This window comes from Muntiacus reevesi, chromosome 10 (assembly GCF_963930625.1).
Source record: "Muntiacus reevesi chromosome 10, mMunRee1.1, whole genome shotgun sequence".
Classification (NCBI taxonomy): domain Eukaryota; kingdom Metazoa; phylum Chordata; class Mammalia; order Artiodactyla; family Cervidae; genus Muntiacus; species Muntiacus reevesi.
Window position 1 is genome coordinate 56,441,610 of NC_089258.1, and position 144,179 is coordinate 56,585,788.

The window sequence follows — 144,179 nt, forward strand, 5'->3', positions numbered from 1 at the left end:
CTGGCGTCCTTGTAAGAGGAGGTTACGACACAGACACACGGGCAGGGAAGCGCATGTGAAAACCCAAGGAGGAGGTGGCCAACTGCAAGCCCAGGAGAGAGGCCTCAGGAGAAGCCAACCCTGTGGATGCCCCAGCCTGGGACTTCTAGCTTCCAGAAATATGAGAAAACAGATTTCCGTGATAAATGCCCAATCTGTGCTACTTTCTTGGGAATTAGTACAAGGACACAACAGATAGCTAATTGAATTTAAATTAATTATATAGGTTTTGTATTTTTACAGTGGTTTTATATATATATATTTTTTTTTTTTTTTTAATTTTGCAGAGTTTTGTAAGCACTGAAGTATGTGCAGTCTGGACATTGAACCCGAGGCTGAAATGGTGCTGGGGAGAGGTCGGGGGGCGGGGGAGGCACTGTGGTCAAGACAGAGAAGGCTTTAACTGAAGCCTTGGAAGTGCAGGATTTCCTCCCGAGAGGATGAGCTCGCCTGTTTTATTTGATGTGTATCTAGAGGGACAATAACTTTTGTGTTTTCTCTGTTTTCAAGTTCTGTCTTTTCAGTTATTTTTTCCTGTCTGGGTGTTGCCTTTCACAGGGAGAAACAATGACTTTTTAACTCCACTCCTTTCAGAAGCAGGCTTTATTAGCATCCTTATCTTACCGAAGGTGAGGCGAGTCACTGAAATTTAATATCATTTATTATCCAGAATCTGGTGTGCGCTGTGTGTGTGTGTCGTTTTAAATGTGTTCATGAATAAGATATTGTGAAAACAGTTGTTAGGAGATTTAACTCAGTGCAATTAATAGCCAGCAGTTGGGTGCAGCAAGTCTTTGCCTGTTCATTACTCACAGCTGAGCAGATCAAGTCACTTGGTCGTGTGCTGAATATCATCATTTGCTCAGTGGTGTAGAGCCTCGAAAGAGAAGATGGTCAGCTGGGATCCGTACCCGAAACTGATCTTGCAAAGATCCGGAAACCCGTCTCTGAATTGCTGGCAACACTGGATATTCTTGGAAGGATGGAGAAAATGAAACATTCCCACTCACTCAGAGATAAGGCTTAGAAGGGAGCCGGCCGGCGGAGGCTGCCCTCACTGGTGGGAGTCTCAGCTCCCGGAGGGCCTGGTGTGAAGTACCCTGTAGTAGCTTCCGGAACATTCCCTGGGGCCCAGCACACAGAAAGCCTTGAGTACATCGGCTAAACAAATAGATCTGGTTTTTTTTCCCCCTTAGGAGTGAGTTTTGCTAGGAGGTAGCGGGGGAAGAGCCTAGAATGCAAGATCAACACTTTTTAAATAAAACAAGCGAAATTAATTTTCTAATGAAAATTCAGTAAATCCAGAGCTCAATCAAAAATCCAGAATCAAGGCTTGGACCCAGAAGGAGACTCTCTAGCTCGAGGGGGCTTCCTGGGCTCCCTTCTTCACTAAGGTTTCACTTCTGCTGGGGTTTGCTGGGCTCTGCTGACCTCACGGGTGTCCCTACTTGGAAAGTGCTTGCTTGAGCCTGGATGCAATTACCTTCTCCATGTTCCCTTTAGTAGAGATACAGTGGGCTGGGGCCCTGCAGACAGGGTTCCAGAAGGTGGAGCAGATGGAAAAGAGGACACAGTACACGTGAGCATTGGAACAGCCCCACTTTGAAAGACTGAGCTAATTCCTTTTCACCTCCAAAGACCTGGCACAAACCGGGTCACCCCTTCTGGGTTCTTGAGTCCCAGCTCTTAGTTTTGCTTCAGAAAACGCACTCGCCCATCAAGATTGTGGCCTCCGAAAACCAGGGTCCCTTTCTCTGTCCTGTCCGAGGCTCTCCCTCCAAATTCCAGGTTCAAGTTGGAGATGTGGGCTCCCTTCCCTGATGACTGACCTCCCCCCCACCCCTGACATTACTCTTCCTCCAGTGAGTCCTCCATCCTTACTAGCAGAGAGGGACCCGGTGCTGCCCCAGAGCCACCTGAGCACCGCAAGCCAGAGTAGCCTCGGGAGCGTCTGTCACACGCAGCCAAGGTAGGACCAGCTGCCACCATTCCCCATCACATGCAGACCCCAGCACATTTGGAGGGAGAGAGGAAAGAAACATCGTGAGAACAGCTCAGTGACAGACGGCCGTGGACCCCCGGGAACCAGCTCTGCCTGCTTTCCAGTTCCTCCCCGACCTGCTCTGCATTTATAATATTTGAGCTGGGGAATCGGAGGATTGAAGTAGAGCGACTGTGTCTTTAAAGTGGTCACAAGAATGTCAAAAACAAGCAGCAGCTCCATTTTAATGGTTTTCCTTGGGGAGTAGGCAGCCTGGCCGCCAGCACTGCCTCCTCCGTGCTTCCTTGTGTCCTGAGTCAGGGTCTCCTGGCAAGGAGAAGGATGCTCCAGAGAGCATGTGGGGCCACTTCCTTTCCCCTTGGCTGGGATTCAGGGTGTAAAACTCTCAGAACAAGGCTGGTCTCTTACATCTGTCACTCCCTCAGCCTATTTGTGGGGTTTTCTGGGCCTTTCTCTGTCATTGGCTTAGTTGCTTAGTCATTGGCTTAGCATGCTTAGTCGCTTCAGTCATGTCTGACTCTTTATGACCACATGGACTGTATCCCACCAGGCTCCCCTGTCCATGGGATTCTCCAGGCAAGAATACTGGAGTGGGTAGCCATGCCCTCCTCCAAGGGATCTTCCCAACTCAAGGATCGAACCTGCATCTCTTAGACTCCTGCACTGGCAGGCTGGTTCTTTACCACTTTGACTAATGGATGCCAAATTGTTTCTTGTTCTAATCCCCCCTCCGCTAACTTTTCCATCAACACCACACCCACCCTTGTAATGGGCCTGAACTTGCTGTTGTCCAAACATTGATCTTGGCCAGGTTTTAGTTTGTCATTATGCCGCTTGTAATGTTCTTAGATTAATCTTCCTTCTCACTCCCTCAGCTTGGCTTTATATTAGTCATACCGGGATCAGAAATGCTTTATTTCTTCATATTCTGAATACTGATATTTCAGATAGACATGGGCAATCTCTCTGGAAGCCTCAGAGAGGCTTCATTTGACTGAGAAAGGGGTTGAGGAGAAATATCTTGTATCATTTGTAAGATGTAAAAAGGGCTTCTCTGTGTTTCTGTGTTGTTTAGGTTTTTTTAAAGGATGACCTGGGCTACACTTGAGACTTCTTGAGAGTTTGAATCCGTCTGGCACTTTTATCTTTTACTTCTTCCCATCTCAGTTTTATTCAGCATGGGGCAAAAACAAAAAAATGTCACAAAACTTCACCACAAAAGCATTAGTCAGAGGTGAACGCTTTGTTCTTTGCCAAAACCTTGGAGAAAAGGGAGGTTCAGAATTTAGATTCCACCCCCCACCCTTGTCTTTCCTAGAAAGAGCTCTTCTTTGGAAATCACTCAATACCACAGATTCTTCCTAATCCCACCTGTCTTTGAATCTTTGTGATTTTCAGTCTAAATAAAATAAATGTTCTTGACTTTCAGTTGAGTTTCTAAATGAGGAAACCATGTGCGAAGTCCCTCCGCAGGGCTCTTTTGGTATTTTAAACTTTAGTTCTCTCCCAAATGATGATGGTTCCTCAGTGAGTCTTGACAATAATTTCTAAATTAGCCTTGTCTGAACTTGTGCTTGGTAATCTCAGGTATTTAATTGTAAGTGTCATAGATTCCTAGCGTTTCCAACACAGGTGTCAGATTAAAAAAGACAGTTTGACATCCTCATTGCATGGGTCATTTTAGTCGTTTTCCACACCAGGAGCAAGGTAATTAATATTGTCCCCTCACTGCAGGGCTACAGTACATGTGACACTCCCATGTATGGACTGGGATCCACACTGTACCAGCGGTTTTTCTTAAGAGGCACCACAGAGGATACCATGGTCAGAAAGCCAGACCACGAAAAGTAATGAGGTAATTCTATCAAGAAGCAGAGTAGCCAGAGCTAATGCACGGTCCTGTCTGCTGAAATGTTTATTTTACATAATTCTTGAAAAGTGAGCGGAAACCATGCTTTTAAGTTGTCTTAAGAGAGATTGTGTGATGGGGGAAATCAGATGCGCAAAGTATTCAAAGGAGGACACTTTGGAGCTTAGAGTCAGATTTGTTCTTCAGCTTCTTACCAATTGCTGAGCAGAGCTCACGGCTGGTTTTGAAATCATGCAGACTTCTGGACAAAATAGGAAAAGAATCAAGTGTGGGGAGATGGTGATTTCTGGTACCGATTGTGATGTTGCTTCACAATCAATGTTTTTTCAGTTCTTCCCAAATATTCATACCTTTCCAGGCATCAGAATACTCATGTCCCTACCTCCTCTTTAGTTGGAATTTTGCTGGAGAGTTTAAATGAGCAATCAGTAGGTTGCTTGGTGAGCAAGGGATTCAGAGACAAGGGGAGTGAATTGTTTCAGGGGAGGATGCCCCTGGGCGAGGGAGGGACCCATTACTAGTGCCTGCAGACAGAGCCTGGCCACCCCTTCTGACTCCGTCTGTGTCCATCTGTTCCCTGCTTCTCTGCATGGGTTGTACCCCAGGAATCTTGTCAGTCTCTGGTTTGGGCTTTACCTCTTTTTCCAAGTTCTGGATATGTATCCACCCATTGCCCAAGTCATGCACATGAATACACTTAAAGAGCACCTGCCTGCCGGGCTTTGGTTCCCAATTTTTCTCCAATCAAGGCATCATACAATTGATTTTGTGTCCCCTCATTAGATCACACCCCTAGTCCCTGCCTTCTGAGATTGCCCCATGTTGATTTTAATAGGATTAGAGATGGTTTCAAAGTGAGTTTAGTTTACTGAATGAAAATTTACTGGATATATACCATTGAAACTGAAAACATCCAGTGTCTCTTTTGGAGGAATTCAAAGGAAACCAAAGCTCAGTAAAGATGAGTAGAACAGAAAACTATTTCTAAATTCCTCAGTGGCATTGCTTACTTCATGGATTCATATCATTACTGTTATTTTATATTACAGTAAAATTTCCAGTCTGTCATATTTCCCCCTGGTTGGGAGGAGGGAAATCTGTGAATGGTGTCAGTGGCTGGTACATCTTGGAAAGAATTTGAAATAGATGAGTTGTTCCTCTTCTGATCACCTGCATGTAGAATTGATGACTGTGGGATAAGAGAAATCAGTGGCCAACTTCCAAAGATCCCAAATAATGTCCTCAAATAGAGGGATATGTAAGGATCTGATTTTTTTTTTTTTTAGTTTTTTTGAGGTATAATTGGCAAATAAAGTTGTAAGATAAGATGGACAACATGATGATTTGTCATGTTTATACAATTGTGAAAGGATTCTCTTCAGTGAGTCAATTAATGCGCCCATCACCCCCATATTTAAGTTTATCTGTGTGTTTAAGTTCTATTCTCATAGCAAATTTCAATTATAAGACACAGTATTATCCACTAGAGTCATTGTACTATACATTATGCTCTCAGAACTTATTCATCTTATGGCTGAAAGTCTGTTCCCTATTTCCCCCATCCCCCTGCCAGCCACTGGAAACCACTTTTCTATTTTCTGTTTCTATGAGTTTAACTTTTTTCTAAGATTCCACGTTTAAGTGATACCATGTGGTATTTGTCTTTCTCTGTCTGACTTATTTCACTTATCATAATACCCTCGAGGTTCATCCATATTATTGCAAATGATAGGATTTCCTTCATTTTTTAAGGCAGAATAGTATTCAATTATATATGTATATCAATTACACATGTATCTCACATTTTCTCTATCCATTCACCTGTGGACATACATATAGGTTGTTTTTGTGTTTTGCCCAGGGTGAATAAGGCCACTGGGAACACAGAAGAACAAATACTTCTTTGAGATAATGATTTCCTTTCCTTTGGCTCTATACCCAGAAGTGAAATTGCTGAATCATATGGTAGGTCTATTTTTAATTTATCCAATGTGCTTTATATATTATATTATCTATTGTATATTTTATATATTTATATATTATATGTAATTATATATTATATATTTTTATATATGATGCCTTTGGTGCCTGCCATGCCTGTAGACCCTTCTGGGGAGTTTAGAGGAAAGAGAAAGTCAGTGAGCAGAGTCTTAGATGCCGGAAGCCTTGGATGAGCAGAGGCAGGAGGAAGAGTTGGCTCTTCAGCCCTGGCCTTGGAAAGGCTGGGTTCCTGGAATGATGGAGCCATAGTGTGAGGAGCAACAGGCAGATCGCACCAAGGGGACTGATGACAGCACCTCTAGAACTCGGCCTGCTTTTTGGCTTCCCTGCCAGGGCTGGATGGAGCCTGGCTGTTCAGGGCAGGTTCCCTGGTTTCTCTGGGCTCCCGTGCATGCCCAGCCCAGATGTCTGAGGCTGAGGTCACCTGAGTGGGTCTCAGTCCTCACTGCATAAAAGAGCATATTTGCCAGCAAGTGTCGGGAGCTTTGGGAGATCCAAGTCCTACGAGGTCAGGTTTGCTTGTGCTGAGCCCTGACCCATCACCGAAACTTTGGGCTTCGCTTTCCCATCATAGGCTTCCCTGGAGGCTCAGACAGTAAAGAATCCACCTGCAATGCAAGAGACCTGGGTTTGATCCCTGGGTTGGGAAGAGCCCCTGGAGAAGGGATTGGCTACCCACTCCAGTATTCTGACCTGGAGAATTCCATGGACTGTATAGTCCATGGGGTCGCAAAGAGTCAACATTGATGGAGCAACTTTCACTTTCAGCCTTCATATGTGAAGATAAGGCTCTTAACTCCACCCATGCAGCACACACGTTGAGCTTTCTGTTTTTCCTTAGTAACGGTAGGAGAATTTTGCTTATTCATCTAATATTCTGGATGGGTGTCACTTGTCTTGGGCCCAACAGCTCACATTTTGCCATACTTGGCATTTAAAGAGGCACTTCCTGAGATTAAACCATGGAGATGGGTGGCCTAAGGGGAGGGGATGGAAAGACCAGGAGGGAATTTTCTCTTCCCATCCAGCGAAGGTGATATTTGTATTCCAAACAAGAAGTCGAATTCACCAACTAATGGATTAGAGGATGATTTGATAAAGAGGGAAAGAGAGAACCACTGAGTTGCCCATAATAGAGCTGTGTGTGTGTGTGTGTGTGTGTGTCTGCGTGTGTATGTTACGATATGTTCACCCAGACAAAACCTTCTCAGCCAACTCCTGTGGATGTTGGGGTCTCAGGAAACGTGTGTCAGGATGGGGTAGTGGTGGTCCCAGGACTAAAATGCAAATGATTCTTAGGGAAGAATTATTAGTTTTCCAGGTAATGGAAATGCGAATTTACTTTAAAAAAAAAAAAAAACTGGACTCAGCTGCAGTTTATCTATTTATTTATGGCCGCCCCGTGTGGCATACGGGATCTTAGTTCCCAAGCAGGGATTGAACCTTCACCCCCTGCAGTAGAAGCCTGGAGTCTTATCCAGTGGGCTGCTAGGGAAGTCCCCTGGAAATCTACTTTTATTTGGACAATTTTCTTTTCTTCTTTATAAACTAAAAACCTTACTTTATAATCTTAGTACAAAAGGTAACATACCTTCATTTTAGATAAACTGGAAAATACACAAAGCCCCTACACTTCCCCAGAAATAAAAATCTTGGCTTTCATTCTTGGTCCCTTAATTGTTCATCCGAAGATCAAATGAGAAATTTCCAAGAAGGTAGAAAACTTAAATCCAGATCTCACCTTCTCAACACTTGCTGCCTTTGAGGGAACTGTCTCTTCGCTCTCCATCAGCCTCTGCTTGCCAATGGACAACCAAGCTCTGGGTGGACCCGTCTCCTCCCTCTCTTGCAGGCCCTCCTGGTTTCAAATATCACCTCTTGACTCCAAGATCTGGATTTCCAATCTCGACAGTCCGTGTAATCAATCTTCTACAGAAAATGCACTGTTCACTCCACTTTCCTCGCTCCTTCTATCGCCCTAAGACATCTCTCTTACCAGATACCAAGACGATGACAACATCCTCTAAACTGCTCTCCCCCACTCCAGGGCCTTCTTCTAACCCATCCTTCATCCTGGGATTAATTTTAATTTTCTAAAGCAATGCTTTGAGCGTTGCCCTTCCCCTCTGCCTCTCTGGTGCCTCTAGGGTAATGTGCTAACACTTGACCCAGGAAATCAAAATGCTTTGCAGCAAGTCTTGCCCTTATTTACTTGATCGACTCATGTTTCCCATGACAGTCCAGCTATGGCAGAAACATTTCACTTTCACTGAAAACCTACGTGCTCCCCTGCATTTCTCCGCCTCTCTTGCTATTAGACTGGGCCTGGGTGGCTGGGACCTGCCTAGAGAGATATGGGTAGAAATAAGGTTTGTCACTTCCAGGCTTGGCCACGATAGCCCCTACCTGGCTGTCTAGCCTCTCTTCGGGTTTCACAGTGCCTCCAGAGGCCACGTGTTGAGAAGGTGCTGCTACGATACGGTGGCGCCTCCATCAGCCTGGGACCCTGAGTGTCCATGTGGAGTAGAAGACCTTGTTGACTCTTGCTGGACATGTAATATGAGTAAGAAGTAAGTTTGCCCCTGGTGGCTGGTAAAGAATCTGCCTGCAGTGTGGGAGACCTGGGTTCGATCTCTGGGTGGGGAAGATCCCTGGAAGAAGGGAACGTCATCCCACTCCAGTATTCTTGCCTGAATAATCCCATGGACAGAGGAGACTGGCGGGCCACAGTCTGTGGGATCGCAAAGATTCCCACATGACTAACACTTTCACTTTTACTTTGAGATTTTTAGGCTCAGTGTGTTACATGACCTCTTGATTCTGAGTTAAGAGGTGGGAACACTCTTGAGTGGTCACACCAAGATGTGGGTAATGAAGGGTCAGGGATCAAGGGTAGGGGAAGGCTTCTCACAACTCCTAATAAGTAGCAGGGGTGGGATTTGAACCCAGGTCTTACTCTACTGTCTGAGAACCACACTGCTCTTGGGACATTGAAGACTCGACTCTGCAGGGCAAGCCCACAGAGCTCCCTGCGTTTCCCAGAATGACTCTGGGCCATCATTTGGCCCCTCTGTTGTTGACTCCCAGATCCTGGATGCTACCTCAGCTTACTTCCTCGTGCCTGGTTAGATCTTTCTAGGCTCTTCTGGAGGTCTCTTCTCCTGGGAACATTTCCAGATCTGAAACTGAGGATTTGAGCCTTCTCCCTCTCATAGCATCCTGGATATATATCATAGTAGAGTACTTCCTGTCTGTTAATTATCCACTTCCTGTTTTCCATGATGGAGTTGCTCTTGGCAGTGTGGACACCCTATCCCTGCATCCCACTGCCTCTTTAATTTGCCCATCCTAAACCTTTGACATATGTCTGTTCAATAAATGAATGAACATGTGTCTGAATGACCACATCTAAAAATGCCTCGCAGTTATTATGCTGTCTTGCATTAGAAGAAAGATGTGCTAAGTGTTTGAGACTTTTTTTTTTTTATCATGGTTACTCTAAAGGATTGAAATTTTCTTCAGTTACCTCTGACCATAACTTATTGACGTCTTCAGCCTAAAACAGTATCTAGCAGCTTTTCACTGTGCCTGTTTGGGGAACCTCCTGAGGGCACATTTTGGGTGAATTAGAAACTCCTCTTGCTCTGTGTCTCAAATAGGTGTCCAACTTTTTTTTTTTTTTACCTTTCATGGTTGTTGAAGACAATAAAGATTTTAAACTTCACCTTCTGACCTGAATCTGAAAATAATGGCTTTCTCCTCCCAGTTCCAATTCCAGCACTTAGACGCAGTGAAGTTCTGAGTTAGGTAATCACAGCCCATTCATGGGGAAGTTTTGTCTTGCTTGAGACTGGAATGATGGCTGGTTTAGTAACTCTTGTGGATGGAAACGAATCTGGGAGGGAGCAGGGATCCACTGGTGGTGAGCACCTCACCTATTCGTGGTCCTGGGTGCCAGAGTTGGGAGAGAGACCTCGGGATGTTCACCCGTGTTCCTGCCTTGGGCCTCCCAGGCGGCGGTAGGTCACCTTCCCAGTGGGGTGAATCCATCCTTACTCGGCATTGCCAGAAAAAGGCATTTCGGGGCAGAGGGAGAGGAAATAGCAGTTACTTGAGCACCCTCGTCCCGCCCTAAGCCTTTTACTCATAGAGGGCTTCCTTGGTTGTGCTCATCACGGGGACGGACCAGGCCCCCTGGTTACACCCCGGCAGCAGAGCGCATGCCCCAACCTCTGGCTGCTGGAAAGGGAAGTTGCTGCTGTTGTTGTTGTTGTTGAGTCGCTCAGTTGTGTAGGACTCTTTGCAACCCCATGGAAAGCAGCACACCAGGCTTCCCTGTCCATGGGATTTCCCACGCTGGAGTGGGTTGCCATTTCCTTCTCCAGGGAATCCTCCCGACCCAGCGGTTGAACCCAAGTCTCCCACATTGCAGGAAGATTCTCTACCCCTGAGCCACCTGGAAACCCCTGAAACCCCTGGAAAGGGAAGGATAGCCCCCAAACCAGGCACAAGATTCAACCACTCCCAGCTCATCCTTCTGAAGACTGCTGTATCCCAGGACCCTGATCCACGGCAGAAGGGTCGCAAGAAACTGGTGAGACAGAGGCTCTGTCACGGGTGACACCACCCACAGTGTATGACCTGGCGGCCTGGCTGGGTTTGCACGAGGCCAGGACACCCGGTCAGTTCAGGCTGTCACCTGTGTCTGAGTCACCTGATGGCTGGTGCAAGGCCCCTTCCCTCCTCCCCATCACTCTTACTGACTCCCACACAACCTGATGGTCTAAAGCTTTATTGGGTTTTTCTTCCTGAGAGGATCTTCTCACGTTCACCCTGTCTCTCCCAATTTAGAGAGACAATGAGAGCCACAAAATCCAAGTTATTTCCTGAAAGGCAGAGCCTGGGTGGGCCTCCATCCACCACATCAACAGGCCGCGTCTACCAGCCAAAATGTGGTGCCCTCACCATCCTCCCTTTCTGGTGTATAATTGCTTCCTGATTTTCTCTTTCCAAATGGAAAGGAATTTTATTTTATTTGGTCATTTAGAGTTTTACAGTAATGCAAAATTAACATTAGGAATTCTGATGAAGGCAAAAAAATAGCAGATAAACCAAAAGCACAGCATTTATGTTCTTACTATTTTTTATTACTAATAGTTTGATTATCATTATTAGATTATTTTCTTTAAAATTATTTATTTTCAGATTATCATATTATTTTATTATCATAATTGTTTTTGATTGGTGTAAAATTGGCTTAACATTGGTGTAAAATTGGCTTAAACCATTTTCAAGGGAGTGACTCAGTGGCATTTGGTTAATTCACAATATTGAGAGACCATCACTTCTACCGAATTCCAAACCATTTTCCTCAGCCCCAAAGGAGCCCCCAGACCTAATGGCAGCCCCTCCCTGTTCCTTCTTCTGTTCAGCCTCTGGTAACTATTAATCTGCTTTCTGTCTCTATGGATTTACCTATTTTCAATATTTCATGTGAATGGAATCACACCATATGTAATCTCTGTGCCTGACTTTTTTTTCAATGATTATTCTAAAGCACTGTTTTCTACAGTAAGAAGTAGCTAAATGGAAAACATTAAGCTTAGTAGGATTATTAAGCATTCACTCCTGAATAGACTTTCATGTTCAAGGGTGCGGTGGTGTTTTATTTAATCTTTTTTTTAAACTATGCTTTACTTTACGTGCTCAGGACTAATTCGTCTTATAACTTGAAGTTTGAACCTTTTGATAACCTTCACCCATCCCCCACTCCCTGCCTCTAGCAACCACCAATCTCTTCTCTGCATCTATGAATTGGAGATCATTCAGTATTTATCTTTGTCTGACTTATTTCCATTAACACAATCCCCTCAAGGCCCACCAAAGTCCAGTAAATAAACAAATGTTTCATTTATCCTTTGTGCACCCCTCTGCCTGGGCAAGCTAGTACCACTGTCTTTTGTGCTTTATTACTACTGTTACTGGGCTTCTCAGTAAAGAATCTGCCTGCGGTGCATGAGACCCAAGTTCAATCCCTGGGTCAGGAAGATCCCCGGAGAAAGAAAGATGGCAACCCATTACAGTCTTCTTGCCTGGAAAATCCCATGGACAGAGGAGCTTGGCGGGTTACAGTCCAGGGGGTCACAGTAGTCGGACACAAGTTAGCAACTAAACCACCACTATTGTTATTACTATTAATAAAGCACAAAAGTCTTTAATAATTAATAAGGCACATTAATTAATAAAGCACCAAAACTCCCAGTGGTACTAGGGGCTTCCCTGGTAGCTCAGCTGGTAAAGAATCCGCCTGCAATGCAGGAGGCCCCGGTTTGATTCCTGGATTGGGAAGATCCCCTGGAGGAGGACACAGCAACCCACTCCAGTATTCTTGTCTGGAGAATCCCATGGACAGAGGAGTCTGGCGGGAGGCAGTCCATGGGGCTGCAAAGAGTGGGACACGACTGAGTGACTAAGCACAGGACACCATTACTATTAATACACTTTAGTTTTAGAACCGTCTTAGATTTACAGGAAAATTAAGCAGATAGTACAGAGAGTTAAAATAGAGAGTATATAGGAGTGCACTACCCTCTGCCCTTCATACAATTTCCCTTATCATTAACATCCTATGTGAGTACAGTAATGAACCATTATCACAGTTAATGAGCCAGTGTCAATACATCATTATCAAAGTCCACAGTGTATTCAGATTTCCTTAGTTTTTACCTACTGTCCTTCTTCTGTTCTAGGATCCCATCCAGGACGCCCCATGACAGTAACATCATGTCCTCTTAGACTCCTCATGGCTGGGACAGTCACCAGCCACGTGATTTTGAGGACCTTGACAGTTTGAAGGAGGACTGGTCAGGTTTATTATGGGATCTCCCGTTACCAGGATTTGGCTGATGTTTTTCTCAAGACTAGACTGGCGTTGTCATGGGTTTTTGAAAGGAGGGTCACAGATGTAAAGTACCGTTTTCATCATATGTATATTAGGGGTACAGACCAACATAATGTATGACTGTTGATCCTGACCTCGGTCACCTCGCTAAGGCAGTGTTTGTCAGCTCTCTCCACTGCAGAGGTACTCTTATGGTCCATCCCTTCCTGACTTTTAAATTAAAAAAAAAAAAAGATCTTGTTCTCAGGACTAGATTGCACTGTTTATGTAACCAAGTGGATGCTTTGTGTAGATGCAGCCTTGAAAGTCTGACTGGCCTCGCTGTCTGTTCAGGTATGCGGCCATCTAAACAGAGGCAAACCTATTCAGGGACTGTGTGTGCCCCAAAACTGCAGCCCCAGTGATGAACACGGGGCGCAGTCCACACTGACAAGAAAAGTGTGTCAAGAGAACTGACAAGAGGAGGCTGGGATGCCCGACCCTTCCCGAGAACAGTCAGCGGTTCTTTTCTGCTTGAATTCTTCCTTAAAGCTCTTCCCAGTTTTGCCAGTCATGACATCACAGCTAGTGTGAGCAGGCGCAGGCATGCAGGAGGAGAATCACATTTCATGTAGTCATTCAACAAACATTCCTAAAATGGGCCCAGCATTCAGCAAGGGCGCGTCATTAGGTCACTAAGCTCCCTGTGACAAACAGGGGTTGTCCCTCTGCAGCGTCACAAATGCCCCTTCACAAAGCAAGGGAATCTATTTAATACACGGCATATGATAGAAGCCCCAAAGGTATAGTCGCAAAACCTATCAAATAGTCATGCTGTTGCTTTCATGAACATTCAAGTAAATGAGAGAAGAACTCTGGGTCCTTGACACCTGGATTTAGGAATAAACTTTTTCTTTTTTCTGGTTGCCTCGGGTCTTGTGACATGTGGGATCTTCTCTTGCAGGGCCCAGACCCTCTAGTTGTGGCGCTCAGGCTTAGCTGCTCCATGGCCTGTGGGATCTGAGTTCCCCAAGGGTCAAACCTTCCTCCCCTGCATTGCAAGACAGATTCTTAACCACTGGACCACCAGGGAAGTCCCTAGGAATAAACTTTTGCCTGGATGTTTTCAGTTAGAGATAAAGTGTAACTTAAGGACAGATTCGGATGGTGGAGACAGAACGCCCAAGGTCCTTTTCATTATACTTTGCTGATACTTTCAGAGTTTTTCAGTGAAAAACTTGAATGCCCTGCTTGCCATTAATAAAACCCTCAGAAAAGACAGGAAAATAAGCACCCCTCTTTAGCAAATAAGACTGGGAGGGAACTGAATAAAGTGATCTGGGTAACTGGAGATTTTACATAATTATGTGGAATGTAACTTTCTGGCTTCAAATTCGGGACAGCAGGTGGCTCCACTCACCCACCCTCTGGCTACGGCCCCAGAGCACGGGAGGAAGGGAAAGCGCGTGGAGGAAGAGGGTGGGCTCAGCTGGGCTGGGTAGTTTGAGTCTGGGGGAGGGTGTCGTTCTGGGGCCCAGATGATGAGCAGCAGACAAAAGCCTTTGCCCAGTAAACACACTCAGAAAGGTGGACAAGCAGAAGCCCAGCTGATGGTCCATGATCACCATCACCTTGGTCATCATAGTATGGTCAACTTGCACAGGGCATTCTGCCCGCCAAGGGCTGTTCTATTCATTTTCTCAAGAGATATTTAAGGATGGAGATTTCAGATTGGTCAGTGCCTTTGACCGAGTGACATAGCTGTTGCAGACTGAATGTTTGTGTCTCCCCCAGTGTATATGTTAAAGCCCCAACCCCCTAGTGTGGCTGGATGGGAGGTGCAGGAAGGAACTAAGGTCAAAGGAGGTCATAAGAGTGAGGCTTTGATCAAATAGGATTAGTGTTCTTATAATAAGAGACATCAGAGAGCTTGCTTTCTCTCTGTCCCTGTACAGACACGCTGAGGAAAGGCCACTTGAGGTCACAGTAGGAAGGGGGCCATCGGCAAGCCAGGAAGAGAGACCCCACCAGAACCGGAACATGGTCTAGGACTTCTGGCCTCTAGCACTGTGAGCAAACAAATGTCTAGTTTAAGCCACCCGGCTTGGTATTTTGTTATGTCAACTCGAGCAGACGAAGACATTTGGAGGCAGATGGAGGCTTTCAGCTGGAGCTTCAGGACTATGCTGTACTTGCCACTGAAGGGGAGGATATAGGCTTATAGGGCTAAAGCCTTCTTATATTAGGGTACTTTGCAGTCACTGCACAAGACGTGTTTCAGTCTCTCAGGAAAGAGTGAAAGGAGCTCTGAGTTTGGTTTCAGGTATTGTCTCTGGTCCACCCGGCAGGGGACTGGCTTGTCTGAGTTTGGCAGGTTTCATCACCCCAACACCACATCGGTCACCTGCCCCCGATATCTTCATTTGAATGACCTGGTTTAGGAATAACCTGGATTTCTTTAGTCTGAAATTACCAGCTGACTTTAGGGTGGGTCTCTTCCGACTCCCGTAAGGCGATCCAGTGAGGGAGCAGGCTGCAGGACAGCTGCACTGGGAACCAAGGTCAGGTATTGGTCAGGAAACCTGAAAGCCATTATTACCATCTAGTGCCCCGGTAACACCTTTGTTCTGATCAGCTGATCATATCAACTCTGCTGAAAGCAAAATGCTCCCAAAGCGGGAACTTGGGGCCAGAGAAAATTATGGCAGAAAAGTTGGAAAGCTCCTGGGTTTGTGGCTGAGTTGGGGAATTCCTGAAGAGGAGGAGTTGCTGGGAAACTGAGTTGCATCAGGGTCCCTAAGACCTGGCTTTGACAGAGGGGGGACCAGGAAAGGGCGGGCGGATCCCATTTCTAGGGGAGTCGCCTTTGGGACTGTCAGCCGCTCCATGACTCCTACCAGCTTTGATCTCCAGGGCAGGCCAAACGGACCCCTTCGATTTCCCTGAAATGGTAGGATTTATTTATGTCTGTATCGTATCTGCAGATGTGTATGATGTGGGTTTCCTCCACTGTGTTTCTTCAGCTGCACTTTCATAATTTATTCTGCCAGGCTCGGCCTGTCCTTGACATACCAAGCCATTAACTTGAAATCAGAAAAGGTCTGAGAGGCCTCTACATTCTTTCCTCTGATTATCAGGCCTTACGCTAGCTGGATATAAAGTCACCGGGCTGGAAGGGGGGAAAGAATTGGCCTAAACGGTCATGGAAAAGTCTAAACAGAAGATTTTCTTTCTCTCTCCACTGGCAATGATTTATTTTCATGGTTTTATGAGACTTTAATGAGGAAACCTTATCTCTACGCCTGGTAATTATCAACCAAATTCCCATTTCCTGTCAGAAAATCCACCATAAGTAAAAACAAAAAAGGTGGAATCGAGAGACGTTTTGACCTCTGCGAGCTGTATGTCTGAGGAATCACTCACTCTGCCTGCGAAGCACGTGTGTGACATCCCTTGTACACTGACTGCTGCCACAACAGGACTGATAGGCAAATCCATTTAGTGTAACTCGTGCAAGCAGACGAAGATGCCCCGGTCCTGCTGAATGCTGTCTCAAGACACAGCTGATTAGAACAAAGGGAAGTGTCATTCCCTTCTTCAGTGCTCAGTCTCTAGGTCGTGTCTGACTCTGCAAGCTCACGGAGTGTAGCCCACCAGGCTCCTCTGTCCATGGGATTCTCCAGGCAAGAATACTGGAGTGGATTGTCAGGCCCTCCTCCAGGGGATCTTCCCAACCCAGCCATCAAGCCCAGGCTTCCTGCATTGCAGGTGGATTCTTTTATTGTCTGAGCCACCAGGGAAACCCATGAATACGGGAGTGGGTAGCCTATCCCTTCTTCAGGGGAACTTCCCGACCCAGGAATCAAACTGGGTTATCCTGCATTGCAGGCAGATTCTTTATCAGCTGAGCTACCAGGGAAGCCCCATTTCCCTCTTTATGATTTAACCTAATTTCTAGTCTGGTTCAGTTCCTTCTACTGAGTAAATGAGTTCACAGCTGAAGCAAAGGCCTGACAAGATGCTATGAATTTTTCCTTTTGAAAAGTTGAGTTTGGGGGTTTTTTGTTGTTGTTTGCGGTGGGGGGGGGGGGGTTCTCTGGCCACCAGTCACAGCTCTTGCCTGTACATAAAGAAGCTACAATGTCGGTCACCTGGTGAAATCGCCATGATTCAAGCCACCAGGATGGATTCTTCCCAGCATCTTGGGATTGAGGCAGAGAGCTTGTCAAGCATCCAGACCTCTAGGATGGAAGAGGAGCTCAAACAAGCTCACCAGATAGAAGGAGGCCAGTGAGAGTGTTAGAATCTTTTTAGAATTTTAAGGCGCCATAGCACCCAGAGCAGCCAGGAAGTCAGAACACATCAAATCTTTATTTTCAGTTCCAGTTTTGTTAACAAGGTGAGAATCTCTTTTTCTTGCACTTTCCTCCAGGTGTAAAATTTGTCATGCTCCCAAATAACCTACGAATTTCTCCCTGCCTGTTCTGTCATTTAAAAAGAATTATGTTCATGCTTTCATTGTATCTTCACTGGCATCTGGTCCAATGATAAGAGAACCGGAATAAGAATGTAATGACTTAAAGAAATAATCTTCAAAACGGTATTTTCAAGTCACTGCAGATAGGACCGGATAGCCTTGTTTCAGGTACAACAAAGTTCACTCTGGGAGAAAGTGCTCTTCTTTTGCTCTTGCCTTCACTAGAGGTGGGTACCACCTCCTTCAACCCATCACTGCATCCCTCCTGTTCTTCCCTTCCCCACTAGGGTTGGTAGGAACAGGACCCTAGATGATAGAGTTACTCTGTAGCACATGAGTGGTCAACAGGTTTGACATCACTGCCATTTTTATTGTCTTTTCCTTTTCAGTGATTCATTTATACCCTTGACTATATATTGCAGAGGTATTCATGCCTGGCAGCCATTTTTGGACTAATCAATGAGCTGGGTCAGGCTTTTTTCTTCTCATTTTTCTCTTGAGGAGCCATTTACAATTTAATCACCTTGCTAAGATCACAGTGAAGAACAGACTCTTGACACACCAGTATTATCGAGGAGAAGCATATGGCAAGCGCAAGGACTTCTGTAAATTAAGACCCAGACAGTATACGGATCTAGAACAATACTATCCAAGAAAAATATAATGTGAGTCACAGAAGAAATTTAAAATTTCTGGTACCTCATTAACAAAAGAAAAAAGAAACAAATGAAATTAATTTTAACATATTTTAGTTCACAATGCATTTCTAAAACATTACTATTTCCACATATATCAATGAAAAATGCTAATTAAATTTTTTCTCTTTTTTGCATTAAATGTGTGAAATCTGGTTTCTTTCATACTTACATTAAATCTTGATTTGGACTTAAATTCAATTTCACATTTTTTCAGTAGCCACATGTGGCCAATGGCTACCCAATCACACAGTCTAAATACACAGTATTTATCTGCTCCAAATAACTATATAGCCTCAGTCATTATTTACTGCTCTGGGTACATGAATGACTGTACTTGGTAATGGTGTGGAATCTCCCTCCTCCAGAAAATTCTGCCTCCCCTGTCCCCTCCATGATCCATTCTGAAGCAGAATTTAGGGACTTCCCTGGTAATCTAGTAGCTAAGACCCAGTTCGATCCCTGGTCAAGGAACTAGCTCCCACAATGAAGATCCTGCCTGCCAAATAAATAAATATTTTTTACAAATAATTTAGAACAAGGGTTAGAATTCAGTTAGGCCCAGTCTATCCCTGCCTTCAGAGAATCATGCCTTAGTTCAGCAGCTGGCTGTAAAATTTAGATCCCTGATTCTCAAAGGTTGGGATGCGGAAGAATCAGCTTACTTAAATTCAGATTCCTGGGCAGAACTCCAAACCAACTATGAACTCCAAACCAAACTGGAAACCATGATGATTTCTAGAGGTAAAGCCTGGAAACCAGCCTCTTATTAAAATCACCAATTCAGCCTGAAGTTTGAGAACCACAGACCTTCAAACAACTTAGGATGGCATTTCTCTACGAACTTCCGGGTCGCTACTCATTCATGGATTCGTTCAACTTCCCGCGACAACTCACATCGCACAAGTCGTCCGGGGCGCGCGGAGCCTGCTGGGAAGGCTGCTGGTCAGTTTCTGCCCTACACGTCATCCTCGCCTTGCTCCCAGCCAGTTGCATCCAGAGACCTATATAACACCCACGCCAACCAAGAAACAGCCCTGGGGTGTGTTTTTAAGGCTCCAACTCTCCTTTTGAACTCTCTTCCCTCTATTTTTGTGTGTGCCAACAGAGCCAGCCATGTGCACCACCTGATGCTTACACAACAACAGTCCTGGGGGCTTTCAGGGTATTTAGAAACATCTCATTAACCTTCAGGGCACCCCTGTAAAGTAAATGATAAGTGAAATTGTCTTCATCTGGCAGGAGGGAAACCGAGGCATCTGGTAGTTGATGTGTGAAGAAAATAGGGGTCTTCACCTCTTCCCACCACCCACTCCTCATTTCCCAGCTGCAGAGGTAGGTGGGGCTCAGAAGGTGTGGGAGGAAGGGAGCAGGTGTCTGGAACGCCTCCTCTTCTTCCACGTGCTAGGACTTGAGCATCCAGGGCTCTGAACCGCCTTCTGCTGTCTCTTTCAAGCCATAGGGAAATGACAATGCAGGCTTGTGTTAGCATCTTGTTGAAAAGTCGAATTAAGCATGGTGAAGACAGGACTCATTTATCTTTTCTTCCTTATTCCCATCTGCTGCACTTCCTAGTGTTCATGGCTAAAGAGGGGGCCTGCTGAAATGTTGAAAAAGAAACCCCTGCCCCCTGGATTCCATGTCACACATTAGTCATTTGTCAAATCCTGCTACTTTCTACAAAAGATTTCCTGCCTCTGGCTTTTACAACTTATCACTACTGTGAGAAGCTCTGTCCAAATTTAGGTCATCTTATGGCCAGAGTGTCCTAAGCTTTTCCATTCCTTCCTTCCTTCTTTCCCTCCTTCCTTCAATAATTCATTCATGTCACCAGGCAGTTATCAATTGTTTTATGGGCAGACTTTGCTGCTGCTACAGATGTGGTCTGGCGACTTCAAAAATGAGAAGATACAATCCTAGCATTCTGCTTAGCTAACAGCCTCGTTGGAGAACCCTTGACAACCGATTACAAGGCAATGTGATTTGCTCTGCAGTAAATGAAACAAGAAAAAAATGTGAGAGCCCCAAAGCCTTACAGAGAAGGCTCTGAAGGATAAATGAAAGTTTGCTAGATGGAGAGTGGGAAGGAGCATCCTGGACATGGGACCAAGGTAAGAGAGTTGACAGTGGTTCATCCGGGGCCTCAGCTGAGAAATTTGACATGAAATATCCAAGATGTAAAGGGATGTTAATCCATAGAAATGGATGGGAGGCAGAATTTGGAGTTTAATTCCATAGGAGTGAGAGACAAGGGTGGTTAGCTGATGCCTTCTTCATTGTGTTACTCCTGTTTGCTGTGAAATTCTCTCCTTGCATCGCCCATAGCAACCAGAACATTTCATTCTATAGAAACAAGAATTTGACTCCTCTCAAAAATGGAAGAAATGACACAGGGAACTATATTCAATATCTTATAATAAACCATAATGGAAAAGAATATGAATCTAACCAGAAACTAGCAGAACACTGTAAATCAGCTGTACTTCAATAAAAAATAAAATTATTTTTTTTAAATGGGAAGAAATGAAATGACTACCTTGTAAATTCTGTGAGAACAGGAAAGATAGTTTTTCCTCTATGCATCCCCAAAAAGTAGCCCAGTACCTGGTGTGAAGGAGGAGCTCAAGAAATCTTTGATGAGCTAGACTGACTACTTTGAAAGCAGTTTGGAAGGTGTATTAATATCCTGTGGTTGCTGAAATAGATGACTAGAAACTGGGTGGCTTAAGAGAACAGAAATGCATCCTCTCACGGATCTGGAAGTGAGAAGTCTGAAGCTGAGAAGCCGTGCTCCCTCTAAAGGCTCCAGGAGAGGACTGTTACTTGCTTCTTCCAGCTGCTGGTATTATGACACGTGGGGTTGCATGTGGCTGGTGTAAAGAGTGTCAGCCAGCGGGGCCTGATCTGGTTGAGGAGTGTAAGGAAACATTGGCCTGAGTTCTCAGGGAAGGGGCTCTAAGTAGGTGAGGATGGGGTACTAATCAAGGAGGAGAAAGTGACAGGATGGAAATACCCTAAGGCAAAAAGAGCTTACGGAGTGAAGGGGAGAGTGACCGAGATCAGGTTAAAGGACACCCAGGTGCCAGCCCCAGAAAGCCTGCTGCAGGAGTTAAGATTAAGACGGTAGTGGGGTGGCGAGGCAGTCAATGATGGGTTCGGGCAGGGGAGCGGCATGGTCAGCATTTGAGCAGGACCCTCAAGTGGAAGAGAGGAGAACGAGCCAGAGCCAGCCTCCAGCATCTCAAGAACACCTGTCAGGAAGCTGACGCACAGTGATACGCAGACGTCCTGGCTGGGCTGCTGGTGAGAAGGGGCATGTGGGCTGTTACTGGTTTCTGGGGTGATGCCATAAGGATGCTCTGGGAGGGACTTCCCTGGTGGTCCACTGTTAAGACTTCACCTTCCAGTGCAGGGAGTGTGGGTTCGATCCCTGGTCAGGAAGTTAAGATCTCACATGCCTCATGGCCCAAAATACCAAAACATAAAGCAGAAGAAATACTGTAACAAATCAATAATGACTTTAAAAATGATTGACATTAAAAAAAAGAGAGAGATGCTCTGAGAGAGACTGAGTGTATTTGAGCAGTAACGTTGGCTAGAGCCTGGACTCAGACGGCCACAGAGTTTGTGGCTATTCCATTTTCTTGAAATATCCCCAAGAGGCAAATCTGTAGAGATATAGTTTAGAGGTTGCCTGGGGGTGGGTTAGGGGGAAGGGGGGGTGACTGCTAACATGCTCATGGATATGGAGTTTCTTTTGGGGGTGATAAAATGTTCTAGAGTTGATTGTGGACTAGTTGCACAGCTCTGTGACCATACTACTGCCATTAAATTGATACTTTAAAAGGAAGGGTTATAAGGCATGTGAACTGAATCTTGATAACACTGTCACATTTTTTAAAAAGTAAATATGCTTAGTATATTCAAAATCTAATCTCCTTCTTTTCTTCCACCAATCTGTCAAGTTTATAAGCTTGGGATGGAATATGCTTAGTCCATGAAATGAAGTATAATTATATTGTCACTTGGGTGATAAGAAAAGATTGCAATCCAAAAAGGAAAGATTTGTTTGAAAAAGTACAGACAAAGAGAAAGACTATATGCTGTGTAAGCAAGTCTCCTCAGTTTTATTTATTCTTTTTTTGATTCAACACATTTATGGGACATTTACGAAACACGTGAGACACAATACTAGGTGCAATTTTATGATTTCAAAGCAACACATAAGCGTATCTTCCATCACACAGACCTGAGACCAAGTTTCCTGTGGTTTATAACTATGCTGTCAAGCCTACCATCTTTCTTCCTCCTCACAAGTAACTTACAAGAGCTGACTTTGGCCTATCACCAATTGCTTACAAAGATCAAACACATAATCACATTTGGAAATCTCCTGAGATTTACAGACATGTAAAACACTTTCATAGAAAATTCATAAAAGAGCTGTGTGTCTTGAACAACAAGTTTGTCTGATAGCACCGTTGAGGATCTTAAACTCATGGGGATTGGGTATTGAAAAGCCATTTCATCACCAGGACTTACAGATCTGCATTGGTTTTAGAAGGGCGAGAAGCTGACCCAGCTGGGATCAGTAGCCAATGCCAGGCTGATGGCCACTGAAGAGACCGGCAGATCATGAAATTGCTGTGGGAGACTCAGGTGTACCAAGGTCAAATAGAACCCACCACTCACTAGGGCAAACCTGGACCTTAGATCCATGTGACTTAAGAGTGTTCTCGAAGGCCCCATGCCAGGTCCTCAGAACCTGCATCTCCGGAAGAGGGCCAATGATGCTGGCAATCCCAGAAGGTTTGCAAACTGCTGTCTATGACAGTTCAGATCTGCTGTGGATTTCGAAGAGCCCTTTAAAAGTAAAGAGAGTTGGGACTTTGTAAGTGATGCCTCTTGGAGGTGTGAAAGAACTCCCTGGGTCTGCTCTAATTGATGCTGAAGGCTTCAGAATGTAGTTGAGTTGGGTTCTGGTGATTCTGAATACAGGAAGGGACAGTAGCCTCTCATCTCATCTTCAGCTTAAAGATCACTTCTTTCATCTGTCTTTGGTATTTGCAGGTCACTTCAATGACCTTCCTCCCGGAATTAGCGATGAAGTGGTAAAATAGGAGGAAAGTTGTGTGTATGGTCCTAGCAAATGTTACTCTGATGGAACCAAATGCATTTAGAGAAAGTAGAATTTTCCTTGGGAAAAGAACATAGCTTAGAACAAAAATCAGAAGAAAAAAATTCTAGCTAAACAGTTGAGCCACTAAAACATACGTGTTGCTTTAGGTTTACGGTTTTGCTTCCACTCAGTGTCTGAATTTCCTTATTATTCACCAATATTTATGATTCCAAACGTGTCTTATTCTCATTGTTGTTGTTGCTGTTGTTCAGTTGCTCAGTTGTGTCCGACTCTTCTCATATGGACTCATATGGACTTCTCATATGGACTGCAGCATACTAGGCTTCCCAGTCCTTCACCATCTCCCAGAGTTTGCTCAAACTCATGTCCATTGAGTCGGTGATGCCATCAAACCATCTCATTGTCTGTCGTCCCCTTCTTCTCCTTCCTTCAATCTTTCCCAGCATCAGGGTCTTTTCTGCAGAGTCGGCTCTTCGTATCAGGTGCGCAAAGTACTGGAGCTTCAAAACGACTTACAGAGTAACTATGCCTTGCCAGGCAGATGTCTGAAATTTGATTATGTAACTTGAAGATTTTAAGACTGAGTGAGGGGAAAAATTGGTAGACCAGAGTGGGAAGGACAAACTTAAGACCGTGTATCTGTTCGTACCCCTCTAGACTTGGATAATCTACTTTTAATTGAATCAGTGGGTTTCTTTTAGGTCTCCTTTCTTCACATGGGAGCACAATGAGCTCCACCAAATTCATTAGAACACAGTCCTTTACAGAGAGAGAAAACTTCAAACAATAGATGTTGTTTCAATAACCACCACAATGTTCCCAAAGCACTAATTGGCTTTCAGACAGATAACAAAGGCTGATTTGCCTTTCCTATTGACTTGATGGTTTGCTAGCACTTTAAAAACACATTACATAAAACCTTAGAAATCTTTTGTGAAGATAAATGTGATATTTTTAAGCAGTGATCCTTCACTGTCATGATTCAAGGTCTAGAGATGGCTCCCAGGCTTCTTGAATCAGGGTGAGTGTAGATTTTCATTTTTCAAGGTAAACAGCACATAAGGGGCTTTATTGCCCTGCCAAGACCTGATCTGTTGTCTTTTCTTGATGAAATGTCTCATCTGCAGGTGGGATTCATTTAGCGCAAACTCGTTTCTAAGGCAGTGATACATGTCTACGACTCTGATCATACAGAAGTGCAGGTATCCCTTGTTTTGCAACAGGATCTCCCATAGCAGACTTACAAGACTAAAAACATTTCAGCCAAGGCTCAGAGCCTCTTCTTTGGGGTTTCTTAAAAACCAAGGTCTCTGCAGTGTCACTTTGCCCAAACTGTTACCTAATCAAATGGCTGAGTGGTTAGTGACTGGGATTCAGTTGCATCACGCTAACTCTGTTCCCTGCGCTCCACCATTTTTCTTGGAATTCTGGGTCACTCAAGGGTCCACTTTGCTGTGGCTGTTAAAGAAACCTTGCTCTCAGGGACACGGGTGCATCAAACCTACACTCAGTACGTCACCATTTCAAGCAATGGAGTGAGATTTCTGCAAGTATGTCCACACTGTCATCAGCCAGACATCCCTTTCCCCACCCGTGATGATAGATGATATGTCAGGCGTTGCTGGAGTTTACTGTGGCACTAGTGGTAACAAACCCACCTGCCCATGCAGAAGGTGTAGGAGACCTGGGTTTGATCCATGGGTTGGGAAGATTCCCTAGAGTGGGAAATGGCAACCCACTCTAGTATTCTTGCTGGAGAATCCCATGGACAGAGGAGCCTGGGGGCCCCAGTCCATGGGGTTGCACAGAGTCAGACATGATTGAAGTGACTGAGCATGCACTCACATTCTATATAGGATCCTCTAAGTCAGCCTTCCCACAGGCAGATAGGCAGACAGGCAGTGCAGCTCCTGCCGTGTGTGTGTTCACACTGCGAATACGCTAGGAGAAGGCTCGTAGGAGCCTGTATCTATGGTAAATTCTTCTGCTCCTCAATGCGGGGAGAAAATTTTGTGCACCCAGACTTTGGGAAGGAACCCATATCTTTCATTTTGTTCTCTGAATTCTGCAGTTCTTAGTGAGTTTGACTGATGGGTGAGCCAAGCTAAGATAAGCCCTTTCTGGGACTTTGTATAAGGTGAAGAAACCCCACGAGCTGGGTCAGAAATAGACAGCAGCTACTGCTTTCACACGAGCCTCCTTTTTCCCCCGATGGAAGGAGCTGTGCAGGATGGCTCCCGAGTGTAGACAGACCTCAGACCAGGGCCTACTTTGTGCAAAACAGAGGGGCCAGGACTCCATAGAACACCCACCTGGGGTCTGGTCACTACAGCGGGAGGCCCTGTTCAGACAATTCATCTGAGTACAAAAAAAAAAAAAAAGAAAGAAAGAAAATAACCTATAGTTGAACAAATGAAAAGCTAGAACTTTCCTTACCTCTAGAAAAAACAAAAACAATTCTAAAGAAGTAGGGACTTTTGTGTATGGAATCATCCAAGAATAGATTAATAGTTGTATGGCCTTGCATGAATCAAGGCGGTGGTTAATTCACCCACGGTGCTGAGTGTTGGGGACACGGCGCACGCAGCTAGGCCAGCATCACCAGCAGTACCACCAGGACGGTGACCAGCGCAGAGGCGCTGGGCGGGGCGCCCGGGGCCGAGCTGGCCGGGTCCCTCAGCATGCACATCACCCGGGACCAGGACCCGTTGTTGGGCAGGGGGGTGACGCCTGTCACTCTGCACATGAGGTTGTAGATATCCACGACTCTGATGGGAGCGGCTCTGAAATCGGACTTGAAATCTGCAAGGGAAAGGCAAGGAAGTAAGTGGTCAAGGCCACTCCTGAGCTGGGCAGGGCAGAGAGGGGTGGGTCACGCAGTGGAGGGGTTATGCTTGGCATTTCAGCAGCTCTAGGACTGGTAGATCCCCCTTGTCCATGGAGCCTGGCCAAGGGATTGTGAACCTGGAAGGAGATCTGGAAGGTTCTAGGTTGTGAAAGGAAGTCGCTTTTTATTGTTTACAGAGATGTGAATGTGCACTAAGTCGCTTTAGTGTGTCCCACTCTCTGAGACCGCATGGACTGTAGCCTGCCAGACTCCTCTGTCCATGGGATTCTCCAGGCAAGAATACTGGAGTAAGTTGCCATTTCCTTTTCCAGGGGAATTTCCCTAACTCAGGGATTGAACCTGCATCTCTTATGTCTCCTGCATCTGCAGGTGGGATCTTTACCTCTTAGCGCCATGTTTCTTTGAAAGACAAATCAGACAGCAAACTGATTTGTGCATAAGTGTGCTTCCATTGGAACAACAGAACTTTCCCTGAGGACCCAAAGGCCACTCGAAGCTGCTCATTTCTGCAAGCCTCATCTTGCGCAGCTCCCCAAACCCAATTCGCTTGCAGAGGTCTCTACCAGGCACCTATCTAGCAGGGAGTGGTTAGCCTGGGTGCCCCCAGCTCAAGAATATTTCCCATTTTTCTGCCACGTGGAGGCCCCAGGACTGGACGAAACTGGCAGTGTGGCTAGTGCACAAGCCACAGAGATGGTCTCCTAAGTATGTCTGGAAGATCAGTTGAACATTCCTTGGGAGCTTTTCCCTAGCAGATAAAGTAACTTAGCTGTGGGGAAGATAAAGAAGCTGGTATTGGAGCTGGGGACCCGAGTGAAGGCTGGAAGCCATCTCATGAAGGAGAGTGCTTCCACCCAGACGCTGCTCCAGACTCTATGTGGACACAGGCCACCGGGGGCAGGGCTGGCTGCTCACAGCATAGCAAGTAAGGGCGCTGAAGAGACCGTCTCTTTCTCCATAGGAGGCAGAAAAGGTGCTGAATGAACATCATCAACTCAGTGGACATGAGTTTGAGTAAACTTTGGGAGACAGTGAAGGACAGGGAAGCCGGGTGAGCTACAGTCCATGGGGTTGCAGAGTCGGACAAGACTAAGTGACCGAACAACAAAGAGTGAATGTGAGACTTTAGTGATATTCATAAGCCACTTCACATTTAGGTTCCAAACCAGCGCTTCCAACAAAATACCCAAGACTATTGAAGTTGAATTTAGGAGGGACTTTTATCCATCAATAGTGGCTTCCCTGGTGGCTCAGTTGGTAAAGAGTCTGCCTGCAATGTGGGAGAACTGGGTTTGATCCCTGGGTCCAGAAGATCCCGTGGAGAACGAAATGGCAACCCACTCCAGTATTCTTGCCTGGAGAATTCCATGGACAGAGGAACCTGATGGGCTACAGTTCATGGGGTCACAAAGAGCTGGACTTGACTGAGTGACTAACTTTCACCTGGATTATCCATCAATAAAGGCCCAGGCATATGCTCTTTCAGTCCCTCCATAACTTTTTTAAAAGGTAGTTTAGGGGCTGTGAGGACAAGTTTCTGTCTTAGAAAATAATCTTTATAATTGCTTTGCTGAAACGATCACATATCCTTGATTTACAAAGCAAACATCAATAGCGACAGCGATGTGACCCAGAAGTGTCCACACCAAATGCTGCTCTTACGTTAACCCTGAAATTACAAACAAAGAAGCAACAGCGAGAACTCTGCCACAGAGTATGTTAGATCCAGAGCAACGCCTCAAGTGATAGGCTTTGCTCATTTTGAGGTATAAAAGTAGAACTCCATATAAAGAAGTTCACAGGCTTTACAGAGCAGCCTGCAGCCACTCACCAGCTGGATAACCTCAGGGGATGGGCACAGAGATGCTGCCTAAATCCTAGTTGCAGGCTCATGTCTGTGCTCAGTAGATGGGAGCTGTTGATATTAATAGAATAAGTGCCCAGCAGGGGAAAGTTCGCATTGAAAATACTTACCCCATAGCTTATGTGAAGTGTTCACTTACTTTTAGGGTATGGAGGGTAAGGATCTGCATGGTCTCAGGGTAAATACTAATTTCAAACAAATCCAGAGCCACCCTGGGAAGGAGAATGTAGAGCCTGGAGTGCCAGCCCTTCTCATATGAAGGAAAACATTACAATTAGCTGAGGATGGTGGTTATGCCTCCCCAGAGAAGAATCAACCGCAGCTGAGGAGTCAGTGGCGAGGTGGTCCCGTGACATGGAAGACTTATCTCCCTGACTTGCTGTGGATGTGAGGTCATGCTGCCACACACATCATGCGGTGGCCGTGTCTTGTCACGTGTGCAGGTGGAGGTCAATAGCAAATTCAAGCCAGCTATCCCCAGCCTTTCAGACATCTCTTTCTTTAACATTTGGCAAGAAAAATTGAGGTCAAGCTCTTCTGACCAAAAAAAAAGTTAGTGGATGAACTTAGGGATTGTTATACTGAGTGAAGTAAGTCAAGCAGAAAAGGAGAAATATCATATGTGCTTAATCACTCCACTGTGTCCAATTCTTTGCGACCTCATGGACTGTAGCCCTCCACACTCCTCTGTCCATGGGATTCTCCAAGCAAGAATACTGGAGTACCCACTGAAATGTTGTGAAGTAATTAGCCTCCAACTAATAAAAAAAAAAAAGAATACTGGAGTGGGTCATGCCCTCCTCCAAGGAATCTTCCCGACCCAGGGATCAAACTCGCATCTTCTACATTGCAGGCGGATTCTTTACCATCTGAGCCCCTAGGCCACCTAGAAATAATGTATGATATCCCTTATAGGTGGATTCTAAAAGGAAATGCTATAAATGAACTTCCTTACAAAACAGAAGGAAGATTTACAGACTTAGGGCAAGGTTAGATTGTTCCAATTAGGAACTGGGATTAACCAGAGAGAGCCTGTCTTCCAGAATGACTTCCCTTTCGCTTAGCTGGACCAGACTCCCTGACTTCCAAAGCTGTATCTGGGCAGCTGTAGCAATGCTCAGCATCCTATATAAGTGAGAATCACCTCCAATTAATCAGGAGTGCAGTACGTTTATCTCAAAGTGCAGCTAGATTGTTATTAAAGACCTCGCTCTTAAATTTTCTTCTGCATAAACAGTCAGTGTGTAGAGCTGTTCAATCTTGCATGAGAAGTCAAGCCAGAAATGTGATGGTTTGCGGGAGGCTGTATCTGCCTGGAAACAGTTTTGCAATTAGCCCAGTCCATTTTCATCTGGGGTCGTCTTTCTGTCTATAAAAGACTTGGGCTTTTAGTTTTAAAGGAGCATATGATGGAGGCCTTTGTTAATGGATAAAAAGCTCCCTGCTGAATTTCAGCTGTTGCAGCTCTGGGTGCTTGGTTTAAAATTTTGGTTTGAGGCTAGATTCGTTTCTGTTTTAAAATCTGCCCAAGATGCTTACTCATAAACACTCCAGCTGACAACTGTTTTGCATTCATGATCTGATTCCTCTCTTTTGGGGAGGGAGGAGGCGATGCCTTTGACTGAAAGCACCCCTGTCTCATGTTCCTCTGTGTAAAGGTCATGGCCTGGGAAGTCTCCACCCTGATCTAGTGGTTGACCTCACAGCATCCTCAAGGTTCCATCCTGAACTAAGTTGGCTTCTGAGCTCCGCAGATCTAACCTGGGGCTTGGCTAACAGGTAGCTGTTACTGGTTGACGGTATCATGCGGGAGCATCCTCTGAATTCTCTGAGGCCAATGTTGTGAACCCAGCTGTGCCCTAGAAATGCTTGCGGCTACTGGTCCTGTTGCTTACTTAAGGACATGGGGACTTGGATTATGTATGCGGACAATGATGTGGGCCCATGTGTGTTCCCTGGGCTCAGGCTCCCAGAGGCACCCATGGCGGAGGCAGAAGTTGACGCCTTGTAGCTCTCAGCAGGTTTTTCTTGTGGTTGAGAAAGTGACCCGAGGTGGATGGAATGAAGGAGGGCTCACAAGCATCTCTGCGGAGGAGGGCAGGGCTTCCAGGTGTGACCTCTAACCTATCACCTGATAGGAAAGCATGGGCTTTTGTGGGCTGAAACATTTTGATCAAAACATCCAGAAAAAGGAACCTGGACTGTGGATATCAGGGTAAGCTTATTATGTTTAATAAGGAGCGTGGACAGCAGGAAGGAAGACAAAGAGCTCTGATCTGGTCAGCTGACTCTTGATGGTGGCTGACTGCTTTTCACTCTTTTTTTTTTAAAGGGAGTGTACAGGTAGTAGCATGATTGTTAGAGCATTTGATAAACTTTTCCAAAATGTGAATTTTACAGTGCTGTATTAATTAAAGCAAATGACCAAATGGGCCCCCCTCTGCCCCACCTCTCTTTCAGACCCAGGAAGGCATCAGGTCCAAAAGGGCAAAGTCAATTCTCTCTCATCCTAGACACTGCAAAAGTCATTCTGGCTCATCCTCAGAGTCAGTCACAAAACCGTTTCCTAGCCTGCCGTGAGCACATCCTAGCTTCTGGTGGGCCCTGGGCTGGATGACCCGCACGGGGGTGGCCGCTCTAGACAGGGAGGGAGTGTGGAAGTGTCAGACCCCGTGAAGCGAGCACATCGACTTTGGGACTTGTGGCTGTCAGCAACCTGGTGCCTGATAAGCTTCCCTGGACGTCAGATGACTGTGAAGGGATGTTTTGATGAATTAAGTAAAAAATGAATCACAAACATGTGGAATACATTTTCCTCACTGCGCTTGAGATTTAAAACTTACAGGGAGAAGTATTTGGCCACGTTTGCCAAACCCAAGAAGCATTTGAAAGCAAGCCAGCCAAAGACATTTCATGGAGATCGGCTGGCTTTGCTCAGCTTTGCTCATAAAGAGGATCCGTAAAGAAATCGCTCCAGCCTTTCCGAGCACCGTCAGCCCCTGATGCCTAGGGGAAGGAATGACTAAGATCTTGCCTACCGGGTCCGAAGGCCAGGAAGATGCCCCTCATGGTTCTGAGCTCGTTGTCATATCCGTGCCAGCCCCATTGCCAGCCTTCTGCCTTGCGGCTGACGGTGCTGTTCATCCAGAATGGAAGCGACTGTCGATTCTGAAATCAACAAAGCATTGGCATCACCCTGTGACCAGGCCAGGGGGTGAGCAAGCATCAGGTTCAAACTACCACCCACCCAGCGCAGGGCTTTCCTGCTCAGGGGTCTCAGCCAGGGTCGTCCGACCTTAGCCGGATCACTTCCCACTCCAGGTAGCTCGGACCTTTGGGGGTGGCCCGTTAAATTGCCAAAGAGCCCTAGTTCTGAAGGTCTCTCCTTACACTGGGCTGAACTGTGCCTCATAATCAGTTTCAGAGCCACTAAACATAGCGTGTCAGAGACAGAAGGGATGTGAAAGTGTACCTGTGGTATAATAAAAAATAGAGTTGGCCTTTGTCCCAGGTTCCCTGGCCCAGAGCACCTAAATCCTTGGAATCTCCTGAGTGCTGGGGGTGTTTTGTTATTCGTGATGAGTCCTTAGTTCCCATACCTGAGTTTATGCTAATGGGATGGGATGATCTTTGGGTTGGGGGGCTAGATAGCTTCGGGATGGGGGGCTGGTCACCAGAAGAAGCAAGCGCACATGGAGAGAATTAGAACTTTCAGCCCTTATCCTCTGATCTCTGAGTTCAACCGTGTGGGTAATGATTTTGTTACCTGGGCCAACCCAGTGAGACCCCACGTAAACCCCCAGGAACAGCAGGGTCCGGGGAGCATCTGGATTAATGAACAGTGATGGGAGGCTGGTGCAGCCGACCTGGGTTCTCTGTACCCCTCGCCACCACACTGTGCCCTGTGCATCTCTTCCATTTGTCTGCCCCTGCGTAGCATCCTTTATAAGAAGATTGCAGTCGTAAGTGTGGCACCTTTCTGAGTTCTGCGATTCATCTCAGTGAATTATCAAAGCCGAAGGCGGGTGGTGAGAACCCTCAGATTTGTGGCCAAGTCAGACACAAGTGTGGGCAGCCGGGGACCTGGGACTTGGGACAAGCATTCAGATGTGTGGGCCGTCTTGTGGCACGGAGCCTTTAAAGTATGGGTCTGCTCTAACCCGGGATGGTGTCAGAATTGAATTGACATGGTAGGACACCTGATTGCTGTGGGAGAAATGTCGCTGGCAAACACAGCGGCTAATGGAATCACTTCGTTTTTCTAGCCCAGCCTCGGAAGCCCAGAGGCAGCAGGCCTGCACCACACCAGGGGCCCCTCCACTGGAGGACCACCCCTATCCTCTTTGTCCAGCTCCACCTCAGGGAGCAACTCCAAGCACAGAAGTCCTCCTCCTCTCCATTGAGTTAGACTTTGAAGATGGCCCCATGTTCCTCTCCTCCACGCCTTGTAGATCTTTATGTCCTTTGACCATTCTTCATTCGGGATGGCTTCCAGGCCTGTTGCTGCCCTTTTTTCCTTCAGAACTAAAATTTCCTAGACTATAGTAGCTTACTTGAGGGACAACAAAGCTCACAGGAGGTTTTGCAAATCCCGAGGAGACTAGCCAGCTGGACACAAACCGAGCTCTTCGAGGCGGACTGAGCCTTCATTCCTGATAGTCCGTCATCTTCTGGCTCAACAGGGTTTAATATGACAAGTTTTCCAAATGCAGGAGGTAGAACTGACTGGTCGTGATGAATGCGTGGAAGCAGCACAGCTCAAGGACCAGGGATTTACAGGTCAGCTTCCCTGGTAGCTCAGACGATAAAGAATCTGTCTTCAATGCAGGAGACCTGGGTTCTATTCCTGGGTCGGGAAGATCCCCTGGAGAAAGGAATGGCAACCGACTCCAGTATTCTTGCCTGGAGAATTCCATGGACAGAGGAGCCTGGCAGACTATACTCCATGGGGTCGCAGAGACAGACACGACAGAGGGACTGACACTTTTGCAAGACTTGTAACAGCACATGTATGCCATTTTGTGTGCCGTATGGTTCACCAAGAGCCTCCCCCGACATCCACTTAGGCGTCAACAACCTGCTGCGGATGGTATTTTTTTTCCCCATTTTGGCACAGAGACGTTAAGTGACACTCTTAAAGTCACACAGCTGTTGGGAGGCAGGGCTGGGCTTGGAAGCCAGGGCGTCAGTCTCCTGGTCTTGGTATACCTTCCAGGACCCCACAGCCAGAGGTCACTGCAGGGCTCCTGTAGCCTGTCCCTTGCCTCTTCATTCACAGAGTGGCAGCCAGTATGGAGATGAGATTTTGAATAGGATGTGGGTTCAATTCCAGTTTGTTGCTTTCCAGCTCTGTGATCCTGGGCAAGCTGCGTAACTTGTTCGAGCTTCAGCTTCCTTGCTGGGTGTTGCAACACCTGCCTCAGAGACTCTGAAGGATAACTTGATTGTGTGCTAAGCCCGACACACAGTAGGTGCTCGATAAACAGCCAGGGGCAGTCGCCAGCTGCCACCGGCTGCAGGGTGAGGTGCTCGGGGCTTGTGCAGCAGGGTTGAACCCTCCTTTGCTTCTTTAGCTGTCATATCACATTGCACGCCCATCCCATCTCACCCCATAAATCGCTCCCTGGCATTACTGCTTTTCCGAATCGCACTGTTTCATTGACTCTCTGTTTCCTCAATTTCCATCCCTCCTTCTCCAGCTGTAGCTTGTATTTTTCCATGGGAATATATTTATTAACTTACTGCCTTTCTGGCTTATACTCTCTTTTGTTCTTTGTGGTCATGCTCACGATACATGCCAGCTTAGCTTCGTTTGCTAATTTCACGTGCTGCTCCCCTCCCCATCCCAGTCTACAAGGCAGTGATTCCCAAAGAACTAGGTAGGACATGTCACTAGCGGTGTCACTAATCATGAACCCCATGGGACACACATGTCCCATGGGGGAGGGACAGGTGGAAGGGAGACGAAGACTGCCTGATTTGAAAATTCCAGTCTAACTTCCACATGCAAACATACAGCAACGAGGCATCTCAGCCCTGAAGATGACGGGAGATCTGTATGATTGCAGGTAAAGCCACTGGTATTTTTATTAACACGACAATTTGCTCTCGTGAAACAACTGTTCTGGCATTTTTTTTTTTAAAACAACTATGTTTACTGATTTTAAAAAGTAATAATAACCTGGCTAGTTATGTGAGAGGCTAAGTGACTGAACGGATTACGTGACATAATCAGACTGAGTGGATTACATGACATAATCTAATTACATGACTTAATGAACCTCAAGAAGGAGTTGATGAATTTTCCCCTTGTCCTTCCTGGTGGCTTTCACTGATTCATTTGGTCCTGTGTGCCCCCCCACCCCCCGCACCCACCCACACACACACATTATCACACCAGTGCGGGCCCGTGCAGCCGTGTAACGCACACCTCACACGTGCAGCCCTGCTGGTGAGGCGCTCCAAACCTCCCGCGTCCCCAGGCTGGGGGGTCCTCAGGTTACTGGTTGAGGAGCCTCCCTCCCTCCTGAACCTTCCGGGTCCAGGGACCTCCACACAGCGCCACCTAGCGACATCCTGGGGAGGTGCCCGGGCCCTCCAGATGAAAGCGTGCCTGCGTGCGTGCGTGTGTGTGTGTCTGAGTTGGGGCAGTGCGGACACAGAGGAGTCCCTGCAGGGCCAGGGGACCTTGCATAGTGACTGCATGTGGGAAGCGCATGAGAAGGAAGCACCGTGAGGACGCTGGAAGGAGTGAGGCGGTTTCTCTACGAGGTTGTGCCAGTCAGAGGGGCTGACCAACCGCCCTGGTTTGCTCAGGACTGAGGAGTTCCAGGGATGCAAAAAAAAAAAAAGACAAAAAAACAAAAAATAGGACTGACCTGGGCAAGCCGCGACAAGTTGGTGACTCTGTCATGAACACTCTCTTGGCAATTCAAATAAAATCTGTGCTGGGTGTCATTTGTCCAGCACCTTCCTCGACCCCTCCTCTGTACCGGGGTGGATAGCAGTGCCAGGACCCGCCCCCCATTTATGAGCCCATAAACTAGTTCATCGTTTCTAACAGGAAGGACCCGGAAACAGTTCCCCAGGAGGAACACTGTGAGGAACGGCTGTTACTGTGTTTATAGATGTATGTTCTAGTATTTGGTGCCTGCCTTGTATTTTTGAAGTCTCACTCCACTACTAGCCCCACCAGACACCTGCCAGAAGCTTGCTGAACTGGGAAAACCAGGCAATTACCTGTGAGATGCATGTTTTGGTTTCTAGACTAGACCTTTATCTCATTCATCCTTGGCATTAACAACAGCAAAAAGTAGCCTTCACTCTTTACCCCCCAGATCAGCAAACCAGTTAATGAAGTTTGTTCAGCACTTGCCAGGACCCATCTCTTTGACTCGGCATTTTTGGATTCCTTTCTAGAGCTGAGCTGAGCTGTCAGGGGTGGGGTGGGGGCACAGTCAGAAATGGGGGTGGCGCTAGGAAGGTGGGTCGGGGTGACAGGAGTGATGGAAGGCCGGGGAGGAGCAGAGGGCGGCCTGGACAGTCTGCAGTCACTGCTGTCTGTCTGACTTGCAGTCACTTGCTTTGATGAACTGTCTGGCATTTACTCACTTCGCACTGTTGCATTTGGAGACTATATTAGCACGCGCTGTTCTCACCGGCTCCTTTCAAGTTCCCCTGGGTGCAGATCAGAAAATAGTAGCCAAGCCACAGAGAAAATTATTCCTGAGGAGGCAGGAGGGTCACCAGGTCTGGGAAAACATCTGGACGCCAGCTCTCGCCTCACACCCCAAAATGACTTCTCCTCTGACGGCCGAGGAGGTGGAAATCCGTCCTCCGGGGATTCTGTCCCCTGACCACAGGCGCTGGTGGGGGCCTTGTCTGCGTGGCCCTGCTCTGCCCGAGTGACCTTCTCCCCCGTCTTTCCCTGGAAACACACTGTCTACACCGCTGGATCCCAAGCCTGGCTGTGCACACAGCACCCTGAGTTTATCCCGAGTCTCACTTTGGGTGTTTGGATTTGCAGGTGGGTTAAAGCGGCGACTCTGGCTATTTAATAGTCATCCCCTGGGTGGCTGGGATGCATCGTCCGGCCTGATGACCAGTGGGAGTCTTTGACCTGGCGTTTGTCCTGGGCTGTCTGTCCTTTCCTGAGAATGCTTCGTCTTACACTGGTTGCCACGCTGTCTGTACTTCAGCCACCGTGGGTGCGGAGTCAGGCTCGGAGTCACAGGCTGCTTTCCAAACAGGAATCATGGCGGCCGACTGGCTTTTCCCAGGATCGTTGGCCGGCGCCAGGTTCACTGATGGTTACACATCTTGACCGGCATCCCTCACGTCAGCCCCTGACAGGGTAATTCCTGCTGAGAAGTGGGGCCAGGGACCCGGGTGTCCCCTCCTTCTCTCTGGATGAGGCGTCTCACCCCTTGTCTAGGGTGCTGGGGAACAAAGGTGCAATCAGGTCCAATTAAAATCAGTAAGTAAAATGTGAACCCCTGTCTGAGGTGTGTGACGGGCCTAATACAAATGAAATCGACCTTATTCCCCCAGGTCAGGGCTGTAACAGGAGCTTCCCCTGCCCTCCACAGTGCAATAAGCTCACAGCATCTCAGGCTGGAAAAGGCACCCGGTGATGTCTTGGAAGAGGCCTCAGTCAGGACTCTTGTGGAAGGGAGTGCGGTTTGGCTGGCTCTGGGGTTTTGCTGCCAGGGTTAAGGTCGAGCTAGGTGACAAAGCGCCGTGTCTCATCACCATTTTAAACCCTCCTCCCGAGAGGCTTCCTGTGGGGTCCCCGGCAGCGGCGGTCGCAGATCCTCAGATGTGTGTTTACCACACACTGCTGCAAAGACGAGTCCCCCCAGCTGTTTTTCCGTCTTAGCAGGCCACCTCTTTCTAGAACAGAATTTAATGTCTTAGGCCCCAGACCCTGGTCTCCCCCTGCCAAGCCTACTGCCACATGTGACCTCGTTCTGGAAATTTCGAAATGCCAGACAGCAGGAGCAGCAGGGTCCAGAGGCGGCAGAATTCCTCAGAGAAGAGAGAAGAGCTGGAGCAGGGTGCCCAGCGGGTGAGCTTGCTTTTACTTCTTTTTCCTCCCAAGATTGTGTTTGCTGAAGTGCGCCGAGGGTGAGGAGGGCATCGCGTGCCCTCCGACGGCTTACAGTGACGACCCTGGTCTCCGCCAGAAGGCAAGCGGCTTCCAGCCCCCGACACAGGCATGCTGGACCTCCGGCACCCCGGGCCCGCAGGAAACCGCTCTGGCTGCCACTAAAACTCAGGAGCCACGCTCTCCAGCTTGTCTTGATTTCCCCAAGTATTTTGGGCCCGGGCCTAACTGCCACTCAATCCCAGGCCTGAGAATTGAGCCTGGCATTTCATATCCTTTGACGGTTTTTGAAATAAATCTTTCCTCAGGAGACCGATAGGGGCCTTTTTTTGGAATCTGAAGCCTGCATTTGCTGCATTTCTCTCCACACAGATGAGAGTCCGGAGGATCCACAATGAAGCTCCATTGTGTGAAAGTCTCATGATCTTTCACCAGCTTCTGGCCGCATTTGGCCGCCTTTCTGAGCGCGGTGTCAGGAGGGGACACCGTCCAGGAGAGGCCGTGGGAATCAGCCCCTGAAGCTGGGTGGGGACCAGGGGCAGCTGAGGTGTCCGCCCGCCCCTGGACTCCAGCTGGGGGCTAGCTGGGCAAGGACAATGGCCACTGGTGGTCTCAACACCTTTTCTCTGTTGAAATCTCTTCTAGGGCCACTAACAATTAGTCCAGGTGAGAGGTCTGACTTAGCTTTCCTTTCTGGGTACTTAGTCACTGATTTATTAGCCTACAAAGTAAACAATCTGTCAAAAAGATCTTGATGCTGGGAAAGATTGAGGGCAGGAGGATAGGGAGGTGACACAGGATGAGATGGTTGGATGGCATGATTGACTCAATGGACATGAGTCTGAGCAAACTCTGGGAGGTAATGAAGGACAGGGAAACCCGGCGTGCTGCAGTCCATGGGGTTGCAAATAGTCGGACAGGACTGAGCAACTGAACAATAACAACAAGTAATCAAGAACCAGCTGTCTCTATTTACGAATTCATTTCTTAATTTCATATTCCACAAACATGTACTGAGTCTCTGCCATGTAACAGGTTCCACAGAGGAACACTCTGGTCAAGATGCCACAGACCTGCCCTCCAGGAGCTTCCACCCGAGGAAGCATCACTGGGCCTGCCTCCTGAGGATCTTTGGACCACCCTAGACATTGTGACAACTCCAGTGGCTCAGAGGGTGAAGAATCTGCCTGCAGTGCAGGAGACGCAGGAGACGTGGGTTCGATCCCAGGGTCGGGAAGATCCCCTGGAGGAGGGAACTGGCAGCTCACTCCGGTATTTCTGCCTGGAGAACCCCATAGACAGAGGACCCTGGTGGGCTACAGTGCAAAGGGTCTAAAAGGGTCGGACGCGACTGAGGGACCACGCCCTCAGTGACCCTTATCCCCTGACGAGGACATGCAAAGAGACGGCTTACAGAGGATGGTGACCAGGTCTTAGGGGGACAGAGGGGCGGAGGCACCATTTCGGAAGCCCTGTTTCCATGCTTGAAGAAAGGAGCTTGGCAGGTGTGACAGGCTGGGGCTTAACCTCGGCAGGTGACCTGGGTTTTTCGTTTTTGTTTTTTTCCTGCTGCCTCATGGTTAGTCTTCTGGGAAAATGAACACACTCAGCTTCCTGCCCCTGTAGGAGAGGAGGCCAGAGAAGGTACTGGCACTAGTTGGAAATCCAGTCTGTATATTAACTCTCACGATGGGCCTTGGGGGCAGCGGGCCTTGCTTTTATGACGTCAGCAGTCACGCCGGATAATGGTGCCATTTCAGGTGACAAAGTCAATCTGTTTCCCTGCCTTTATCTTTTCAGGAACAGCTCTCCAAGCAACCATTTAAAAAAATAAAAAACAGAAAGTGCTCCATGGCATCTTCCTGTTGGAGCAGCTGCCTAAGAGCCTGCAGAACTTAAGTTGGTGTTTATATGGGAAGGGCATTTTTGCCAAGGAAACCAAATCTTGCATGTTTATGGGATAGCGGTTGTAGGGGAAAAGGAAGGAAAGATGGGATTCTGTTTTATTGGCCCCAACCAGCAGCAATTTGTCCTGACTCAGCTATTTTCATATTTAAGCCAGAAAGAAAAAAAAGGCTCCTATGCTAGCCAAACCTAGACTCAGAGCAGCTGCTTTTAAAGCTGAGAAACCGTCCCGCTGCAGATGCAAACCGAGATCCCTCGCTGGGCACTGGTATGGAGGTTACAGAGCAAACACAGGTTCTGTCACCACGTGGGGAGAGATTTTGCAAATAAGAATGGGGGAGATTAAGAGTCTTGGCACAGAGCAACAGCAGGAGCCTAGAGCGACATTTTCAATTCTCTGTAGTCAAGTAAGTTTAATAAACAGCAGGGAGACATAAAAGAAAAAAAAAAATCTAAGCAGGGAAAGAATGGGTGCTCGCTTTTAGGATTTTTCAGAAGACAGAGTAAAACCCGAATATTAAATCTAAGTATCAGAAATTATCCATTAAAATTAGAAATTATAACTTTTAAAATTATAATTTATGAATTATAAAATTATAAATTTTAACTAGAAATTAAAATCCTTAGATTATTAAATCTAAGGATCAGAGATTATAATTTTCATATGTGAATCTTGAAAATAAAAATCTGTAAATTCAAAGATAGTAAAATGATTAAGATAGTCTCGGAGACTAAGGTACAAAAAAAGACTGACTGAAAGATATCTAAATTTCTCTTAAGGGGACCAGGGACTGCCATGATTTTCTAAAGAAGCATTTATGTTTTTATGCTATATACACTTTGAGTTACAGTAATATATACTGTATATTCATTGCACTTTCCTCTTTGAGTTGACTGCTAGGAAGCTCAGAACCACCTTTGTGAACTAAAGTTCACATCGGGGAATCCCCATTTTCCACACCTGGGTCCCTAAATGTCCATTCATTTGCCTGATCAATATTTCTGCTGATGGCCACCCGCCCTCACTCTGGCAGATTAAATACCAGTCTTAGGTCTGATATAATTGTCCCTTAGTGTTCACAGGGGACTGTTTCCATGACCCCGTTGGGTACCAAAATCCATGGACGCTGAAGTCTCTTATACAAAATGGCATAGCATTTGCATATAAGGACACATCTCCTCCTGTGTATCTTAAATCATCTCTAGATTACTTATGATACTGTAGTCAATGCAATGTGATATAAATAGCTATAAATATAATGGAAATGTGATATAAATAGTTGCCGACACTCAGCAAATTCAAGCTTTGCTTTTTGGAACTTTTGGGACTCTTTTTGTCCCCTGAATATTTCTGCTTTGCGATTGTTTGAATCTACGGATGCACAACCTCAAATTCAACTCTACAGCGACCCTCATGTGCCAACATCTGCCACTCTCTTTTGCTCTCTAGTCTGATCAGTTTGCAGCCCAGTTTCAAGTTCATACCAACAAGGACTCAGGCTCTGTCTGGAAACTGACTATACACAGGACTGCAGATTCCCCTGGAAGGGGGTGGGGAGGTGGGCTTTCCCAGCTGGCCAAGTATCAAGGCTGATGCAAGAGCCGGGTGAGCACAGAGTCCAGGCAGACAAGGAGAAAGCTGCTGAGGTCTTTAGGGCATCAGGCAATCACGGTTTGGACTCAGAAGGCAAGAGAAGCTCTGTAAAATCAAGTTGGCAAACCTGAGACCTGGGTCTGCAGGCGGACTTTTGTTTGCCAATCACTGCTGTTTAAGGTGAAAGCAAAGCGGAGCCTCCCCTGGCTGTTCGATGCCCTAAAGCAATTGCTTTGGTTCACAGTAATTGTTCCACTTTCCACTGAATAGGTTACATTGTACGCCTTGGTAATTGAGTTAAGGCCCATTTGTTAAAATACAAGAAGTCTGGAGTCACAAAGTCTAAACCTTGGCTCTGGGTCGGAGCCTCTCATTTGCATCTGCAGTCATCTGACCAAGCCTTTCAATTGTCTCAAGAAGGAAATAACGCAGCCAATGAGAGACTTGGGTAAGAACAAACATTTTTCAAGTGGAAAAGGTGAGTAATTATTTACATTTGGCGGTTTGATAGAATTTGTATCATGGATGTCTCGTGTGTTTTTTGTTTACCTCAGTTATGAACCATCCTTCGTCAGCCACTAGGGTCAGAGGGGAGACAAACTTCCCTTTCTTGTAATGGAACCTGCTTGGAATGTCTTCCTTCTTGTAGACAGTCATGTGCTCCACTCGCCTCAGTTTGCTATATATCTGTAGAGAGAGCCAAGAAGGACCAGGTTTGCGTTCTCTTTCTTACATATATGTGACCATATATTGGACCTGGTGGAGAGGATCCTCTTATAAAAACTTATTCATGTCAAAAATACTATAGCAAGATTAAAATATGAGTGAGAAATTGGTCTGCCTGGCGTTAAATACCCCCAACATCAAAGAAATGCATTTATTCTTTGACTAGACCTAGAGCATGTCCTACCTACACCTGATTCTAAAAGAACTAGTAGGGACGTCCCTGGCAGTCCAGTAGTTAGGGCTCCATGCTTCCAAAGTAGGGGGGGGCTAGAGTTCGAACTCTGATCAGGGAACTAGGATCCCACATGCCACGTGGCCAAAAAAGAAACATACTAGTAACTGTTTACCATTAATTACACTGCTGATCTGATGAAGGCATAAACCCTGTATGTATTTTCAGTATTTAACAGCAGCTTAAATCTGTATGGCTAAAATTAAAATCAACTGGCTGATACTTAGCCAAATCAGACATTCATTCCTGGGTAGACCTGAATAGAAAATTGAGTTTATCCACTCAACTCTGGAAAATAATGAGTCTTTAGGCTGCTTGGTAGAGAGTTTCTAATGGCCCTGGGAGTTATAATTTCCTATATTAGAAAACCATAATTCTTAAGGAAAGGAGGTGCATCCCCAGAAAGATTTTAGTTAAGTGGAAACTCTGCTGGCACGCAGTGGGTCTCACAAACTCTTGCGTCCATCATGTGACGAGCTGTCACCAAACACAGTCCCTGCTCCTGAATAATCCACCAACCGCTTTAGGCAGCTTGCACCTGCCTGACATACACACCACATTGGAAGCAAGAAACTCCCCAGCTAGCGAGCCGCTGATGCCCTGGCATCCTGGGGCCCAGGTGCCAAGTTGGAGACACAGATGGTGTGCCTTGCCTGCGAAACAGAACTCCTTTGCAAGAAGCCATTGACTGCGGGAGCTGCCAGCGTGGAAAGCATTCTTCCCAGTTTCACACTTACGGAGTTCACGGGAACACTGAACACACATGTTGAGCACCTGAACTTGCTGACCACGGAGCTTGAGAAAAAGGGGGGCGTCTGTGTGGGGAGGGGATGAGGCTGGGGGGAACGGCTATGTGGGCACCGTGTTCCTCAACCCCACAGACAGATCTCAGACTCTTAGGTGGGAGGGAGCAGGCAGGGTTGGGAGGAGGGTCTCTCTCTGGGCCAGAAAGGAGGACACCCCCCGCCCCCCCAGCCTGCACCAGCGCTCCATCAACACCAACCACGTCACTGGGGTGAGGACGGGTGGAGGCACCAGGCCCAGCTGAGGCCCATTCCAGGCTCCCTGTGGGTGGCACCCCCACTGCAGGTGGGGTGGGACCCCCGGAGAAAGATGGCAATTCTCTCCGGGAGTGGGTGGAAGCCCCAGGGCCTGCAACGGGAGATGATCAAGCCACACGGGGCCAAGCGGTCAGCCAGAGGTGCCACTTGCTCCTTTAGCTTCTCAGCATGGTGAGCCAGCCACTCAGACGGAAGTATTGTTTGGAGGGAGGGGTGAGTGGCGGTCTCACCATCCCAGGTGCCCAGTTCCCAGGGGGCAAGGACTGCCACATCCTGTTGGGAATGGCGCTCTCCAGGGGTGATCACTGTCCTTGGTGACCGTCCGCAGCCCCTGCCGTGGGCCCAGCAAGCTTCTCTGTGCTTCAGAGCCACCCAGGAGGGCGGCGATGATGCCGCCAGCTCCTAGGCAGGAGACGCAGCAGGAGGGCCGGTCAAGGAGCCGCTCAGCGGCTGAGGGTTGACGTCCCATCCCAGGCTGACCTATGGCACACTCAGCTTCGCCCCGGGTTCACTGGTCACCTTCTCCTCCCTGAGCCCTGATGGGAACAGGTCAGACTGGCTGCTTTCTTGCAGAGAAGAGCACCCTGGGCAGGCATCCACTGTGCCCAACTGTGCCTGGAATGTGCTGCATGTCGGCCAAGAAGAAAGCAGCCCTGTTAGGGGCTGAGCCCTTGGCAAGCTGAGCACTGCACATCCTTGTCTCGCTTCAGAGCTGCTAACGTTCCGAGCTCATCTCAGACAAGAGAAGACACGAGAGGATGAACCGCCCGACAGAGGTCACCCGGCGAGGGAGGGGCCAGGTGGGTCATCTGTCTCCAGAGTCCTGGCCCCCCGAGGTCACCCTGCATTTCCGCCTTGAAACGATAAAGACCCAGCACAGACACCCCCACCCCCGCCCCCCCGACTTGGCCCACCACCCACCCTTCGTACCTCCGAATGCTTCCCAGGGGCTGGCCACAGGCTCATAATTGGCCCTCGCCCCTTCACCTGCTGCAGATCACGGAGGCTGATGTAGTTATCCAGCTCAATCACTTTGTCTATCCACGAAATATCAGTCATCCCGTGATCTGAGAAGATGATGACGTTAAGGTCGTCCTGCAGCTCCCGTTCCTTGGTGGGGCGGGGGTGGGGCAGGAGAGGCGGTCAGGACGGTGTCCACAGAAGGACCCTCTTAACACCAGCTGTCTTGCAAAGAGGTGTTTTCTCTTCTTTTTTTAATTTTTAATTTTTTTTCACACCAAAAACATTTTGTATTGGGGTAGAGCCAATTAACAATGTTGTGATAGTTTCAGGTGAACAATGAAGGGACTCAGCCGTACATTTATACATGTATCCACTCTCCCCCAAACTCCCCTCCCATCCAGGCTGCCACGTAACACTGAGCGGACTTCCCTGCGCCACACAGTAGGTTTTTGTTGGTTATCTGTTTTAAACATAGCGGTGTGTACCTGACTTTCTCAAAGTCCTTACTTAACTTACAGGCTATATATAGGAGCAAGAGTTCGTCCTCAGTTCTGAATTTAATCATCTACTTGTCTGCCTTGATGCGACACGGCTCAAAATTGTAGCAGAAGCACTTTGGGGAGGGGAGCCCGGGAGCCCATGCTGAACGTGATACATACAGGCTCCAGGTTTTTAAGGTAGCCATTCAGTTTTCATCCTCTTTAGGGCTTGCAAAAAACTCGTGTGGGAAATATGACGACTCTCACTTGCCCGTTTTACACACGTTTGAAGAATCAAGCCCAGGAAAGTTTAAAACATTAATACTTTAAGTCAGACAGAGAAAGTCAAATATCATATGATACCATTTTTATGTGGAATCTAAAAAAAAAATGCTACAAATGAAATTATTTACAAGACAGAATTAGACTCATGGGCATAGAAATCAAACTTACGGCTACCAAAGGGGAAAGTGGAAGGAGAAGGATAAATTAGGAGGTAGGGATTCACATATACACTCCTGTATATAAAATAAACAATAAGGTGGTGGTGGTGGTTTAGTCACTAAGTCGTGTCCAACTCTTTGCAAACCCAGGGACTGTAGCCCACCCGGCTCCTCTATCCACAGGATTCTGCAGGCAAGAATACTGGAGTGGGTTGCCATGCCCTCCTCCAGGGGGTCTTTCTGACTCAGGGGTCGAACCCATGTCTCCTGAGGCTCCTGTTTGGCAGATGTATTCTTTACCACTGGGCCACCTGGGAATACTAAAAATACAAGGGACTATATTCAATACCGGTAATAGCCTATAGTGAAAAAGAACCATATACATATGTGTGTGTGTGTAACTGAATCGCTTTGCCGTACACCTGAAATTAGCACATTGCAAATCAACTATACTGCCTTAAAAAAAATAAAATTAAGAAATAATCCTGTGCTTAAAGTCATTCAGGAAGGGTGTGGCAGGATCATGGAGAGAACCCAGGCCTGGTTTCGAGGCTCCCGGCAACCTGGTGACCAGACTTTAGCCTTGGGGTAAAGCATCGGTCCACCTCACCCGCTGAGCCCGGAGGCTGTGCAGATCAGGTCACTTCAGCACCACTGGCCCGGCTGCTCGGCTGCTCACGGGGGATCTTGGGGTGTTTGGGGAGATGCTGTATGAAGAAAGGGCTTCCCTGGGGGCTCAGCTGGTGAAGAATCCGCCTGTAATGCAGGAGACCTGGGTTCCATCCCTGGGTTGGGAAGATCCCCTGGAGAAGGGAACGGCGACCCGTTCCAGTATTCTGGCCTGGAGAGTTCCAGGGACGGTATAGTCCATGGGGTCGCAAAGAGTCGGACACGACTGATTCACTGCATGAAGAAAAGAGAACCTACCCCCACCCCTGTACCCCCAGACCCTTGAGCTGGCCCAGTCAGCTCTCAGAGCGAGAAAGGCGATGTGGAGGGCTGGGACAGTCTAGGGGACAGAAGAGATGAACAGAGGGGAGGCTAGCCCAGGGGGCCGGGTTTCTGGTCACCTGGATCCACTTGGTCAAGTACGCCATCACGGTGTCCACGGCCTTCACGGCGTCTTTCCTCTGTGGCGACCAGGGTCCGTGATGGTGGCCTTCCACGTCGACACGCTCGTAGTAGATGGCCGCCAGGTCCGCCTGGCCACTCCTGGGGGGCAGCGAGAGAGGTGCGGTTGAGAGAAGCCCCCCAGCCTCCTCTCCTCCCGACCTGCGGCCCCGGTGGGGGCGGGCCTGTAGGCCGAGCACAGCTGACACCCTAAAACAAGCAAGCGGGTTCTCCGAGGGAGAGACAGGACGAGTGCATCTAGGCCGGCCAGTCCCGAGCGCCGTGGTGACGAAAGCCACAGGATGTGCTCCTGTGTCACCTCCCCTCTCAGCTCAATGGGACCCAGGAGTCGGACGAGGTGGCCACAGGCAGGGGACGGTTCTGAAAGGGCTCCTCCCTGCCGGGTGCCATCGGAAGATCAGAGAAAAGAGGAGCGATGATCACTCAAGTAACGGCTGTCCCATTCCTGCTGGCCTTCGGGGAAGCCTCTAAAGGAAACCCTGAGCTGTAGGTATAGCTGACCAGCAAGAGTAAGAGCAAGCTTTACCAGGCCACCTCGCGGGAGGCGGACAGGTTTGTGTTCAAGGCTTGACATCTGCAGACACCCCCAGCATGCTTGTTCCCCGGACACCCAGGATGGCTCAGCTCCAGGGTGGACACAGAGTGAATTCTAGTACTGACCACACTTCCTGCCTCCCAGGAAGACTCGGTTCTGGCCAAATGCCCACTCAGGGCCAGAGTACTGGTGGTACAAACCCAGCTATTTAAGCCTCCACTCGGGGTTGAGACCAAGTGGGAACTAGAGAGATGAACTGGAGCAGGAGGCTGAGGGGGTCTGGGAGGAGAGAAAACACGGGGCCATGTGCCCTCCCTGCCCCGCACAGCGGGGGGCTTCCCACCGTGACTGCCCCCCGGCGGAACCCCCCCAAAGCAGGGGAACAGAACTACATTGGTGAGGATGCTGGTGATGATGGGTGTAGTGGTAACAGCAACTGATAAAAGAGGAAGCGATGCAGCACTGTTTATAATAGCGAGGACATGGAAGCAACCTAGATGCCCATCAGCGGAAGAATGGATAAGGAAGCTGTGGTACATATACACCATGGAATATTACTCAGCCAATAAAAAGAATTCATTTGAATCAGTCCTAATGAGATGGATGAAACTGGAGCCCATTATACAGAGTGAAGTAAGCCAGAAGGATAAAGAACATTACAGCATACTAACACATATATATGGAATTTAGAAAGATGGTAACGATAACCCTATATGCAAAACAGAAAAAGAGACACAGAAGTACAGAACAGACTTTTGAACTCTGTGGGAGAAGGTGAGGGTGGGTTGTTTCGAAAGAACAGCGTGTATATTATCTATGGTGAAACAGATCACCAGCCCAGGTGGGATGCATGAGTCAAGTGCTCGGGCCTGGTGCACTGGGAAGACCCAGAGGAATCGGGTGAAGAGGGAGGTGGGAGGGGGGATCGGGATGGGGAATATGTGTAACTCTATGGCTGATTCATATCAATGTATGACAAAACCCACTGGGGGGGCGGGGGGGAAAGAATGATAAAAAAAAAAAAAAAGAGGAAGCGATGGAAAAGGAATGAAGGCTAACTCCTTTGCTTGGACTTTACAAGGATTAATAACAAATACTCTTGGCAGACTGCCTCATTTATCTCGAAAAACTCTATTTAAACACACAAGGGAGGCAGCAAGGTCTCTCTGGGTCTGGTCTCCCTGACCCTTAGAATGAGAGAACGTGTGTCCTGAATGCCTGCAGCGCCTTGGGCCTTGTGATCTACAGCAGAGGAAAAAAAACCCCAGAGTAGTTCAAGAGCGTGGTTGCATGAACGAACACCCCCCACCCATCCTTCAGGTCTCAGGGAGATGCTGCCCCCTCCAGGAGCATGTCCGCATGCCCAGGCGCAGCTGGGTGGTCCTCCCGGTTGCTCCTGCAGCATTCCTGGTTCATCTCCAGGTTGTGATTCTTCACACTGTGCTCTAATCACCCATTTATGTATCCTTCTCCCCTCTAAATCACAGGGTTCTTTGGCCCTGGGGTGCATTCACGCTCCATCATATCTCAGCTCAGTCTAGGATCTGGTATACTGTAGGAGCTCCGTAACTGTCGGTAGAAGGTATAATAATAGTAAGTGCTCAGTGTGTGTGTGCATGCTAGATCAATTCAGTTGTGTCTGACTCTTTGTGACTTCACGAACTGTAGCCTGCCAGGCTCCTCTGTCCATGGGATTCTCCAGGCAAGAAAACTGGAGTGGGTTGCCATGTCCTCCTCCAGCAGATCTTCCTAACCCAGAGATCGAACCTGTGCCTCCTGCATCTCCCGCATTGCAGGTGGATTTTTTTTATGGCTGAGGCATGGGGGAAAGCTCCAAGTGCTTAAGTCAGGCACTAAGTTGAGGACTTTTTATGCATTATCGGAATTCATCCTTACAGCAACCCTATCAGGTACTAATACCGAAAACAGAGAGTTCAAGATGGTTGTCCACATCACTCAGCTCATAAGAAGCGGAGCCAGCACTGAAACCCCGGTGGGGCTGACTCGACATCTTGACCCAACACCCTGAAAGGACTCAGCAGCCCACACCAATAGGGGAACATTCTGCTTAGCCCAACTGACTTGTGGAAATGGTTCTCATTCGGCTATCGGGTCCCACCATTCCCAAGAAAGCCGGGTATGAGGTGTGGCGACGGCAGCAGTCGCTCTCATTTCCCGGCATGAGTTCTGCTGGATGTGCCTCCAGACTCTGGGTCTGTGGTGAAGAGCGTCCCCAGAGAAAAGCTTTGGCAGATTTTGCAGGTGAGGAAACAGGCCAGAAAGGATGCGAGGAGTTAACTCAGGGCTTCACAGACCTGAGTCATGGCTGCTTAGTCGCTCAGTCGTGTCTGATTTTTTGTGACCGCATGGACTATAGCCTACCAGGCTCCTCTGTCCATGGGAATTCTCTAGGCAAGAGTACTCGAATGGGTTGCCACACCCTCCTCCAGGGGATCTTCCCAACCCAGGGATTGAACCCAGGTCTCCCGCACTGCAGGTGGATTCTGAGTCTGAGCCACTAGGGAACCCCAAGAATACTGAAGAGGGTAGCCTATCTCTTCTCCAGGGGGAGTCGTGGGTAGGACTGGAGACTGTGAACCTTCCACGTGCAAGGTCAGGACACGTTGCTCCATAGCCCAGGCTTTCGAATGTCCACGCCGACGCCATTCACTGCACAGGGATGGAGTCCAGAGCAGGTTCAGCCCAGCATCTTCCTTCTCCACAGTCATAATCACCAAGAGGGCACACCCTTTAACGATACTGTGATGTTCTCATACCCAGAGGTGTATTTCATTCATGGTTTGGAGGATACACGGGTTTCAAGGTAAGGGAAATTGCCGGTCAAGCATGATTTTCTCTTTTTAGAACAAAACAGACTGGTCCCTCTTTAACAAATACCGTGTCCTCTCTCCTCCATGATGTTGTTGTTCAGTTGCTAAGTCAGGTCCAACTCTGTGACCCCACAGACAGCAGCACACCAGGCTTCCCTGTCCTACACTATTTCCTAGAGTTTGCTCAAACTCCTGTCCATTGAGTTGGTGATGCCCTCTAACCCTCGAATCCTCTCTCACCCCCTTCCCCTCCTGCCCTCAATTTTCTTAGCATCAGGGTCTTTGCCAATGAGTCGGCTCTTCACATTCCGTGGCCAAAGTATTGGAGTTTCAGCTTCAGCATCGGTCCTTCCTCCATGGTGGGAACTGTGTTGTTATTATTTGGTCGTTTCTCACAAACAAAATTATCATCATTCATACTCGCTAACATGTGGATGACTAATAACAAATCCCCCTGCCTTTACAGACAGCAGAGAACAAAACATCACGGAGGGTCCCCGTAATGTAGGTGGTGGGAAAAATTCTTACTCGGGAATGGCATTTTCATATCTCTCCGTAAACTTTTTTGAGGCCCATGTTCATTACACTGATGGGCGGATGGCATTTCCTCCACCATGTTTGAACATAAAGGAACTTTCCACAAAATCATGCCCTCAGACATGCCTCCGCGTTTAGCTGCCTTATGTACTTGAGTCTGGAGCATCCCAGACGTGCTGGTCCTCACAGTGCCTCCTATGTTTACCATGCACACCTCCAGGGTGGGGCTTGGACGTGGGGAGAATTTCACAATGTTGACTGGTTGCACTGAAGTTCAATGAAATGCTTTCAGGTCACTAGGTTTTAGACACTGCACCTTAATTCAGCAGCCACTGGCCTGGCTTCTTTAAGGCTGTTTGGCATTTTCATAAATCTCCGTGTGGTCGGAAAGCTAACAAGTCTCACAGGTTTACCTGATGGCTTTGTGTCAGGAAGCTGTCAACCCCAGATGCCAGGAACACTGGAGCTGCGATGCTTGCGATTTGGGGATTTATACGCATGCCTTTTGTGAAAGACGTCTATGTGGGAGCACGTTGATTCATGAGGGACTGGAGTCTTCAAGGGCTGAGCGCGCTTGCCTGTTTGGAGCTTAGCTGACAAATTCTTGGTGGCCAGCTGTTTTCCACATGGGTCTGGTCTCCATCACAGGTCAGCTCATTTGTAACGGAGGGGCCGGGCGAGGAGTGGCGGATAGGAACGCCTACAGATCTGTTTCTGGCCCTTTATAGCCTCCAGCCCAGGAACCATGCCAGAAGGACATGTGGCCATGAGCCCAGTTACCTGAGAGCTATGAGGGGCCCCCGGCCCTGGGCTTTCAGGGACACCCAGATCTCCCATCACCTTAGGATTCTGTCCAGATCTCTTTGCAATGTAAAAAAGTGCAGGATGTCACATCCATTTTCCTTACTGAAGTGGATTGTAAAGAAGGAATTAGGCAGACAGAAATGGAGGCAGTTTAAAGGGATAGTTGAAGTTGTTGACTATTAAAAAAATTCAAGACTTAGAAGTTAAGTCAGTTTCCCCGACTCTACCCTGCTATTCAGGAGAGCTCTACTGACTTCTGTGTTTTTCAAACTGGGTGTGATGATAAGTTGCATGGGGAAGAAGAAAAAAGCTTTTATGTACTAATATGCCAATAGGCTTTGTATGTTTCCAAAGAAGATGGCAGAGTAGGCAGTTTCTCCAAACGTTTTTCTACCACAGATTTTCCCTTTTTTTTTTTTTTTTTTTGCCAAAAACTTATCGATGTCTTCTGAGAGCCAAGCATTCACTATATCATGATTAGAGAAACACTGACATTCACATTGCTTCTCTACTATCCATCAACACAAAGAAGAACGTCCCAAATACCTGGAGACTTCCTTGCTGTCAATTCAGTGTTTCCAAAGACCACCCCTACCTAAAACTTTTCACGCTAGCTGGTAGCAATCACCACGGGAAAGGCTCACCACCTCTCTGAAACACTGGGCCACCTATCCCAAAGGGTTCTTAATCCACTTGCGCATTCTTTATTGGTCCTGGAAACAAGGAAGAACACTGGCATGGCTAAGAATTTGGGACACTCACCTGAAGACGTCAAGAGCACCGCTGACTGCGTTGACAAAATTGGCATCCGTTGGGACAGATTTATACTCGAGGCAGTAAGTAGGTCTGACACCAAGAATCTCAACCTCACAGCCTAAGGAGGAGAAAGATGGTAAATGGTTACTTTCTTCAGTAATCAAGATAGGGTCGTGGGGCAATTTTAGGAAGCAAATAACATTAGTTGAAACGAAAATTTTTTTTCCTTTTTATTAAATAAAAATGTATTAGTGATAGGTATTATATTTAGCTCTAATTTTAAGTGGGTTTTAAAAGTCATTTCTATAGAACACTTGGGTAGGAGGAGAAGGGGGTGACTGAGGGTGAGATGGTCAGATGGCATCACAGACTCAATGGACATTGAGTCAATGGACTTTAAGCAAACTCAGAGATAGAAGGACAGGGAAGCCTGGCGTGTTGCAGTCCATGGGATCGCAAAGAGTTGAATACACCTGAGTGATTGAATGATGAATAACTATACAACATGGTGTCTTATGACAAGAACTAGCAAAATTGGCTAATGGTTATCTTTCTCAGTTTGAAACAATGACAAAAATTAATTAGAACACAAAATGTCTTAATTAAAACTTTTTTTCTATAGAATTTTTACAACTACTAATTCTTCTAGTGTATCTTTGCCTGTTCTAGAATCAAATAGAGAAAGTGAAAGTGAAAGCCACTCAGTCGTGTCTGACTCTTTGCAACCCCGTGGACTATCCAGTCTAGAGTTCTCCAAGCCAGAATACTGGAGTGGGCAGCCTTTCCCTTCTCCAGGGGATCTTCCCAACTAAGGGATCGAACCCAGGTCTCCCGCACTGTAGGCAGATTCTTTACCAGCTGAGCCACAAGGGAAGCCCAGAATCAAGTATAAAGTAGTATCTGACCAGCCTGGGAATAATAATCTGACTGGACTCAGAAGTACCGCACTGATGGAAATGCCTAAAAATCACTGAGTTCAAGCAAGGATTCTAAGCCAAACTCTTGCCTCTTCCAAAATGAAGCAAAAGAATGAAAAGCATTTAGATGTTAGGAGCTGCTGTGGCCTCAGTTTTTTCATCCCAGACCTTGAATAAGTTGAAATGGTTGCCCTGAGAAAGAGACACCAAATCTTATCATCAGAAAATAGAGCAGGAGAGGAATGAGCCAGCCTCAGTTTAAAATAGTTGAGTCTATTTCTTGGGCACCAACTAGGTCACTATGCTCAGACATAGCATCTCCATGCTGTTTTGTTCTAGAATCTAGCCTAGTGGGAGGGGACCTCGTGAAAACAGTGTCAGACTTGAAGTCTAAAGTGAGGTGCCTGTTTACTGGGTGGTAAGGGAGTCAGACACAGGCACATTCAATTCAGATATTGTTTCCTCCTGGAAGCTTTCCTTGAATCCCCAAATAGACTCAGGCGTATAGACTGTGTCTGGCCAATGTGTTGGGGGCTGGAGGTGGAAAGAAAGAGATGCCCGAAGTGATGAGAGCAGTGGAAGCAAGAGTTCAAAGGGAGAAACAGTAAGGTGTGTGGAGACCAGCAGGTACGTAACATTCCCAGGCCGGGAGGAGTCTGGAGGCCAGACGGTGAGCTTTCTTGTAGCCCAGAGAAAAAGAGTCCCATGTAAACTTGGTACAATCATGCCTCCATTTTATCAGGAGGAACTGAGTCAGAAAAGTGGTGAGATTTTCCCACTGCCACAGGGCAAATGTGAGGAGGAGCTAGCATTAGAATCTAGGATTACCTGACTCCAAAACTTTAGGTATTCTTTTAAAATAGTACCTGATGAATTCAGACATGCATGGACAGAAATTATGGAAACTAAGGACAGAGATATTCCCATACTATTTAGATTTACTCAAGTTTATTGAGAAATAAGTCAAAATAAAAGAATCTAAGAATGAACAAGGTAGGGTTTTGAAATAAAGCAGCAGCAAAAGATGAAATCTTAAAAAACAGTTAAGTGTTAATAATAACTATTAACATAGTTATGTGAAAATATTTTTTTGAAAAAATAAGATGCATGTTTTAAAAATGTTTAATATATTAATTTGGATCCAAAGTTCCAAGTTATTTCAACAAAAATGAAAGGAAAAGCATTTTTATTTTTGTTAGCAGGAAGGAATCATTAATATATAGCTTTTATTCTAGACACTGATTTTAAAAGATTGGAATATACAGAAAAAAGCTGTATGCATAATTTCCAAATCACTAAAGGAAAAAAAAAAGATGCATAAAAATCAAAGTACGTGAAAAGTTTTTTTAAAAAGGAAATATCCAAGAAGCACTAATATTGAAAGCATAATCAAAGAGAAAATCATATATACTTGTTTCAAAATAAATGTGAATGGGTTACACTCTATTCTTGCAAGAATGTCAACATAAAGTAACTATAAACTATTTTTTAAATTTATAGTTTAAGTAAAAGGACACAGAAATGTTAGATATAAAAGAGTAGACCAAAGAAACCCACCAAAAGTAAACCAAAAAATCAGGTCTATCAATAGTATTAAAGTTTATTATGATCTTATAAGCCTGAAACAGCTACAAATCCACATTAAGCATTTAGAATGTGAATTAGCATTTATGTACCATAAATATACACAACACAACACACAGAAGGCTTGGAAATATAAAGTGCAAAATTACAGTCTTGGTGGGAGACTTTGATGACAGCTTAAGATATAAAGAATAAAAAAATATATAAGATAGCTACATAAAGATACAGAGGCTTTGAATGTTAGTGTCAATAAGTTGTATTCAATGTGTGTGCAAGCTCAGTCACTTCAGTCACGTCCGACTCTTTGTGACCCCATGGACTGTAGCCTGCCAGGCTCCTCTGTCCATGGGATTCTCCAGGCAAGAATACTGGAGTGGGTTTCCGTGCCCTCCTCCAGGGGATCTTCCCAACCCAAGGATCGAACCAGTGTCTCCTGCATTGCAGGTGAATTCTTTACCATCTGAGCTACCTGGGAAGCCCAAGTTGTAGTCAATAGACATTGAAAATGTATCTTATTATTGTAGAATGTTACTATAGAATCTTATTATTATAGAATTCTTATAATAATGGAATTTTTATAAAAATACAACAGTTGGAAAAACTGACCATATTCTCATCCACAGAGAAAATCTCAATAACTTCCCAAGAGTAGAAACTTTATAGCACAATGTGTATTATCTCTGACCACAGGTAATAAAACTAGAAATTAATCATAACAGTTAACTAAAAATAAATCCAACTCATTATGAATAAAAAAGAAAACCTCTGTGAAACTTGATGTAAAGAGGAAATGAAAACTTCACTGACAGGCTGGTTATGAACAATGGTGAAAATTCTACATTTCAAAACTTCATGGGACACATTTTCATTTAGGGCAGAAGCAAATAGGAACATTGCCATCACCACTGGAATTTGTTACTGCTACAGAACTTCTTATCAAGGCAATTAACAAGAAGCAGAAATAAAATATGAGCACTAGAATCAGAAGGCAAACACGAACATTCCTCTATGGGAACATTTTAAAAAAACTTTTTGTCACCCGTGGCAAAATACTCATTTTGCTTCTTGACACAGAACACACACACTCACAGAAGAAACAGATGTTGCATCAAACTATATGCAGTGCCTGCTAATATTCTTGTTCTATTCTGTTTTATGTAGGTTTTTTAAAACACTGGTTTGTGATCCATATGTGATATCACTGTCCTTGTGAATCAAGATCGGTGTTTGAAAAACATCAACATGAGGCATACACCTAGGAGTGAATTTCTGGGTCGCTGTCTTCCATAGTGGCAATGTTAGGTAATACTTATGCCATTTTTGACTGTATACATGCTTTGCCTTGCAAGCCACTTCAGAAAACATGTTCTAAGAAAATAAAGTTGCATATACAAGCATCTTTAATACAATATTATTTAGAATATAAAATTAAGAAGCAATTTAAACATTTGGTAATAGAGGTATGTTTAAATTATGGCACATCCAAATAATGAAATGCCATACAGGAATTAAAATTATGTCATTTGTATTCACTGGCATACTATTTTATGTGAAAAAAAGGCTAGTGAATAGTTGGTAAAGGAATGAGATCATTTTTGTAAATATTTAAAAGATGATTATGTCTAAGAAAGAGTGGAAGCAAATATAACAAAATATAAGAAAGGGTAAATTTCAGTGGCTGATTTGGTAGACTTATTCTTGGCTAAACTGAAGTAATTCTGAACTTCCTTTGCACCCCTTAGTATAAAGAGAGGAAAACTTTCTCAAGTGCCCAGGCTCCCGTATGACTAGGAATAGTCACGTGACCCACCAGGGCATTGATATCTGCTGAGATGCTTCATGGGAAGCTTTGCTTCCACATGAAAAATAAACATGAGGTGCCAGCATTATCTCTTTTCCTCTTTTGCAGTTTGGAATGTAGATTGTAAGGATATGCTCCCTGGACTGGCGGCAGCCACTTTGAAACCATGAGTCAACCAACATGAAGATAAAATGTTAATATACCAATATGGAGCAGAAGGATAGAAAGAGCCTAGGTTTTTCAAATGACATGTTAAGCTGCTGAACTACATAAAGTACATACTTCTTACATGACACAAAGAAATTCTTATGTGTTTAGCCATTGTACACTGTTGTCTAGGTTTTCTAAAATTTGTGGTAAGTAGTTTCTAACTGATACAGAAGGATCATAGTTGACTTTTAAATTCCTATTATTGTTTATTGAATTGAACAAACTTTCCTAAAATAAATACCTGTTACTTTTGTTATAAGAAACGAAAGACATATATTTTAGTTGTAACTTTCAACTTCTTTCTAATAGACCCATTAGGACACTAAAGTTCTAGTATGAATATCCACTTTTTAAAAATTATGAATAATGATGATATAAACATTCTCATACACATTCTCAGATGCACTTAGGTGTGCATTTCTGTTGTAATCTGCATAGGAATAGATTTGCTAAATTTGGGGTGTGCCTATGTTCACCTTTATTATTAGATAATTCCAAAGAGTTTTTCAAAGCAATTACATTAATCTGTTCCTCCCAGCACTATATAAGCCTGTGTGTCTCCACCCTTGTCATCACTTGGATGTGTAACTAATAATTTCCATTAAAAAATGACATTAGTTGCATTCTACTGTATTATATGTAATATTTTCATTATTCCTCAGTCTAAGATATTTTCCAAATTTCCATACTTATTTCTTCTTTGAACTATGAGTTATTTAGAAGTCTCTGGTTATTTTACAAATATGTGGATTTAAATTTTTCTATTATTGACCATAATTGCACTGTAGTCAGAGAACACATTCTGTATAATTTCATACAGTTCCAATTTGTTGAGAAATGCCCTATGGCTAACATATGGTCATTTTTGACAAACATTCCATGTGCACTTGGGAATGATGGGCATTTAGCAGTAGTTGGGTACAGAGTTCTAGTAATATCAATTAGTAAATATGTTAATTGTGTTGCATAAATTTTCTGTATCCTTCTAACCTTTTTATTTTCTTTTTTTATTGATGACTGAGAAAGATGTCTTAAAAATCTATCATCATTGTGAATACTCATTTCTCCTTTTCGTTTCATCAATGTTTGCTTTATTTATTTTGAGATTGTGTAACTAGGAGCATTAAAATTTAGAATTATTACAACTTCTTGGTAGATTGAACTTTTATATCAACGTGAACTGCTGTTCTTTATTTAAAAATAGTCTAAGCTTAGGGTCTGCACTAGTTAATGATATAGCTGCACCAGCTCTCCTTTGGTGAGTGAGTGTGTGCTATGTCTTTTAAAAATGCGATCACTTTCAACATTTCTGCATCCTTACATTTAATGTAAGTTGTTTTGTTTTGTTTTACATTTTGACCGTACTGCACAGCATGTGGGATCTTAGTTCCCTGACCAGCAATGGAACCTCTGCCCCCTGCAGTGGAAGCTCGGAGTCTTAACTGCTGAAGCACCAGGGAAGTCCCAATGTACATCTTTTATAAGCAGCATATATTAGCTTTTGTTTTTAATCCAGTCTGATAATAGTTGCTTTTCATGTAAATTTCTATTAAAGCTTAACAAAAAACACATACAAAGTGAACAAATGATAAATGTACTGTTGAACAAATTCTGGCAAAGTAAATGCAGCTGCGCGGCCAGCACCCAGCCCAGGAAACAGAACATGACCTTCACATACGAGTACCTTCTCACGCCCCCTTTCAGTCACTGCCCGTCCAAGTGTAAACACTATTCTAACACTAGATTAGCTTTACCTGCTTTTGAACTTTATATAAATAGACTCCTTCAGATTAACTGGAGTATTTAATGAAATATTAATAAAAACAATAAAAAAAAACTTTTACATGTAATGGACTTAAGAAAATTTTTGTGTTTAAATCAGCCACCCAAATACATGTCCTGAATTCATGATGCATTTGATAGCTTTTTTCTCCTTTCTTAATTCCTTTCAGATTATATATGTACGATTATTATTGTTCAATTTTCTCTCCTCTATTACCTTGTATTTGTATATTTTAATTAACCTCTTTCTGGCATAGTGCCCCAAAGATGATTTGTTAAAATTGAAATTGGTTTATTGAAATATAAATTTGTACTCCCATAACGTTCCAGGCAATGCAAAGACATTTGAACACTTCAACTCTGAATTTTACATTTCTCCCACCTTCTATGCTTCTCTTGTCATGTATTTTAATTCCTTATGGATTTTTAATCTAAAAATTATTATTACTAAATATTATTATTTATTAATTTACCTTTTCTACACATTTACTCTCTCTGTGGCTCTTCATTCCTTCCTCCATCTCTGTGCTTCCATTTGTGACCATTTTCCTTCTGCCTAAAGAGTTTTGCATTTCTTCTACTCTAAACTTGCTGGCAATAAATTCTCTCAGTTTTCTGTCTCTAGAAAATAAAATCATTATTTTGGCTCCATTTCTGAGGGATATTTTTCACTGAATACAGAGAAATATTTTCCTTCCATCACTTTGGGAATATCATTGTATTGTCTTTCTGGATTCCAACGTTTCTGTGGGAAAGTCAGCTGCCAGTCCTATCACTGCCCCTCTGCACAATTTTCTGCTGCTGCTTAGATTTCCTCATTGTCTGAGGAGTCAGCAGTTCTCATAGCCACAGTGTTCACTCCTGGGTTTCACAGCACTTCTTGAGTCTGTGACTTGATATATCTTGTCCGTTTTGGAAAGTTCTCAAACATCATCTCTCAAATATCACTTGTGTCTCATCCTCTCTCTCCAAACCTTCCTCATGTGGCCTTTTCATGATGTCCCATATATCTTGAACAGCCTTTTTTTATTCTTTTCCCTATTTAAGCTGGAGAGCTGTCTTCAGCTCTAGAATTCATTTTTTTAAAAAGGTTCTAGTTTACTAGTACAAGTCTCCATTTTGTCACTTAGTTCTTTTATCATACTTCAATTTAAGTCATCTGGTATCTGGATCAGTGAGTTTGAGTCTTTTGTCCACTGTGTTTCTCTTGATTTTTCAGTCAGAACTGGTCTGTTTATTTCCCCTGAGTTTTCAGTCAGGCCTTGTTTTCCCATATTCTGTTTTTTTAAATAGTTGAATGCTCTCTATTGTATATGGTAAATTGTAGCTATCATTTGACACTCTGTATGTTATTAACTTATTCTGGAGAGCATAGGCTTTTGCTTATCATGGGCATATAGGCTGCAGGCAGACCATCTTAACCCAGAGTGAATTTACTTTTTAAACTATTTATTTACTCGTCTGCACCGGGTCTTACTTGCAGCACATGGGATCTTTCATTTGTGGCATGTGGGATGTAGTTCCCTGACCAGGGATTGAATCCAGGCCATTTGCATTGGGAGCACTGAGTCTATACTACTGGACCACAGGGGAGGTCCCAACCCAGAGTCAGTTTAGTCAGAGATTAAGATGATTTGATTTTCCAGTAGTCATGTATGGATGTGAGTTGGACTATAAAGAAAGCTGAGCACTGAAGAATTGATGCTTTTGAACTGTGGTGTTGGAGAAGACTCTTGAGAGTCCCTTGGACTGCAAGGCAATCCAGCCAGTCAATCCTAAAGGAAATCAGTCCTGGGTGTTCATTGGAAGGACTGATGCTAAAGCTGAAACTCCAATACTTTGGCCACGTGATGTGAAGAACTGACTCATTTGAAAAGACCCTGATGCTGGGAAAGATTGAAGGCAGGAGGAGAAGGGGATGACAGGATGAGATGGTTGGATGGCATCACAGACTAAATGGACATGAGTTTGAGTAAACTCTAGGAGCTGGTGGTCTGGCATTGTGCAGTCCATAGAGTCACAAACAGTTGGACACGACTGAGTGACTGAACTGAACCGAGGATGATTTGAAGCTCGGCTTGGGATTTATGAAGGCTTCAGCCATCCAGAGGTCATCACCCCTTGTCTGCTTCTAGCTCATTCTTCTGTTTAGTTCAGTTCAGTCACTCAGTCATATCTGACTCTTTGCAACCCCATGAATCACAGCATGCTAGGCCTTCCTGTCCATCACCAACTCCCGGAGTTTACTCAAACTCATGCCCATTGAGTCGGTGATGCCATCCAGCCATCTCATCCTCTGTCGTCCCCTTCTCCTCTCAGGGGCTGCTTTTGAGGTCAGTGTTTGAAGGGAGGGGAAATATGGTGCCAACTGTCAGATACACCTGGTTCTCTAGATCTTGGTCTGTGTTTGATGCATCACCTCCCCCACAACACACACAGTCCAGCAGCATTTTCAGTTGTTGCTGGAGAGAAGAATTGTTTCAAAGTATCTTTGCCTGTCACTGTACCAAGTGGAATCCCAAATTTCAATAAATGATTTTTTAAAAGTTAGGACGATGTTAAGGTCACCAAGAATAATTTGAAGGTGGCCAAGGACTTGTTTTTAAAGTGTTTTCAAGTCTACCAATAACTCTTGACATTTAAAAATGAATAAGATATGAACGTTTAAAATCATGTTTTCTTTTAAAAAAAATAGAAAGTTAACAATTTTATTGGAAATGCACCTCATAGTGAAAGGAATAGGATCTTTTAAAAACCAGTTTGTATATCCATGGATGAATATGATTGATCTGTAGAATGAGACAAGTTTAGAATTTATTCTATTCCTATTTGTTAAATCTAAGTGCTAAGAAAGTAGTTTACATAAATAAGTAGATGGAAATAGAAGTAGTTTGTCATTTAATTCTTTGAACTGCTTCTTTGAATGCTAACATTCACATAGTGATCTATCATCATAAATTTTTAAATACTGCTTCAGCTGACAATTCAATTAAGTTTTTCTTAAATAATTTAAAAGAGAGCATTGGATATTGTTTGGGTTTTTTTTTTAAGTTTTGTTATTTTGTCACTGTAAGCATTCTTTTCTATACACCTACTCCAATATTTTGAACAGTTCCTTTGTTTGGCCCTGGAGACTTTTAAATACTAGGGCAAAGCACCTTAGTAAGGTTCTTGATCACCAAGGGGTACTCCTTTCTTGTATAAAGTGGGAAAAGGACATATTTTTAATCAGAACAAACTTTGCACTATATATGAAAGGTGGTGATCTTCAGAGATTCCTTTAATAGTGCTCTTGGAAATCCTTACAGTTTGAAGACCCCTGAACCAGGAAACCAGGCAGTAGTCAGTTACTCTAAGGGAACTTCAGAAAGCAGCAGGGTATACAGTGCCTTGGGGAGCTGGAGGTAAGATGTGATGGATGGCTGTCATTTATTCTCAGGCTTGTCCCCCCACTGAAGCTCTAGACGCTGAGCAGAGAGAGGGAAAACTTTCACTGCAGAGAAAACTGAGCATTATTGCTCACTGTCCCTGCAGATAAGCAGAAAGCCAGATGATGGAGTGAGAGGATTGTGTCTCAACTCAGCAGAGATGCCCTGAATGCTAGTCCTGCAGGAACAGTTAACTTGGATAGAACCTATACACCTCCATCTGGATCCGGGAAGGGAGAGCCCAGTCCCTGAGTACGCAGAAACGGGGGCCAGTGCCATCCTTCTGCATGCTCTGCCCTGAATGGTCTCTCCCGGGTGGAAACTCAAAAGGCAACACCAGTCACCAGACCTCTAATATTGAAAACCCAGAATGAATGAATGACTGGCAAAGGAAACAGCCAGCCAGCAAAGACAGTCACAGTGCAATGAAACATGGAAAAGTGAGTGGTAGTTTTAGAGAGAGCAAGGCTCATTATTCCTGGGAGAATTTGTGTGGGGGCTTGGTTTTATTTCCTTTAGTCTTTCTCTGATGGAAATCACAGCATCAGAGGGGCTGTGTTGCATGGATCCCATGAGCTGTTTCTCTGGTCAGGAGTCTGTGGGCCCCTCTCTGGATCCACCATGGGTGCCCTGCGGCTGCTTCCAGAACATTTTCATGGCCTCCCCAGGAGCGTGAGTCTGGCCAACTGAGGGCCTTCGGGTCACCCTAGCCATGCCTGAGGAAAGCAGGGATTCCTGAATCTCTGCTCAGGAGTCTGTGGGGAAACAAGGGCAGTGGCCTGGCTCTAGAAGTTTCAAAGACCAGCCGGCAACTTGGCAGGAAGCGTCAGGCTTCATCAGCCCGTCAAGGGCAGGCCTTGGCTTTGCTACATCTTGTTTCCTTGCTGTTCCCAGGGAACTTGGAAGGGAACTGCCCTTAATTAGGGCTCATTGTCTAGGTCCTCATCTTATCTCTGTCAAAAGTCTGTTTTCCCACCTCAGCAACCCAATAAAAATATGCTGAGCTGAGAACAAAGAGTTAGACGGAACTTAAAAGACAACCCAAGAGAACCACTAATCCCATGTACCTTTATGCAAACAAAAAACAATTTTAAGGCTTTCTTCTTCAAAACACTTAACTTCCATCCACTAGAAAATTATTTTAATATATCCTAGCAACACTTGACTGTCATGGACCAAAATACTGTCAAAATAAACATGGGAATCTGAGATGGCGACAATGTCAGCCATGCCCCCAAGGACGTGGCAATCTAACACAAGGAACATCCCTTCACAGCAGCCTCACGTCAACCGTTTTTATTTTACAGCTGAGAAAGCAACAGCCTCAGGTGGAAGAGGTGACCGCGCCAAGGTCTCCTTGCCGTCTACTAATCAGCTTCCTGGCTCTGATACTTTTCCGCTGTTTTCCTGAATAATCCTTGCTTCCTGGCGACTCCCTCCAAGGACCACCAAGCTGAGCCCGTGAAAATCACGCCTCTCCAAACTTCCTAGAACACAGGTCTCGCCTTCCAAGTGCTGCTCGGCTTGCCAACTTTGATGCATCTCGTAACAATAACCCCTGCGAGCTGCATTTTATGTGATAGGAGGCAGGTGTACGGCCGCTGAATATGTGTCTCAGGAGAGCTTATTAAAACAGCTAAGCCAATTAGCTCTCTTAGACACATGTAACCTTTTCCAGGGAGACATATGCGAGGCACCGGAGCTTGTGGGGACAAGTCCTCGGGGGAAGCTCGGCCTTTGATCTCAGAGACCCTTTCCCGGTTCGGCCTGGCCCACGGGGCTGGGAGGATTCTTCTGATCTGGGGCTCTTGGGGGGTGGGGGGCTGGCTTGAGCACAGGGGGCCACAAGGGCTGGCCCACCATCGGGGGCAGAGAGCTGAGACGAGAGGCACCCATCCAATAGAGAGGACTGTGGAAACTCCCCTGAGAATGACTCACTGGGCATAAGAGGTGACTGATAGGAACCCAAGGGCGGGGGCGGCATGTGCCTAACCCTGGCTGGGCAGCTGCTTTTGGAAGGCGGTGGGGAAACTTCAGCAAGGCATTGTGAGGCCCTAAGTGGGTTGCGGTCTCTGCCTCTGGGAGTCCGATGGGAAAGTCTCTGTCTCGGGTCAGGGATCACACTCCTCCCCAGGTGTGATCTCCCAGAAACCAGGTTTCCCCCAGCAGACCCAGGTGAAGTGTGAGGGACCCCCTTGGCGGCCCCTCCTGGCAGCCACGAGCAGCATCTTTGGGTCTCAGGCACATGATTCAAGGTCATCGAAATCTTGCAAATGACTGCATGATCACAATGACGTCATACTCCCCTGGGGGCGGAGGGGAAAGGCGTCTTGACTGCTAGCCCTACCAGAGCCCCCTCCCTGAATAGTGGTTTCCTGGTATTTGGATCCGAGAAGGCTTCCCTGGTGGCTCAGATGGTAAAGGAAGGAACCTGTGGGGACATGTTTCAGCCTCCAGCAACATCTGCATCCTTATCTGGGGTGTCAGCTGCTGGTCACAATTACCCATTTCAGACTTTGTGTGATCAGTCTTTCAACCATGTCCAACGCTTTGTGACCCCATGGACTGCAACCTGCCAGGCTCCTCTGTCCATGGGATTTTCCCAGGCAAGAGTTCTGGACTGGGTTGTTATTTCCTTCTCCAGGGGCTCCTCCCGACCTAGGGATCAAACCTGCATCTCTTGCATCTCCTGCATTGGCAAAAACAAATAAATAAATAAACTTCCACTGGGCTAAACCTCTGAGACTCTGGGCTTATCTGTTTCTATGATGGATACTAACCTGACTAACACTCCTTGTTCCTTAAACTCAAGCTCCTTTGCCCACTAAAACCCAAGTCCCTGCATCTTAAGATCTGGCCAGTTTCTGAGCTCTTGGCTCTTGCCTTAGTGTCTCAGCTGCAACCTTGCCCTACTCTCTGTAGTTCTGTGAACACAGTATGCCCAGGCCTGCTCCTCTTTGAACCTGAGCACATGTTCCTTTCTTATGCCTCAGATGCTCCTGGAAACCTATCCCATGTTCACATCCAGTACCGCGTCTGCTGTAATCACAGCATCGCCCACGGCGGGGGCTGACGGCGGACTCCTAGTCTGCCTTGAGACCCAAGACGTGCCTGTTTGTCATCAGAGTATACCAGCTCCTAGCGGGAGTCAGTGGATTCACTAATCAGAATAAAAAAGGTGTTTTTTCTTTTTTTTTTTTTTTCCTGTTTAATTGAAAAGTGTGGGAAAAAAATCATGACTAATTTTATTCTTTGTACATTTTGTTTCCTTCTTCAAAAACCAGTATGAGATGAGGTGCAATGATCCTTGTCACTATACAAGCCCAGACTCTCCCGCAATAGATGGGAAATTAAAGGATACTCTGGGGTTATTATTATGGACCCTTCTTGACACTACATTGAAAAATGCTAAAGAAATTAAACAGCTACAGAGTTCAGAGTTGGCCAGTGATGCTGAGGATAATAAATCCAGGTGCAGTCTTTGCCACCCCCACCATACCCCTCAACAGGGAGCCTGGGGACGGCCACTCTCTCCTGGAACCTTTTCTTTCCTCTCGTCTCGGCAGCAAGTGGAGCCAACTTCCAAGCTCCTCTCATCCCTTAAGACGTGTTGTCCGCTTAGTCCAGATGCTCCTTCCACCACTGCCCTCCCACCATGCCCTCAGGTGTTAACGTATATCGCCCTCTAGGGTGAAACCAGATCCCCTATTAGATGAGGTCATAAGGCAATCGACTTATCGTCATTATAATTTAAACAAGTGGACTTTTCATTTATCTGGGCAAATATTAGATTATCAACTGTCTCCTGGAATGGATGGATGGTAAGTTCCCTGGGGGAGGGGGCAGAGGCGGGGAGAGCCTGTATCTGGTTTTGCTCACGGCCGTCTCCTGAGAGCTTATTACCAGCCCTGAGTCACACCCTTGTAAGACGTTTTATGAAGAAGCAGATTTGCCATGATTTGTGAAGAAGGGGAGTGCGTGCCTGGGTTTCTCTTCAAGGCTTTCCAGTGACTATAATGGACGTTGCTGAGAAACTATGGGCTCCCTTGGCCGAGGCACCGTCCTATGAGAGGAGCCTGGCTGTGGCTGAACAGCTCTGAAGACTCGGGAGAGCTGGGGGAGCAGTCCGTGGCAGGCAGCGTTCCAGAGCAACACCACCCTCCCGTCTCTCTGCAGCGGAATTGGCTGAGCCTTTGAAAGGAGGTTTTCGAAGATAGATCGCTTCTCTGAGACAACCTCTGACTTGAAATGCGAATGTGTCATCTTTTCCTTGCTGATGCAGACAGATCACAGCCGCAGTGACGCAGACCTTACCCCCGGGTACCAACAAAGGAAAGAACCCAAGGTGCATTCAACCAGAGGTGTTGTTCAGTAACCAAGCTGTGTCCGACTCTTTGTGACCCCACGGACTGCAGCATGGCAGGCTTCCCTGTCCTTCACTTTCTCTCTGAGTTTGCTCCAACTCGTGTCCATTGAGTCAGTGATGCCATCCAGAGACTCTTAGGGAACTCTGGCCCAAGCCTACTCTTGGCAGACAACATGAACCAGAGGATTGGGGGGTTTTATTGATAATCTGATGAGTTTTCAAGACATGTTTCTCTCACATTAAAAAAAAAACAAATCTATTAGATAGAATAGATGTGTATATGTTGTCATGTCAAAGACCATCTGGTATTTCTCATCACTGTAGTCTCTTGCATTATATAAGCACTGAATTGTGAGTGTAGTATGTATGTGTTTGTTTTTCTAGCAAAAAAATGCAACAAAACAAAACATAGTTTTGATCAGTTTCCTAAAGAGATCTTGATTTACAAGTGTAGGAACCCGAAAATTACATACTGACTAAAGCCTCTTTGGGTCCTAAAATTGCATCCATCTCAAAGGTCAACGCCAAACTGGCAGTGTTACTGGAAAATTTAGTGAAAATCTGGGTCCCTGTGTTTGAATGTTAAATGTTTGAGAAAAAATTCCAGGCTCTGGTCCGGATGTTTGGAGTCACATATAGATAGAATCCAAGAACTTACACATTTGCATGATTGATGCTGGGCTCCCTGACTGCCCTGAGCCTAAGTTCATTCATCTAAGTTTGGCCAAGGGAAAGCTGTCAGGGACCTAGCATGGTGGGTCAGGGCAAGATGCTGTCAACAATCCACAAGTCCTGATCAGTAGCCAGGAAGTGTCTCCTCACTTATCCGGACTAAATCAACTTGATTTTAACAACCCAAACTGGACTGGGAAGCTTCCTTGGTGTCTCAGACAGTAAAGAATCTGTCTGCAATGCGGGAGGCCTGGGTTTGATCCCTGGGTTGGGAAGATCCCCTGGAGGAGGGCATGGCAACCCACCCCAGTATTCTTGCCTGGAGAATCCTCATGGACAGAGGAGCCTGGTGGGCTACAGTCCATGGGGTCACAAAGAGTCAGACACACCTGAGCGGCCGAGCACACACAAACTGGACTGGAGCTGGGTCACATACCCCCCTGTTAACTCCCCACCCAGCCCACCTCTGCAAGGCAGGGGAGGAGAAGCCAGTTGGAAATGTATCTTTCCCCACATAAAGTGTCTTGTTTGTCTCAACACCTGCATAGGACAGGATAGAGGCCATATCCCCACCCAACACCATCCCTAGCCACATGATCGGTAGCCCCCAGGTCTTCCTAACTGCTTGGACTTACGGAGTTAGTGCTGCAAAATCATGACTGAGGATGTAAACTTAGAGTCTTCAGATGCTTGCTCCAAGAGTTTTAACCACAGACTCCTAAAAGGCTGCTGTTTTTGTTCCTTTGGGGGGGTTTCATCAGAGCCATGAGGATAAACCTAAAAACTTCTGCCATTGTGTAAAGTAACATCAATTGTTCACAGAGCCCACATTCTATTTCCATGCAATGTTTTTCTTGCCCTCCTATATTCCCCCATGTCACCCCCTCCCCTCAGGCATCCTTCTCCTTGGTTCGGTCTCCATCTGAAGTGAATATTGGAGCCTCTTCTTTTTCCTCCTCAATAAAACCCCCTGGACTTCAAACCAATGGATGGAATAGGGGAATAAAATTAGGGGATGGCACACCCTCAGCTCATCCTTCACAGAGCACTCCTAGACCCTGGCTGATCTGGGTGAGCCTTCCCTTCAAGTATTTGATTTAGTGCCTGGGATCATTTCCTGAGGGGACCATCTCCCCGGTGGGCAGCCCCATGGCACCACTGGGTGGGGAAATAAAGGGTCTGTTTACAATATTAAGTTTCTCAAGACTTGAGGTGGGGTCCTTTGGACTCTTCAGCAGTGATCAATTTTTCAGTCTGCCGCTTTATCTACCTGACAGGAAGACTTGAACTCCTGCCATTTCTAAATTGCACTTCTAAATATTGACTTCATGGCGAGACTCGGAGTGTCATAACACAGCTCACTGGAGCAATGAAGATTTCCCAGGCCTCGTCAAGAGGTCTGTACAATGTCCAGTGGGAAGTGGAGAGGGGAGAGGAGGATTTGAGAAGGAAAAGAAAACCAAGTCACGTTCAGAAGAAACGCCACTGCACTCTGCTTAATCTTGCAGAGGCCAAGGAACGCCCCGGGCCAGGCGCTGGGTCTGGAAGGGACACAGGAGGGAAGGAAAAGGACAGCTGTGGCTGTTAATGCCTCAGCGGTCAGCCGGTAGGAGCGGAGGGGCCGGAGTGCGCCGGCCGTGGGCTGGGCGGCAGGGCCTTCAGAGCCAGCGGGTTCTCAAGGAATCTAAATTTGTGGATCCAGTTTACAAGAACTGGGTTCATCCAATTTCTCTCAAGACTTCCATACAGCCAGACAGTTAGCTAATCTTCGTTTGGGTCACCGAGGAAATTCTAGGAGGTTATCTTTCTTAGCTTCTGCCCTCCCGACAGGTAACACCTTACACTGACCTCAAGGTTTATTTGTCATGTCACATTAGCTGGGACTCAGAGAATGTGATGGGCTTTTTCCTGCCCTTCAGGAACCGTTTTGGAGGTGCAGCAAGATACTTTACATGCAAACTAGCGTTGAGACTTTGTAGCTCCTCGGCGATATATAAATTCAAACTGTTGATCATGGTTACGGAGCCAGATGCCCCAAGGTGAGATCAAGAGTGATGCTCTGGAATAGGGCAGAGAGGAGTCTGAAATACGGCAACTGTCTCCTTTAGGGTCTTCCTCTGCCTTTTGGTGAACATCAGCATTCAAAGCCACCCAAAAGGTCATGGGAGAGGGGGAACATAGGTGGATGAAGCATGTGGGGTGAGGGGAGGAGATTCCGGGGAAGGTCCTCTTCAAGGCAGGAAGAACTCAAGTTCCAAGACATGGAAAGCTAAATTAACCGGATACCATGGAAGGGCAATATTTGTCTTGATGGTCTGTTCTGAGGTGACCCCTAAGACAGTGCGATCCATCTGTGCCTCTGCTGGGCCTACACACCACGATCCTTGGGCTTTTCAACGCCGATTACTGAGAATGACCTCAAAATGCGGCAACGTTTGGCTCCGGACCTCATCACGTTGTGCTGAACCTAAGCTTGCCTCCTCTCGGAGTCTGATTAGCTTGGCTGAGGCACCCGCTTGTTTTCTTAATCTTACGTCCAACTCTTTGAAAAATGGAGCCTCCATTTAAGGTGATGGCATCTTCTAAATCCCACCCTCACTTGAAAGCTTCTTCTCACGTCAGCCAAGGTAACCATTAGGGACCAAACCCCAGGTGTCTCCGGAAGCAACTCTAATGCTCCCCCAGCTTGGCATCTGGCAGCAGGACCGGTCTGTCTGTTTCGCTGCTCAGAGGTGAAGTAGTTGATGTGATGTGAAAGCCGCCCTGGTCGTCCCCGGCTCACCTGTGGATGCTAGTCTCTGCCCACTGGTGGCTTTAGGGCACTCGCCACAGCATGGCAGGTTGCCCGTTCTCCATCTGTCTGTGTTCCACGCTCCTCCCCCGGGAGCTGGCACGGCCTTGAATGCCCTGAACCACTCTCCATGTGACTGCCTCCAACCAGCATCCTCCAAACTCCTGCTCAAGGCCCACGTCCTCCACGTGGGCCACCTGTGACTCAGCCCGGGCTTACTCACCCTTCTCTCCAGGCTCCCCCAGCCCCCAGAACCCACCACGCTCTCACCATTTCATCAGGCTGCTCTGCCACCAGCCCAGCCCAGCGAAATCCCTCTAGCAGCTTCTCTGCTTGTAAACCTTCGCTTCTTCTAGGCTCCCCCATCTCTCCTTCCACAAGGACCATCGTCTAGGAGTACACCACGAAGCAATAGTAAAAAAGTGTCTGCAGCCATGTGTGTGGGAAAGTCACATTGTGCACTTGCCTAGCAACATATCCCATCAATGGGAAGACAGAGGTGAGTTGATTATTTTGTTGTCATGGAATCCTGTCACCCTTAATGACCGAGTTTTGGCTGACAAAATGAGAGCCTCCCAGACTTGTCTGGTGGTCCAGTGGCTCAGACTCTGTGCTTCCACTGCAGGGGGCACAGGTTTAATCCCTGGTTGAGGAAACTAAGATCCCACAAGTTGTACCGTGCAGTCAAAAAATAGAATAAAACAAAAAGATGAGAGATGCTGAAGCCCCCTTGCGGCCTCCAGGACAGTCTACATGACGACTTACCTCCCTCACTGAAGAAAGTTATGTCCTTCAGTTTCTCATGGACCTATGATGTGCAGGCAGACTATTAATACAGAGGCTTCATTTAATGCACAACAAAAAAGTTGTAAGAGCTTTGAACCCTCTTTCCAGTATTGTAGGGGATCTCAAAATCTATAGAAATGGTACTCCAAACTCTTTTGTAAAGCAAATAAGCACCCTGTTACTTATCTCTCCTGGGTATCCAAAATTCTGCCCATGAAAATGCAGAAATATTGCTGAACCAAGGATAGTAAGAGATGGCATAGTGTCTGGTCTGATGCTAGCATTCAAACCAAAATATAAAGGAGATTTCCCTAGTGGTTAAGACTCTGCCTGCCAATGCTGGGGACATAGGTTTGATCCCTGGTCTGGGAACTAAGATCCCACATGCCACAGGGCAACAAAATATAGAGGAGCGCTTCCATAAGCCATTTTTTGAACAAAGACCCCACTTTTCCAAACCTTGGCTTGGTCTTCAAATATATCTATGTGCAGCAAAATATAAAGAAACACATCCATAAGATATTTTTTGAACAAAGATCCCAGTTTTTCAAACCCTAGCTTGGTCTTCAAATACCTCCACATGCATGCTTGTCCTCAGAGATGCCACTGTACTTTGAGATTTGGAAGGTTGGAGTGGCCTGGAGGCCAGTTCACTCACCTGGCCAGTAGTACATGTAGACCTTCCTTTTGGCCTTGGTCAGAGTGACCCACAGAGGTTCTGATCCGTTCCACCAGAGAGGCAACCGGCTGTCTCTGTTGATACCTATGTTAAATGACTTGTTGGTGTCGGAGTCCCACATGTAGTTCTCGGTCATGTGATGGACCTCACAGTGGCGACCTGCATTAACAAAGACACATGGCTGTCAGTTTATTGTTCTGGTATTTTTACATGTCATCTTTATTTTCTGAATTTATAAGCTGTTTGTGCTTATTTAGGGAGCAGAGAACAGCATACAATCTTATTTTTTGATTTTTTAAAAAAAGTCATAGATGTTTCTTTTCTCTTAGATTGTAAAAGGCAAACAACCCAGTAAGAAGTTCAATATTGATTGATGATGAGGCCATTTCAAGTGAAAATAATTGGCCAAGTCTGAAGCTATTTTAAGTTAAACTGAGACCATCGTGTGTAAAACCTGACCCATTGTTCGTGGCTCGATATCCAGAAAAGAATCAGTGTGAACACTGCAGATTCCCATGGGCTTGGGTTATGTTCTCAGCCCAGAGCTCTCTCTGCAGCCTTTCCAAGTCTTCCTCCCACCAGATCACGAATCTAGACACCACGGAGTTTGTTCCCATTTTTCCCAGATAAAGAGGAGTTATCGCTTCAAGTGCCGAATGATGATAGAACCCCTGATGTTTGGAACAGAATGGTGAAAAATAGACTCCGCTTTGAAAAACAAAGCAAGTAAACAGCCCTCCCAGTGGAGTGTGGTGTAGACACGAGGGGAGCTTCTGTTGGGTGCAGAAGCGAAAGACGCAGCACTTGGACTCATTTGAAACACGAGGCTTAAATTATTTATTTTGGAGCAATCTGTTACATCTTTAAAGTAAAAATAACACAAACATTGGCAAGTGCATCAGAAATTGCTGTGATTTTAGTGAGCATCATTTGGCTCCGGGATGACACATGCTTCATCGAGTTCACTGACGATACTTCATCAAAGTGACTTTTTTGTTTCCTTGTTTGTCTGCTGTTGTTCTTCCTTCCTGCCAGCGCCTACCCCTCAACACCCACACTTTACTTTTAATCAAAAAAGGAGAAACCGTAAAATATAATTTTGAAAATTTGCAGACTCCAGATATCCCAAAGTAAAAACCTTTTATTTCATCATAGAAACTCAGGTGTTCCACAAGTGATGCTTTCAATTTAAAACCCAGAGAGCCAAACAAAATTATTTTTGCTCAAAGCTGTAGAGTTAGTTTTTTAACCCTGACCAAAGCTTTCACGTGTGAATTGACAGAATTAATAAATAAATAAAACCTTGAGCAAATTATCCAATGACTATAGAACTTCCTAGTTTCATTTATTCCTCCAACTAACATTTATTAAATGCTCCTCTGGATGTAGAGATTCACATTTGAATAAATGTGGTCCCCATACTCAAGTACCTTGTTATGCATGTTGTTGTTTAGTCGCTAAGTCGTGTTAGACTCTTTGCTACTCCATGGACTATAGCCCTCCAGGCTCCTCTGCCCATGGGATTCTCCAGGCAAGAATTCTGGAGTGGGTTGCCATTTCCTCCTCCAGGGGATCTTCCCGACCCAGGGCTCGAACCCACGTCTCCTGCACTGGCTATCAGATTCTTTACCACTGAGCCACCAGGGAAGCCCTTGTTATGTATAGCGTTGGCCAAAAGGTTCAAATAGTAGGGAGAAGGTGTGTATGTATGTGTGCGCGCGCAGCAATTTCTACTTTCAATTGGAACTGTTTCGATTACTCTAGAAGAAATGCATGAAACCCAGATCTAAGCAAGGGGCCTCATATGATTCAGTTTTGAAAATGTGCTGTATTCAGAGAAGCATGAAGTAAATAAACAAAATCTTTTTTTAAGTGTTTAAAACTTCCATCCTTGTATGTCTGAGAAACCCTACAATATCATTTGATGAAATTTCACTCTTCTTTTCAACACTCGCTTTCAACACTCTAGACCCAAAGTTTACAGGCTTTCTCACTATCTTTTGCTCTTTCCCTCATGGGTGAAAAGTGATGGTGTCCCCTAGATTATAGAGCTATAACATGACTGGATTGGGGCGGGGGTGTGCATGTATGTGTGAGAGAGGGAGGCAGAGAGAGAATATTCTCCCCGAGAATTTCTGCTAAACTAAATTCTCTACTTCTCCCACTTGTGTTTTTTAAATACACATAAGGCCTCACTGAGGAGAGCTAGGATCTACATGTGCAGCTAATGCACAGCTCTACCATATTTTTACATTTCAGATGATGAAATCTTTTTTCCTGTGGTCATCTGGGTCTCTTCACTTTTTCCCTAAAGGGTCTTCTGTTCTCAACGATAGGTAGGACCTAGCATTAGTTTTTGTATCTTCTTTCCATACCAATTGGTTATGGAGCCTGTAGACTCCAGTGAGCCTCAGAGACCTTAATTATGGCCCTCTCCAGGGAAGCATCTCTGAGACAAGACCTCCAGAGATGGCTTTGGTCCCCACTGGCACCCAGGCTGGTCCAGGCTGGCCCAGAGTGGCACATCCCTTCTAAGGGGAGCTCAGACCTAAGCAGGTAAATCATCCATCCCCACTGTCCTGAGACCCAACCCCTCTCCAGAGGATGAATGACATGAGCACCAGCAGGGGGGGTCCTGACCACTTCCTGGGAGAGGATGGTGCCCAAGAAGGTCCTGGAACCAGTGGTTTCCCTTCTGTGATTAAAGGGTTTTGAAGTGAAGAGGGAGACCTTTCAACAAGAAGGTCATCTCGGAACCCTGTTCAGAAAGTGGGTTTTCTTCTTTTAGTGGATTGGGCCTTGAGTTGAAGTGAGAGGGTGTATTCTTCAAAGGCTTAATCACAGATGCCGGGCTGGTCCCCAGGGGCATCCCTTTGTTCTGGGAAGCACTGCCTTTCACGGAAGCCAGCAGGAGACGTTTGCTCTCCATCTCCTCGTCTGCTCAAATCTTCTCTCCCGGCTGAGCTGATTTTCCTTCGCATGAATATATGAAGGCTGGCAGTCTGTGTCTGTGACTCTGAGTCTGCCCTTCCTCAAGCTGGTTTCCTTACCCACCCTGGCCTTCTCTCGCGCTTTTGTTTTTATTGCTTGGGCAAAAGCGGAAAAGAACAGAAGAGAGCACAATGTACCGGCTTCTGCAGCCCACAAGCTCTCCTTTCCATATTTCTGCCTGACCTGTCTCTATTTTTATGCATCTGCAACTCTTCTTGATTTTTCTCTGCTCTGGGCTTTCTAAACAGAGCCTCACTGTAGTTTGATTACTCAGACCCTTTGCTGAAAATATCAGTAGAAACTTTTCTGACACCACCACAGACCACAAATCTCAGGTGGATTTCAGGTACGGTGTTAAGGAAGATCAACCTCCTCTCCCTCCTCCCCCGCCTCCTCCAAATGAAGCTCTGTACACACATATGGCTATGAATACATACATAAATTGGAGAAGGTAATGGCAACCTACTCCAGTGTTGTTGCCTGGAAAATGTCATGGACAGAGAAGCCTGGCGGGCTACAGTCCACGGGGTTGCAAAGAGTCGGACATGTCTTAGCAACTAAACCACCACCACATAGATGAATACATAGCACATAGTAAAACCTCTGAACATTAAGTTACATTATTAATATGAGGGTAGAGAGTCATGCTGACAAATGAAATCTGGAGATCAGTTGGAGCCTCCTTTCTTCTGAGCTCTCCAAGTGATTTGTCCCAACCCCGTTTCCACTGAATTCTTGCACTTCCCCGTGACACTCACTACATCGCAGGCATCTCTCCTTCTAGACTCCTGCTGCCATAACATATGGCACCCCAGAAGTGACGCTCACTGCTTTACTGCCTGGCACAAAAAACCTGCTCACATGAAACATACACGAGTCGGGTAAACTTAACTGGGGATTCAGTGGGGTACGAACAGGAAGACTGAGAGCAGTGCAAAGAACTGCAGATTGAGGGTTAGACATCCAGGTTCTTAAAAGTCCTTTCAGTTTCCCCCACCAAGGTTTCCTCACTCAAAAAACTCTGACCTTGCACACCTTACTGATTCATCTCTGCTACATATCACCTACCTCCAAAATTTCTCCCTGAACTTCTAAGTTCTCTCAAAAACAGTTCAGCCCTCCAAAGCTCCTGCTTCACTCCTAAGTTTGCATAGCTCATTAGCTTATGCATATGCACTAAGTTGCTCAGTCTGGTCCAAATCTTTTCGAGCCCATGGACTGTGACCCGCCAGACACCAGAATCCATGGGATTCTCCAGGCAAGAATACTGGAGTGGGTTGCCATACCTCCTCCAGGAGATCTTCCCAAGCCAGGGATTGAACCCAAGTCTCTTATGCCTCCTGCATTGGCAGTTGGATTCTTTACCACTAGTGCCTCTTGGGAAGCCCTCATTAGCTCATCAGTTCAATTCAGTTCAGTTGCTCAGTTGTGTCCGACTCTTTGCGACCTCATGGATTACAGCACGCCAGGCTTCCCTGTCCATCACCAACTCCTGGAGCTTGCTCAAACTCATGTCCATCACATCGGTGATGCCATCCAACCATATTATCTTCTGTCATCCCCTTCTCCTCCTGCCTTCAATCCTTCCCAGCATCAGGGTCTTTTCCAATGAGTTGGTTCTTTGCATCAGGTGGCCAAAGTATTGGAGTTTCAGCTTCAGCATCAGACCTTCCAATACTCATTGGAAAAGGACTGATTTCCTTTAGGATGGACTGGTTGGATCTCCTTGCAGTCCAATGAACTCTCAAGAGTCTTCTCCAACACCACAGTTCAAAAGCATCAATTCTTCAGTGCTCAGCTTTCTTTATAGTCCAACTCTCACATCCATACGTGACTACTGGAAAAACCAAAGCTTGGACTAGATGGACCTTTGTTGGTAAAGTAATGCCTCTGCTTCTTAATATGTTGTCTAGGTTGCATATGTTGCATATGTTGTCATAGCTTTTCTTCCAAGAAGCAAGCATCTTTTAATTTATTAGCTTATAGAATGCTTTAAAAAATGGGAGTAAGGGGAAAGGAGGAAGAAAATAAGGAAGGACAAAAAGGAAAAAAAAAAAAAAAAGAAAATGTTTCTTTGAACAGGAACTACCCACTTCAGAAGGCCATTCTAGTTGGAGCTGTTATATTTATTTTAGTTTAAAAAAAAAAGAAAAGTTCTAAGATTCCCAGTTAAATTTGAGTTTCAGATAAACAATTTTTTACTATAAATATGTCCCCAATATTCCATGGAACATACTTCTACTAAAAAATTATTTGTTGTTGACCTAAACTTCTAATTTAACCAAGTATCCTGTATTCTACCTGGCAGGTCTAGGGAAAGCATCCTTTATTTGCCCCTATTTCACAGTCACAGTGAAGGAGAAGTGAAATAAGGAGGTATTCAACTGAGGTGATAGCATGTATATACAATGATGAGATGAGGGGGAGAACGTTTTATTCAGATGAAATGTAGAACTTTCCACCCTATCACTCAGGGCTCCCTTTCCTGGGATGGCAAGATCTCCTTAATGTCATGCTGGGCTAGTACAATTCAAAACAGTCAGAGCTTCACTCAGCCAATGTCCTGGCATGACACATGGATGGTTATCAAAGGGGTTGTTTGCAAAGGGGTGGCCAGGGCCCAGGGGGGCCAATAAGAGATGGTGAGGCAACCCGGGCTTTTTCCATTTTCACCCATCGTGCACCTGCCCCCCAGGTTTGAAGGGCAGGGGGAGCTGGTGTGGCCAGCAGGGAGCCTGGGGGAGATCAATACAGGCCTCCACTGTCCCCCAAATGCTGTCCAGCTGAGGCTCTCCGTGAGATCCTCCAGGGGCTCCAGGCAGGCCAGAGAAGGGGAAGGAGGGCAGAGACCAATAGAGAATTCCCAGCACAACCGCCAAAGAGAATGCTAAGGCGTGGGGGGCTTCTCAAGAAAATCAATCGTGTTGACTTCTTAGTGAGTGAGTCCTTAACTGGACATGGGGACCACCTGAGCCTGAGGTCCTGGCACACGCCTTGTGAGTGCATATGACCCTACACACATCTCAGGAACGGAAGACACCCCAGCTGGTCTCCTGTTCTAACTTGTGTGTGCGTGTTGCTCAGTCGCTTCAGTCGTGTCTGATTCTGTGCAACCCCATGGACTGTAGCCTGCCAGGCTCCTCTGTCCATGGGACTCTCCAGGTAAGAGCACCAGAGTGAGCTGCCACGCCCTCCTCCAGATAATCTTCCCCACCTAAGGACTGAACCTGCATCTCAGGTTCTTTACCATCTGAGCCACCAGGGAAACCCCTGGCCTAACCCACCACCTATGAATTCAGAAGTAAGGAATGACTCTCCACATTTTATATGTATTAGCTGCAAAGGTGTTGAATATTTTGCTCACTGTCCCAGTGCTAATAAATCGTATGTAGACGGCTGGGGGTGCGGGGGGTGGGCAAAGAGATATGAGCAACTCGAACTTGGGTCATCTCTCTTTCATCATCATATTCTGGGCACTTCACTTTTCATGGTTGCAATAGTTTTAGTGGTTATATTTGCAATCTGGAGCATAAAACTATGCTGATTTCAAGATGAGACCTCTTGGCCTTTTTTAGACCATTTATTTATGTCTCTAAACACACATGCCAAGAAACGACGACATAGTGAATTCAATCACTAGACACTCAGGTTCCACAACCAATGAGGAATTTCTCTATTATACAAAAACTTTCTGAATTCTTGGGGTGTACAATCACCTTTACAAAGTTATACTAATCTTTAATTTCTAAAGTCATTCATTGTTTTTCTGACATCCATGTGTTTCCATTAGCTGAATATGGCCACGTCTACTAGATATCAAAATAGCTGGTTGAAAAGTGAAGTCATACTTTAGGCACATCAGTTTAGTCAAAACATGGAGATATAAATACAGGCTATAAAATATTAATGTGGACTTTGGAAATGATTCTTTTAGAGCATACACATTTTCACCCAGAGGCAGCACTCAGGTGACTTCTGAGCCCAGAGCTGCAGGCAGGCAGGCCTCTGTGGCCACATCTGCTGGAAGTCTGGGTCACAACCATGCATAATGGACACCCAGCACCAGCTGTGGGCAAGCTGTCCATCCCTGAGAGGTTGATGGGGACAGTGGAGACAGCATGAGCCCGTGGTCAGACAGGTCAGAGTTGGGGTGAAGGCGTCTTCCCTCGTTTCTAGCTGTGGAAATTGAGGCTAATCTGTAAATTCTCAGAGCCTCACTTTTCCATCTCTAAAATGGGGATAATAATACCTCCCTGGCTGGACTGTGGTGAGTACTAAAGACAAAAATAGTTTAAAAACATATGCAATGCTTACTGTGTTTCAAGGTTTGTTCTGAGTCCGTCTGTTACAGGTTGAGCGGTACTGTGCTGTGCCGCGTCGCTCAGTCATGTCTGACTCTTTGCGACCCTATGGACTGCAGCCAACCAGGCTCCCCTGTTCATGAGGATTCTCCAGAATACTGGTTGAATGGTACCCTCCCCCCACAAGTATACTGAAGTCCTCAAAGCCCAGTACCTCAAAAGGTGACCTTATTTGGAAAGTGGATCTTTACGGAGGAAATCAAGTTCAAATAAGGTCACAGGGGGCCCCTAATCCGATGTCCTTATAAAGGGGGCATTAAGACACTGGGACCCACATGCACAGAGGAAAGATGCTGTAAAGCCACAGGGAGAAGACGGTCATTGACAAGCCAAGGAGCACCAGGGACCCCAGAAGCGGGGAGTGGCAAGGAAGGACCCTCTCCTGGTGCCTTCAGAGGGTCCGGGGCCCTACCAACTCCTTGGTTTCTGACCTCTGACCACCAGAACAGTGAGACAGTGCATTTGTGGTGTTCCAAAGCACCCAACTTGTGGTACTTAAAGCAGCTTTAGGAAACCAGCATGTTTAATCTTCACGATCACCCTCACGGGCAAGTATTCATTGTAGGCCCCCTTTACAGGTGAAGTAAGTGAGGCCCGGAGAGGTAGCTGGATTGAATTCTCACACCGGCAGGTGAAGTGGAGCCAGGATTCAACTGAGGGAGCCTGGACCCAGAGTCCTCACTCTTGACCACGCTGACCCTCTAACACCAGCTCACCGGGGGTCACTAGTTCACCTGGCACTGGGTACCCTCCATAGCCCTGACGCACCCACAGAGATGGAACTGCTGCCGCTGCTGGACCGGCTTTCATGCCATCATAGAGCATCTGCCCTCAAGGACCGGTTGAGTTCCGGGGACCATAAGGGGTCTGGGGATCAGCCCACTCAGGAAGCACTTTACCTGGGCTGGAGTTAGACTCAGGAGGAGCCATGACCTGCAGGCCAAAGGTCTGAGCCAACTTGACGGGTGTCTGCTGATCAGCTTAGTAAGAGGACTAGTTAGTTAGTTAGTTAGTTAGCTAGTTCTCCCCCACCTTCCCTGTACCTGGAACTAGGTGCTTGCATCTCGTTTAGTCTCCAACACAACTCTGAGAGGCAGATAACACTGTGCCCGTGCTGCAGGTGGGAGAGTAAGGCCCAGCGTGGCTGAGGGGCAAGGCTAGTGCCAGGGAGCCGCTACGAGGGCAGAGCCCCAGCTCAAAGCCAGGTCTTGGGGACTCAATGCCCACACCCTCCTCAGCAGCCTCTCCCCTCCAGCCATTGGGTGGCTCCCCGGCCCACCAGGGTTTGGTCATTCGGGTAGAAACTGCCCCAGATCCAGGGACGGCCTCTGAGGCTCTCCTGGAGGTGATCACAGGGAGGAGCTCGGATCTTCAGAAAAGCCAGACCCGCCGGCCGCTGGCAATTGATTATCATGCACAAACTGTACCAGAAATATCTCTGAAGGAGGGGAGTCTGCCAGACAAAGGGGTGCTAACAAAGCGGATCGGGACTCCTACCCTCCCTCTCCCTCTGGAAGGCATCCAGCTGTGGAACAAGAGGCTCCCAAAGGTCTGCAGTGTAGGGGTCTCCAGTTAATGGGTGCATTTTAGAGACTGAACGTATGTACAGAAATCACCTCAAATTGACACGATGCCAAGAAGTAACTGCATGCTGGATTCAGAGCCCGGCAGCCTGAGAAGGTTATATAAGCCAGACTTTTCCACCGCTAGATTCCTCTCTGCACTTTTCCATTTGGAGGGTCTACAGATGAGTTGAGACCCTGTTTAGACTAGTGAATGTTCAAGGAACTACTCGATACCCAAGAGATATGAAAGAATGAAGAGTGCACTGCTCGAAGTACCGACCTAACTTACAAACTGTAAATGGCTTTATGGGTCACCTTTGCTAGGAAATACAGCTTATTTTCTTAACTTGATCAAAGACAGGATTTGGTGTGTTAAAGAAGCGGTTTCAAGAGAAATATGCAAGATCAAGTTGAAAGAAAAGTTCACAATTTGCACATCTTTAAATGCAACGATTGATGTATGTGCTAGACACAGTCCTGATTAAGTCTGAGTCACAAATATTGCAAGTCCGAGATAACAGGCTTTGATTATAGTGTGAAGTGTAGGGACTGCAACAAAAATAACCCCAGAATGTTAAGAGGGGAGAGATTTTTTGATTGGAGATATTCATGCTCAGAGTTTTGAGGTCACTGGACTCAAAAGAATGTATTATTTTTCTGGAACATGGTAGCTTGGTGTAATTATTTAGCAACTAGAAGACAGGTAGAGAAACAAAAGTTATTTTCCAGAATAAGGACAAAAACGTAAGCTTGGGACTTTTAAACACTCTTTATTTGAGGAAAGCTAATTTTTTACCAAAGCTCAAGGATATTTCCAGACAATTTAATCTATCCTCATCTCAGCACAAAGCTGGAAAAGAACCTGAATTAATTACTGCGTTTAAGAAGGAATCCCTTCTGAAACACACTCCCATTTTATTGAGCATTTTTGGGCTATGCTATGCTTAGTCGCTCAGTCACGTCCGACTATTTGCGACCCCATGGACTGTAGCCCACCAGGCTCCTCTATCCACGGCATTCTCCAGGCAAGAATACTGGAGTGGGTTGCCATGCCCTCCTCCAGGGAATCTTCCCAACCCAGGGATCAAATGAGCATTTCTAGGGACTTCCAAAGATGGTAGGTGTGGGACTTCCCTGATGGTCCAGTGGTTAAGACCCTGCATTCCCTATGCAAGGGACACAGGTTCAATCCCTGGTTGGGGAAATAAGATCCCACAGGCCATGCAGCCAAAAAGTTTAAAAATAAAAACAATAAATAAAATTGAGTCTCAAAGAAAAATATTTTTTTAAAGATGGTAGATGTTTGGAGGGGGAAAGTCCTTATTTCTGGCCCTTAATCTTCCATACACAAGAGTGTGTGTTTTAGTCACTCAGTCGTGTCTGTAAACCCACGAACTAGAGCTCGCCCAGCTCCTCTGTCCATGAAATTCTCCAGGCAACAATGCTGGAGGGGTTATCAGGGATTTTCCCAACCCAGGGATCGAACCCAGGTCTTCTGCACTGCAGGCGGATTCTTTATGGTCTGAGCCGCCAGGGAATACATCATACACAAGAGAGAACCCACCAACACCTCAGTCTAGAAGCTTCTTCTCCCTTTCCCCAATGATAAAGCATCCAACTCCTCCCCACTCAGCCACCATCCCCTCCCGCAGTGATGTCAAGTCAGCCACAGTCCTCCTGCTACTGGAGTGGTGATTTTGGCATAAAACAGGCTGCAGCCACCTCCCGTCCTGTCTGCCTGCCGGTGGTGGGAGGCCCCTTCTGTGTTCCCTCCCCATAAATTCACCCAGGACAGGAGTCTTCCTCCCACCAGGGCAGGGGGATGCTCTAGTTCTCCAGCTGCCCCCACCTGTGACTGGGGCAGGGCTGGGGGTAAGGAGGGGAGTTCAATTCTGTTTAAAAAGGGGGAGGGCACACTTAGGTCCTGGATCTAAGCCATGTTCGAAAATCCATCTTTTCAACTGGTGCACAACCTAGAATGGCTGATGGGTGATCTCCAACAACAGGTACCAAAACATTATTGGATCAACTATTAATGACAGCAATTGATAAAAAATGACCAAATTCAGCTATTTGGGCATGTGAGGTGATCACAGTGTTAATGGTTCAATCCAGTCCCTGGTGGATTAGTCAGTAAAAAATCCTCCTGCAGTGCCGGAGACTGGCTGCGATGCATGAGACACGGGTTCCATCCCTGAGTTGGGAAGATACCCTGGAGAAGGAAACGGCAACCTGCTCCAGTATTCTTGCCTGGGAAATTCCATAGACCAGAGGAGTCTGGCGGGTTACCCTCTATGGGGTCACAAGAGTCAGAACTGGTGACTAAACCACCACCAGTGTGAACCAACCAAACTACAATAAACAAACAAAAACCCATGTGTGAAGTATGATGCTAGCCCATCCAAGTTCACTGCCTTGGGTCATGTGTGGCCATACAATAGTGAGACCAGTCTCCCAAATCATGGGATTAAAAAATCAGTTTAGGTCATGGCTGTAGCCACAGCTTATCTGCCCAGATCAATGAGCGATCCGCATATAAACAGAGAGTGTTTGGAGATGACACTGCACCTGGTCTAATTATCTGTGTACATAATTCTCCTTAGGTGCTCTTAGCATATATAAAATGTGTTGAAAGATAACTTGCCCTGGGGATGAAAGAGTAACTCAAATGAGCACCATCATCACATGGCTAGGTGTGAAAAGTATCTTTCTGATGTATTGAGAGTTTCCCAGTCCAAACAGAAGACGTCACTGGAATAGAGGAGCTTTTTGAGTTAAAAATAGAAGCATCTGGAAGGATGAAAACTGGCAGGAACTGAGGACCGATGAGAAGCACGTGGCCGAGCGGAAAGCACTTTGGAGCCCAACAGATCAAAGTCGGCCCCTGCGCTGGGATCTCACACAAGTCACTTAACTGTAGAGAGCCTCAGCTTTCTCCTCTGAAAAACAGCCATACCTTTGTGTGTGCAGGGTGCTCAGTCGCTCAGTCATGTCCGATTCTTTGCGAACCCATGGACTGTGGCCATTTATGCTCCTTTGCGCATGGTATTTTCCCAGGCAAGAATACTAGAGTCGGCTGCCATTTCCTGCTCCAGGGGATACTGCCAACCCAGGGATCAAACCCTAGTCTCTTGGGTCTCCTGCATTGACAGACAGATTCTTTACCACTAGCGCCACCTGGGAAGCCCCATATGTTTGTCCAGAGTTAAATAATTTGGGGTAGGCAACACTTTAGCATGAAGTCTGGCACACAGTAGGTGTTGGGGAAATGCAAACCACCACCTAAATCCTCTTTTAAAGGGCAACCCTATTGGGCTTCCCTGGTGGTCCAGTGGTTAAGACTCTGAGCTTTCAGCGCAGGGGGAGCAGGTTTGATCCTTGTCGGATCCCTCATTGGGAGACTGATATACCACATGCTGTGTGGCCAAAATAATAATAATAATAAATAAATAAAGGGCAACCTTATCAAACAGCATGCAGTGGTCAATGGCTCCAGGAGGGATAAGGCTGGGTAGCCTATTTATTGTCTCACAGTCACACACAAGCCCTTGAAGTAGACTCTCAAATCTCCTTAAGGCGGGGGGGTGTAGAAAAAGGCACTACCACCCATTACCATTACTCAGGAAGGTTTGTAACCAGTGAATCCCCAATTCAGAAACTAACCTCAGGCGTTTATGACATTTCCCCTGCGCCTGGGAAATGCCTGGCCCGACACTGCCCTCTACTGGCCGTCACAATCATCACCACTCGCAGCCTCACCCAGGGTCTCGCTGGGCACCACGCACCTTTGCCAGCCTGGTATTTTGTTCTGACATTTTTCATATGGAAAGACATCCCAGCATCCCCAGAGCTGCTTGTGAAGATACTAAACATGCTGATGATTCAGGGCGAGGCACAGAGAGAGGCCAGGGGGGCCAGGCAGCCACACACCCAGGGCAGCCCCCTTAGTCGCTGCAGCAAACACAAACCTGTAGGCGGGATCCCTGGTCTGGACTTGAGTAGTAAACCAGTGTCAGACTAACGGGACCTAACGAGAATATGAGATTCTATCAGGCAGATATCGTATGTGGGAATAAGTGAATAGCTTCTCATTTTAGATTGCAGAGCCAACAAAATAAACTTGAATATTAGAGCACAGATACTTGCCATTGACAGGTAAGCGAGGAACACTGATGTGTATGCTCTGAAGGACTCTCCCTCTACAATAAAACTACAATATACAATGTAACTAGATCTTGGGTAACACACACACATATGCACGTGAGTTTAAAATATTGCCAAGTTCACAAGTGATCCCAGGTCAGTAGTGTCCCTTCTTTCTTAGCAAAGCAAATGAATATCTTCTCTTAAGTTCCAACTTAAGCTCTCGGATTTCCCACAGACTAAGTTCAATCAAATATGAGCTAAAAGAAAGAAAGTCCTAAGACACAGAGAAACAAATTGTATGTCTCAGGCAGGTAGTTCTTAGCTAATGGCCTTTGTCTTCCTTCCATAGTGAATAATTGTTGCAACAGACCAGTCAGCAATTCAAGTTTCCAGCCATCCTTGCATCCAGGTGGAGCCATGACCCGTGGTTTGGATAAAGGAAGGAAAGCAGAAGAGGTAGATGGCATTTCCAGACCTGGCCCACAAAGACCACGCTTGGGGTCCTCTAGGGACGCTCCTGTCCACTAGCAGGATGCTGGCGCTCAGGGCGATCCTGGAGGCCACGTGTTGAACGTGGCAGAGCCTTTGTCAGTCAATGTCCTTGAATGACCACACAGGACATAGCCCCACGTCAATCCGTCAACTTGACGTGACGGAAGTAATAGAGAAAGACCCAGAGTGTTAAACCACTGAGATTTTGGAGGTTAAGTGTGCAGCAGTTGGTTTTACATTAACTAATCAGTCATTGTGAACATCCAGCAGAGACAATAAACCACAAATTTAGCATCAAGGGCTTTAGAGTTTGGGGATAATCATATTTAGAATATGAAATAAGCTTTATGACATGTTTAAAGAAATAAAAGAGAATCAACATTATCAAGGAACAAAAGACTATCAAAAATAACCTGGCAGGATTAAGAAAGAATCAAACAGAACTTTGGGCGTTAAAAATATAATCATTTAAATTAAAATTTGGTGGCAAGAGAAATCGCAGAATAAACACAGCTGAAAAGATAGGGAAACTGAAGATACCACTGAATGACCCAGAGGAAAGAGATTAAAGAGAAAGAGGTCAAAATATGAAAGAAAGACTGTGGTGGGCTGAATGGCGGCTCCTTAAAAGGTACATCCCCCCAGAGCTTGTGGATGTGATTGTACTTAGAAAAAGGTTCTCCACAGGTGAAACTAAGGATCTTGAGATGAGATCATCCTAGATTGTCCAAGTGTCCTTATAAGAAGAGGACACACAAAAGGAGAAGACGATGTGACGATGGAGGCAGCGATCAGAGCGATGAGTCCACAAGCCAAGAACACCGAGGAGTTCTGGCAGCGCCGGAAGCTGGGAGAGAGGCGTGGAACGTTCTCCCTCTGAGCCTCTAGAAGGAACCAAGCCCACCAACAACTTGATCTCAGAGTTTTGGACACTCAAACTGTGAAAGAAAATACTTCTGTTGTTTTAGGCTACCTGGTTTGCAGCAATTTGTTACAGCAGCCATGGGAAACTAAGACAAAGGTAAGAGATGAGGATAGAATGGGAAGTTCTGCATTACATCGGATCAGAGCTCCAGAAGGAGGAACAGGGGGACCAGAGGACTGGCAACATTACCAGGGATAACGGCTGACAATTTCCCAAACTGACGAAATACAGGGATCCTTAAACAAGGGACCCAACGTACTAAAAAGTACATTAAAATTTGTTAAGACTTTTTTTGATGTGGACCGTTTTTAAAGTCATTATTGAATTTGTTACAATCTTGTTTCTGTTGTTTTATGTTTTATGGTTTTTTTGGCCTCGAGGCACGTGGGAATCTTAGCTTACTGACTAGGGATCAAACTCCTACCCCCTGCATTGGAAGGCAAAGTCTTAACCCCTGGACCACCAGGGAAGTCCCAAAGAAGGTTAAATTGTAATCCCCAAATTTATACTCAGATAAACCGTAATGAAAATGATGAAAATCCACATCTTCAGAGTCTTATCTCTACCTAGGACTAGGATTTCTGGGTCACGGGCAGCATTTTCACAGGACAGTTCTGATTCACAGCTGTTGTTTCTGATTCTCAGCAACTTTTTTCATTTTCAAAGTATCTTCTTGATTTGCACAGATTTTGATTGTCACCAAATCCCCCCCACCCCAAAGACAAAAATAGCAGGACCAACATCCCATGGCAACATCTACGACAAAACTCCCTGTGAACTTCAAGGTAAAAAAAGTCTGTGAGAACCACCCAACCAGGGCCACAGAGAGCCACTGGTATGTCAGCATCTGTGGGGTGAGCGGAGGGAGAGCTGCAGGGATCCTCTTCTAGAAAAGTCCCAACATCTTAGACCTTTGTACACGCGTCACACTGTCCTAACTTGCATGACCCCTTGTCCTAGTTTGGATTCTTAAAAATGTAGAATTCTTGCCAAAAAAAAAAAGTTTTTTTAATGCATCTAACCATGAAGAAAAGTCAGACAAATCTAAAATACAGCCCCGGGCTTCTCAAGAATGTCAACATGGTGGGAGTCCAAAGGAAACAGAGAGGCAGGGATGTCACTTTTGACGGAGAGCAAAGAAGCATGGCAGCTGAGTGGACTGCTTGAACCGTGGTTAGAGTTTTCCTTTCAGAAAAGGTTATAAAGGATATTTTTTTGGCAATGGAGAAAAATCTGAAAATAATTGTGGTCATATGGAAGCATATCCTAGACACGCTGCATTATTTGGGGGGCGGCAGGTGGGGGCAGATAAAGTGTCATAATGTTAACAATTGACATTCTTTCTTTGGCTGCACCATGATCAAATCCCTTATGACTATACAGTGGAAGTGAGAAATAGATTTAAGGGACTAGATCTGATAGACAGAGAGCCTGATGAACTATGGACGGAGGTTCGTGACATTGTACAGGAGACAGGGATCAAGACCATCCCCATGGAAAAGAAATACAAAAAGGCAAAATGGTTGTCTGAGGAGGCCTTACAAATAGCTTTGAAAAGAAGAGAAGCAAAAAGCAAAGGAGAAAAGGAAAGATGTACCCATTTGAATGCAGAGCTCCAAAGAATAGCCAGGAGAGATAAGAAAGTCTTCCTCAGCGATCAATGCAAAGAAATAGAGGAAAACAACAGAATGGGAAAGACTAGAGATATCTTCAAGAAAATTAGAGATACCAAGGGAATATTTCATGCAAAAATGGGCTCAATAAAGGACAGAAATGGTATGGACCTAACAGAAGCAGAAGATATTAAGAAGAGGTGGCAAGAATACACAGAAAAACTGTACAAAAAAGAGCTGCATGACCAGATAACTACAATGGTGTGATCACTCACCTAGAGCCAGACATCTTGGAATGTGAAGTCAAGTGGGCCTTAGAAAGCATCACTACGAACAAAGCTAGTGGATGTGATGGAATTCCAGTTGAGCTATTTCAAATCCTGAAAGATGATGCTGTGAAAGTGCTGCACTCAATATGCCAGCAAATTTGGAATACTCAGCAGTGGCCACAGGACTAGAAAAGGTCCGTTTTCATTCCAATCCCTAAGAAAGGCAGACTCAAACTACTGCACAATTGCACTCATCTCACACGCTAGTAAAGTAATGCTCAAAATTCTCCAAGCCAGGCTTCAGCAATACGTGAACCATGAACTTCCAGATGTTCAAGTTGGTTTTAGAAAAGGCAGAGAAATGAGAGATCAAATTGCCAACATCTGCTGGATCATCCAAAAAGCAAGAGAGTTCCAGAAAAACATCTATTTCTGCTTTATTGACTACGCCAAAGCCTCTGACTGTGTGGATCACAATAAACTGTGGAAAATTCTGAAAGATACCAGACCAGCTGACCTGCCTCTTGAGAAACATATATGCAGGTCAGGAAGCAACAGTTAGAACTGGACATGGAACAACAGACTGGTTCCAAATAGGAAAAGGGGTACGTCAAGGCTGTATATTGTCACCCTGCTTATTTAACCTATATGCAGAGTACATCATGAGAAATGCTGGGCTGGAAGAAGTGCAAGCTGGAATTAAGATTGCTGGGAGAAATATCGATAACCTCAGATATGCAGATGACACCACCCTTATGGCAGAGAGTGAAGAAGAACTAAAAAGCCTCTTGATGAAAGTGAAAGAGGAAACTGAAAAAGTTGGCTTAAAGCTCAACACTCAGAAAACTAAGATCATGGCATCCAGTCCCATCACTTCATGGGAAATAGATGGGGAGACAGTGGAAACAGTGTCAGACTTTATTTTTGGGGGCTCCAAAATCACTGCAGATGGTGATTGCTGCCATGAAATTAAAAGACACTTACTCCTTGGAAGGAAAGTTATGACCAACCTAGATAGCATATTAAAAAGCAGAGACATTACTTTGCCAACAAAGGTCCATCTGGTCAAGGCTATGGTTTTTCCTGTATGGATGTGAGTTGGACTATGAAGAAAGCTGGGCGTTTGTGATGAACAGGGAGGCCTGGCGTGCTGCGATTCATGGGGTCGCAAAGACTCAGACACGACTGAGCGACTGAACTGATGTGGCACGTGACATCTTAGTTCCCGGACCAAGTGTTAAACCTGCGCCCCCTGCAGGGGAAGCACAGAGTCTTAAACACTGCGCCACCAGGGAAGTCCCAGAAATTGACTTGCAGCTGGTTCAGCAGGAACAAAAACCAAAATAAAACAGAACTCTGTATTTCTCAAGTGAGCATAAAAGCAAACGTGCCAAATGTTAACAGTGAGAGAGGCACAGAGCATAGGTACTCATAATACTATTTCCGCATTTCTGTAGCTTTGAGACATTTTCATTATAGAAACCTGGGGGATAGCCACATGATGGAACATTTCTCAGCAATTAAAAGGAGCAAACTATGGACACGTGCCACCCGGTGACTGAACTTCACAAACAGTTCAGTCCAATTCAGTCGCTCAGTTGTGTCCGATTCTTTGCAACCCCATGGACTGCAGCCCACCAGGCTTCCCTGTCCATCACCAACTCCTGGAACTTACTCAAACTCATGTCCATTGCATTGGTGATGCCATCCAACCATCTCACCCTCTATCGTCCCCTCCTCCTCCCGTCTTCAAGCTTTCCCAGCATCAGGGTCTTTTCCAATGAGTCAACTCTTCCCATCAGGTGGCCAAAGTATTGGACTTTCAGCTTCAGCATCAGACCTTCCAATGAATATTCAGGACTGATCTCCTTTAGGATGGACTGGTTGGATCTCCTTGCAGTCCAAGGGACTCTCAAGAGTCTTCTCCAGCTCCACAGTTGAAAAGCATCAATTATTTGGCACTCAGCTTTCTTTATAGTCCAACTCTCACATCCGTACATGACTACTGGATGAAAAACCATAACTTTGACTAGATGGACCTTTGTTGGCAAAGTAATCTCTCTGCTTTTTAATATGCTGTCTAGGTTGGTCATAGCTTTTCTTCCAAGGAGTAAGTGTCTTTTAATTTCATGGCAGCAATCACCATCTGCAGTGATTTTGGAGCCCAAGAAAATAAAGTCTTTCACTGTTTCCATTGTTTTCCCATCTATTTGCCATGAAGTGATGGGATGAGATGTCATGTTCTTAGTGTTTTGAATGTTGAATTTTAAGTCAACTTTTTCACTCTCCTCTTTCACTTTCATCAAGAGGCTCTTTAGTTCCTCTTTGCTTTCTGCCATAAGGGTGTCATCTGCATATCTGAAGTTATTGATATTTCTCCCAGCAATCTTGATTCTAGCTTGTGCTTCATCCAGCCTGGCATTTCACATGATGTACTCTGCATATAAGTTAAATAAGCAGGGTGACAATGTACAGCCTTGATGTACTCCTTTCCTGATTTGGAACCAGTCTGTTTTTCAAAAATAGTATGCTCAGTAAAAGAAGACCCAAGGGACCATGTATTGAATGACTCCATTTATGTGAAATATCCATAAAAGGCAAAACTAAAAAGACATGAAGTAGATAAAGTAGTGGTGATCTGGGGCAGAAGTGGTGACAAATGGGAATCAACAGTAAATGTGCATGAGGGGTGAGACCTCATGAGGGATGAGACCACCGAAATGGGGAGGGAGAATAAGCAAAGACCAGAGAACAAGGGCCACACGGAGCCTCCGAGTGAAGGGGTTAGCAGAAGAGAAGTCAGCAGAAGTTAGTATCAAGGTGGATTGAGAGGAGGGAGGAAACTTGGAACCCAATGAAGAATCTGTCGAAGGCAGGGATGATCAAAAGATAAATTCCGCAGAGAGAGGCTGAAAGATGGCACTGGATGTTGCTACTAGAAGGTTTGGCCTGTCAGGCTGTTTCAGAGGCTCAGAACCCAGCAGCTCGTGTGCCCGGCCGGCCAGCAGGCCCCACGCTGGAAGAGTGGACTGAAGTCGATATATTAATCATAAACAGTTCCTCAAGGCTACACCTTGAATTGCTCCCTGGAATTCCAGGGAGGAATTGCAGGGAAATTCCTCCCTGGCTGCCCTTCTTTCCTTGCCACAGTTCTATGCGGGGATTTCTCCAGTGAAACAGGGGGGCATGGAGTCCATTAGTTTTTTCCCCCCAAAGAATTATTAAACTTTGTTCCTCTGGGAAATTGATAGTGAAGGATGTGATTTTAAGTAAAACTTTCTGGCCTAGGATTCTAACCCCTCCCCACACACCCCGCTCCCCAATCCTACCTCAAACCAGGTGACTTTCCTCTTTTTAAAATCATACTCTGAAAAATACATATATGTGAAAAATAAAAATTTTTTAAAAAATAAATAAAATCATACTCTGGGGGCTTCCCTGGTGGTGGCTCAGTGGTAAGGAATCTTCCTGCCAATGCAGGAGACTCGGGTTTGATCCCTGACCGGGGTCGATCTCACCAGTTGGAGCAACTAAGCCCGTTGGGTCACAGCTACTAAAGCTGTACCCTGAAGCCCGGAGCCGCCACTCCTGAGCCCACGTGCTGCAACTAGTGAAGCCCGCACACCCGAGAGCCCGAGCGTCACAGCAAGGAAGCCACTGCACTCAGCCCGCGCACGCAACTAGAGATTAGCCCCTGCTCGCTGCAGCTAGAGAAAAGCAACGAAGACCCAGCACAGCCAAATATAAATAAATAAATAAAATTATTACAAAAAAGAAGATGATACCATTTTTACAGGGTCTCTGGTAGTCCTTAAAAAAAAAATCATAACTATCAATCTTAACAGGGCAAGGCGTGAGTGTAAGAACAACATTCATCCTTTGAAAAGTGAGTGTATGGCTGTCTGGCTTCAAATGCTAACCACAACTACAGTGCCCTTTGGGTTCAGTAGCCACGGTTGTCCGGAGGGCACCCGGGGCAATAACAACACTCTCTTCCCTTCCACGTGCATCAGGGTCAGAAAGTTCCAGGGGAAACAGAGCTGCTCACAACAGGAGACGCCCCTGGCAGCCCAGTGGTTAACTCTCCGCCCTCCCAGTGCAGGGGGCACGGGTTTGATCTCCAGTCGGGGAACTGCGATCCCATGTGCTGCTCAATACAACACTGAGCCAAACAAACAATAAATAAAAATGTTATAAAGAACTTGGGTTTAAAAAAAAGAGAAGCGATCACGACAATACATAAGACAGAGGACCTCGTCACAGCATTTAAACCCACTCCTTGGAGCCCTCAAGCTCAGAGGGGGCTTCCCCATAGCTCAGATGGTAAAGAATCCACCTGCAGTGCAGGAGACCTGGGTTCAATCCCTGGGTCAGGAAGATTCCCTGGAGAAGGGCATGGCAACCCACTCCAGTATTCTTGCCAGGAGAATCCCATGGACAGAGGAGCCTGGCGGGCTACAGTCCACGGGGTCGCAGAGAGTCAGACACGACTGAGTGACTAACACTGCTATTTGGAGCCCTCAACCCTCTCATTTTTTTTCAGGAAAGAAACCTGAACCCAGAAAGACTTTGAAGCCACAGGGTTTAGAAGCCACCGTAGCCAGACTAGAACTAATACCTCTTGCTTCTAATCTATCACCCTTCTTGCCAAGACATCATCAAAAGTCAGAGAGGAAGCGAGCGGGCCACGCCCAGGGTGAGGAGCTGGTCAGCACCAGGGTGGGCGCCCAAACTCGGAGAGAAAGGGGGGGTTCATGCGAGGGGACAGGCGGTTTACCGGAAAGACTAGAAAACAGGGCAAAGTCAAACACAAGGTAATCTTGTTTTGGTAGAAGCACTGCCTTTTTATTTCATGTTACTAAGAAATTCATATTCTGCTGACCACAAAACTACCTGAGGTGGAAGCTGGGTAAAAAGGATACCTTCTACCTCACACCATTCTCCCGAGGGAACTGCTATTTCTGAAAACTTTTCCAGACTCCTGGTTATAAATGACTTAAACTACCAAACCTAAAATCTCTTGGGAAGAAGACTGAAGTTGTTTTAAGCCACCAGAGCACTGAAGTCCTCCCCGGTTTGGAATTTAGTGAAAAGGTAAACCATAAGGAGTTTCCAATTGGCTATCTACTCACTTCTTAAAATATTTGACAGAGTGTGCAAAATACTTAATTATACACACTTCTACTCTGCATTTCGGAAACCTATCCTGCACTGGTGTGGACTGGGGCTGGGGAGAAGGGGGCTGTCAGGCTGCTGTTTTAGGCAGTGTTTGCAGCATCCATTTGGATTTTTCATCCACTATGGAACTACAAAGCTCCCCTCTGATGGCCTAGCCTCGAGGGCTGCCTTTCTGTGAGAAGTAGGGGGTGTGATGGGAAAGAGAATTTAAAAGGAAATGGGCTGAGTATTTAGGATAAAAGCAGTTTCCAAGTAACTTTAGTGAAAGTGCTCGTTGCTCAATTGTATCTGACTCTTTGCGACCCTGTGGACTGTAGCCCGCCAGGCTCCTCTATGGGATTCTCCAGGCCAGAATACTGGAGTGGGTTGCCATTTCCTTCTCCAGGGGACCTTCCTGACCCAGGGATTGAACCCAGGTCTCCTGCACTGCAGGCAGATTCTTTACCAGTTGAGCCACCGGGGAAGTCCTAAGTAACTCTAACACACACAAAGGGATGCTTACTGCGTTCCTAAAGTGTCAGGGTACATGAGACACTTGAGCGAAGGTCTTGCCCTCACTGGGACCGCCAGGCCCTCCCAGGCCCCAGAACCAAGTGAACGAACGAACACCTGGTCCGGGGTCACTGCGAAGGCCTGGGTCAGAGTCCCAGATGTGGCTTGTCAAAAGAGGCCTGTTTAAACCATGCCATACAACTGTTCAGCCGTGGCCGACTGAGATAAGTAGCTAAGTGTCTGAGGTTGAATCCTCTCTTTTATACAACCCCAGAAGCGCTTATTGTTCGTATTGTCCATTGAGACACACAAAGGAGGGTTTAAAAGCAGAGTTGTCCCTGAGGTTCTCGGTCTGGAAGAAGCCTGGATGGGCAGGGACACACGCACCGTGGCGTGTGTGTGTGCAGGCGTGTGCCGCGTGCACAATGAATGCAGCTGCAAGGTCTCTGGCTGAGGGGCAGACACTTGGACGGCCACAGGACAGCGTTGCGCTCAGAGCCACTTTCTTGAAAGCAGGAGGTCCCAACAGGAAGACAGTATGCTGCTCTCACAGGTTCTGCCAGCCTGGGGCTCTGTGAGCTTGAATGAGCGATTTCATATCTCCCAGCCTCAGTTTCCTCAGATATAAAACCAGGGTAACCAGGCCTGCCTTACAAGGTTTTCTGAGGATAGACTGAAATTCTATTTGAAAGCACCTCGCACTAAGTACTGTAGACACACAGATGTAGAAATCTGGTAGGCGTTTGGGAAATGTACATTCTGTTCCCTCTTGACTGAATCTGGCTGCTTGTAACAAAGGAGGACAACAGGCGTGCTGCTGAGACATAGGCCTCCATTGTAATCACAGATTCTGAGTCCAGTGACCAGAGGCAGCGTGGCCAAGATGCTGAGGGATGGATGGGGGGATGCAGAGGTCCCCTGCTCTGGTCCTGATTTACCCATTTCCTGGCTACTTAACCTCAGACTAACTGCTTACCCTCCCCAGATTTGAGCTCTCTCATCTGCGAATTTGCCCCCTTCCAAGGGGATTATAAAGACCATTTGAAGGTATCAAGATTAGAAAGGAAGAAGTAACTGTTTTTATTTGCAGGAAATAGGATCTTGAAGATCCTTGTGATCCAGAAAATCCCGAGGAATCCACAAAATTCAATTAGAGCTAATAAACAAATTCAGCAAGGTAGCGAGGTGCAAGATCAACACCTAGAAAGCCACTGAGTTTTCATACACTACAAGAGTGAAATTAAGAAAATAATTCCATTCATAATAAAATAAAAAATAAAATGCCTAGAAGTTTTTTTAAAAGAAGGGCAAGACTTGTGCACTGAAAATTATAAAGCATTGTGGGAACACTTTGGAACCTGAAAGGACGTCCCATGTTTGTGGATCAAAAAAATTTAATACTGTTACCTTGGTAATATGTCCTAAATTGTTGTATAGATTCAATACAACACCTAACAAAATCCTAGCTAGAGTTTTTTTTCCCCAGAAATTGAAAAGTTCATACTAAAACTCAGTCGGAAATATAAGTGACTCAAGATAGCCAAAACAATCTTCAAGAAGTACAAAGTGGAAAAACATACACATCTTAATTTCACAACTTACTACAAAGCTACAGTGATCATGATCATGTGGTCCTAGTATTAGGATGAACATAGACAGTTAAACTGAGAGCCCAGGAATAAACTCTAACATTCATAGTCAGTTGATTTTCTACAAAAATGTCAAGAAAATTCAGCAGGAAAGAAATTATTATTTCAACAAATGGTGCCAGAACAGTTATCTCACACCATACACAAAAATTAGCTCCACATGTATCGTGAACCTAGATGTAAGAACTAAAAGTATAAAACTCTCAGAAGACTAATGACTCAGGGCTGAAGTCCTAATGCCTTAGGGCTGGGTATGTGGTCCAGGACCTTTGCAAAATCATAGAGGAGGAAAAGAGGTCACATCACCACCCACCCAGTAAAGACTGAAATTGAATCTCCACTGAGCCCAGTGGGATGGAGGTCAGAGTCAGATGAGATTTACTTATTTTTTATTGCTGTAAAATATACATAATATAAAACTTACCACTTGAACCACTTTTAAGTGTACAATTCAGTGGTATGTAGAACATTCACTCTGCGTGTGCAACCGTCAGCACCACCCATCTCCAGAACTTTTTATTATCCCAAACTGAAACTCTGCCTCATTCAGCATTAACTCCTTATTCCCCTAGCCTCTGATAACCACCTTCCATTCACTATCTCTGTGAATTTGATGATTCTGGGTACCGCAGGTAAGTGGAATTAAACAATCTATCTCTTTTTGTGTATGGCTTATTTGACTTAGAATGTTTTCAAGTTTACCCATTTAGATGCTTTTTTTTAAAGAAAATCAAGAAATGAACAATTTCTAATATACTCAATGGACATGAGTTTGAGTAAACTCCAGGAGTCGGTGATGGGCAGGGAGGCCTGCCGAGCTGCAGTTCATGGGGTCGCAAAGAGTCGGACACGACTGAACAGCTGAACTGACTGAACCAATACACTCAAGTTTGTGAACTTGGATCCACTTTACATACAGATGGACTTATTCATCTTCCCCTAATTCTGGTCAAATTCTTATCTGATCCTGAAATTGTTTTTCTCTCTGGTCCTCCACATCCAACTAGTCTTACCAGTTCCCTATCAGACCCCTGACCCCAGGTTCACTCTGGAGACTTGACTCTCAGGCTCCTTAACTCTCCCCTTGGACTTGGATGGCCTTGCCAAATCCACACAGCTCAGAAATGTCAGAGTAATTGTCTCAAACCCCAGCTCTGCTCTCCAAATGCTCCATCATTCCCGCCTCCCCACCCAGCCTTTTCTCCAGGTTTCAATTCCTCCCTCAGATCCTGGTGGCTCAGGTGATAAAGAGTCTGCCTGCAACGTGGGAGACCTGGGTTTGATCCCTGGGTTGGGAAGGTCCCCTGGAAAAGGAAATGGCAACCCACTCCAGTATTCTTGCCTGGAGAATACCCATGAACAGAAGAGCCTGGTGGGCTACAGTCCATGGACTCGCAGAGTTGGACGCGACTGAACGACCAACACTTTCACTTTCCCACACCCTTCAGGCTTTGCTCAAATACCATCACCTCAGCAAACCTCCTCAGAAGCGGTCCCTGCACCCTCTGTCCCTGTTCTGTCCTAGCCTGTGAATCCACACACTCTGAGCTATTCAGCTTCATTACAAGCTCATCCAAGACAGAAGACATGTCCCTTCAGAAGAGCAGTCTCACTTAGAAAATGTTTGCATAGCTCTGCAAAAGGAGTGATCATACACAAACGTACATTATGAATTTATGTCAAAGTTACATGTTGCTGTAATAATTGCCAGATTCAGTGGTTCGGACAGTAAGCAATACAGGAGTCAGCAAATGAATGAAAATGGGATCTCAAAGCACTACCCAGCTCTGAAAGGTGACCATCTGTGGGTCAAGGCCGTATGGGGTGTGGGGGGCATCTTACTTTGGCCTGAAAGAGAAAGATGGGTTGGAGGGCAGCTGCAGCTGGGCTGGGGTTGAGGCCGGGGCTGCAGGGAGGATGGGAGGAGAGCCCTCCCGGAAGTAAGAAGCGGTATCAGCCAAGGGAAGGACAGGACGTTCTGGGAGAGGCCTCCAACCCAAACGGGGAAGTAAAGAGGTCACTCTCCAGAGTTTCCATTCCCACAGGGGCGTCACGATTGGCTGACCAAACCCCAGTGATCCCCGCGTTTGAGGGGTAGGAGCCAGGCTGTGTCCACTGACGGAATCTCCTGAGGCATGATTCACCACATAGCTGGCTGATGGGTTCAAAAGTCCAACAGGTGGTTGAGAATCGGAGAAATAAAAAAAGGCATTTTTGTTTTCATTGGATTGTTTTAGCTTTCAGCAGCTGTTGACACAGTCTGAGAGTGAACTCTCCGGAACACGATTTTGCTTCTTATCTGTTCCAGCAGAACTCAGGAGGTTATTCCAGGCTCGTGAAGAAGAGCAGCCGTTCTCTGAGGATCATCTAGACCCTGGGAAGTGGGGAGGGTGGCTGAGCTGAGCCCCAAACATCCCCATCCCACCCCCACCACACAACCTTCTAGAGGCTTCCACCTCCCCCTTGACCAGATCTTGATGAAATCTACACAGAAGGCTTCTTCGAATCCCATCTCTATTTCACCTTACACATCTTGGCAGATGTTCCTGAGGCCGAGGGAGAGCCAAAGCCGTCCAGCAGGGAAGCCCCACCAGGACAGAGTGGAGTGCTGAAGCGCGCTGGTCAAGTGACAAGCATGGATAAACAAGCAGGAAGGACCAGAAAGGATGGCTCAGCTTCCAGCCCCGTGCATCTGAGGGAGGCCGTCCTTTCAGCTGGGAAGCTCTGCTGCCGCGGTCCTGGCACCACAGGAGCGCCCGCTTTTACAGGCAGGTGCCCAGGGGAAGTCACTTCCTCAGGGCACGAAGGATGGGTAATACCCCTCACACAAGCCTGTCTGTGATTTCGGCCTGGGCGGCCCTCGTCCAGGTGCGTGCGACCTGGCTCTCAAGCCCCTTCTCCTCGTAGGAAAGGGTCAAAGACAGGAGGAGGTCACGATCAAGCACCAGGTCCGACACGGGACCCCAGGGAGCCCCAGATCTGCCCCAGGGTCCCCTCCTGGGAGACTGTGGACACAATGGCCTTATTCACGGATGGGGACTCTGAAACCCGAGTAGGTGTTGTTGAAAGTGTCTCTGAAATAAACGTTGACCTGCTGACTCAGGCTCCCTCCGAATCCATTGGAGGTGCTCTCTAACCCATCTGTGGCAAAGCAGTCGTGATGGGGCAGCCGAGGCAGCAGGCCTGCATCCCCTCGGTCAGCAGCGGGGAGAGGGGAGTGAGACGGGAGACCCGCCTGGGGTGGAGACTGCCTGGCTCTGTGTGGGGAACCTCCTGAAGGAGGGCTTGCTTTGCTCAGAATCAAAGGCTTTCAGCACGCCTTTAAGCTCTGCCCGCCACCCTTGCCAGCCCCTCCTGCCGGGAATGTGTTTCTTGAAGCCAGACGAACCCCTGTAACAAGAACACCCTGGTGTCACCGTGGACGCCAAGAAAAACAGGCTTTTTGAAAAGTGGCACTTCAGCGTAGACAGGTCTGGTGGTGGGAGCTGAAATAATGACGCGCCGAGAGAGGTTACTTTTGTAAATTCTTGGAAGACGCTTTTTTCCTGCAGCCTTGAGCCTCTGAGTGTTCCTAACCCATTCGGCCACGCGGACACCTCCCACAACCACTCCACTACACACACTGTTAGTTTTAAGTGGAAATGTGAAAGGATGTCATTAGGTGTCTCTGGGAAGTAAGTGACAAAATTCAGCAAAAGTTCATGCAGTTGAGAAGACAGATTTAACTGTGTGTCAGCGAGAAATATCCTCTACCAGCTGTGGGGCAAGTGGAAAGACAAGTCCATGTACGGGGGTCCACTGGGACCCACAGGAGCAATTTCTGTCTTGGACCCCCATCATTTTTCTACATGTTTCTGGAACTCTCCTTCACTCTACTGTCTTTGATCCCCTCAAGGGCCAAGTCCAGATGAATATCCTAATCCAACCTGAAATCTAGTCTGATGAAAATTGACTTCATCAAACAAACAGCTATCCAAGCTTTCCCATCTCTGCTCATAGGAGCTCCAGACTTCTGAATTTCTTGTTGCCTTGGAATTGACTCAGGTTCTCTTCCTCTTAGCTCTTCCATAGTTACTCATACTTAGTCAGCAAGTTCTGCCTCAAGGGCATGCCTAAATTCAACTTTTCACTTACAGTCCATCGTAAAGAATAGATGCTCAAGGTACATCATTGCAGCCCTAGTTACTATTGTAACTAGTGTTGTAACCGGGACATGAAGGCATCAACATCCATCAATAGAGAAATGGATAGAGAAGATGTAGTACATATATACAATGCAATATTACTCAGCCACAAAAATGAACGAGATTGTACTGATGCGAATGGACCTAGAGTCTGTCACGCAAGGTGAAGTCAGAAAGAGAAAAACAAATATCCTATATTAACACACACACAAATATATATGGAAGCCAGAAAAATGGTACAGATTTAGCTATTTGCAGGGCAGGAATAGAAGCACAGATACAGAGAAGGGACATGTTGACACAGACGGGGAAGAGGAGGGTGGGACAAATTTGGAGACTAGCATTGACACATACAGGCGTGCATGAGACCTCAGTCAGGTCCGACTCCTTGTGACCCCATGGACTATACCCAACCGGGCTCCACTGTCCATGGGATTCTCCAGGCAAGAATACTGGGGTGGGTTGCCATTTCCTTCTCCAGGGGATCTTCCCAACACAGAGATTGAGCGTGCATCTCCTGTGTCTCCCACATTGACAGATGGATTCTTTACCAATGTGGCTCCTGGAAAGCCCTATATATACACTAGCGTGTGTAAAATAGATCCAGGGGAGGGGAGGCCAGGGAGCCAGGAGGCCAAGTCCACACTGCTTGTGCTGGAGGCTCACAGAGAGGCCCCCAGGTGAAACCTTGAATTCTGCAGAAGGTTGAGGATGTGAGCTTTTTTCAAAATGTGATTTCTCAAGTACTACCTACATTGATTTCCTTTGGCCCAAGTGACAGCTGGTTTTAATTTAAATCAGCTATTTTCTTGAAAGCAAAGGAAAGCTTACCTTATCCCATAATCCCTCACTCCAGAATGTGGGGCCTTGCTATCTGGGAAGAATTCGCTTCAGGTGGCATTTCTAGGAGGGTGGTCAGAAGTGTAGCAGCACAGATATTAATTCTAAGTAGTTAACTTTCTTGGTTTTGCCTTGGTTCCAGTAGATGATTAATCAAGTGCCTTTGTCCAAGCTCTGGATGCCTTCTGGACTGGTCATAAGGAGACCTGTGTCTGTGGATCCCAGGTCACACACACCACCTTCCAGACATGCCAGGACTGGAGTCAGTGTCATGCTGGTCCCTGTGTGACATGTGGACCACTGGAGCCTGCCCTCGGATCTCAGCCCTGACACTGATGCCCTCAGGTATCTGGAGGGAAGCACCCAGTCTCCCAGCACTTTATTTGGTAGTTCAGTCACTCAGTCGTGTCCAACTCCTTGTGACCCTATGTGACCCCACTGTAGTCTGCCAGGCTCCTCTGTCCATGGGATTCTCCAGGCAATAATACTGGAGTGGGTTGCCATTTCCTCCCCCAGGGGATCTTCCCAACCCAGGGATCGAACCTGAGTCTCTTCCATCTCCTGCACTGGCTGGCAAATTCCACTGCTGAGTCACCGGGGAAGCCATATTTGTCCTGCTGCAAATAAATTTTGGGCTTCCCCAGTGGCACTAGTGGTAAAGAGTCCTGCAAATGCAGGAGATGCGGGAGACTCAGGTTCGGTCCTTGGATTGGGATGATCTCCTGGGGGAGAAAATGGCAACCCACTCCACAATTCTTGCCTGGAGAATCCCATGGACAGAGGAGCCTGGAGGGCCACAGTCCATGGGACTGCAAAGAGGCAGACATGACTGAGCACACAACACACAGACCTCCCAAGAAGTGCCAGTCCTGACTTTTTCCCATTTCATGCCTGCTTCTGGCAGCAGCTGAGATTCTGGCCTGATGAGGACCCAGAAACTAGGGAAACTGAGGTTCAGGGCACAGTGATGACTTGCGCCTGAAGTCTTCCCGACCCTGCGAGGACTCCCACCACCTTCTCCCAGCTTCAAGACCAAGTTCTTTCCAGTAACCCATCATTCCTCATCACACAAAGAGAACACCAAGAGCTTTATGTGTTACAGGCAATAATTCACGTAAGGAAGTGAGATTATAGTCCATCTTAGGGATTCTGAGGAACCTTGAGACAGTGTGTATTTCGGTACCAAAGAGATCTAGCATGATTCTCTTGTTGGTTCATAAAATGCTCAAATGCTCAAACCCTACGTGCAATTCCCAACAGATATATCCTTCCTTATATATATATATATATATATATAAAGAGGAATTTTTCAGTATCAGGTGGGAAAATAAGCATGGAAATTGGGGGAAATAGTGTAGATTTCACCCTGAGTAAGGTCCAGGGCAGCGGACATGATAGCAGCCTCACGGCCGGGCATCACCCAGCCCACAGTCCTGCTCCAAGCCTTATGTCCGCTCTGTGTATTATACAAGCCACACCCAAAGACATCTGCACATGAACATGTCTTGCAGGACACATCCTATACATAATACTGCTTTCATAGAAGTCAAAAAGGGGAGGGGCTTCCCTGGTGGCTCAGTAGTAAAGAACCTGCCTGCCAATACAGGAGACAGGGGTTCAAGCCCTGGTCCGGGAAGATCCCACAGGCCGTGGAGCATCTGGACCCATGGGCCAGAACCGCTGAGCCTGTGCTCTGGAGCCCAGGAGTGGCAATAACCGAGCCCTAGTGCTGCTGCTACTGAAGCCTGCACATTTGAAAGTAAAGAAGATCTCTGTCACACATTCCTGGGATCTGCACTGTCCCCCCCATGAAAAGAGCCCTTCTGTCACGGCTAGACCAGAGACTAGACGATACCCACAGCCTGACAAGAAAGTGTCTGCGTGACGGAGGCTTTGTGCCAATTCGTCCTCGCAGGGATATCAGCAACAGGGGTGTCTGACGAACAAAGGGTCGTGTCACTGGCTTGGCTTCTCTTGGAGACTGTAATGGTCCCTTTTTGCTCACTGGAGTCTGGCTTGCTCAGACTGGATTTTCTTCATCTTTTACTGACACTGAGAAAAGTGCACGTGGCAGTTTGTGAATTGAGTCTCCCGGCAAGGCTCTGAAAGACAACTGCTGTGGGGGGTGGTCTGCATGTGTGAAAACCCCTGGACAGACACAGTGGAAGCCGGGCTGCGACACACAATAGCATCTATGTGTGGCCCGGCGGCCAGCATACAGCTTCCTTCCCTGCAAGGGGAGAGCCGTGCCAAGTAAGGACCAGAAGATCTTAGAGATGCTGATCATTTGTCTGTCGGAGGGAAATGTTTCAAAACGGACAAGTAATTTCCTTGCTGTGTGCAGTCCAGATTTTCTTTCCTCTCCATGCCCTTACTTCTAGTTCCCAAACTCTCTCCCCTCCTTCATCTTATAGCATTTTGATGTACACATGCGTTCGGTCTCCATGTATGAAGACAGACATAGCAATTTGTCTTTCCAGAATCCTGGGGCTTTGCTGTTCTGTAAAGATCCATAATGAGATACAAGAGTTCTCATTCCCTTCCTGTTAACATAATTCATGGAGTTTTTCCCTATACTCAGAGCACAGAGCTAAGTCCTACATAAGCATCATCAATAACAGTGCATTTTTACCAGCGTCCCTGGACAGTTTGCTAAATTCCTTTTGAGTGCCTCTTGCTGGCCCTTACAATGGTTAACTGGTAAACCCACTGGAAGCTAGGAATCCCATTGTGCCATCAGGAGGTACATTCTGTGACACAGATAGAGGACCGAGTTCATGGAATCACATTTGGTGTGCCTGCAATCCTAGGTGAAGTTTATCTTGAAGCAAAAGTCAGCTTTCCCAAACGTCGGCACAGTCTGGGTGAGCTGGGGATTTGGGTTTTGTTTTCTTAACAGATGCTAGAAGTTAAAAACGGGAATCTGAACTATGCGTTAGTTTTTTCTTCTCCCTGTCATTTTACCTGGCCCGGAAAGGCAAAAGAAGGAGCAAGTAGTGTCGCTAAGTAATACTTTAGGATATGACCTGAATACTCCCTCTGAGTCATGCAGGAATCCCACGTGTAACTTTCATAGCCCAACAAGCCAAAACAGTTCCAGGATGACAGATGACCGCAGAGCAAAGGGGAGAGAAGGAATTTGATACAAACGAAGACCTGCTGACTTTTTAAATTTCAACTTAGAATATACGGAGTCGGCTAGAATTTTTAATTTGCAAAACAAATAACCACTTTAACCATCATCTAATCATAGAGTCCTCTGTTCTCCACACTGCAAAGCCAAAACAGGTCCTAGGGAATAACTTTAGGAAAATAACGCATTCATGCACCAAAAAAAAAAGAAGGAATCTCAGCCGAGAACACGCTCTTCTTGCCTATCCCTGGGTTCCCCAAAGACGAAGGCAGACGGAAACTTTAAACACGCTTCTAATGCCAGGAGCTCACTCTTCCTGATGGACTCCAGCCCACCCTCCCCACCCAGAGGAGGACAGGGTACTCACCGGTCATGAGGCTGTAGTAATTGGGATAAGAGAGACTGGGAAAGTCCGGGGTCAAGTAATCCACTTTGACCCCTCTGCTCACAATCTCTTTGAACCCAGGCAAGGACTCCAGGGCCTCATCGCTGATGTAGTCTGCTCGGAAGCCGTCCAGCAGAAACAACAGGAGTTTCCGGCGGGCCGAGGCTGGCTGCGCCAGGCTGAGCACAAGGGCCAGCAAGAGGACCCCCAGCTTCCCTGCCATGCCACCAGGAGCCTACCCCAGCGTAGGATGCAGAGACTGCAGCTATTCTCTCTTCTAGGGGCTGGACCTTGACTACTGGCCTTCCTGAGCCAAGTTCACTTTCAGAATTTAAAGGTACAGCACCCCCTTTTAAAAACGTCTAGGCTCACCCTTTACTAGCAAGTCTGGAGATGGACTCCTTCAGAAAAGTCAGGTTCCCAAACCACCTGGGATGAACACCAGGGGGGAGAGAGAGTGCAACTCTTAAACCAAAGGTGCCCGGAGCCAACAAGTGAGAGCCCACCCAAGACAAGGTCACCAGGAGAAAGCCTGACAGGCAAGGCGGATCAGGTTTCCAGGGATTCTGAAAAGCTGCCCCGGCGCTCACCTCAAAGATGATATCTGTCTTTCTGATGCTTGCTTCAATAGACTACTCCCTAATTTCTGTGACACAGGCAGAAGGCCTTCCCCGATCTCTTCCCAAATCAGAATCAATTTAGAACTTTAATCAATAAATTTCCTGGCTGGTGGTATCTTATGAGATTATCCAAGATGAAAGGAGTGTTTTAATTTAAACTCCTTTGCTGGTATTTTAGTTTTAGTTTGTTTGGCAAATGTGTTTATCCCCTTGGTACTAATATGCATGATTGCTCATAATACCCTAATCATAAAATAGCATAAAGAACCTGATCATATAAAGACTCTAATAGACATAGAGCCTTTTGGGGGGGTGAAGGAGTTCTATTAGAAAACACAAGAAAAATTATTCTAAAAGTGGTTATTGGGTTAATGTTTGCTTGCTGTGTTTTCACTCTTAATGTGCTAAGGTTGTGTTATGGAAACCATTGGTAATATAGTTAAAGATCTAGAAAAATAAGAGCTTAGCCCTAGTGTAGTAATAATGAGATGGTTGTTAATTGTCAACGAAGAGTGCTAGGCAGAGGCTGCCTCACTGAAGCTGTAGAGTCAGTGTGGGGTAAACTTCTTAGATAAACGCAACTGACAACTTCTGCAGAAGGATTAACTTTTGTGTTAACAAGGTTATACTTCTACTCTGTACTGTTGCCCTATGAGACTGCTACCTTTCAGTTAAGGTCACCATAGAAACAGAAAATAGGTTTATATTCACCTGACTTGCATAAAATATTAATAGGCCCCAAGGTCAGAAGATACTGTACAAGACCCTCATAAACAAAGAAGTATGCAGAAAACACCCTGGTTTCGTGAAGGACAAGCTGATGTAATGTTAAACTATCTTCCCCTTAGAAATATACTAACTTAGGGTATAAAAGCTACGGTAAAAAATAGAGGATTGCCAGACCCTGCCAGACTCTGCTGCACCCCCTGTCTGGTCTGTCTCTCTCTCTCTCTCTTTCTCTCTTTCCCTTGCAGACTTGGCCCTATCAAGGCTGGTCTCCCGTCTCTCTCTCTCGCTGATGCCGTTCATCCTGACGGTACCCCCTGGATCCTGCCGAGGCTGGACCCCGGCACAAAGGGGCACTTGCCACGGCTGCTTGCCATCTACTGTACCTCTACAATGGTGAAGTCACGTGATGCTGTGGCGCTGAGCTCTGACCTCCCCCCCTCCCAAGGAGTCTAGGGTGGAGATGAAGAATGAGTGCCTCAGGAATGAGGCACTCTGTACTCCAGGAAACTGGCAGGGAAGGTCTTCGGATGGTGGTCAGATATTTTCAGGAACTGGTTTCCCCTCATATCCAGTTGTTTCCTCATATTCAGAAAAGCACTAAAATACTTCTGCTAGTTACTGTATCTCGTGACTAGCAGAAGCTCCACGAGAACAGAAGAAACTCTACCAAAAAAGAAAAAAAACGTGCTTATTGGCATGTACTCCCCCTTCGCCAGAATCACATATACACTGCCCGTCCCCCTTGACCTCTTTGGAGCAGTTTCCAAGAGCTATCAGAGGTGCTGTCTCCAGGCTGCAGTCCTCATTTTACCCCAAATAAAACTCAACTCACAACGCTCACAGTGTGCATCATTTTTAGTTGACAGTCACGGCGACCAGTAAAGAGACCCAAAGTGGACTTCCCTCCTTTGCCTGAACTCTACAAGGACCCCGAGCCTCGGTACCACCAGCAGCCCCTCAGGCCCATCCACCTCCTCGGGAGTGCAGACAAATTTGGGGAAGTCTCCTTTGGCTCCAGGATCTCCTGCAGGGGCTGAGGATCCTGAGTTCTTGTTTGGTTTTTCTAATATGGGGAGAGGGACCAGAGCCCTGCCCACTGACCTTGCTATTGGCCACTGGCCCCAGGTCTCTGGGGACAGAGTATGGAGGGCACTCACTAGGACCAGCGCCCTCCATCCCTGGTGATCTGGGGCCAAGAGCACTGGAGGCAGAGCCGGCCTGGAACCCCACCGCCCTGGCCCCGGCCGGCTCCATCCCTACACTGGAGGTGCAGCCCTCAGGCTCCTGGGCACCTGAATCCTCAAGGCAGCTAAGCCTGGGGCCCTGCCCTGTCTTTTCATCACGTGATCTTCCCAACCACAGAGACCTCTCATTCCTCCTGCAAGTGAACCATGGAGCAGCGGGGTGGGAATAGAGACAGGAGAACTCCAGAAGAAAAAGATACACAGAAGAACTGTACAAAAAATATCTGCATGACCCAGATAATCACCATGGTGTGATCACTCACCTAGAGCCAGACATCCTGGAATGTGAAGTCAAGTGGGCCTTAGAAAGCATCACTACAAACAAAGCTAGTGGAGTTGATGGAATTCCAGTTGAGCTATTTCAAATCCTAAAAGATGATGCTGTGAAAGTGCTGCACTTAATATGCCAGCAAATTTGGAATACTCAGCAGTGGCCACAGTACTAGAAAAGGTTAGTTTTCATTCCAATCCCAAAGAAAGGCAATGTCAAAGAATGCTCAAACTACCGCATAATTGCACTCATCTCACATGCTAGTAAAGTAATGCTCAAAATTCTCCAAGTCAGGCTTCAGCAGTACGTGAACTGTGAACGTCCAGATGTTCAAGCTGGTTTTAGAAAAGGCAGAGAAACGAGAGATCAAATTGCCAACATCTGCTGGATCATCCAAAAAGCAAGAGAGTTCCAGAAAAACATCTACTTCTGCTTTATTGACTATGCCAAAGCCTTTGACTATGTGGTTAACAATAAACTGTGGAAAATTCTGAAAGAGATGGGAATAACAGACCACCTGACCTGCCTCTTGAGAAATCTGTAAGCAGGTCAGGAAGCAACAGTTAGAACTGGACATGGAACAGACTGGTTCCAAATTGGAAAAGGAGTACGTCAAGGCTGTATATTGTCACCCTATTTATTTAACTTATATGCAGAGTATATCATGTGAAATGCTGGGCTGGAAGAAGCACAAGCTGGAATTAAGTTTGCTGGGAAAAATATCAATAACCTCAGATATGCAGATGACACCACCTTTATGGCATAAAGTGAAGAAGAACTAAGGAGAGTCTTGAGGAAAGTGAAAGATGAGAGTGAAAAAGTTGGCTTAAAGCTCAACATTCAGAAAACTAAGATCATGGCATCAGATCCCATCACTTCATGGCAAATAGACGGGGAAACAGCAGAACAGTGTTAGACTTTATTTTTGGGGGCTCCAAAATCACTGCAGATGGTGATTGCTGCCATGAAATTAAAAGATGCTTACTCCTTGGAAGGAAAGTTATGACCAACCTAAATAGCATATTAAAAAGCAGAGATATTACTTAGTCAACAAAGGTCCATCTTGTCAAGCCTATGGTTTTTCCAGTAGTCATGTATGAATTCGAGAGTTGGACTATAAAGAAAGCAGAACACCAAAGAATTGATGCTTTTGAACTGTGGCATTGGAGAAGACTCCTGCGAGTCTCTTGGACTGCAAGGAGATCCAACCAGTCCATCCTAAAGGAGATCAGTCCTGGGTTTCATTGGAAGGACAGATGTTGAAGCTGAAACTCCAATATACTTTGGCCACCTCATGCGTAGAGCTGACTCATTGAAAAAGACCCTGATGCTGGAAAGATTGAGGGCAGGAGGAGAAGGGCATGACAGAGGATGAGATGGTTGGATGGCATTACCAACTCAATGGACATGGGTTTGGGTGGACTCCAGGAGTTGGTGGACAGGGAGGCCTGGCGTGCTACAATTCATGGGTTCGCAAAGAGTCGGACATGACTGAGCGACTAAACGGAACTGAAGAACTCCAGAGGCACTCCTGGTCCAGGGCTCACCTGCCCCTTAGGGCCAGATGACACCTGCTGCCCACGCAGGGCTCTCTACTGCCTGGGAGGGCATGGGGGTATCAGACACTTCCCTGAGGCCCCTTGCAGTAGCTCACACCCTCTATTTATTTAAGAATGTATGATTCCAAGATCAAATGGCAAAGATCAACAATGCAAAACTGCAGTTACTTTTGCATGAACCTAATAGATGGGATCCTCTCACCTGGCCAACTGATAATACCTGCTCTGACCCTTGTCATAAAGTCTCTTTTCAGCTCATAAGGCTCAATCAAAACAACGAGCCAAGTCTCAATCAAAACTCATGACATCTCGTTGATTAAAAGGAAACCCCCACTCACTGGCCCCACATTATGAGATGGGCTTAGACAGTTAACAACAGGCTTTGGTCATTTAAGTTTAAAAGCTCCTCAATTTTGGGAACAATTAAATCACACTGTGGAAAATTCTGAAGGAGATGGGAATACCAGACCACCTGACCTGCCTCTTGAGAAACCTGTAAGCAGGTCAGAAAGCAACAGTTAGAACTGGACATGGAACAACAGACTGGTTCCAAATAGGAAAAGGAGTACGTCATGGCTGTATATTGTCACCCTGCTTATTTAACTTCTATGCAGAGTACATCATGAGAAACACTGGGCTGGAGGAAGCACAAACTGGAATCAAGATTGCTGGGAGAAGTATCAATAACCTCAGATATGCAGATGACACCACCCTTATGGCAGAGAGTGAAGAGGAACTAAACAGCCTCTTGACGAAGGTGAAGGAGGAGAGTGAAAAAGTTTGCTTAAAGCTTAACATTAAGAAAACTAAGATCATGGCATATGGTCCCATCACCTCATGGAAAATAGATTGGGAGACAGTGGAAACAGCGTCAGACTTTATTTTTTGGGGCTCCAAAATCACTACAGATGGTGACTACAGCCATGAAATTAAAAGACACTTACTCTTTGGAAGGAAAGTTATGACCAACCTAGACAGCATATTAAAAAGCAGAGGTTAAAAAAAAAAAAAGCAGAGATACTACTTTGTCAGCAAAGGTCCATCTAGTCAAGGCTATGGTTTTTCCAGTGGTCACGTATGGATGTGAGAGTTGGATGGTGAAGAAAGCTGAGCACCGAAAAATTGATGCTTTTGAACTATGGTGTTAGAGAAGACTCTTGAAGAGTCCCTTGGACTGCAAAGAGATCCAACCAGTCCATCCTAAAGGAGATCAGTCCTGGGTGTTCATTGGAAGGACTGATGCTGAAGCCGAAGCTCCAATACTTTGGCCACCTCATGCAAAGAGTTGACTCGTTGGAAAAGACCCTGATGCTGGGAGGGATTGGGGGCAGGAGGAGAAGGGATGACAGAGGATGAGATGGCTAGATGGCATCACCGACTCGATGGGCATGAGTTTGAGTACACTCTGGGAGTTTGTGATGGACAGGGAGGCCTGGTGTGCTACGATTCATGGGGTTGCAAAGAGTCAGACACGACTGAGCGACTGAACCGAACTGAAGGATAATCAGCCTAGTAACATTGGGAAACTAGGCTGGGTGCCTTATGAACAGTGCCTACGTATTATTACCCTTAGAGACAGTGATTGGTATGGAACTGACTGGGCAGATGACCAGAGAGTCACTGGGTTGCACCAAATGGGACTCTGTGGGTTTGTGGTACTAATTTATGACCTTGGCTTCCACCTGGATGGATAGGAAAGTGTACCCTGGGATTTGCATGGTGACTGACTCGTGTGACTAGCAGAAGCTTCAGGAGACCAGCAGAAACTTTCTACAAAAAAATAAAATAAAATAAAATAATATATATATATATGCTTGATTGCACGTGTTACACTGCTGGGTCCAGCCCTAGCAGGATCCAGGGGAACCCTCAGGATGAATGGCGTCGGCAAGAGAAGACAGACAGACAGACACACACAGACGTTGAGTAGAAGAGGTAGCCTTTTTTTTTTTTTAATTTTTAGGATAGTTCAGTTTTTATAGAATGAATGTTACCTCCCCCTTAAGTCACCACATATTACATCAGATATTGGTTTATGCTTCCGTCAATATTTTTTTCCCCATGTTTTTCCCCTAAGCATTCATCTAGAACGTTTCCGATTACAGGGTTTATACTTAAATATCCCGTACATAATCTTCTTGCCTCAATGGCCTAACATTCTCACTCTAACAAAAACAATGTTTCATAACTCTCAGGTATAGTGTAAATTCTTTGGACAATAAAACAATACATGGGAAGGGTCACAGTAACATGTTTGACATTTCTGAAAACAGTACCATGAGAAAAACCTGATATTTTTCTTTACCTGAAACCACAAAATCCCAATTTACAACGATTAACTATTAAACAGCAAAAACACCTCTAAAGCAGCAAAACACCTCTATTAATAGTAAAATAATGGCAGTAAAGCTGGTTAATATAAATCTTCTATTAAAATCTTATATACCCCATTTTCTAACTTTACAAAAATATCCATAATATCCCATGTTGTTTAAAGAAAGGGAAACAATGAACAAGTGGCAGCAAGGAAATAGCAATAGTGAAAACCCTTTCAACCAAAGAGAAAGTAAACTAAAGCAGTATATCTACTTCTAAATCTAAACACTTCTACTCTTTTCTATTCTAGAACATTATAATCTTTTAAGCAAGCAGCCAAACTATACTTGTGGCCTTTTCTTTTATGACTTGATGTTTATGGTCATGTCCTGAGCCAGAACAATCTTAAGCATTTCCAAAAAGGCTTGGAGTTTTCCAGCGAGGCCTTATTACTATAAATTATCATTTCCAAAAATTAATAGAAAGCCCAATAACAGTAAGACAGAAGGAAGAAAGGGACATACCGGGCCCCTGGGACAACCTCAAGGGGAAGAGCTGCCTTGCAGGTTCCTTTCTTGTCCCGGTGGCTCCCAACATTACGCCTTTAGCAAAATCACACACACACTGTCCTTCCCCAATACCTCTTTGGAGCAGCCTCTTGGAGATATCTGAGCTGCTGTCTCCTGAGCTGCCGTCTTCAAATTGCCCCAAATAAAACTTAATTCACAACTCTCACACTGTCCATCTGTTTTAGTCGGCAAACCATATTATTTTGGGGCGAATATTCCAGAAATACAAGCACCCACGGAGAGGTAGAATTTTAGATGACAGAAGTCAACTCTAACTTTGCAGTTGAGCTAACCAAAGGGAGGAGTCAAGGGAAAGGGTGATCTCTTAATTTGCTGTTATCCCTCATCTCTGCCCAATTTAAACTCTCTCACTGACTTCCTCAGAATTTAGTAACATGAACCTCTTAACTCAGGGTGTCAACAGGAGACAGTAAACTTGGGTGGACATACCTGTGAACTTTTCAGCAGTGCCCCCATCTCCAGAACATTTAAAAACAAATTTGTATTTGTCTATGTGTCAATCATTGATGGTTTTAGTATCCATCTATACACAGAACTTACTTTATATTTCAAGTTGCTTGTGTCGAGACATAACTGTAGGAGGAGGCACCTCTCAGCAGAATCATAGAGCCAGAAAGTTCCAGAGTTGGACAAAATCGTCAGGGGTCATTACTGGAACATTGGTCTGAGACAGCACTGCCCTAGGAGGGCAGCAGTGAGACAGTCTTGGTGGGTGAGATTTTGAGATGGACAAGCACAGCTAGGGATAACCATGAGGCTTCGTGCCAAGAAGGACCAGGCCGAGGAGGGCCTGGGAGGCTGGCCAGGAGGTCAATACAGGGCAGCAAGCACAGGTGGGTCAGGAGACAATGCACTAAGTCCAGATACCAGGCATCTGTGGGTCTTTCATTTGGCAGGAAATTCAATATAAAGGCTTACAAAATGTGCGTGGCAAATAGCATGCCCTTGATGAACGCTATTATTATCATTATAACGTTGCTCAGATCCTGGTGAAGCTTGTAAGGTTCTGGTCAAAGCTTCCCAGGGACTGAAGGCAGTTTGACCTTAATCAATTCTAGAATGGCTGTCAGCCAACCTCGGTTCTCTGCCTGTGATGCAACGGAGGTGTCAACTAACCTTATCGTGATCATCTTTTCACAATATACATCTGTACTGAATCAAAACAAGAGAAAGAACACTCTGAAATGTACTAGAATTAAAGATTTTTTTAAAAAGGAGTAAAAGAGCATTGAAAAAAATTCATACAACAATCATTCTATGTCTTCCTACTAGGAAAGCAGTTTTATCTGTGCACGCTTTAAGTTAAATGGTCTTCAAGAATGTACTCGGGGTTCCCAGGTGACTCAGGGGTAAAGAATCCACCTGCCCATGCAGCAGATGCCTGCATTTGGGAAGATCACCTGTGTTAGGAAGATCACCTGGAGGAGGAAATGGCAATCCACTCCAGTATTCCTGCCGGGAGAATCCCATGGACAGAGGAGCCTGGCAGGCTACAGTCCATGGGATCACAAGAGTTGGACATGACTGAGTGAGCACACAGGTGCACAAGAACCTGTATATAAGAGGGAGCTAAGTGAGCAAGACCACCCAGATACTAGGTGGAATGTCTAAGAACTGCTGGCCTGACTGCTCATCTCGTGCTTTGGTCCTGCTTGGCCATTTCATGGCGGGGAGCAGGGGTTCTCTCTTGACATGATCAGCCTCAGAGGGGGCTGCAGAATCCTGTCTCCTGTGGTGGATCCTGGCCTCACTGTTCCAGAGTATAGACGAGGACTGAACCCATCCCACCACAATTCTAGTCGGTAAGACTGGCTTATTATATATCTTTAAAGATGCTTCCTGTATTTTTTTTTTTTTTTTCCAGTTACAGCTCAAGCAAGCAGAATTTCATTAAACTGGCAGCAGATAGTACACCCTTGGAATACGAGGGTGGGCTGACCTCAAAGGAGTGGCCCCTCATGTCATTTTGATCAAAAGCTAGGCTTGGGAACCACTGCTGACAACGACAGGCAGCAACAGACAGGCCTGAAGAAGGTCACGTCACCTTCGGATCTGCGTGTTAGAAAGCAGGATCCAGAAGCCACGAGGAGGCGACATCAGTGCTGACGGAAGCAAGAGTAAAAATATCCACCTTTCTTGATATTAAGAACTTTACATGCGGGACTTCTCTGGTGGCCCAGGGATTGAGAATCCACATGCCAAGATGCCAATGCAGGGGACGTGGGTTTGATCCCTGGTTGGGGAGCTAAAATTCCACATGCCTCGGGGCAAACCCATGCTTTGCAACAAGAGAAGCCTGAGAACTGCAACTAGAGAGAAGCCCCCAGGCGCCTCAACTAGAGAAAGCCCACCTACCCCCTTCCCCCGCAACGAAGACCCAGTGTAGCCAAAGGAAAATAAAAAAACTTTACAAGCACTATTTCACTTAGATCTTCTGATCATTTGTAAGGCAGGTATTTATATCCCTACAATGCAAAGGAAACCAAGGTTCAGAGGCGCCTAAGGTCAAATAACCCGAAGAGTCAGAACTGCAATTCCAGCCCAGGTCTCTTTTATAGCTTTGTATTTTAGGGGAACACATTCAGTTTGTGAAATTGGGAAGAAAAATCAAAGTCCCTAAATATCTTCAGCTTGTCTTGATTAAACTGAGAGGGGGAAACAGAAAATCGCTGTAGGAACACTGCAGAAGTAACTGTCACAGGCAATATCCACTGATGAATGCGAAAATTAGTAGAAGAACCAGAAAGTGAGGAAGTGTTCATAAAACAAAAGGATGGGGCCCAAGGCAGGAGACATAAGAGAGACACAGGTTTGATTCCTGGATTGGGAAGATCCCCTGGAGGAGGGCATGGCAACCCACTCCAGGATTCTTGCCTGAAGAGCCCAATGGACAGAGAAACCTGTTGGGCTACAGGCCATGGGGTCACAGACAGTTGGACACAACTGAAGCGAAAGCATGTACTCACTATGCATTTTATATAAAGGACTTGAGCATCCATGGATTTTGGCCCGGGGATGCAGGAGAGTCCTAGAAACAATCCCTGAGGACACCATGGGAGGACCATACCTACTGTGACTCTGATGATGAACCATTTAGAGTTATTCTGAATCTTCTCATGGTAAAATTTCTAAATCTTACGGAAATAGGCATAAGATTTTTTTGCATCTCGAAATATGTTTTAGTGGTTCCAATGATGACAGAAAGCCTATAACACTGTGACCATTAAAAAAAGTTTGTCAAAGGAAATCACGAATGCTGAGCTAACTCCACTGTGCACGAGAGAAGCTGTCATGGATAAGCTTGTACAATGAGATAGATACATGGGTATTTATTGTTACAGTGTCTGTAATGGCAAAAAAAAGTAGAAATAATCTAAAAATCCATTAACAAGAGTATGAATAAGTAATATCAGTATTCAAAGAACAGAACACTCTATAGCTGTCCAAAAAAACTGAAAGTGTTAGTTGCTCAGTCATGTCCCACTCATGGACTGTAGCCCACCAGGCTCCTCTGTCCATGGCATTCTCCAGGCAAGAATACTGGGGTGGGTTGCCATTCCCTTCTCTAGAGGATCTTCCTGACTCAGTGATCAAACCCAGGTCTCCTGCATTGTCAGGCAGATTCTTTACTGCCTGAGCTACCACAGAAGCCCCAAAAGATGTAGATGTAGAACGAGATATAGATGTCCGGTTCTTGAAGATCTCAAGAATAACAGTGAGTTAGAAAAATCAGCTGGAGATGGATACACACGATCTAAAATATTAACATAAAAACATCCAGCACAATATTCTGTATAATAGCACCAACCCCATGGAAATTATAAACATCAAAATCAGGGCTGAGGTTTCCTCTGGAAAGGACAGAAGAGAATGAAACCAGGGAGAGCTGCCTTGGGGTCTCAAGTTTGGAAGGTTCTATTCATTTAAGAAACAAAATACAAATGCCAAGGGTCCTTGTAGGACAAAATGCTACAATTTCACAACCACTCTGGTTGGGACAAGGCTGCTATTTATATTATGCCCTTGGATTTTGTGCAGGCCAGAAACATATTATAACTTAAAAATCATCAGCAGCCCTGGTGATGAATTGAACATATGGGTGGTAAGAGAAAGGGGTCTTGGATAGTTCCCAAGGTTCTGCCTCTGATGACGGAGTAGCACCATTTGTCAAGATCAGCACCATGGGAGAATTGCCATCTTTAAGCAATCACCTCATCATATAAATCAGAAAAAAAGAGGGAAGTTAACCTAATTCAAACCACGATCCAAGGTAACAAAGGAACTTTATCTTCAGAATAGAACTAGGGAAGTGATCTCAGCATGGCTGTCAAGAGTACGCAATTCTGAGCCCTGGCCCAAACACTCTTGTACAAATGACCTAAGGTTCTCTCTTTCTGTCTTTGCTGGATAAACAGAAATCATCATGTAGGCTGAGGAAAGTAAAATGGATTATTTAATAATTATATAAAAGCTGAATGTAAAAACTCAACGTTAAACCAATAGAAACTCCTCAATGTTTTTCTTTTCAAGAAAACTGAAAAAATGGTAGTTGAAGGAGTTTACATTAAATACGTGAAATATGAAGGGAAAATGCAGTAGCATGTAAACCTTGATAAGGAATTGCTACAAAAAAAAGAGAGAGAGAATTGTCACATCTTGTTTGCTGCCAGATGAGAAGAACTGCTTTGAAAAAAGCAACTACAATCACAGAATTATAGAGTTGTGAATATGAAAGAGACTGCAGACATAATCTGCCGGGGTCCAGCCTCGGCAGGATCCAGGGGGTACCCTCAGGATGAATGGCATTGGTGAGAGAAGACACGTGAGACCAGCCTTGATAGGGCCAAGTCTGCGAGGGACAGAGAGAGAGAGAGAGAGAGAGAAAGAGAAAGACAGAGACAGAGCGTGACCAGACGGGGGATGCAGCAGAGTCTGGCAATGTTTTATTTTTTACCATAGCTTTTATATTCTAAGTTAGTATATTTTTAAGGGGAAGATAGTTTAATATTACATCAACTTGTCCTACACGAAACCAGGGTGTTTTCTGCATACTTCTCTGTGAGAGTCTCGTACATTATCTCCTGGCCTTGGGGCCTATTGACATTTTATGACCTAGGTGAATGCAAAGCTGTTTTCTGTAATCTATTCTTTAATGAACACAAGGTCAGTCCTTTTGCAGAAGTTATCAGTTAAATTTCTCTAAAAGGTTTACCACACAAGGACTCTGCAGCTCTGGTGAGGCAGCCCCTGTTTAGTATTCCTGGTTAAAATTCACAATTCTAAACTCTTATTTTTCTAAATCTTTAACTACAACCACTTTTAGAATAAATTTTTGTGTTCTCTAATAGGGCTTCCTCACCTCCCGAAGGGCTCTGTGCCTATTAGGGCCTTTTGTGTGATCAGGTTCTTTATGCTGTTTATGATTAATGTGTTGTGAGCAGTCATGTGCATTAGTACGCATTTGCCAAGCAGGCTAGAATGCCAGCAAAGGGGTCTAAATTGAAACACTCCTTTCATCCTGGATAATCTTATAGGATACCACCGTCCGGGGGACATATTGATTAAAGTTCTAAGCTGATTCTCTTTGGAGAGAGATCCAAAGAGATCCAAAGATTTGGAAAGGCCTTCTGCCTGTGTCACAGAAATTAGGGAGTAGTCTAATACAGCAAGCATCAGAAAGACAGAGATCATCTTTAAGGTGGGCGCCAGGGCAGTTTTTCGAAATCCCTGAAGTCCTGATCTGCTTTGCTGTCAGGTCTTCTCATGACCTTGTCATGAGTGGGATCTGTGTGCCAGCTCCCGGCAATAATCTAGTGGTAATCTGTTCATTTTGGAGAAGAGAAAGCTGCATGTCAAATAGGGAAAGGAATGAAAGATCACAAAGATCACTCATAAAATAATGAGTCCAGAGTAGGTATCATCTCCCATAATAATGCTTTTCAAAATTTCAACTTCATTTATTCCACCTCTCTACCCAACCCACCCCCTTTCATTGTTTATTTGCCTGTAATAGATTTCTTTCTTGCTTGTAATGCTCCACAGGCGCTTTGAAACACTTGAAGCCAGCTATGTTTGGGAGTTGAGCATTTTTCTGATTTGAAAAGGTAACATGGTGCATGTAGAATATGTCATATAAACTCCAGCAGCATCCGAGGCATCACCCAATTATCAAATCTGTCAATATATCTACAGAAAAATGAATGTACGTTCACACTAAGTGGGATTAAAGAAAAGACCACAAATAGCCTCCCATTGGAACAGCAGACTGGTTCCAAACAGGAAAAGGAATACGTCAAGGCTGTATATTGTCACCCTGATTATTTAACTTATATGCAGAGTACATCATGAGAAACGCTGGGCTGGAGGAAGCACAAGCTGGAATCAAGATTGCCGGGAGAAATATCAATAACCTCAGATATGCAGATGACACCACCCTTATGGCAGAAAGTGAAGAAGCACTAAAGAGCCTCTTGATGAAAGTGAAAGAGGAGAGTGAAAAAGTTGGCTTAAAGCTCAACATTCAGAAAACTAAGATCATGGTATCCGGTCCCATCACTTTATGGCAAATAGATGGGGAAACAGTGGAAACAGTGGCTGACTTTATTTTTCTGGGCTCCAAAATCACTGCAGATGGTGACTGCAGCAATGGAATTAAAAGACGCTTACTACTTGGAAGAAAAGTTATGACCAACCTAGACAGCACATTAAAAAGCAGAGTCATTATTTTGCCAACAAAGGTTCGTCTAGTCAAGGCTATGGTTTTTCCAGTAGTCATGTATGGAAGTGAGAGTTGGACTATAAAGAAAGCTGAGCGCTGCAGAATTAATGCTTTTGAACTGTGGTGTTGGAGAAGACTCTTGAGAGTCCCTTGGACTGCAAAGAGATCCAACCAGTCCATCCTAAAGGAGATCAGTCCTGGGTGTTCATTGGAAGGACTGATTTGGAAGCTGAGACTCCAATACTTTGGCCACCTGATATCAAGAGCTGACTCACTGGAAAAGACTCTGATGCTGGGAAAGATTGAGGGCAGGAGGAGAAGGGGATGACAGAGGATGAGATGGTTGGATGGCATCACTGACTCGATGGACATGGGGTTGGGTGGACTCTGGGAGTTGGTGGTGGACAGGGAGGCCTGGCATGCTAGGCTTCATGGAGTCACAAAGAGTCGGACACGACTGAGCGACTGAACTGAAATGAGATCAAGGTGAGTGTATGCCATCCAGTGAGTTCAGATAAGATTAGGATTTTCCTCAAGTTATCAAAATCTTCATGCTTTCAGAGCTTTTTGAATTCTAGAATTGTGGATCATGACATAAGCTTTGGGAGAAAACTCTAACTGTATCAGGTGAAGACATATACTTTGCCCTTAGTCTATAGGGCGTGGTGTGGCTGAGTCTATGTGCAGTATTGTTAGAAAGACAGAATGGAAGTGGTGCAGCCAGTCCCACTTCGGCCTTGGGTCCTTGCCAGCTCCTTTTCTAGTCCACAGAATCCTTTCAATGAACCCCCAGTTTCATAAGGGGGTGGGAGTGAGATGGATCTTTATTTTTTATTTTTATTTTTTTTAGTGAGATGGATCTTTACACCAACAGCCACCAATAAGACTACTAGTTGCCAAGTCACAAAAAGTACCTCTTTCTTTTTTAAGACTTTTTTTTAAATGTGGAGCATTTTTAAAGTCTTTTATTGATTTTGTTACAATACAGTTTCTGTTTTTTATGTTTTGGGTTTTTCCAGCCACAAGGCTGGTAGGATCCTAGCTCCCTGGGATTGAACCCAACACCCCCTGCACTGGAAGGCACAGGACCACCAGGGAAGTCCTAGTATCTGTTTTCAAACCAGAACCTCGCTACTGGATTCCAGAAAGAAGTCTCCAGTCTCCCTTCTTGAAAAATTTTAACTAATGTTAATGATGCATCTGCCTTAACTGGGTCAGGTGGAACCAGAAGTGGCCCGATTCACCAAGGAAGATATTTACTATTTACTAGACCTTTGCTTATCCAGGCAGGGAAGTTTGGTCTTGGTTTGACCCAAGCTCTTCCCTGACTGCAAGAGGCTGACCTCAAATGTCCAGTTATTGGGAGTCTGTTCAATGAAGAGATCCAAGGATTGAAGCAATCTGCAAATAAAAATTCATTACAGAGACAATTTATCTTCTTGAAAACAGTGACTAATTTTGAACACCAAATGCTGTTATTATGCAAAATATGTGCAGCACTCTGACCTCATGTTATAAAAGAACTAAATGTACATATCACAGAGAATGTATATTTCAAGTCAATATATGCAGCCTGTAACTGAAGTTTAATTTTAAATCTGGTTATAGAAGTATAGCCAACACAATCTACAGAGTTCACTCAACCTTATCAGTTAATTGAAGTAGCTGCTTGATCAAGAACACACCATTTACCAATAAAGTAAATGTATTTTACTTAAAAGAAGGAAGAAGCACAGTCAACAAAACCTTTAAAGAGCCTGATAGGAAAAAATAAATAAATAAAGAGCCTGATAGGGATGTCATTTCTAGGAAGATGATGAACCAAGACTGATCTGCCTGGTGAAAACAACTAAAATGCCAAATGATTTCATAGTGGAGACCCTTTCGCCTCTTCAAAACACATAAAGTGAAAGTCGCTCAGTCACGTCCAACTCTTTGCGACCTCATGGACTATACAGTCTATGGAATTCTCCAGGTCAGAATACTGGAGTGGATAGCCATTCCCCTCTCCAGGGGATCTTTCCAACCCAGGGATTGAACCCAGGTCTCCTGCATTGCAGGCAGATTCTTTATCAGCTGAGCCACCAGGGAAGCCCAGAAAATACACAAGCAATATGACAAATCCCTATTAGTAACTGTGGTTTGGGGCCAGTTCTTCCAGATTTGAGTCAAAATCTCTGCATGAGTATAAGGGGAGGTGAGGCGGGCATGAGTTATTATCCAATAAACCCTCGCATCTCTGAGATTCACCACAGCCTAAAGTCACTCGGCTTCTTTCCCCCCGGGCCCTGCCTGCAGATCTGGTCTTGCATGATCTCCATACATTTTACCTCATAGAAAGCAACCTCTTTACTACAGAAGTTGCACTTTTTAAACTAGGAGATGAAAAATAAATAAATAAACTAGGAGATGTCGGGAGCAAATCTTACGTCAGGAAACCCAGCACTCTCTAACAGAGAAAACATGCCTGGGTTCCCATTTCAGAATAATATTGTTGAACACATGGTTGCAGTGGGCTTGTCTGAGTGAGCGGGGGCCTGTTTTAGGCCCTACGTGACAGCACTTGAAATCTCTGGGATTCTGTTTTTACACAGAATCAGTTCTAACAACTTATCTAGTTTTATCTCCACAAAGTTTACCCTAAGGCAGAAAGACCGAGAAGTTTTGTTTGTTTGTTTAATGGCAAGCTGCCGAGGGCTAAGTAAAATGGACCTTTGCTTTGAGAGGCAACGATGACTATGGAAAAGGAGCCGTGGGTGATGGGGAGGGCTGTTCGGTGAGGTCTGCACCGAGGTTGAGCGGCGGACTTGCCCCCTTCTTTGTCCACCTGTGAGGTCTGCCTTAGATACCACTTTAAACAGGATAAACAGGATTTCATCTGTTTATACCCACAAATGGGGAAAATGGCCTCAGTTCTTCAAAGAGCTGTCTCCCTCTAGTGGCCAAAGTTTTTGTTTTGTTTTGTTTTTTATTAAAGCCTCAAGCCTCCAAAGGAGCCTGGATCTGCTAAGGATATTAAAACATCTACATTTTTTTTGTGGGGAGTATGTAAATAATCCTTGAATTTGGAAACATCACTATGGTATACAATAAATTCTCTTACTAGAAATCCTGGAATAATAATGCCAATTTCAAAGGGTTATTGTGAGGAAATATCTTGTTGCTATTCAGCTGTTCAGTCATGTCCGACTCTTTGTGACCCCATGGACTGCAGCACGCCATGTTTCCCTGTCCTTCACCATGTCCTGGAGTTTGCTTAAACTCATGTCCACTGAGTCTGTGATGGCATCCAACCATGTCACCCTCTGTCGAAATATCTGAGGATCATCAAATGAGATCAACAAAGGAGCCCTGCTTTGGTTTGGTAACTGGAGGCTGGTGAGGCTCTCTCACTGGCCAGGCGCTGGCTTTGGCTCAGGAGCTCAGATGTCCAAGAGCAAACAGCCCTATGTCATGAACCCTCATGAGCACTTCCAAAGAGTTGAAACCAAGAACTTTCAGGTGATGAGGCAAGACTATGAACCTCAAGGTCAGCTGTGGGGACTGCTCCTGACAAGCCAGGATGCCCTGTGATATGCAGAACAGGTAGGTAGCGCTAGCGGTAAAGAATCCGCCTGCCAACGCAAAAGATGCAGGAGACTCAGGTTCGATCCCTGGATTAGGAAGATGCCCTGGAGGAGGAAATGGCAACCCACTCCAGTATTCTTGCCCGGGGAAATCCCATGGACAGAGGAGCCTGGTGGGCTACAGTCCATGGGTTTGCAAAGAGTCAGACACGACTGACGCGACTTAGCACTCACCAGCACACAGCCGGGAGAGCAGTCCTTCCTGCCCAGGAGAAAAAAGGGAGCAAACAGTGGGGGTTCCAGCCAATTCCCACCCCGCTCAAGGCTGCACTTCCCTTCAGGTTCTGCTGCTCCAGCTGGACGGCAGCCACCACAGGCCCACAGGTTCACACGCGCTCCCGGAGGGAAGGTGTGAGTACACGCGCCCCCACCACTGCCAGGCTCGAGCTGCCGAGGCTGCCGCGCCACTGTATGGCTCACAGGGGGCGCCAGGCGGGGCCGCCGCAAAGCCACATCACCGTTTCCACTTTCTTAGCTCTGTCTGCAAAAACTGGGGGCCCTGGGCCTGCAAAGTGTGATACTGATTTTCATGAAACCCCAAAGACCCCCAAATCAGTAGCCTGTGCTGACTAATGGTTTCTTAGGGGTGATGCTGTTCTATGCTTAGTTGCTCAGTCACGTCCGACTCTTCTGCGACCCTATGAATTGTAGTCCGCCAGGTCCTCTGTCCATGGGATTCTCCAGGCAAGAATACTGGAGTGGGTTGCCATGCCCTCCTCCAGGGGATCTTCCCAACCCAGGGATGGAACCCAAGTCTCCGGCATTGCAGGCACATTCTTTACCGCCTGAGGCACCAGTGAGGCCCATCTTAAGAGTGACACGTTTCCTTAGTGATTTACAACACCTTTCATTCTCAGAGCTGGTCCTGCACCTCCCCCCACCCCTAGTACACAGGCTGCTGCGGGGTCTCCCTCATGATTTTTATGGGGAGCCACTGCCATTTACTTTGGCTGGGTCTTTTGTGGAGGGCTTTACCGTCAAAATTCTCACTCTGCCTGAACCATCAGTAAATACCCTTTACGGGCTTCTTTCCAGGCTTAAAAAAACAGTGTGGGTAATTTTCTTTCTGAGTTTGATTCAGCAGTATCTTGTTTCTATGGAAACCCAGGGGGCTCCAGAAGCCCAATTCTAACTTCCTATTCCCCAGCCCCGCGTTTCACCTGTGATTTTAAAGTTGATTTTCACCTTTCCTGTGTATTAACCTTTGACTTTCAGAAGCTGAAGTAGCTCTGTGGAATGCATACGATCCAAGCGCAGAGAACTCAAGAGAGAGCGGAGTCCAAAGGAGCCATTTTACACTGTGCGGTCTTCAGAAACCGCGGCCCGCTCAATCGTGAAGACAAACATGGCGGATTCTCCGAGAAGACGGAGCGCAGCTGTGGCCGAGACGGCTGGTCGATCGCAGCGTGCCGGGATTGATTGGTAATGTCTGCCACAGGCATGGGAGAGGCCGAGCAGGTGCACGCTCCCCCTGAATTGAACACCGTCTACTTCAGAGCAAAGCAGCATATTCAGGCTGCCAGTCACCCAGGCTCTGAAGCTCAGATCCAGAGGTTCAGGGGTCAAGCAGGAAGGTTGCTGGAGTCACTTCTCATCCACCCAGGGCACAAACAGCCTTCTCGAGTCCAGTTCCTTGGGGTTGGGGCACTAACACCCCATTCCTTTCATCTGGGTCATCACTTTGAAATAAACCTTAAGTATTGGCCCTGTCCTGCATAGAGCAGGGGCAGGGAGTATCTGATTTGCCCTACCCGGAATTGGAGACTCCCGGACTCAATCGAGGAGGTTGTCGTTGTTGGTGCAGGAGGAAAGCTGGCCTGAGCCGGCTTAGGTGAAGCCCCGGACTACCCTTGGGAGGGGCTGCGGGGTGGGGGTGTGTGGCAGTGAACACCTCACTGCACCCCGGGAGGGGCAGGATGCAGCCGGGTCCAGCGTGGACCATCCAAGCAGGCCTCCCACCCGCTCTCTGAGAGTCTCATCACTCTGTCGTTGTTTCCAGACTCCCCCACGGGCTCCGCTGGAGAACCAACCTGCTGCCTCAGCACCTGAGCCTATAACTCCCCATGAGCAAGGCTGCCTTCTTGCTTGCACTCAGTAAGATTGGTGGGGCTGGCTGTTTGCTCACTTTCATCTTAATTCTCTGCCCCAAATTGAATGCTGTCAGACTTGGCTTGACTGCAGCTAGTAACAGAAAACCAGTTACTTTCTTTAACTCACTATTCAATATTAATGGACTCTGGAGAATGGAATAGCAACTTACTCCAGTATTCTTGCCTGGAGAACTCCATGGACAGAGGAGCCTGGTGGGCCCCAGTCCATAGGGTCGTGAAGGACTAGACAAGGATAAAAGCAGAGACTCCTTAACATTAGACAGATTATAACTTCATTTGAAACAAGTAAAAAAGCATTTAAATTAAATTCATTTAGTAGGTTTATAATTATTGTCTAAATAAACAGACATTTCCTAATGAAGAGGGCACATTTTACATATATGTCTAATATCGAATCAATGAATGCCAAAGTAAAGGTCACTTGGTCACTACTTTTGGGAGCAGTTTTTTAAAATGTTGTACTATGGTCACTGACGGGAGGGACATTTAACCATAGACCTCTTGAACCTGAAAAACATTCATAATCTTTGGCCCAACTGTCTTCTCTCTAGGAATTCAATCTAAGGAAATAATTAGAAACAGAAAAGATTTATGTTTAGATATGTTCACATTAGTGTGGTCTATTACAGCAAAAATATTTGTGAGAAAATTACATTTTATCAATAGAATTGAATACTGAGAAACCATTAACTATTATTTTTCAAAACTTAATGTTTTGGGAATATACAATATAATGTTTATTGCCGGGAGCCAGCACACAAGATCCCACCCATGACAAGGTCATGAGGGAGAAAACCTGACAGGCAAGGCAGATCAGGTTTTCAGGGATTCCGAAAAGCTGCCCCCGATGCTCAGCTTAAAGATGATATCTGTCTTTCTGATGCTTGCTTCAATAGACTACTCCTTAATTTCTGTGACATAGGCAGAAGGCCTTCCCCGATCTCTTTCCAAATAAGAATCAATTTAGAACTTTAATCAATAAGTTTCCCGGGTGGTGGTATTTTGTTAGATTATCCAGGGTGAAAGGAGTGTTTTAATTTAAACTCCTTTGCTGGTATTTTAGTTTGTTTGGCAAATGCGTTTATGCCCTTGGTACTAATATGCATGATTGCTTATAATATCCTAATCATAAAATAACATAAAGAACCTGATCATATAAAGGCCCTAATAGACATAGAGCCCTTCGGGGAGTGAGGAAGCCCTATTAGAAAACATAAGAAAAATTATTCTAAAGGTGGTCATTGGGTTAACATTTGCTTGCTATGTTTTTACTGTTAATGTGCTAAGGTTGTGTTATAGAAACCATTGTTAATATAGTTAAAGATCTAGAAAAATAAGAGCTTAGTCCTAGTGTGGTTAACAATGAAACGGTTGTTAATTATTAGCCAGGAGTGCTAGGCAGGGGGCTGCCTCACCAAAGTCGCAGAGTCAGTGTGGGGTAAACTTAGATAAACGCAACTGACAACTTCTGCAGAGGGATTAATTTTTGTGTTAACAAGGTTATACTTCTACTCTGTACTGTTGCCCTATGAGACTGCTGCCTTTCAGTTAAGGTCACCATAGAAACAGAAAATAGGTTTACATTCACCTGACCTGCATAAAATGTTAATAGGCCCCAAGGCCAGAAGATACTGTACAAGACCCTCATAAACAAAGAAGCATGCAGAAAACACCCTGGTTTCGTGAAGGACAAGCTGATGTAATGTTAAATTATCTTCCCCTTAGAGATGTACTAACTTAGGGTATAAAAGCTACGGTAAAAAATAAAGCATTGCCAGACCCTGCCAGACTCTGCTGCACCCCCCGTCTGGTCTCTCTCTCTCTCTCTCTCTCTCTCTCTCTCTCTCTCTGTCTCTCTCTCTCTCTCTCTCTCCCTCGCAGACTTGGCCCTATCAAGGCTGGTCTCACGTGTCTTCTCTCACCGACGCCGTTCATCCCGAGGGTATCCCCTGGATCCTGCCGAGGCTGGACCCCGGCAGTTTATATAAATGAATAGGATGTAAAACTTTATAATAAAATGTCATGTGTAAGATACAGAATAAGTTTATTTTATATACTAATTTAATAATACATATCTTGTGTTTTATTGTTGTTTAGTCACTAAGATTTGTCCGTAGCCCACCAGGCTCCTCTGTCCATGGGATTTCCCAGGCAAGAATACTGGAGTGCGTTGCCATTTCCTTCTCCAGAGGATCTTCCTGACCCAGGGATCAAACCCACATCTTCTGCACTAGCAGGCAGATTCTTTATCACTGAGCCTCCTGGGAAGCCCTACATTATGCATACATACATATATATCACATAGAAAAAAAGCTGTAAAGAAAAATACACTAAAATGCTAAAAATAGTTTTCTCCAGGTGGTGGGACTATGAGTGGTTTTTATTTTCTTAATATTGCTTTCTTGTGGATTCAGGTTTCTCATATAAGCCTGAAGATTTGCCAGGAATAAAAGAATATGCTGGCCAGGCTGACACAAGTTGGATGTAGACACGTGTGACAATTGTACATCCAATTCTAAAATTATAAACTAATATTACTTTCAGTTTCTTAAGATAAATATTTAGTGGCAGTAAAAAAAAAAACAAAGTCACAATGAGAGATGAGAGATTTGGCAAGTACAGAAATGTAAAAGTATCAAGGAAAGAATCATGGAGAATTCTACCCGTCAGAGAGAAGGGTCATCATCAGTATCCTGAGCTTGACCAAGCTATGGCTCTGATCTGTGCCCTGGAGTCCTGTGTGTGCCGGGCAAATGTCTTAGGAGGTGTCACAGAGGAGGGTGGGGACCAACCAGGTCCTCAGTCCAGTGGGGTGCTGAAACAGAACCCCCTCCCCTACTTGGGTCCATCCATTTGTACCTTAGACTGTACATTCCCCTTGAAGAAAGGCTCCATGGAAAATTACAGAAATAACATTTGAATGCCTCCATATTAAACCTCTTCCCTGAAGCTAAATGTTTAGATTGTGTCCAGTTTTCTCTAATGTGATGGAAGGTTACATGAACAGCTTTGTATTGTAATATTTGCCTATATTTCTGCCTCCATGATTGAAATTTCCAAGAAAAGAGTAATGATCATTTTCAGAGCTCTTGATGTTACCAGGTTGCCCAGAACAAGGTCAACCTGTTTATATTCCCATCCATCTGCCCATCCTGCCACACCCTTAGCTGAGCATATTTTTTTTTAATTGTTAATTTGACAGATTTTAAATATTTGCCCATTTAAAATCTTGGGTTTCTTCCCCCATGGATACCTCTTCCAAAAAGTCTTCCAGCAGCAAAATCTGCTGCCCATGCCCTGTGAAGAGGACATGGGCGTCCCTCCCTAGAGTGACCGGAACTATCCAAGGAGGCTTGGGCTTGGACGTTTTCTCATGGTCCCAGGCCAGCCCCACGACTCCACCTCACAATAAGCCCAGTTTGTGGAATAAGACTCCTCCCCCCGAGAAACGGCAGATGCCAAGGTCTGAAGTCCCTCTTCTTCCCAAACCCCTTCTAGACCCACAGAATCTCAGAAGCAGATGTTGCCCTCGACAGACTCGGCCTTCAGGCCTCTGGTTACATAGATAAGGGCTCTGAGCCCCGGTGGGGAAAACAAGGGTACAGTCAATGGAACAGCCAGCAAGAGGCCTGGGGGTCTCTGCCCCGTATTCTTCCCACCACCAGCCTCCAACTGTCCTTCTATCGCTGACACTCTGGGAAGGGTCTGTCTTTGTCCTACAGACGTAAGATACAGACGTAAGAACAACACGGAAGGGTTTCCCACCAGAGGGCGAAGGGAAGCCAAAATCTAGCGCAAGTACAGGGGTAGACCGTAACAGCAGAAAGAAAACAAATTCAGAGACGCTTCCTGAACTGGAGGGTTCTTTAGGATCCTAGCGGTCAGCCTTCGAATGGCCACTAGGTGGAGCTCTATTTTCAAAATAAAGCCTCAAGCCCTTGGCTCTGAGCAGGCCTTCCATTCAAACGGCCTTAGCCTGACAATGTCAATGGCTTATTCTAAGGATCTGCTCAACAAGCGCATTGGATCCCATACAGATTTTGTGCCAGTCTACAGTCTGTAAGGCAACCACGAGCTGAACTTTTTCCATTTTGGTCCCTAGATTATTGTCTTAAAATTAAATACAATGGAGATACACATATACATTTAAAAGAGACAAGGGAGTTACAAAACATGTGTTTATCTCAACAAAGATAATTTAAAACATATATTTAAAATATATTCTAAATATATATATTTAATATGTATTATGTAAGTATAATGTAAAATGCACTTATATATTTATTTTGTGTATAATGTATATTTACTTACTGTGTTTTATATATAATCACAGTTTACTCCCTAAGTCATGTCTCTTTTGAGACCCCTTGGACTGTAGCCTGTCAGGTTCCTCTGTCCATGGGATTCTCCAGGCAAGACTACTGGAGTGGGTTGCCATTTCCTACTCCAGGGGATCTTCCCAGGGACCTAACCCATGTCTCCTGCGTTGGCAGGCAGGTTCTTTACCACAGAGCCACCTGGGAAACCCATATATTGTATATATTAAAGTCTCTTTCTGCTGTTGAGTGATAAATATATAATTTGTAACTTCAGTCATATATAAAACACCTGTTAAATGTATTCTATATTATATGTAATATGTTAAACATGTATTTTATATAATAAAACATTTTCAAATGTATATTTAAAGTTCTCTATGGCTCAGTGATAAATACAGATTTTCTAACTCCTGTGGTTCTGTTTTCTCCATAATAATCACCAAAACCCCTGGGAAAGCAGAGTAGCCTTTTCATTAACTCATTCAAGGTTTTTAAAATCTATGTTTCTCCAGCCCATATATGTTCAGAAATAGTTGAAAATAGAAAAGAAAAGGGGGGAGATTCATTTAAAGAGAAATAGGCATTTGCTGTTGGTTCTCCCTTAATCAGGAAAAAGAAAGCATAGAGGAAAATGAGACAGTCTACTGTAGCTATGAGAAGAGAGGTTTTAAATAGTCTCAACGAAATATGAATATATTCATATATTTCTTCTAATTTCCTTTCGTGCCAATTCCTAACATATAGCTGATTGAGAAAAAGTATATATTTAATAATTATTTCTGCTGCTTTGAGGAAAATCGTGTCAGTGTCTCACATAAAATGTTATAATATTAATATAGTGTTGCTTTTAAATGAGATCTTCTTGGCAACCCTTAAATGTAGCTTTTCTCAATTGCCCAGGGAAAAACAAAATTTATACCACCACCAAAACTAGGATTGACAGATCATCTAATGAAAAGTGTAGACAAACTCCATGAATGGCATGGCAGGCAGAAGTGGGTGGAGGGAACACCTACTTACAACAGTCTTCACCTCAAGCACGTCCAGGATTCAGTTCAGGAAACTGACAGCACATAAAAGACGCTGGAAGATATGTTGTATTAATATATCCCTGCAGTCTGCTCTCTCCTTCTGGGACCCAGGATCTGAACACTGAAACGACCAGAGAATTACATGGGAGTTCTTTGTGATTCCACTCCCATCCCAGTCCCCCTTTAATCTATATTTGTTCAGAGATAGGAAGAACTTTAAAAAACAAAAAGCTTGTCAGAGAAAATAAAATATCATACATTAATGCATATATATGTAATCTTGATAAATGGTATAGATGATATTATTTGCAAAGCAGAAACAGAGACACAAACACAGAGAACAAATGCATGGATACCAAGGGGGAAATAGGGGTGGGATGAATTGGGAGGTTGGAACTGACATATATACACTACTATGAATGAAACAGATAACCAATATGAACCTACTATATAGCACAGGGAACTCTACTCAATGCTCTGTGGTGACCTAAATAGGAAGGAAATCCAAAAACGAGGGGATGTATGTAAATGAATAGCTGATTCACTCTGCTGGACAGCAGAAGCTAACACAACATTGTAAAGCAACTATACTACAATAAAAATTAATATTAATTTAAAAAATCCTGTGCAGAAATTAGAAGGGACTGGAGGTAGCTCATCACATTTCAGGAAGAACAGGCCCCACAAGTAAAGTGCTCCAAGTAACAGAAGGGTAGGAAACACACTGTATAACAATATATCAGAAACCTAAGTTTTATGCATTTCTTGGACACAGAATATCGCATCAGAGAACCAATTAGTTAAGGTAGGAGAAGTTGGCAGTCTGGTAAAACAGAGCTTCTCTGGGTGAAATTCTGCCAGAAACTGAAAGCAGGAACTCGTATTGTCCACCTATCCTCTGGCTATTGGTCTGGAGAATGAGCTTCCACCCAAGTGGACATGACCACAGGCAATCAGCTGACCCTATCTCTTTACAAATACTAGTTCTATATAGATGTCACTTCATTTAAGATGAAGCAATAAGGGGGGATGTGAAATGCTCCATTACATTTAAAAGAAAAGTTATACAATTAAAAATGTATATTACTAGTAAATTCTACCTAAATCCTGAATGTCTACAAAAATTGGGAAAGGTGAGTGAAAATTTTGACAGGGAGTGAAGATACTCTATGTGATTTGTTTTACATAATTGCTATGAAGAAAACAAATAGGGTGATGGTTTAGAGATTAGCAGGCAGAAACTACTTAGACGAAATAGCCAGGGCATCTCTAAAGAGCTACAGTTCCCTGACTCTTCTGTAAGTGGAACTGAGGTTCCAAAAGAAGGACAGGATATTAATATGTGGATCCAATTGTATTTAACTAGGTGCAGAACTGACCCAAATGGAATAAATAACAAGACACAACTGAAACCCATAATCAATAAAGAAATGGAAATTAAAGGCAATTTATTTCTTAACACAACTGAAACCCATAATCAATAAAGAAATGGAAATTAAAGGCCTTACCTGGTATATAGATGTTTTAAGAAGATAGATTAGGCATCTTATTCTTCATCTTATAATTAAAACAGGGTAACATTTAGTGGGATTTCCCAGGTAGTTCAGCAGTAAAGAATTTGCCTGCCAGTGCAGGAGATGTGGGTTCGATCCCTGGGTCTTGAAGATTCCCTGGAGGAGGAAATGGGGGTCTCAGAGTCAGACACAACCTAGTGACTAAGCACAACATTTGGTGAATATTTACAAAACGGTTAGTGTAGCATTCAAGTTAAATTGATACTTACTCTGTATCTTGTCATCATAGAGCTGCCATGATTTTCTAAAGAAACATTTATGTTTTTATGCTATATACACCTTGAGTTACAGTAATATATACTGAATATTCATTGCACTTTCCTCTTTGAGTTGGCTGCTAAGAAACTTAGTTCACATCAGGGAATCCCCATTTTCCACACCTGGGTCCCTAAATGTCCATTCATTTGCCTGATCAATATTTCTGCTGATGGCCACCTGCCCTCACTCTGGCAGATTAAATACTAGTCTTAGGTCTGATATAATTGTCCCTTAGTGTTCACAGGGGACTGTTTCCATGACCCCATTGGGTACCAAAATCCCAAGTTCAATGTGACATCTCCCAAGCGAGAGGTGTAACATCATAGAGCTGTTGTCCCCGCAGTACCAAGAACTGTGCTAGGCACACAATGGGAGCCCTGTTTGATGAATGAATGAAGGAGGCAGCTAAGGGCTCTGGGGATGTTGCCACCATCATCACCTTTCTAACACCCACCGGGGTTGCAGGACAACGCATATTGCTTTCTGGATGCCTCACAGGGGCATCAACAACGGGCAAATGTTTTCTAGAATCTCACCCCTCGTCCAACAAGTCTTTCAGTGAGATGAAATAAATATTTCTTTGTGAATCTCTACTTTTGGGTGCCATCCAGTTCTCAATCAAGCCCAGACCAAAGCTTTGACTCTTGGGATGTGTCAGAGCGGGAAGGAGCCCTTGATGCTTACATGGCTTCCCATACAGGTTTCCATAAGGATCTGCACACGTGCCTGGTAGACGATTACCTTTCAGAGCATGCTGTTCCTCCAGCTCCACGTCTCAGTAGCTGCCGTAAAGCACAGCTGTCGTAAAGCACGGCTGTCGTAAAGCACGGCGGTAGTAAGGGCCGGGTGAGTCTCCTCCTCTCCCTTGTGCGTTAGTTCAATTCCCCAGACAGACCTTCCCTGAACACGGAATGTGCACGAGGACTTGCAGCGCAGAAATGAACATCCTGAGGGGTTGCTTAGGCTTGTAACTCCACCAGACGCTCCACCAAGCACTTTCCCTGAAATCTTCTCATTTGGTCCTCATAAGCAACCCTCGTTATTAGCCCATCTCCCAGATGAGGAAACTAAGGCTTAGGAACATCGCAGTTACTAATGAAGGAGTCCGGACATGAACACAAGTCTGCAGACACTAAAATTTGTTCTCTTAACTTTTAGAGAAAATTCCAGGTGAGGTGACAAGAATTACAGGTGCCTGGGTTGTGAGCTCTCTGGAAGAATCTTCATGTCCTTGTGAACATCTTGCACATCTGACTGGTTGGCAAAAAAAAAAAAAAAAAAAAAAAATGTATTTGGCTTCTGCATGTTTTGTTGTAAGCATGCAGCATACCATCTATATTTAGCATCGATGTGTCCTGCGAATCTAAATATAATGTATTTTGTTTCTAAATTACAAACAACTGACTTACAAGGGGAATTTTGGTCTTCAGCCTGCTTATTAAATCGGGCACTTTCTGAACTTCTGTAAGAGGAGGAAAGGAATGGGCATTTATTGAATTCAATAAATGCTGATTATACATTTGGAGAAGGCATTGGCACCCCAACTCCAGTACTCTTGCCTGGAAAATTCCATGGACGGAGGAGTCTGGTAGGCTGCAGCCCATGGGGTCGCTAAGAGTCAGACATGACTGAGCGACTTCACTTTCACTTCTCACTTGCATGCATTGGAGAAGGAAATGGCAACCCACTCCAGTGTTCTTGCCTGGAGAATCCCAGGGACGGGGGAGCCTGGTGGGCTGCCGTCTACGGGGTCACACAGAGTCGGACACGACTGAAGCGACTTAGCAGCAGCAGCAGTGTTATACGTTACACACTTTACAGAATGAGTCCATCTAGTCCAGTAGCCCAACGAGACAGGCTCTTCCCTCGGTTTCTAGGTGAGGACATGGAAGCTTAGGCACACGAGTGGCAGAATCAAAATCCAGATCAGATTCCAGTGCCAAAGCCAGTCTGTTTCCATGGCTCCTCTGAGTTGGCTGGCATCTCCCTGCGCTGAGCTTCTGGGGTGGGCTGGAAAGCAGCCACAGCTCTGCCAGACGCTCCCCCAGGGAGGAGGGGTCACGTGGTCAGGGTGCCCAGCACAGAATATCAGCTGTCTGTGCTCAGCGGGGCTGCTCTATTCAGAATCAGAGGGAACCGCAGCTTGAAAAGCTCCTGTTGAAGATTGTCAATGTGATGGGGACCCCCCCCCAAGGTCAGTGATGAAGAGTGTCTCCCGTAACACAACATTGTAAAGTAACTATAGTCCAATAAAAATTAAATTAACATAAAAGTCACTCCTGCTCCAATCTCCAATCAGGCTCCTCTGAGGCCTCTTCTCAATGAAGCCTCAACTTTGTCTTATAAAAACTGGAACAAAATACTAACCTAGTTTTTCACAGCTCAGGGCTGCATCCCTAGGTGACCCTAAGCCCTCCCGCCCTTAAAATGCCAGCTTGAGAAAACTCAAGGCTAGCAAAAGAATTGGCCGTTCCAGCCAATAGCCCAAGATGGGGCCCCTGGCTCCCCACCTCTGCAGGACACGGGAGGCTAACTTCCGTAAACGCCAATTGACAAACCCAGATGAGTTTTGTTAACTGGAAAAAAAAAATGCAGCCTGGAAGTCGAGAGTTCTGTTATTCTGCAGAAATCTTTAGGACTTCAAACCCAGGAGACAGCATCTCAAGTAGCCCTGAAAGAACTGCTCTGAGGGGGCGAGTTAGGGAGCCAGGTTTTATAGAAGTTTTAAAACAAAGGGCAGGCAGTCTGAACGTCAAAAGATTGTTATTAATTAAAGAAAACCAGATATCCCAAGTTAAGGAATTTAGTGTTTTTCTATGTATGGGAAGATGCAAGAGTCTGGGCTCATAGCAGATGGCTGATGTGCACCTCAGCTATCTTGGGCCAGTATCCTGTGTTTTTGCTTCCTGACTGTCCTCAGGGCTCACGCTAGGGAGTGGCTGCAGTCTGATGGCTGCTAAAATGGCAGGCATTCTTCTCCTTCCTGAGTGTCCTCAGGGTTCACAGGCTCACGTTGAAGGGCTGCCATCACTGATGACTGTGATGTCCTTGTTTACTGATGTGACAGGAAACATTCCTTTCCTTAGTTGCCAGAGCCCGCACATGAGATCCCACCCATGACAAGGTCACCAGGAGAAAACCTGCCAGGCAAGGCAGATCAGGTTTTCAGGGATTCCAAAAAGCTGCCCCCGGTGCTCAGCTTAAAGATGATATCTGTCTTTCTGATGCTTGCTTCAATAGACTACTCCCTAATTTCTGTGACACAGGCAGAAGGCCTTCCCCGATCTCTTTCCAAATCAGAATCAACTTAGAACTTTAATCAGTAAGTTTCCCGGGTGGTGGTGTTTTGTGAGATTATCCAGGGTGAAAGGAGGGTTTTAATTTAAACTCCTTTGCTGGTATTTTAGTTTTAGTTTGTTTGGCAAATGTGTTTATGCCCTTGGTACTAATATGCATGATTACTCATAATACCCTAATCATAACATAGCATAAAGAACCTAATCATATAAAGGCCCTAATAGACACAGAGCCTTTTTGGGGGGTGAGGAAGTCCTATTAGAAAACACAAGAAAAATTATTCTAAAAGTGGTTATTGGGTTAACATTTGCTTGCTGTGTTTTCACTCTTAATGTGCTAAGGTTGTGTTATGGAAACCATTGGTAATATAGTTAAAGATCTAGAAAAATAAGAGCTTAGCCCTAGTGTAGTAATAATGAGATGGTTGTTAATTGTCAGCCAGGAGTGCTAGGCAGAGGCTGCCTCACTGAAGCCACAGAGTCAGTGTGGGGTAAACTTCTTAGATAAACGCAACTAACAACTTCTGCAGAAGGATTAATTTTTGTGTTAACAAGGTTATACTTTACTCTGTACTGTTGCCCTATGAGACTGCTACCTTTCATTTAAGGTCACCATAGAAACGGAAAATAGGTTTACATTCACCTGACTTGCATAAAATGTTAATAGGCCCCAAGGCCAGAAGATACTGTACAAGATCCTCATAAACAAAGAAGTATGCAGAAAACACCCTGGTTTCGTGAAGGACAAGCTGATATAATGTTAAACTATCTTCCCCTTAGAAATGTACTAACTTAGGGTATAAAAGCTACGGTAAAAAATAAAGCATTGCCAGACCCTGCCAGACTCCGCTGCACCCCCCGTCTGGTCACTCTCTCTTTCTGTCTCTCTCTCTCTCTCTATCTCCCTCCAGACTTGGCCCTATCAAGACTGGTCTCACGTGTCTTCTCTCACCGACGCCGTTCATCCCGAGGGTACCCCCTGGATCCTGCCGAGGCTGGACCCCGGCACTTAGTACTATGTGGGGCAAATTCCGTCTTCTCAGTTTTTGTGATTTTTCACTTCTCTGACCCTACTGAGCCCTGATCCTGTCCACTGCCCTGCACAGCCCTTCATTCTCCCTTGAAAATACTCAGTTACTTCTGTAAAATCAAAGTTGAGTTCATTTCATACTGCTCTGTTTTCCCTATGTTAGAGGTAGGTTACACATTAAAATCCATCCTTACCACTTCATTTTAAAAGTATTTTTGACATTAATTTCTTATTTAAATGCTTTCTTCACTGCAATCAACCTGTGTTTTTTCGGTCTTCTAACTTCATTGAGGCTTTGAATGGCTAAAAGTCAAAGATCTCGCTTGGGAGATGTCACATGGAACTTGAAAATACACGGGTTCCTTTCAGTATCTCTTGATACTGACTTCTGACATAATTCCACAGTGTTAAGAGAATAGACTCTATATGATTTTAATACCTTTAGATCATGAAATTTTTGCACCTTGTTGTATGTCCATGATATGTGCCAGTGTCTCATGTTTTATACTATGGGAGCTTGAAAAGAATCTGTATCCTACTGTTGTGTGAAAATTATATAAATCTTGATTATTTTGAATTGGTTCATGGTGTTTTTCAGGTCTACTATATCTTTCTACTTTTCTGTATATTCATTCTATTAATTTTTGAGAGTTTGATAGTTGAACCCCAACTAAAAATTATATTTATCTACTTAAAAAACAATTGCAATATGCAGTAGAACTAGATGTAACTTTGTTCTATATTTTCCAAGTCTCCTGTAAATGTGTTATCATACTTTCATAATTTATAAAATAAAAAAAAGAAAGAAAAAGAGAGAGAGAAAGACTTCTCCATGGAGTGTCACTCCAGGAAGCCCATTTTCTTTTCCTCCTTGATAAGCCCTGTCTGGAAATATACCATACACTATGGCCATCAAAAGAATAAATAAATAAAATCCATGCTTATCACTTTAGTCTCAGGCAGGGCTACCCCTCAGTGACTGTCACTCTGAAGACCCCACTGCCCCCTCCCTGACCCTGGCCGGTGCTCCGTCCACCCCCACCCCAACACTAGTCCTGGCAACCAAGCTCCCTGGCCTCCACGTCCCCCAGCCTCCGGCCTCTCCTCCAACTCCTCCAGGTGTTCCACTTATCGTTTCTGGGAGGAAAAGTAGGTTTCGCCTGAGTTGGCATGAAGTAGAAAAACGTTTGGGCCAGATGGCTGTTCTCTAGTCACTGAAGCAGCGCATCTGACTGTGACCCTTTCAAACCTTCCAGAACAGTCACTAAGGAGATTGGGAGGAAATAGCTTGCTTCCGGGAGCCCAGGAACGGAGCGCTGTAGAGAAAGGAGGCGTTGATGGGAGCATTGGCCACCACGCCCCCGGTGCTTTTGGAGCAGCCCCTGCAGGGCTCAGAGCCCAGCGCAGAGAAAGATGATGATTCCGGTGGAGATGGAAGAGCTCCTGGGCGCTCAGCCCCCTTGCGGTGGGGGGGGCGGATCTTCACTTCGCTGGCATCTTCACTTCACTCTTAGCTGCCTGCCCTTCACAACCACTTCGCGAATCTGCAAAGCTGGGGTGTCAACTGGGAGTTTCATGGGAGTTGGTAACTTCCAGAGAGCTTCATGTTTCCACCCAAGCTGTGCACAAGACCAGATATATCTTTGCTTTCAAGTTTTCAGAAGACCTGGGGACCTCAGGTTTTGTTGTGGCAGTGTTACTTTATTTGTGATGAATGTCAAGGGTATAACCCAGCATCTGAGCCTGTCTCTTCTTTGTGAATTTGAGCATGACCTTGGAGTCCCTGGACAAAAGGATGTTTATGTATAGTGTGAGATCATTGGAGTTATGACATCCAACATATGTGTGAACTTTAACATTTGAATGTTGCATTTTTATATTTTCCCAGCACTATTCCTTGCAAATTGGTGGCCTAAGAAGTAGAATTATGGAGAGATTACATGTGAATCCTGGAAAATTCTGGGACTCTTTCTATCACTTTATGACCCGTCTTCCTGCTATACTACATCCAAAAGAAATATAAATCTAACTCCAAAAGCAGTGAGAGCAAAGTCATCAACCACTTGGCAAAATTTCATTAAATGTCACTAATCTCAGAAACTTCTCAGCCAGAAGTTTTCATCTTTCCCTCTCCCTTATCCTTCCCAAGCCTGGGAGCTCTTTCTTCCACCCAAGGGAACCTCCTGTTTCTCTCCTCACCTGTACAAAATTTTTCCATTTTTGCAGTTTTACATGTTACTACTGAAAGGAAGGAGAAAGAGGGGAAGGTCTTCCTATATTTGTCTCTGTCATATTTGAGTCTAAAGCACAAGTAACAATATTTTCCTAGAAGAAGATATTGCTTACTTGAAGAGCTAGCAGTGTGAATCCTTGACCTTTCCACACCAAGTTCCTCTAAATTTTCAAGGCAGTTTATTTACATTTTTAAAAGTTATTTGTTCATTTATTTTTGACTACACTGGGTCTTAGTTGTGGCACACAGGATCTTCATTTCGGTGTTCAGGCTTAGTTGCCCCGTGGCATGTAAGATCTTAGTTCCCTGATGAGGGATTGAATCTGCATCCTCTGCATTGGAACATGGGTTCTTGACCAGTGGATCACCAGGGAAGTCCCTCAGAGTAGTTTGAGTGTGCTCAAGTTGCTCAGTTGTATTGGACTCTTTTGAGACCCCATGGGCGGTAGCCTGCCAGGCTCCTCTGTCCATGGGATTCTCCAGGCAAGAATACTGGAGTGGGTTGCCTTTTTCTCCTCCAGGGAATCTTCCTGACCCAGGGCTCAAACCCTCACCTCCTGCATTGGCAGGGGGATTCTTTATCACCGAGCCACCTGGGAAGCCCTGAAGGTAGTTTACATCAGGGCTTTTCAAACACTTACATGTTTTGGAAATCTGTAGATCCTCTTAAAACGCAGACTTGGATTCAATATTTCTGGGGTGGGGCCTGGGATTCTGCATTTCCAATAACCTTCCAGATGACGGCTGGCGATGCTGCTGCACCTTAGAACTCACTGTGAATAGCATGGCTTAGATGACCTCATTTTTTTCTATAATGACTGGAAATACTGGAGTTATCACAGTTATTCTCATGACTGCATTTGTCATTTTAACAAGCAGGCAATCTAAAGAATCTTGGTTGGCCTGTGATTTCATCTCCTCTTAGTTTGTGGTGTTGTTGTTGTTTAATTGCTTTACAATGGTGTGTTAGTTCTACTATACAGCAAAGTGAGTCTGCTGTTCACATACATCCCCTCTTTTTTGGATTTCCTTCCCAGTTAGGTAACCACAGAGCGCTGAGTGGTGTTCCTGGTGCCGTAGAGTAGGTTCTCATTCCTCTTAGCTTTGAAGTCAGAGCTGGAGTTCTCAAGCCACTCAGTAGTCTGTTGGAAACAGGGCCATGTGGAGGCTTCTCTAAGACAGAGACATGTTGACAAAGAGATACTAGTTGGGACATCGCTATATGAATCTTTTTTATTTTCCAATTCTGGATCTGGCTATTATCATTATCATTTTGCATAGCATATGGAACTCCACTCCGAGTTATGTGGCAGCCTGGATGGGAGGGGAGTGTGGGGGAGAATGGATTCCTGTATATGTATGGCTGAGTCTCTTCGCTGTTGACCTGAAACTATCACAACATTTTTACTCGACTATACCCCATTATTGACTATGACCCAGATAATCACAATGGTGTGATCACTCACCTAGAGCCAGACATCCTGGAATGTGAAGTCAAATGGGCTGTGGGAAGCATCACTATGAACAAAACTAGTAGAGGTGATGGAATTCCAGTTGAGCTATTTCAAATCCTGAAAGATGATGCTGTGAAAGTGCTGCACTCAATATGCCAGCAAATTTGGAAAACTCAGCAGTGGCCACAGGACTGGAAAAGGTCCGTTTTCATTCCAATCCCAAAGAAAGGCAGTGCCAAAGAATGCTCAAACTACTGCACAATTGCACTCATCTCACACGCTAGTAAAGTAATGCTCAAAATTCTCCAAGCCAGGCTTCAGCAATACGTGAACCATGAATTTCCAGAAGTTCAAGCTGGATTTAGAAAAGGCAGAGGTACCAGAGATCAAATTGCCAGCATCCACCGAATCATCAAAAAAGCAAGAAAGTTCCAGAAAAACATCTACTTCTGCTTTATTGACTACGCCAAAGTCTTTGACTGTGTGGATCACAATAAACTGTGGAAAATTCTGAGAGAGATGGGAATATCAGACCACCTGACCTACCTCTTGAGAAATCTGCATGCAGGTCAGGAAGCAAGTTATAACTGGACGTGGAACAACAGACTGGTTCCAAATAGGAAAAGGAGTATGTCAAGGCTGTATATTGTCACCCTCTTATTTAATTTATGTGCAGAGTACATCATGAGAAACTCTGGGCTGGATAAAGCACTAGCTGGAATCAAGATGGCCGGGAGAAATATCAATAACCTCAGATATGCAGATGACACCACCCTTATGGCAGAAAGTAAAGAACTAAAGAGTCTCCTGATGAAGGTGAAGAGAACAGTGAAAAAGTTGGCTTAAAACTCAACATTCAGAAAACTAAGATCATGGCATCCGGTTCCATCACTTCATGGCAAATAGATGGGGAAACAGTGGAAACAGTGTCAGATTTTATTTTTTTGGGCTCCAAAATCACTGCAGATGGTGATTGCAGCCATGAAATTAAAAGACGCTTACTCTTTGGAAGGAAAATTATGACCAACCTAGATAGCATATTAAAAAGCGAAGACATTACTTTGCCAACAAAGGTTCATCTAGTCAAGGCTATGGTTTTTCCAGTGGTCATGTATGGATGTGAGAGTTGGACTATAAAGAAAGCTGAGCACCGAAGAATTGATGTTTTTGAACTGTGGTGTTGGAAGACTCTTGAGAGTCCCTTGGATTGCAAGGAGATTCAACCAGTTCATCCTAAAGGAGATCAGTCCTGAGTGTTCATTGGAAGGACTGATGTTGAAGCTGAAACTCCAATACTTTGGCCACCTGATGCGAAGAGCCGACTCATTTGGAAAGACCCTGATGCTGGGAAAGATTGAAGGCGGGAGAAGGGGATGACAGAGGATGAGATGGTTGGATGGCATCACCGACTCAATGGACACGAGTTCAAGTAAACTCTGGGAGCTGGTGATGGACAGGGAGGCCTGGTGTGCTGCAGTCCATGGGGTTGCAAAGAATCGGACATGACTGAGCAACTGAAATGAACTGAACTGATAGCCCAATACAAAATAAAAAGTTAAAAAAAAAGTATGAATCCTTAAGGCACTGTGGATCTGGCTACTGTTTAAAATAATGTCTTTTATAAAAATAATTTTATTTATTTACTTATCTTTTGCTGTGGTGGGTCTTCTTTGCTGCACTGGCTTTTCTCTAGTTTTGGCAAGTGAGGACCTCTCTCTAGTTGTGATGCATGGGCTTCTTACTGAGGCGGTTTATCTTGTGGAGCATGGGCTCTAGGGCTCACAGGCTGCAGTAGTTGCATCTCCCGGGCTCTAGAACACAGGCTCAATAGTTCTGTCACATGGGCTTAGTTGCTCTGCAACACGTGCGATCCTCCCGGACCAGGGATTGAACCCATGTCTCCTGCACTGGCAGGCAGATTCTTTACCACTGAGCAACCAGGGAAGCCCTACAAGAATGTCTTGTATGGGTGTCTTGGAAGATCCAAGGTGCCTCTGTTTAGGACAGCTGTCAAATGTCATTGGAGCCTCAGGCAGGAAAAGTGTGAACGTGTTTCTATACAAAAGAAAAGGAGAGGAAGAGCCTCAGAATAATGGGGAGCCACAAGGCTCCTCTTTCAACTGAATCTCCCTGCTTTCGTGAGTATAACCTCCCTTACAAGCCTGAACTGAAAAGCGAACTTGGAGCATACAGCCTATGGAGGGGACTCTGGGACCTGGGAGCTGAGGGCTGGAGACTAGGAATCTGAGTCAGTAAAGAGCAAAACTGAGGAGTCAGTGACCAAATTGCTGGCCAGAGAACATTCTGGAGGGAAAAACACCCGCCAGCTGCATTCTTGAACATTAGACGAAATCGGAGCATGTCACAGATGAAGGAACCTCAGCAACCACCTGGTCCTGAGCCTCCACTTACCCATAAAGAAACCCACCTCCAGAAAGTTGGGTGCTTTTTCTCAAAGTCAGAATATCGGTTGGGGCTTTTAGCTGGCTTTTGAACTCATGGTCCTGAGCTCTTTGCACCTGAACATGTTAATCAACTCTTACACATGAAATTAGGTGTAAAAGCAATTCTTCCCAAGAATAAATTTAAAGTCTATTTCTGAAACTCTACAGGAAGTGGCCAGGAAAAAAAAATCAGCCAAAGAGCTATGACACCTGCAGGCAACTGCATGCTTTGAGGAAGGCTGAGATTGTCCAAGCAGTATGTCTCTCCAACAGAGAGTTGATAGCACACCCAGGAGCATATTTTAATTCCCACAACAGCCCATTAAGTAGATAATATGAACCCCACTTTACAGATAGGGAAACTGAGTCTCAGATTTAGTAAGTGGTTGTAGGTCAGACATCCCAGCTGTGGGTCTACCTTCTCCCAAATCCTGTGCTTCTCCCATGCTGTGTCTGGCCCCTCCTCCTGCTAAGTCCTCTTTGAGTTGCCAGGAGCATTTTCCGGAGCCTCTGGGAACAGGACTTGATTTTCACAAACACTGGGAGAAGGAGTCAAATCCAAGAGAAATAGGATCTGAAACTCAGCTGCTGGGAGGAGCAAGATGAAGGGAGGACAAGCCGAAAAGTTAGTACAGGAGGTCTGCATGGTGCGCAGAACTGACTGTGCAGTTTTTCCTGTCTGCTCTTGTTTCTACGAAGGAATCACTCAAGGTACTTTCCAGCAACTGTTTGAGGCTCTTGTTTTGATAAGCTGCAACAGCAGCAGTGATGTGGGTGGCGGGAGCCCCCTTTCTCACTTTTCCTTCCTTCTTTCCGGTCCTGACCCCAGAGGCTGTAAGTCACCCATAAAATAGCCCAAGAGTGTGTCGGGTCGGGGTATCCCCTGGTGCTACCATTCCTGCACAGTGACTTCTCAAGGCTTGCGCCCTTTGACAGCCTGAGCTGAATGCCTGGGGAGAAAGGCAGACGTCCACTATAAGAAGACAGCTTTGCTCCACACTGACCATCTTTGTGTCGGCAGTAACGTAGCCTGCTTGAAAACCGATTTCTACTGGGAGAAAGAGACTTTTCTTAATTATTTTTAGTAGGTCAAAAACCAAATTAGATGACCCAGATCATTTTCCACACAGATAGAGAACCCGCACCCCACCCTCATCCTTCAGTGACAGCTAAGCTGGTTGGGCTGTAATCCTTGGACAGAAGGATGCTGTGACATGGAGGAAATTGGAAGCCCAATGCCTGTCCTTTCTAGAACTGAGGGGCTGCAGGAGGAAGGGAAGGCGGTAAAGGAGGACAAACTCTGGGGCTTTGGTTTACCTTTTCTCTCAGGACCAGCTCTTAGGAAGAGGGGAGCTGTAGAAATGCCGAGATCACTGAAGGGAAGCTGGAACCTCAGGGTTGGAAATGCACATCTCTGGGTATTGCTGTGAAAAGGAAAAAGGAAGAATGAGTTTTTCTTTTCTTTCCTGAAAACAAAGAGGATAAAGAACAGTGAGCAGGCCTGATCACTACTAGTTTTTACTTCAATGGTTCCTAATCTGTTGCCTGTAACTAAGTTTGCTTTTCCGCCCCTAACTCCACAAGCTACATTCTGTACCAGTGCTCGGACGTATCTGAGTCTTTTTGACCCCAGGGACTATTGCACTCCAGGCTCCTCTGTCCATGGGGTTTCCCAGGCAGGAATACTGGAGTGGGTTGCCTTTCTTCCTCCAGGGAATCTTCCTGACCTAGGGATCAAACCTGTGTCTCCATTGCAGACAGGTTCTTTACCTGCTGAGTCATCAGGAAGCCCTACTTTCCTTTACCTCTATGCTAATTACATCCTGTATCTGGTACTCAGCTTTACAGCACCCTCTTTGCAGACGCTCCTTGTAGATTTTCTGTTTGCATTACAGAAAGGTCAGGGTACAATACTCAAAAGACAGTGGCCCCAACCACCAGGCTACCTGATGCCAACCAATGCTGGTTTTGAAACAATGCGAGAGGAAGAAGAATACAAGATCCTTACAACTTTGTTGCTCATCACCTACCCCTGACTGCAAGCCCTCATCTATCTAATCCCCCCAGTTCCTCATGGAAGGGAGGCACAGTTTTGAGGCAGGAGCCTACTGTGTTCTACCCTCTACCGGCTGAGGATTAAAGCCACCTGTCTGTTTTTTCCAAGCTCTCTCTCCATATTTTTCAACTCAGCTTTGGTGTGTGGGCAGAGAAAGCCAAGATTTTGGCGGCAACATGGGCAGAGGAAGGGGAAGCTCCAGGTCCTTGGGGAACACCAGCCTTCAGCTCAACGCTACATCCAAAATGATGCAAGGTAATGGCAAGTGGGTGACAGAAGAACCCAACGCTGGGCTTCTGGATGCCCTGGGCCTGCCTGGGGCTCAATGGAGCCCAACTGTCCTAGGTGCCACCAGAAGGGAATGCGGCATGCTAAGAATGCCACTCATCAACAGAGATCTCAGGTCACTTCAGAAAAGCCTTGGGGGTTCCAGACATCAACATCAGAGAAAGTGACCAGGTCTTCAGACTCCAGTGCGGGCTGCAGCGTAACACCCCAAAGGACCAAATGAGGCCAGGAGCCCACCACAGGGACCAGGGCAGGAGGGAGCCTCACCCAGTCACTCTGCTGCACAAACTGGCGTGTAAATAAAGGACACGAAATGGATGCAATCATTCTTTCTGCCATGAGGTCACAAGAGTCATGCCTCTCCTCCATTACCAGATATATCTTCACCCCTTCAGGCTTGTCATCCCAGAATACCTGTTAATGGCGTTCCTCAGTGGTAAAGCATACACTTGCAATGCAGGAGATGCAGGAGACATAGCTTCCATCCCTGGGTCAGGAAGATCCCCTGTAGAAGGAAACGGCAACCCACTCCAGTATTCTAGCTAGGGACATCCCATGGACAGAGGAGTCTGGCAGGCTATAGTCCATGGGATGGCAACGAGACAGACATGACTGAGTGCACAGGCTTCTAATGCTTCTTTTCTATCTCAAACATGTCCTGAATAAGTAATATAGAATAAGGTGCACATTGTGATTCTATTTGTTAATTACAAAAGTATCACCTGCAAGTCTCAGGTTTCTTTCTGTTTGCACATCTGCAGTGAACATGTTTGGAAAGAGGCTGCTAACATGGTTCCCTGAGTAAGTGGGTGGTGCTGTGGAAAGTGTTGTGCTATTTTATACATTCAGCTTGTTGTACCAGTTGTGTGTGTGTGTGTGTGTGTGTGTGTTTAAAGTGTCCCATATGGAGGATGAGTTATCATGGCCACTCCATCCAGGATACAGGAATCATCTTGAAGAAGAACCGGGGAAAACAGTGGAAATTGAGAGCCTGAGCGTTTCTGTTAAAGGCACTGAGCATTTTTCTGAAACTGGGACAGTTTATGGGCTTCCCTGGTGCCTCAGACAGTAAAGAATCCACTTGCGATGCAGGAGAAATGGGAGACCTGGCTTCAGTCCCTGGGTGGGGAAGATGCCCTGGAGAAGGGAAGGGCGACCCACTCCAGTATTCTTGCCTGGAGAATCCCCATGGACAGAGGAGCCTGGTGGGCTACAGTCCATAGGGTCGCGAAGAGTCAAACATGACTGATTGGTTCAGCACAGCACACCCACTCCAGTACTCTCGGCTGGAGAAGTCCATGCAGTTTGTATTATTGCAGACAGACAAAGGTCACCAGAGTAAGTTCATTCCAAGCAGACTGTCGTTGGTTTTTCCAATTGCCCTGTAGGGGTGGGCTCCTAAAGAAAATCAGACGAGCCAGAGAGAAGCACCTTTTCTGTGCCCATCTCAGTATAGGGTGAGTGGTTTTGTGACTACACTAGAGGGGAATCTGACTACTACTTTTGAAAGGCTGGTAGCTCATTTCTTCCAAATGACAGAAAGTATAATCTTCTTTTCTTGACAGATTGACCTGTGATATTTCTCATTTTAAGGTTTTGCTTTCAGTCCACACTCAGGCCCGTAACCAGGGCCAGATTCCAGCCAGTGAGAGCACCGCAGCCTCTTACGGGGCTGCCGGGGGGCTCCAGGGGATGGTCACGGCGCCCTCAGCTTCGGAAGGTCAGGCAGGCCTGGGCAGTCACTTCCAGCCTGGAGAAGCCTCTCCATGGACCCCAGTAGTTGAGTAAATGTCAGCATTTGCCACGTGGGCCATGATATTGTCGGCTTAAAGAAAAAAATACGCAAAGTGAGAGCTGTGAGTTGTTTTATTTGGGGCAAAATGTTTCCCCGCAAGCGGGGAAACAGCGCCTCAAATACCTCTAAGAAACTGTTCCAAAGATGCAGGGGGTTGGCGGGAGGACGGCATATGTGTGATTTTTGGTAAAGGGAGAATACGTGCAATTAGGCACATATTTTTCCAAAAGGTTTCTGTTAGTCTTGTGAAGCTTCTGCTAGACGTGAGAAACAGGGACTAATAGAAGGATTTTAGTGCTTTTCTGGCTAGGAGGAGATACAAGAATTGGGTTCATAAAACCAGCTCCTGAGACTATCTGAAGACCTGTCCTGCCGGTTTCTCCATGAGCACAGAGTGGCGCATTTCTGCCCTCCTCCCTAACTGCTTTAGGTGGTGTTGAAGGTCAGCACCGCAGCAGC

The 144,179-nt window shown here is 45.6% G+C and overlaps 1 protein-coding gene across 5 annotated transcripts; it reads right to left on the minus strand.

Moving 5' to 3' along the window:
* Window positions 1–630: 630 nt before the first annotated feature.
* ENPP6 (ectonucleotide pyrophosphatase/phosphodiesterase 6) lies at window positions 631–102,425 on the minus strand. 5 transcript variants are annotated; one of them, XM_065947587.1, is made up of 8 exons: window positions 102,141–102,425; window positions 69,915–70,094; window positions 50,926–51,037; window positions 45,396–45,537; window positions 43,371–43,550; window positions 40,971–41,108; window positions 30,855–30,984; window positions 631–1,012 (listed from the first exon to the last, which is right to left on the minus strand). In XM_065947587.1, the coding sequence occupies exons 1-8, from the start codon at window positions 102,379–102,381 to the stop codon at window positions 894–896; spliced, it is 1,242 nt and encodes a 413-aa protein (XP_065803659.1). In that variant the 5' UTR covers window positions 102,382–102,425; the 3' UTR covers window positions 631–893. The 5 variants fall into 5 exon arrangements, with proteins under 5 accessions (XP_065803659.1, XP_065803658.1, XP_065803657.1 ...); XM_065947586.1 differs by lacking the exon at window positions 631–1,012 and adding an exon at window positions 11,170–12,353; XM_065947585.1 differs by lacking the exon at window positions 631–1,012 and adding an exon at window positions 22,073–25,906.
* Between the last annotated feature and the right edge of the window lie 41,754 nt (window positions 102,426–144,179).

Bases quoted from the DNA above. Each gene is read 5' to 3' on its own strand.
- ENPP6 (XM_065947585.1), bottom strand. From the start codon at position 102,381: ATGGCAGGGAAGCTGGGGGTCCTCTTGCTGGCCCTTGTGCTCAGCCTG. The intron at 51,038-69,914 runs GTGAGTGAACTG...TCTCCTCCTTAG, and splicing joins CTACATGTACTACTGGCCAG to GCTGTGAGGTTGAGATTCTT. The intron at 43,551-45,395 runs GTGACCAGAAAC...CGCCCCACCAAG, and splicing joins ACTTGACCAAGTGGATCCAG to GAACGGGAGCTGCAGGACGA.